The following is a 123,418-nucleotide window of genomic DNA, read 5'->3' as shown; positions in this document are numbered from 1 at the left end:
TTAATTCAACATGGAAATCCGCCTTTAGCAAGATATATATAATATTAAATAATTACACCTTTGCCAGAAGATAAAATACGTCGTTAATTATTATAGGCGACTTTATGGGACTGCTGCTTTTAGTCGATCCTCCTGCGAAATGTATTCGGGTTAACATTATATACTTTTGCGCAGGCTTCCTTGCTCTTATAGTAGCCCAAATTCTAGGTAGTAATAGCTATATCTATCTTCTCATCCGAATCAGGTTTGCGAGGCCAGCGGGGCATTGGAGCATTGGTAATAAGTATTTAAATTAAGTAGTAACAATCAGGGGGAAGACGAGATTTGGAAAGTCGAGGCAGCAGAATACTGAATTGGGTGAGTGCTAAGCCTAATACGGCAGGCGGTGTTACGCGACCGTCATAACTCTGACACCCGTCATAACCCTGTCACCTACGTTAGGGGATCTACACCAATCTATATAGTTGTTGCACAAGAACAACCATTTCTGCAAGGGTCCGGAGAGCGGTAACGAGCTTATTGGATCATCGGGACATGAAGTGACAAGCATCCATAAGCCCATGGAGTTTGCTCCGTCTGGATACCTTGAGAGTGAATATCAAATATGCCTAGACATGATGGTCCCGATGCCAATCCTAAAATGGAGGGCAGTTGAGCCGCGTCTTGGCAGGGTCCCATCGTGCATCCCGCCGTGGGCTCCACTGAACTTGGGCATTTTTTCGAGCCGCTGGTGTCAGCCGCCCGAGCGCCACTCAGTCACTCCACCCAGAGACCCACTACTTGATTTTTAACTACCAATCCTTGGCTACTTGATCCGACGACTGGTGAGAACAGACTCCGCCTTGGGCAATGTGCAACGTACGACCCTGCAGGTCAGATGAAGTCGCACACTTGCAACCGTCAGCAGAGCAAAACCAGTTTAGCTCAGTGCCGATAAACAAACTCCCCGAATATTGCCATCTACATACAGTTCCCTAACGCTCTCGAGTTCCATTCGACGACACTAAACTCGAGTAGAGAAGGTTGATTAAAGTATCATGTCGAGTTCCATTCGACGACACTAAACTCGAGTAGAGAAGGTTGATTAAAGTATCATGTCGAGTTCCATTCGACGACACTAAACTCGAGTAGAGAAGGTTGATTAAAGTATCATGGGTTCATTGCGAGACCCACCTTAAAGTCATAATCGCTTCCCTGATCACCTGCGAGGAAATACAGCAAATGCTGAGCGTTTCTTCTTGGCCTGTTCTCCAAACCTTGACATGTCGGCCACGCCGAGATGTTTCTACTCTGACTCGCCGGGAATGAATACCCCTGGATGCGGAGATTACTAGCGCGGTTGGAAGAAGGACAAAGCCTTGACCGCGCAAACTCAGGGCAGCGGGGGAGGTTCCTACCTAAACAAGCTATCGTTAGCTGGAGGCCTTTGGTGGTAACCCCAGACTTTCATGTGGAGTCTTGGCTAAGCTGATTTGGATGGCGAGGGAATGGGAAACCCAGCATCCACACTTCGAGCCCGCCAAAATCGCGGGCAACAGGACGTTGTAGTTTCCTCCTCTTGTCTGGTCTACGGGTGCGGCTCTTTTCGACATTCTAGACCCTCGAAGACCCTTCTAAATTAGAGCGCTCCGATCTGCTGTGCGCGCGCCACCAATCAAGGCCAGTGGAACGCCCTAGCCATGTCTGGATTTTGGAAAGCTTGAATCCCCGGCCTCTCTCGATTTCCCTCGGTATATCACACCTCCGGGCATAACATTCATTTCACCCTCGCCTGGGACTCGTACGGTGTTTTAAGTTCCTAAGCGTCCGCCCAGCTTCAGGTGTCCAGCAAACCATTCCTTTGTCCTTCAAGCCTGAAAAACCTTCTACTAGTCTGGTTTTAGCCTTCCCGCTTTCCTATCTCCTACTAGCTCCACCTGACCAATGTGTTATTGATGTGTGGCGTTGGGCTATCGTCTTTGCTGCCGTTAAACTCTCACAATCCTCCGAGACAATTCAAATATCTTCATATCCTGCAAAACCCCTTATTGGTGCCTGCGTGTTTAATCCCTACAGTATAGTGGATTGCAAAATCGGTTTCGCCCTCGAGCACACTCTTTGAATTTTGGCCCCACTCGATGACCTGGGAAGCGTCTTACTAAATACGGTAGAGCGTTGGCAGTGGTGCTAGGAGCCTCTTAATGTATAGTACATGCGACTCAGCAAGTAAAATATACTTCACGCAGACGTAGGTGACTTCTTAACTTATATAAGGCTCTATTAACTAACCTAACTTATAATCGTGGCAGAGCTTGACAAATAAGTAACAAGAACGTAATTTCTTTAATAAACACGTTGTGGACGCGTGAACCCATTCAAGTATAATTACATTGGGAATTTGATAGAAAATTTCGAACTTAAATGTAATATGTTTCGGGATTTTCTAAGTCTGCAGAATGCCAAGATTGCGAGCCCGGAAGCTCCATCGCGAGCTCCACACGCGTGGCCACCGTCCACTAAACCTAAGAGGCAACCGGGTGCCTATCATACCGCCGAACCTTGCCGACTCGCAGCACGAAATAATTCGCGATATGATTCTTAGCAAGTTGCTCACCAGCGCGCGAATGGCGGACGCTGCGGGTTGCAGTATTCGATCTATCAAAAGAATCCGCTCGAACCCCTGTTCCTTTGGCGCCACCAAAGCCCCTTCAAACGGCGTCGGACGGCGTCGATCTATCACACCTCCCATACTTGACACTTTGCATGAATACCTACTCGAAAAGCCTGAGCTATACCTTGGTGAGATGGCGGTCTTTTTGTGGGACGAATTTGAAGTCCTAGTTACTACCCCAACTATAAGTAGAACTTTTCCTTCCATTCGTTGATCTAAGAAAACGATTCGTCGAAAAGCTAGGGAGCAAACCCTGATCTACAAGACCTCTACCTCTACAATTTGTCAGTCTCTCGTTCCTACCACCTGGTTCGTGTGGACGAATCTGGGTACGACAAACGGATTAGATTCAGACGAACTGGATGGTCTCCTCTTGGTGACTCCCGTACAGATTGCTCGCTATCACCGTGAGCAACGATATCAAATTCTTCCCGCATATACTCAGGATGGGGTTATTCTGGCACGCGTATTTAGGGGTCCCACAGATAGCGTCGTTTTCGAAAAGCTCATTGAGCAGCTCAGAACCGAAGTCTATCCTTGTAACGAACAATGCGTCGTTCTATTACACCAAACGAATTGAGCAAATGTGCTCTGATGCTAGTGTGAAATTGCTATATTGCCTCCTTACTCACCAGATCTGAATCTTATTGAAGAGTTTTTTGCAGAATTAAAAGGTTTCACCAAGAGGAATTGGTAAACTTACGAAGAAAACCCGGATCAGTGCTTTGACGCATTCCTCGAGTGGTGTGTTGATATGGTGGGCACAAGAAAACGGAGTGCGGAGGGTCATTTGAAATGGGCCCTGCGGTTATCTATAAGAGGTAACTAATAGAATCAAGGAGTCGTGCTTAGGAATTTAAAGCTTTTGATATTACTTGATTCTTATACAAAATTGATATACAGGCTTAATCTTTAGAGCTGAGCCGCTCGACATAAGGCATGATAGTAGTGTAATTAATAATTGCCATAAGAACCATACTTTTTAGCCTCACTCCAGCCGAAGTTCTTCTAGCATCAACCTTCCCTATCCACTTTGCCCTCTGCATTTGCCGCGCCTTCCTCATCCCCGCCGTCCGTATCAACCTCAGTCTCATCAACTGCTGTCCTTAGACAGATTAGATATACCTTGATTAGTTTCAATGACACCTTGTTGCTTTCCAGCGGCTGTACCTTCCGGATTAGCATCAGGTGCTTTACCTTCTCCCACTGCCTCACTAATCCTTTCCAAAAGAGGTCTTTCAATGCCTGTCCTGATTTGCCCGATTGCAATGGGCTGGCCAGCTTTGATGGGCCGATATAGATGCTCCTCCAGCAGCGTGCATATAGGGCCAATGAAAGGCGCCTGCGTCTTTAGCAGGCTATACACGGAGGCCATCCGTTGGTTTCCCCAGCGGTTTAGCCTGGCACGTTTAGCAACGATTTAAAGAGGAGTAGGGTAAGCTTACCTAGTCATGACGTTAGGGGGTAGAACAGGGATAATACCAGGGCCGAAAATCTCTGTCAAGGCCATCACGCCTTGGGCCATCTGACATGTGTTTTGTAGAACGGAGGGAGAGACATGGATCGAATTAGCAAGGAAGTTAACGACACACGACCGCCACCCTAGCCCACGGCTAGTTTCATAGCCCGAATCCCGGAGAAAGTTTAACAGAGCGGTGTCTTTGGCGGCGGCCAGGGTTTTAAGCCGATTAAATTGAGAAAGAAGTTCAACGTGTAATATAATCTGCTCCATTGCGGCGAGTCCACCTTGTAGATTTGGCCGTGAACGCTGGGTACGGGCAAAGGCATCAAAGAAGCTCCGCACCGTTGTAATATTAGCCTCGTCTTTAGCCGCTGCTTCCGCTCGCGCCCCAGCGCCCCTATCAATCCCATCGTTATAGTCGGCAGTATAGCTCCGTAGCAATGCTTGAAGACGTGTTGCGGCTTTAGGCCCCATCATGTCGGCAAAAAAGAAGTTGGTAATCTCCACGGCTTCGCTCTTGCTAAATCTCTGCCGCTCGACTTTGTTGTCCTTAGTTACTTTGACTTCTAGCTTTTCGAGCTTTTTGTAAAACTTATCCCGTGCGATCTCAAGTGCGGCTTTATCGGCCTCTGCACTTAGTGCCATTCTGATTTTTTCAAGCTTATCGCTGCAGCCGTCATGTTTAGCGGTAGGATTACCGCCTTGCACATCATTACTACTACTGCCCACGCCTGCGTCTTCATTAATGTCTGTATTTTCTTCGCTGCTGTCTTCAGCGGTTGGTTCGATCTCGTTGTCAGTACTTGGCAGAACTCGCGGTCGGAAGCCTTTGGGGAGTTTAATGTGGTAGGTATCCGCGAGGGACTTGACGTAGAGGTCAAGAGTAACAACTATGGTGTGAATCTGTTCGGTATCTGCCTTCGCCTTTTTTGTGATATGGTCCGAAAGGCTGGCCAGTGTCTAGAGTTGTCTATCTTAGAACAAAGCTGCGCAACCCGGTAGGAACGAACCCACATACTTTGCTTAAGTAATCTGTATTATAGGGGGCAGGATCTTCTATCTGAGAACCTTCTACCCTTCTTCGCTTGGTCGGTGGTACTTTTCGCGGCAAAGCATTTAACTTGTGACGGGTCATTCTAGCGACAAACGGCTATATTACGAGCCACCGATATAACAGCGATAGGAAAGAAGACGCCTTAGCATAGACTACTAGTGGCAGTAAACAAGGGCCTAGAGATAGAGTTGGTGGGTTAGACACTTCGCGAAGGACCTGCGTGAAGGTATCGTTGGATTGTTTTGACTTATCAACGCGTTGTTTTGATTCTGTTGTTATGCACGGACCATCTGCCCGGCAGGATAAGGGATAGGCGAGTTTACGTCGGTGTGTACCAGTATGGAGATATTATCCCTTGCATTGTTGATGTGATATAAAATGTGGCCCGTGCGCGCGATCAAGAACATCGAAACTTCTTCGCGTCAAGTTGTAAATCTATAGCTTCATCAATCAAATACACTACAATCATGGTGCGCAATTGTGAAAGTAATGATATAGACTTTGTTCCTTATACCCAACACCCAAAATACGCGTCTCAGAAGTCTCGAAACCCTCCTCCTGAGCCCTAGCCCTTACCTAATTTCGAACCTCTTCCTATTAAGAACAAAAATACCTATAGCAAGCCGAATCTTCCTTCCAATATTAATAATAGCGACCCTCTATAGCTATTTAAGCTATTCTTTATAGACGAAATTTTAGATTAACTTGTGGAGTATACAAATAGGAACGCGGAGCTCTACTAGACTCCGGAGGATAAGACTCCAAAGGGACGCCCGCGGAAGTGGAAGCCAATATTAAGGGCAGAGCTGTATGCATACTTAGCAGTACTAATTCATATAGGGCTATATATAGAAAGTAGCATTAAGGAGTATTGGCGTAAAGACTTTAGTTATAGCTTAATACACATTATTCGGAACTTTATTAGACTTAATAGATTTCACCAGATTAACCGCTACTTCTACTATACCAAACTATAAGAAGATAATAACGAAGCTTTCCGGAATACTTTTAAAAGGATATGGGACCTTAGTAAGCACCTGCGCGTGCTCTATAGGAAGCTCTATACCCCTAGTATATACCTTGCCGTCAATAAGATAATTAAACGGTTTACTAGCTAGGCTCCTAAAATCGTTAATATTCCTACTAAGCCGACGCCAGAGGGCTTCAAAATCTAGGTTTTAGGTAATTAAGGCTACGTTCTTAACTAGATATTCCACGCTAAAGGTAATAAGAAAGGACTATATAATCTGGATAAGGTGTACATAAAGGAGGAAGGCTTTTCCAAAACGCAGGTAGTAGTACTCGACTTGCTATTATAGAGAGACGACCTTACTAACAAGCCACTTTATCCACCAAATAAACACATAGTGTGGCTTAATAACTTATTCATAAGCGTTAAGCTACTCTCTCGGCTTCGAGAGGTCGGAATTGGCGCGTTAGGGACTGTACGCACTACTAAAACAAAGCGGGAGGAGCAGGAGGAGGCTTCGGGCGAAGTTAAGGCCCAGCATAGAGCTCTAATTAAGTAAATTAGCTCCTCCCTTGCAGAGCTTAAATTGGTATTCAACAACTAGATACTATAGGGTTCCTTATATAGAGAGCTTTCTAAAGACTCTACGGTTGCTTAATTTGCCTAGAAAGATTTAAATATAGTACTGTTTATAAGTACGGTCCTTAACGGTAAGTTTACCTAAACTTAAGATGAGGCTCTGCTACCAAAAATAGTATCTAACGTCATCTATCGCAGGATTTCAATCAATTAAATGGCCACGACAACGCCCTGCAAAGACCTCTACCGGTGCTGCAATAACTTAGAAGATCTTTAGCAGTAATATAGTTAAGGTATTATAGATTCCGCTATTTATTAACCTCTACAATTACTATATAAAAGGCGTTAATACTGCTAATTAGATAAGATCTTATTATAGCTCCCTCCAACATTACCGCAAGACTTAGAAGTCTCTATTCTACTTCCTCCTTAATATAATTGTTACCAACTACTATAAGCTATCTTCCTACTCTACCAACGGCTGGCTAAAATAAAGTGGTTATAGGAAGTTCCTTAAACAACTTATAAACTCTCTATTTAAGCTTTCTACCTAAATACCTTAAAGCAATTATGCGCGGGTCTCTATAGATTAAATATAGTGGTACCCGGCGATACATCATAGATATAAGGCAGTTAAAATTAATATAAAGCCAATGACTTGCTCTGCATGCTTAGAGGCAGAAAGAAAGAGCTAAATTAAGAAACCTTTAAGTAGGAAGCCTCTCTGCGAGCTTTCAGTGAATACAACAAAGAGGTCGCGCGATAGTAAGGAGTTTAAGAGACCTCAAAGGTCACCAAGAATAACGTACGGGTGTAGACTCTGTCGAATACCACTTTATAAAGTCGGCCCGTGTTAGCAGGAGCACGTAGATCGGCTCAACACCAAGGAATAAGTGTCTATATGTAATATACACCAACATTTCAATATATTCGTAGCTTCAGTTAAGACTTTTAGTGATGTGGCAGAACGATTGACCGCCTAGGAATGCAGCTTATTGATTGGTGCGCACGGGCCACAATTTATTGGACGTAAACAACAATGCAAGGGATACTTAGATTAGGGTATAATATTCATGTGGGCTATCATATTCGTTACGGAGGGTCTACATTCGCCAAAGTGATGATCTAGTGTTCACACGCTGCTTTCATATCCTCTTTCATGTCAATGCTGCACTTATAAGATCTACTTGGTGATAGTTAAAAGGACTTAGGGCCGTTCGGTTGCGAAAACGTCATATCTGAATTGAAAGTCCGGCAGAAAAAGCGCGTTCCTCCCTGATTTGTCATGCGTCTGTGGCTTTATAAATCGCACGGGTGTGTGCGATCTAAAGCCTTCAGATTAAGTTGAATTCTGAATCAGGAGCTTTGAGCTCCTTTTCAAAGGATAGAGAAAAGAAAGTGAGCCGCCCTAGGTGTTATTATCTACTTCTGCCTAGCCCGTGGTGTTGTTAGAAAGCCTGTTAGGTGGTCGCAGATCCTTAAAGTCCATGTTCATAATAACTCCAGCGGCTGCAAAGCTCCTCTTGTCGGCGGTGACATCCGAAATATCCTGATTAATCTTCAACCCTTCACCTGTTATGTTAACGAATCCTGCCAGGGCCGTACTGTCATCTGTCGCCCTAACACCTTTGATCTTCTGTCCTGTACGTTCATAGACGGTCCTTGAGAGCGCCTCTTCACATATCCTCCGGAAACTATCATTAGAGGCTTTCTGTTTCTGTATTTCCTGGAGCAGTTCCTGTCTGCTCAGCTCTGCTTCTTCACTTGGTTGAGTGCTGCTGACTGGCAGCTGCTGTAGGCTGTTCTCTATAGCCGATCGTTCGCTTTCCGCTCGGTGAATCTCTCGGTGAATGGCAGCTTCATTCTGCCGCAACATCATATCCTTCATCTCATTCATAAAATACCCCTGCTGGATCGATGTAAGACTGCCATCGCGTCAGCCAGAGGCCTTCACATAAATACGTTTCGGTATTCTATAGGAGGACACACGTACATGTGGGCCGTTTGAAGCGTCACATTCAGCGTACTCTTACAGTCGCTAAGTTGGGCCCTGAAAGTCTTTATCCTTTCCTGCCTAAAGAGACCCACTCTCCATCTATCCGCCCAGAATATCTTCTCTTCGGTCGAATGCTTCATCCAGCCACTGAGTAGCATTTGAAAGCCTGTACATGCTCTATTGCAGTTCTCCACAGCGGACTTGACCTCGGCGCTGAGGACGATCTGTGAGCCATCGCTTTGAGACGCCGTATCCAATTTACGAAGAACGGGCTCGACTGCTCGTAGATCGAGGTTTATATTCCGAATAGTGTCAGGCGCATCCTTAATGTTATCAATTGTGGCAGAAAGGAACTGGACACTCTGGACAGCCGCTCCGGCAATGCCCACAACTGAGGCAGCGGCACCAAGACCATCAGCCATCGCCAAACAGATGTCTTGGACAGGAACGAAATCAGGTACTTCTCAAACACGGGAGAACTCTAGGGCAGCTGCAGAAATGGCCGATGCACACCTTTTTAATATGTTGATTGGGTTTGCAGTAGGCAGGTATGGGGACGCAGCGGGACAGCTGAGTTTCAGCCGCAGTATGGTGGGCCATACGCAGTTGCACACGTAGACTAAGCCACAACCCGAACGTGAGGACGAGCTATCGATTATCTCATCTCTCTCACAGCAGATACGCCTTACAATAACGCCGGCCTTTGCGGACTCGATGCCAAACCCGCAACAGCGATCTCCGAAAACCCTAAATACGATGATTCAGCGGAGCGCGTAACATATGTAGGCATCGATGTCGAGCGCTTCGCTGCCCCACCAACAATATATTAACGTAGCTGACCGGGAAGCGAGCCACCCCACGTAGCGAGCCACCAAGAATATGCCTTACCATTTTTTATTTCATAGCAAATTACACCAAAACCAAAAAGTCTTAGCATATTACACAATGCTAAATTAATCTTTGCCCTCTTATAAAGCCGAAACCACCATATAAATTGTTATATAGGATGTCTCTTCTGGTGTTGAGCTATCGATTCGCAAGGCCTTAGGCGCCCATAGAGTACCTAGATCTACCGTTAAACAGTCTTATTAGCCGTCTCCCACGATACAAAGCTTACCCCAGCTTATTGCATCCTTTATAAGAAGAGTAAATTATTAGATGGATTAACGAATGCTAATCCTAGGGCCTTCCGTTAAAGGTTAATATGCTTTTAAAACTAGCTTATCCCCTTTTAGGAAAAGGCCGAACCGTAGGTAAGTATTAGGGGTAGAGATTTGTTCAACACCACAGTCTTAGTACTATATTAAGTCGTTAGCTTAACTACTAGGGAGCTTAAAATAACGATCTGGCAGTTATATATAATTAGTATAGGTTCTTTTATGCCGTATATAAGCAATATTAAGTTAAGTATTTAAATTTTATTTATAACTTTAATAAGAAAGGAGTAATACTAGGCCTTATAGCGGTGTCTTAAGTAATTATATCGGGTAAGGCGTATAGAGAGAGGTTAAAAAATTAAAAAGTTATATAGCTAGGCACTTATAGAATAGTATTTATAATTAAGACAATTTACCCTAATGGCTCTCTACTACCTAACTTTTTAATTTAAAAGGCGTAATACTACTAGAAAGAATAGTATTAAATTAGTAAGTAAAATAGGGGCCTTTATAGATATATATAAGCTACCTCCCCTAGTAGGTAAATAGATAACTCTTTAGGCCTATATTATATTAAATATTATAATAAATATATAAGATATATTATAGAATATTTTAGCGGTAAAATATAGTAATATCGCCTACTTTTAATAGATAATTATTTAAGCTACTATAAGAGGCCAGCCTGACCAGAACGTATAATTATCTAATCAACAGTGTTACTAGTAAGTAGAAGGTAAGTTAAAGGTAAATAGAAGGTAAGTTAAAGGTAGAATAAGTTTCATATATTAAAGGACAAATGCTTCTAACCACTTCTATTTAGAGACTAATCGCTAGTTCTTCTCTAGAGGAGAACCAGCTCCCTATATAATCTTTCTAAAACGCTAGCAAAACCCTTTGCCCCTTATCTGTCTAACCGTGTCTTTTAGGACGTAGATGGAATATAGGTAAGACCTCCTTCTAGAATATAGATGAGACCTCCTTCTAGAATATAGATGAGACCTCCTTCTGTCTTATCTAATATATACCTTCTAGGGAATTCCGTTACAATTGCCTCCCCTTTAAGGGTCTTAGTCCTCTAAGACTTCGCCTCTACTAAGCTTTTATAAAGTTCCAGCTAAAACCACTAGGGAAATTCTTAGTAGAAAGGTACTCTATAATGCGGCTTATAGCTAGTTCTTCACTAGCATAGAACCTTACTTTGTCCTTAGTTCCTCTACTTTTTTCCTACCATAGTTCCCTATAATGCCTTTGTAATGGAACTAAAATAATAATAATAAAAATTAGATAGGATTTACCTTTCTTATTATAAGAGTTTATTATAAGTTAATCTAGAGGTTGTTCTATACAACGCGTCTATAAGCTACTATCCCTATTTACCTAAAATGGATTCTAATAATAACATCTTTATTTTAATTTTCTTTCAGTTTATAAGCTGTCGCCTCTTACGCGTCTTTTTATTAATAACACTATTTATCTTATCTTTTAGCAGACTGTTTCCTCTATATCTCCGCTTTTAGCTTCCATATCTCTAGCTATTTTTTTTATAGCTGCTTTATTCTCTTCTTATAACACGTCTATAAGCAATAGGATTCCTACCTTATCTTCTTATAATAATACTAACTTCTTAGAGTATTCTTTTATAATGGCTTATGGTCCCTAAACCGGCGGCAGTATTATTAATCTCCCAGTGACGCCCTAGACAGCGTCTATTACTCCTACAGCAGTTTCCCTAAAATACTATTGTCGCTGCGTTTATACTCTTACGTAAGATTCTTCCTACGTTTATAAGATACCTTACTCTAGTAAAAATAAATCTAAGTGCTCTTATTATTATAGTAGGAGAAAAACCTACGTTCTAGTATTTCCCATTCTATCCTATTCTAGATTTCGCTAATTATACTAGATCTTTACTATCTATATATATAAGACTTATAGGCTCTAACGCGCTATCTAAGATTTCCGCCGATATTTTAATAGTAATAGGCGGGGATAGAAGGTGTCTTCCCTTACTTACAGACTCTTTAATTTTATAAGGGTTTCCATTACTATAGAGACGTAATGTTCTTAGATATATAGTGTCTAGAAGCGTATATACAAACAGCTTATCCTTATTAATAATAACATTTATACTCTTACGCGGGCTACTCTAGCCAGGTAAGTTTCTCTAGTAACTTACTTAGGAACTATACTAACTCCTTTAGCTAATATCTCTTTAATCTCTGCTTAGACGCCAATTTAGAACCTAGGGATACTAAGGATAGCAACAAAGGTTAAGATAAACGTTTTCTTTGCTAGTTTCCCGCCTATGCTAGTCCTTCTAGTACCTATTATTCTAAGAAGAATATTAATAGAAGTGCTAATGCTTCTAGGGATAAAGGAGCTAATAATACTATTAATAATAACATTAAGATAGAAGAGGAGGCTCCTGTTATTGCTGTTAGTATTTAAGTTATTACCTAGCTCTTTCCTTTTTATAAAATAGCTTTATATAGTGCCTCTCGGGTGCCTCTAGGATGCCCTATTATTGGGAATTAACTTTATACTTTAGGGATACCTTTATTCTAAGCTTCGGTAACAATCTATATAAACGTAGTGCACTATTATAATCCCCATATATAATAAACGGGTAGTATTCCTATAGGTGCCTTATAATTCCTTAAAATTTCTAATTCTTTATAGGCTATCCTTTTGCTCCTCTTTATACCATTAACTCTACTACATATCTCCGGTGCTAGGCTAGATACTCTTCTTTTATCCCTAGGGGATCTTGCTAAATCCCTAAGGCCACTTCTTATAGTGCTACTACTCCTTCTTATACAGTATCTTCTTTAAATAGTATCCCTAGTAGTTCTTCTATGGATTTCTATAGGCTTCCTCTTATAGAATTTTAGGATCCCTATTATAATAGCGAAACATTTCCGTTCTTAATGCCTATACTTAATCCTATAGTTTTAATTTATAGGGTCTTCCCTATTACTTTACCTATAGTATATCCGGAACCATTTCTAAGTCTTTACCTTTAGTTCTTAGGAAGGTTTTAATTACGGTGTTATATCCCAGCTAAAGGTACTCCTTAGGTTCCCAACTATTATACGCCTAAAAGTATCCTTCCTAATAAACTAAAAATTCGCGCTTCTTCTAGCGCCATCTTTAGTCTAGTATATCTTCTACATTCTATTCTAGTTCCCTATTAATTTTGCTAGGTAGGGGCGGTTCTACACTATCTCTTCTCCAGTATAGCTTTAGTAAGGAAATATAAAATATAGGATATATTAGATAAGATTTCGGTAATTCCAATTTATAGGCTTAGTTTCCTTTAGTTTTCTTAACTATCTTAAAGGGTCCGAGCTACTAGTAATCCAGCTTCTTCTTAATGCGTTTTATTTAGATATTTTTTATAAATAGTAAGACTTCGTCTCCTATCTCAAATTCTTTCGGCATATATTTTTCGTTATAGTACCTTTTTTATACAGCCTAGGCGTCTAGCAAGTGCTTTTTAAGTTCCTCTCTACGAATTCTTATTTGCTTAATTCTTTTAGACGCCGCTAGTGCCTCTCTTTTAGAAACAATATCCTTAACGTTCTAGGGGTTATTTGCTTTTACCCCAAACAATGCTTTATAAGGGGTCATTTTTATACTATTATAGATGCTTATATTATATATATGCTACGCTAGAGCTAATTATAATGTCTAATTATCCTGTTAATAATTAATATAGCAGTGGAGGTAGTGTTCCAATAACGCATTTAGACGCTCTATTTACCCATCTATTTGCGGGTAAAAGGTAATACTTATCCTTTGCCGTATTTTTAATAAGAGACAGAATAAAGACCAAAATGCACTATTAAATACGGTGCCTCTGTTAGATATAATTCCCCTTAGCGTACTAAATAAGAGCTACTATTCTAAAAACAGGTCTGCCAGTTCTGCTACTATAATTATTATTATAACAGCAAAGTATCCTAAAAACTTTATATACCTATTAACGATTACTAGAATAGCGTTAGTAACCTCTCCAGTTCTTATCTTAGTAGGGGGTAAGCCTATAATAAAATCCATTATTAATTCTAATATAGGTCCCTACGGAATAGGAAGTACTAATAACTCGCCGTATAGGTAATGCCTGGATATCTATATCCTTTAGCACGTATTACACCTTAATATATAGTCCTTAACCTCTTTAGATATTCCGTCCTAAAAGTATTTCCTTTAAACGGCCTTAAGGGTTCTATTGGCACCGTAGTAACCCCTAAAAGGGTTATTATAAAAAACTTTTAGAATTTTGTCTTAAATTACTTGGTCCTTTAGGATATATATAGCACCCTTAAAGCGCAATAAACCCTTTTAGTCTTACTACTATAGCTTCTTAGTAACTCTGGCTAAGTTGGTCTCTACTATATTTTTCTACCTCTCCCTAGAGGCGAAGGCGTCCCTTTATTAAGCTTAAAGAAGAAGATTTAGAAAGGTTTTATATAGATTACTTACTTTTATTTTACCTGCCGCTATTATAAACTTAAGGCGTAGCATAAGACGTTTTAAACCATTAGTGCTAGCAGATTCTCCTACTATTATGCAGTGTGCCACGCTATAGATAGGTATCTCGCTTATCCCCCTTAGATCTAAGAACTCGTAGCTAATGCGCCGTCAAGTCAAAGGTGCCGCGACACCTCTAGCACATCCTATAGAATTCTCGCTAATTCTAGGGTACGCTAACTTTATAACGTCTGCTTGGTCTATAACCTAGTCTATAACTATATCCTACAGCTCTACAATTATATCGCTTCGTAGCTGCATTATTAGGACCTCTGCCCTATTATAAAATTCTATAGTTCTAGGAAAAGAGTCTTCTTTCTTTCTAAGCAAATTTTGCAATATAGGGATTATTTCCCCTATACTATCCTAGGTCCTCCCTATCTTGTAATCTAGACGTCTTAATAACCTATTAGTAGGATTTGTCTTTCCTAGGCGGTACGTAATCTTAAAATTGTACTATAATAGTGCCTCTACCTACCTAGCTTATTAACCGCTTAACACCTTTATAGTTATAAAGTATTCTAGGTTATTATAGTTTATAAGGACTTTAATGGGATAATTGCTTCCTATATAATAATGTCGCCAGTGCTTTATTACTGCGATTATTATAAGTAGCTTCTAGTCGTGCGTTATATAACGCTGCTCTATAGGGGTCATTTTCCTTAACTAAAACGCTATAGAATGCTATTTTCCGTCTTTTAATTAAGATATAATTGCCCCTAGGGTAAAGCCGGATATATCCGTTTTAAGGTATATATATAGCTCCTAGTAGAAGTGTATTAGGATAGGCGCCGACATAAATAAATCCTTTAACCAGTCTATAGCTTACTTAGTAGCTTTCCTAAATATAAAGGGTCCTAACTTCCTGCCATTCTTAGATCCTTTTAGTAGATTGGTAATTGGGAGTATTACTTATAAGTAGTAAATAATAAACGTTTGGTAGAAGTTTACCGTGCCTAAGAAAACCTATACTTCTCTAAATATTATAGGGTAGGGCTATTCCCTAATAGCGTCCACCCGACTTTTCTCTATTAACACTCCGTTAACGCTAATGATAAAGCCTAAAAAATTAATGCTAGTAGTATAGAACGTGCACTTTTTTAGGTTTATATAGAGCTTATATTCCCGCAGTCTTTCTAGTACTATTCGCACGTAGTGCATATATACTTCGTAGTTATTAGAGTAGACTATAATGTTATTAAGGTAGACTATATATATTATATCTAATAGGCCTAACAATACCTTATTAATATAGGCCTAAAATATCGCTAGTGCGTTAGTAAGCCTAAATAGCATTACTAGGTACTTAAAGTGGCCGTACTATATTTAGAATACCGTTTTCCACTTATTGCCGGCTTTAATTTGGATTTAATAGTATATATCTTTTAGATCCAATTTCGTGAATATCTTTACGCCCAACAGCCTATTAATAAGCTCCCCTATTAAGGGTAACAGGTAGCGATTTTTTATAGTAATCTTATTTAGCGCCTAATAGTTAATATAAAGGCAAAGGGTCCTATCCTTCTTAGGTATAAATATAATTGGCGCCCCTACTAGGCTTATAGAGGGCCAAATCCATCCTCTTTAAAGATTGTCTATTATATATTAACGCAGTACCGCTAGCTTATTTTCTAATAGGTTATATAGCGGTCTAAAAGGAGGTTGTTTATCCCCTATATTTATCTTATACTTAACTAATATAGGGTTAGGTAAGGTTTATATAGCCTCTTTACTAGAAATATCCTCTAAGTCCGTATATTCCTATAGAATCTTTAGTTCCTTAACTACGTATAGCCGGATATCCAAAAATAAATATTCTATGTCCCCGTTCTTAGTGTTAAGAGTGGCATATATAGTATATGCCCACCCTTCTTCTTGCATATAGTTTAAGAAAGTCTCTTAATCTTTAACTATAATACGCGGTTAAGACTTCTAATGTTAATACGAGGCTAAAGGCCAATTAATGTCCGGATTAACTTGGTAAAGCTATAGGTATCCCAAAACAAGGTTGTACCCCTTAATTTCTGTAGTATAGAAGCGCATCTCCTACGTGTCCTATAGACTATCGCGGTCCTAGCTGGCTATAGAAAAAGCCTATTTCTTATAGTATGGAATCTAGTGGCCTTTAATGCTTTAAATGGTGCGCACCTGTAAGCCACTAAGGTCCAAATCTAATTCTTTTACTAGTAATTAAGAAATGAACCCTATACTCGCGCCGCTATCTATAAGGCAGTCTTACGTCACCTATTTATTATTAACTTAAATAGAGACAGGAATAACCATGCGGTAATTTACTCCCTCCTTCTCTTACTAGCCTAGTGTAAGGGAGTAAAGATCTACTAGGCTGTCTCTTTTCCTAATTAGGCCGACTCTTGCTTCTTCTACTAGTAGAAGCGGCTTATATAGCCCTTCTTGCCGCAGTTATAATAGGTGCGTGTCTCCTAGTTTCCCTTTTACAGATTAGGTCTCTGCCTATTGTTATTTTAGGGTTAACTAGCGTTACTCTAGGGCTGCGAGGCCTGCTTACGTTATCCTTCTATAGAGTAGTTAGGTCGGAATCTGCCCCTATTATTAAAGCTAGGTCTAGTCCTACGCTCTTTATTATTAGCGTCTNNTTCCTTTCNCTTNCCTAAATAGTCTCTTTTAGCACTCTTAATCCGAGTAGCTTTAAAGATAAGCTTTTCTTAAGAGGTAGGAATTTCGCCCTTCTCTTATATGGCCTGTTAAATCTTAGGTTATAGCTTAGTGAGTAGCTAGTGAAGTTATATAGCGTTATCCCACAGATCTAAATAGGGTATATTATTTTCTAGTTCTTCTAAGTAGTTTATAAACTAGACCATAGTCTAACCATCCCGCTATTTAGCGTCGTGGTATTACTGGTTATAGTCTATCCCTTAATTAGTAGGGTTTTAGACCTAATCGACTAACCAGGTCCTAAGTTTGCTAAATTTAAAGGGTATAGTAAGTTTCTTCTTATAGCGTGTTTATAAACTCTTAACGGTGCCACGTAGGAAGGTAGAAGTAATTAGTATCTAATTATACTCATTAGAGTAACGTTTTGGATCTAGCCGAAACTTAGTTTCGCATTATTAAATAAAATAATTATAGTTCCGAAGACTATTACTATAGTACTTATTAGGTTCCTTTATGCGGAATTTAGGTTTTTCTAACGTTATAGTATAGTATGGCGTTACCCCTTTAAGTCCGCTTCGTGTCTAGGGTGTCTATACTTCCCCTAATTATCCTTATAATTGTTCTTAGTAGTCTTAATATACTTATCTTAATTATATCTCTAACTCCTTTGTTTTTTATAGGGTCTTATATAGCGACCGCTTTAATAACTCCCTAGTAATAATTATTTCTAAGGGTCTTATAAGGTTAGACGGACTAGCCGTAGCTTCTTTATAGGAAGAGGGAATGCGCTCCTCTAGGGAGACTCTTTAAGCCTCTTGCGGTAAGGGCGTTGCTTTATAGGGTACAGGAGTATAGTTTGTTATTATTAATTAATAGCCGTATGTTCCTAACGGATTATAAGCGATTAGAATTATAAGAGGCCAGCCTAATTAGAACGTATAATTATCTAATTAACAGTATTACTAGTAAGTAGAAGGTAAGTCAAAGGTAAATAGAAGGTAAGTTAAAGGTAGAATAAGTTTTATATATTAAAGGATAAATGCTTCTAACCACTTCTATTTAGAGACTAATCGCTAGTTCTTCTCTAGAGGAGAACTAGCTCCCTATATAATCTTTCTAAGACGCTAGTAAAACCCTTTACCCCTTATTTGTCTAACTGTGTCTTCTGGGACGTAAATAGAACATAGGTGAGACCTCCTTTTGGAATATAGATAAGACCTCCTTCTGGAACATAGATGAGACCTCCTTCTGGAACATAGATGAGACCTCCTTCTGTCTCATCTGATATGTACCTTCTGGGGAATTCCGTTACAGCTACCTTCCTTAGCAATTCGTTGAGTATACGCTCGCGCGTAAGATTATCTTAGTAGCTTTATTACCTTATTTAACCTATAAGCTTTAACTACTAGATATAGGTTATTTTAGGCTACTCTTTTACTACTACTGGAAGTAAGTAGATGGCTTCTATTAATATAGCTACTTAGGCGTTAATAAGGAACATTTTTAAAGCTTTACCTAAAGGCGTATATGTAGGTATTTACTTTTAATACAATCTATAGCACCTAGAAAGCTATAGGCCTTCTACCTTATAATTCTACTGCTTTCTTAAAGACTCCTACCTATATAGAGGTAAGCCTAATTCTAATTATACTTACCGGGGTTTAGAACGGCTCTATTTAATATAGCGACGTTAAGCTTTATAGAATTATTAGTGTCTTTAAAGTACGTAAAGTAGTAGGTATATTTAATTCCTCTATATCCTAGCCATTATAAGGCTCTCTTATATATTTAGGTGTAACCTGTAGCTTACAAATGAGTGGATTAATGGGTTATTGATCCGGAAAGGGACGTTGTAGGAATATAGTGGTCGCCTGTGCAATTAGTAGGCGCGCGGGTCTATATCACCACCATAACGTAGTTAAATTAATTTAAGCAATATTGCGATTGAAAGAGTAATATAAAAGCTTCAATTTGGCCTATTTAATATATATATCAGCTCGTTGTTTTGATTTTATTATAAATTAATCAAATATCACCTGTATGTGGCTCGCTACGTGGGGTGGCTCGCTTCCCGGTCAGCTACGTTAGCGGTACGTCCGCAGCGGACGGCGCACAGGCATTTGCAGGAATCAACCTCGGAAATATATACTATGGGGACACTGCGGCTCGCAAATGTTAGTACATTGAGCTCCTTGATCCAGTCATCGGGTCTGTCGAGCTAATACTACATTAAGCAACCCCTCTGCAGGCCCCATCCGAACCATTCTCTACCGTCCCCTTTCGACGAGATCCCGACTTTGTCGACCGTGACAATGTTCTGATTCAGATTGAACAACGCTGCTCTCAACCGGCTGGTCGTGCTGCGCTTGTCGGCCTCGGCGGTGTAGGGTAAGCAATCGTAAAACCGTCCGGCGTTTGCCCGGCTAACTTCCATAGGAAATCTCAACTTGCTATCGAGTACTCCTACCGCCTTCGAGGCCGATCACCGCAGACATGGGTATTCTGGGTGCACACAAGCAACGCGGCGAGGTTCGAAGCGGCATACAAGAATATCGCGGACAGGCTTCAGCTACCTGGAAGGGATGACACTACGGTCAATGTGCTCCAACTGGTGTGCAACTGGCTCCGCAGTGAGGGTGATAGACAATGGCTCATTATCCTCGATAACGCCGATAATGAGAGCTTTTTCAATATACAAAGGCATGAGGTGCAAGGTGCAGCGTCTGGGAATACTCATGGTAGGCTGACGCTCGCGGATTTCCTTCCACAGAGCAAGAATGGATCAATCCTTATCACATCTAGAAACATGGATGCCGCTGTAAAACTCACCGGCAGTTACAAGGACATTATTCAGATCCAAAAGATGAATCGGGACGAAGGCGTTGAGCTACTGCGGAAGAAGCTCCGGTGTCCGTTAGATGAACAGGCAATAGAGCTGTTAGCTGCACTTGACTATATACCGTTGGCAATAACTCAAGCCGCGGCCTTTATAAACAAGCGCTGGCCTCGAACGACAGTGGCAAGCTATGCGCAAGAGTTACGTACGAACAACAAGAAAAGGGCAAAGCTCCTAAGTCAAGCCGTGGCGGATTTGCGCCGAGACGAAGAGGCATCTAACTCTATCCTTGCTACATGGCAAATATCCTTTGAGCATATCCGCGAAGAGAAACCGTCTGCTGCCAACCTACTTTCGTTGATGAGCTTCTTTAACCCGCAGGGGATTCCCGAGTTTCTACTCCGAGGTTACTCGGGAAGCAAACCGAATACTAAAGACGACGATGATGGGGAAGACGGGTTCGAAGATGACTTAGATTTATTAAGGAGCTACTTATTAGTAATAACAAACGGAAATGGGGACGTCTTTGAGATGCACCGGCTGGTCCAGTTTGCAACAAGAACGTGGCTCCGATCGTTTGGCGGAGAAGATAGGTGGCGGCGAAAGTTCCTTGCTATCCTATCCAAGGAGTTTCCTACCGGAGAGTTCAGTAACTGGTCACAGTGCCAGCTGCTTCTTCCACATATTGAGCCCATGGTAGACGAGGAGCCCGTAGACACCGAAGAAGCAAAATACTGGGCGCAAGTTCTGTACAATGCAGCTTGGTACACGTGGAGTTAAGGACTCTATATTCAGGCAGAAGAGATGATCCAGGGTTCAATATCGGCAAGAACGAGAGTGTTAGGCGTAGACTATATAGAGACGCTAGCAAGCGTTAGCATTCTGGCGTTAGTGCTGCAATACCAGGGCAAGTACGACGAGGCCGAGCAGATGAACCGACGAGCGCTGGAAAGGAGGGAGAAGGCGCTGGGGGAAGAGCATCCTTCCACGCTGACGAGCGTTAGCAACCTGGCGTTAGTGCTGCAATACCAGGGCAAGTACGACGAGGCCGAGCAGATGAACCGACGAGCGCTGGAAAGGAGGGAGAAGGCGCTGGGGGAAGAGCATCCTTCCACGCTGACGAGCGTTAGCAACCTGGCGTTAGTGCTGCAATACCAGGGCAAGTATGACGAGGCCGAGCAGATGAACCGACGAGCGCTGGAAAGGAGGGAGAAGGCGCTGGGGGAAGAGCATCNTTCNACNCTNACGAGCGTNAGCAACCTGGCGNTAGTGCTGCAATACCAGGGCAAGTACGACGAGGCCGAGCAGATGAACCGACGAGCGCTGGAAAGGAACGAGAAGGCGCTGGGGGAAGAGCATCCTGACACGCTGATGAGCGTCAGCAACCTGGCGTTAGTGCTGAAATACCAGGGCAAGTACGACGAGGCCGAGCAGATGAACCGACGAGCGCTAGAAGGGAGGGAGAAGGCGCTAGGGGAAGAGCATCCTGACACGCTAATGAGCGTATATTGCCTTGCATACCTCTACCATCAGCAGAGGCGGTACGATGCTGCGTCCGTGATGTACCAAAGGGCGTGCGATGGGTATAAGAGAAGGCTTGGCCTAAATCACCCTACCACGGTAGCATGCTGCGACCATTTCGCAAAGATGGTACAAGAGATGCATAAACTTAGACCTCACTTAAAGGGAAACAGGTGCCGCCCCTCTAAGCTCTTAAAATACCTTCGCAAAGTTATCCCTTAGTAAATAACTCCAATAACTCTCTTTACACAGTATATTAATATTTCTTTTATAATCTCTATTACATAGAGGGGTCCGGGGCCGACTGAATATAAGTAGCTAGAATGCTTTTATTAGCGTCTCGCATTTTCTAGAAAGCTCTGTGGCTTGGTAAAAAGAACTATCTCTAGCGCTTTAGGTGGCGAAAGGTAGGGTTGCATGCTGGGACCGGTAGCTTAGCACAGCCACAAGCCGTTTCTCTTTGGTTGTAGTTACTTATTGTATCCCCTAACACGTCAGTTTACGTCTATCTGTTATCGATAAGGACTAACCAATTAAATCAACCGAATTGAATCGTCGTGATTTTGGTGTTCCGCGCACGGACCAAATTCTAGATAGACGCTGACGTGTTTAAGGGATAGTTATGACGGTTCGGAACATCAAAACTACGCACAGACGAAATTTGGTAGGAACCGTCATAACCCTATCGCTCATATATATACGAAACCGATTTTGCAATCCACTATACTGGTAATGCATGCCCTCTTCAATGCCACTAACTTCCAGATTCATCAGTAAGCTAGCCTTGTTAGGCACTCTTCTGAAAACTTCCGTAAATGGTCACGACGATTGGCTATCTGTAGAAACGAGTTTCCCTAAGTTAACTTTTCATACTACCTCATGGATTCCTTAACGTAACAGCCTAATTATTCAACGTCGACGCTACTGTATAACGCCTCGTGGCAATCGACGATACATACGCTACCAACTCATGCTCTAAGTCCATCCTACTGGGACGCACGGGATCCCCGTGGCCGGGTTTCTAGTCTTGATTGAGCAGGTGTTCGCAAGACAAGATGTCGAAAGTATTGCTATTAGGCTTCAAGTGCCTGCGAAGTATTTCCTTACGTCTATAATATTAGGATTCTATCCTTTTAACAAAGCAAGGTTCACATTCTTGAGCACTTAGTCGCGCACGATGCCGCATTAATCGAGTGAGTGGTAAGTAGCGAATCCGAATTTCGGTTTTTCAAATGGATACTTGCAGATTATGAGAAACGACCCGAGGGTATAAGTCACTCTGTAGTCCTTTTCACTTCCTCATTTTCAAGATATTGTATAGAGTGGGTTCGCTCTACATACGTCTCTTTTCTTGATCCTATTGCATGAACAACTTCGATCAACATTCTAGAACCTCTGCCGAAACTCCAATCTGTCTTCTGGCACCTTCTCATGGTGGTAGGGTAAACCCAGTTTAAATTATTGTTAGCTATCCTGTCAAAGCAGCAGGCGATGTCTAGAACACAAATCATTAAATCCTTTGCCGATAGCGAGGTTGACACATCTTGTTTTTATAATTCCATTCAAACCTTGTCCTACAGAGATCCCATAATGCTAAAGTGGAAAATTATGCTTCTCGAAGCCATTCCTTTTCGACCTTCCTCCTATTTCTCTTCATCAAGCCCCAATGCTTGAAGGTGCTCCTGTCTATCCCCACCAAAGACTAATTTTGCAAATTTTCGTAATTCATCACTTTATAGTTTCCGAGACGGCAACTCTGTATATAACTATATTAGCTTCAGTCGGCAGGGGTATATTTCTTAGACTTCGAGCCTAAATTTGCTAGTAGTAAGACGCAGAAGTACTCCAGAGCTATGCTACACATGCTACACCTCCGGTAACGCCAGAGATCAATCCGTCCCATCATATCTGCCTCCGAAAATAGAACTCCGTCCATGCAGCTAGGTAAGTACGCAGCGACGCCGAATCAAAACCCGCTCTTGCAGATTCCCACGTTTGGCCTTCTTTACGTCTACCCGCTCATCACTTATCCGAAAAACCCATGCCCGCCCTCCTGGCTCCCGTATGTTGTTCCAAACCCTGGCACAGGCCCAGCATCCATATCGTCTAAGTTCAAATAATCGTCCAGCACACCCTCCTGCATGAGTCCCCCGTCCGCACCCAGCACCGCATCCTGGCCCATGCCGACGCCAACGCCCACACCCATGACCTGCTGCGGGGGCGGGGGGGGCTCGATGCCATCGAAGATGCGCGTGCCAAGCGGGACGGCACGACCGAGCGCCTCGACGCGCTCAGACTTGCGGTTGCCAGCGACGTTGGCGGCACCGGAGCTGTCGCCGCGGGCGTTCATCCAGGTGCCGGCGTCGCTGATGTCGCCGCGGCTGAGCGCCTGCTTGAAGGTCGCCGGGTCCTGCAGGATCGGGAACAGGATGCTGGACTCGTACCAGCGGCCCTTGATCTCGGCGATGTCGAGGCGCGCCTGGACGGATATCAGCTTCCAGTAGCCGAGCGCGCGGATCGTCGGCAGCGTGACGCTGTTGCGCCAGCGCAGGTCCTCGCGCATGCGTAGCGGCAGCGCGCGGTCCGACGGCGCGGTCGGCGGCGCCGCCGGGTTCGGCACGTCCAGGCTGCAAAAGGTGTAAATGTCGCCGACGAGGAAGGCGCCGTAGCGCGAGCCGCCGGGCATGCCGCCGCCGGGCCCCGTGGTGGGCGGCTTGCGGTCCAGGATGTCCGTCACTACCATGACGTCGTTGCCGCTGCCGAGCCGCAGGCGGACGGGCTCGCCAGCCCAGATCTTCTCGCCGCCTAGGAAGGCCCCGTTCCAGTGCCGTTCCTCGTGGCCGGTGGGTGCGAGCGTGGTTTTCACCAGGTCGAAGAGCGTGTAGCTCGCGTCGATGGATTTGGCGGCTAGGATTGAGCCGTCGACTTCTAGGTCGCCGTCACTGCCGTATTTGTGCGCGCAGAGACCTTGCCAGTCGACGAGCTCGTAGGACGCTGGGCGCGTTTGCAGGTAGCTGTGCGTGCAGGGCGGGGCGGACCAGGCGAGCCAGGGCCGGAGCATGGTTTCCTTGGTTATCGTGACGGCTGGTGGGTGGCCGAAGGGATGAGATAGCGGTTGAATTATATAGCCGCGCATATCGTGCTGGGAGGGGTCTTTCTGAATGTAACGGCGAGTAATGACTCCTAGACCCCATGCAGAGCCTCGATCGAACCATATTAATTCGCCGGAACGGAAGATGAATTTGTTGTATTGAGCATCGACTTGTTGGTCTATGGAGCGAGGCTGTGGGAGAGGGGAGGGAGTAATTGTCCGAGGTATGCTGGGCTGATGTGCCGGAGTGGGTATAGGAGTAGGTATTGGAGTAGGTACCGGGGTTGCAGGTTTCGAGGTTTGATTTTGGGAGGGTTGACTCTGAACTATTTGGGTTTGCGCCGGTGGTTTCTGGGCAGGTGGATTCTGGGTTGGCTTCGGGGGAGGACGACGGATTATCTCAACAATAGGGTGGCGGCCTATTCCAGGAGAATTGGATGGTGTCTCCTCCTTCTTGATTGTCGCTGTAGGAGTGGCTGCTTTAGGTTCCTTGACTGCAGCTGCTTTGTCTCCCTCTAGCTCCTCTGGACAGCACAGCTTGCATGTGCAGTTATTTGGGTCACCAGCCTGGTCTGTTGTAAGCCATAAGAGGTGTGGGAAGTAGTCCGCAGGACTCCTGAAGCGCTTTTTGGGACCAAGTGGATGGCCATAAAGGTATGCGTCCTGGCGGTCATGGCCACCTCCGGAATGGTTTTTGTTTGGCTTGCGGACTGTGGTCCCATCGCCTTCAGTTCCTCTCGACTTTATGTGCTCATAAAGACGGTAATTTTCAGGGAACTCGTGTAGGATGCTATTTGAGGCTCGATCTAACAGACGTGAGTGGGGAAGTTGGAGGGCATAGGTTTCAACATACCTGCATACTCTGCACCACCAATTTCTCTCAAGAGCATGCCAGCGAGTTTCCTCCTCCAATCCATATGCTTGACTTCATCTGGGGCTATCTCTCGGTAGTAGTCGCAGACTCCCTTCGCATCAGGAGTGCGATCGAGCTGGGCGGCCGTGGGGGCATTCTTCTGCTTGCCCTTGCTCGTCTGCACATCGAGTTTTGCATCAGATCGCCGAACAAACACAGGGTAGAAACGCGTCATGGTGTTGGCATGGTCGTGAGGCAGCTTCCGGACCGGTAGATGCCCAGGAGGAGGGTGCTGGTGTGCGTGGTTATTGGACAATGTCAGTCGCCTGCAACTCAGTTACAGTATTCAACCCTCAGCCATGAAGAAAGGACGTCGATCGGTGATATTTTAGATCCGAGCGCCAAGATTCCACGAACGCGAAAGTACGTGAAAGCGCTTCTCAACCAAGGGATATTCCCTTTCTCCACCGTTTCGATGCTGAGGGTCAAGTTGGACCTGTGATAGTTCTCTGACCGTAGTCAATCCTTGCCAGCATACCTCTTGGATACATTTTTCGTCTCGTTTCTACTTGTTAATGCATTGTCAGCTCACTACATCTCACCCACACTTTAATTCCTAAAGGAGCATATCTTATTCACTTTGCTATTAGGTCATTCACTCTGCTAAACAAACGCGAAATCGCCTGCAATCCTGTTCTTGTCAGGTGGTATTCTAAAAAATTTCAGTCTTCACTTCAACTCCCGTCACTCCGTGCCCTCCCCCTCACAAACCTCCACCGAAACTTCGGAACGGTTGCTGTCTATCTGATGAACCTCTGCCTCACGACATAGAGTAACAACCATGATGGATTCACGCAGAGTGAAATTGGGTTCGCCTCTCCCAATCACGCCGACGAAGCGACACCGAGGGACAGTACAAGACCTGCTCCAGCAATTTGGTTCAACAAACTCTCCTTCCTCAGTTTCACGAGAACGAAAGTTGTCTATGGCAAAGAGAAAAGACTCTCAAAACCGCGAATTGAGACAAACCCGTCGAATATCATACAATATCTCCGATAGTTCTGATGCATCGTCATCCCCTAGTGTCTCTTCCGCCTACGAAACCCCCGAGAAGTTACGACTAACACCAATGGAGGACACAACTAGTGAGGGTGAGCCACAGCAGCCAGCAATTGCACCTTCATCCGGGCGCTTATTGCGGTCCCGCGCGGTGACTTCTCAGCGAACAGCCGTGAAGAGTCTGAAGCAGGATACATCTCGACGTCAAACATCTGAAGGAGGACGCAGAGTCAGTGCTCGGCAGGCCAAAACGATTCTGACATCAGATGCACATGTGGTGGAAAGCAAGAATCTAACTAAAGCCGTCAAGCCGAAGATCGAAACCTCGCGAACTCGACTCAGGGATGAGATTGCCACTCAAACAATGGCGAGGAAGGACAACTTTCTGGTTGCAAATAAGGATTACTTCCTTCCCCTCCTACCTGAGCACAACTATGTTGCAAAACTTGCTTCCAGCCGACGCAATTCTAAAGCTTCAATCGTCGAGTACACTCAAATAGAAGAACAACCGAAAAAGTAGGTTTGCTCTTATGACTCAAAAGTTGAAGCTAAGTATTATCTAGTATTACCGCTACGATGAAGCCTTATCAACTAAGTGGGCTTTCATTTCTTGTTCATCTCCACAATAATGGAATGTCAGGAATGCTAGGAGACGAAATGGGTCTGGGCAAGACTCTCCAAACTCTGTCACTTTTTCAGTATCTAGAGGAACGAGATCGAGCTTTGTCAGCCTCATCCGAAGAGAATCGACCATATCTTGTAGTTTGTCCTCTCGCTGTTCTTGGATCTTGGGTGAGCGAAGCCCGCAAGTGGGTTCCCGGATTGAAAGTTCTTCGTTTCCATGGTACGCTCAACGAACGAAATCGCCTCAAAAAGGTTGCCACAGGAGAGGAAGATTGGTACGGCAACAAGACCACTCAATCTAAGAGACGGAAAGCAGATCGGAAGTCAGGCAAGAAAGTCTCCAAGCTTGCGGGTAGTGAACAGACTAAGGAAAGCTACAAGATTGTAGTCACCAGCTACGAACAGTTCGTTGCCGAACAAAGCTGGTTTAAAAAGTCATTCGTCTGGCGATATGTAGTGCTTGACGAAGGCCACAAAGTCAAGAATAATGTGACTCAGGTTTCTACCGCTCTTCAAAGTCTGAAAGCTGAGTATCGGCTGATTCTCACTGGCACGCCACTGCAAAACAACCTTCACGAGATGTGGGCACTTCTTCATTGGTTATATCCGGAAGTCTTCACTGAGAATAGTGCTGAGCTGTTCAAATCATCTTTCGACTTGAATCGTGGCAAAGTCAGCACAACAGTCATGGATGACGCACGCCGATTGTTGGAGCTCATCATGCTCCGTCGCATGAAAAACAGTCCCGAAGTGAATCTTGGCCTTCCTCCGAAGGAAGAGATCCTACTTTACGTCCCTCTCACTCCGATGCAGCGCTTCTGGTACACTCGCCTTCTGACTCGTATGGGCGACGGAATGCTTAACGACCTCTTCTCGGATGTTAAGAATAAAGAGAAAGATGCTTTAATGAAGGATGCTCAGGAAGATGAGCGCTTGGCGCAGGTGGAAGAGCTGGAAAAGCGTGCAGATGAGAGGCCTGATGAGTGGCAAGAGACTCGCGAGATCATGCTTCAAGCGCTTGAGCAAGAACACAAAGACTCATCAACTAAGGGAGCCTGGCAAAGACTAATGAACCTGATCATGCAGCTTCGCAAATGTTGTAGTCATCCGTATCTCCTCCCTAACGCGGCGCCTGAACCATATCATCTTGGTGAGCACATTATTCGTGCTTCTGGGAAGTTTATCGTGCTGGAAAAACTGCTCAAGGAGTCGATTTTAGTAAGGGGCAAGAAAACTCTAATTTTCTCTGGTTTCACCAGAACCCTTGATTGCTGCGAGGATTTACTCACTTTGATGGGCGGCCATGGAGAGTCATTCAGATATCTTCGATTTGACGGTCAAACTGGGAGAGCACGGCGGAATCTGGGCATACGCATGTTCAACGACCCCACGTCTGAGTATAAGGTGATGCTGCTTTCTACTCGAGCTGGTGGTCTTGGCATCAACCTCGCTTCTGCCACCGAAGTCATCTTCATGGATGAGGATTGGAATCCTCAGATCACCCTTCAAGCAGAAGCTCGAGCTCACCGCATTGGGCAAGCCCAGCCTGTTACGGTCTATAAGCTCTGTACGCAAGGCACGGTAGAGGAGCAGATGATGGGCCGTATACGAAAGAAGCTTTATCTTTCAGCAAAGATTACCGAATCCATGNGCAATATCCACAGTGAATCTCAAGAAACCAAAACCAGCAAGCGGAAGAATGGTGCTCAAAGCACCACAGACGACATGCCGCAACTTGACACATCCCAACTCAAATCACTTGTCCGACGAGGTGCGCAAACACTATCACATCCTGAAATCGATGTCACTGAAATGCTCTCCTGGGACCTTAAGACAATGCTGGAGAAATGTCGTGACAAGCCCTCTGACCCGCATATTGGGGCCGAATCCGCTACAAGCACGGACGTCGACGAGGAGAAATGGCTTTCCGTAATGGAACGGGTCGAATGCGCCATTTTTGACGGGAAGAGATATCAGCGCACACTTGAGGCTGAAGGCAAAGCCAATATCCTCCCTAACGAGATTACTCGAGAAGACAGACGCAAGGGCAAGAACACGACCGTCATGATCGATGGGTTCGCCATCAACAAGGAATCTCTCAACTGCGCAGACTGGGAAGCCGTGCCCACGATGGCAGGCAAAGATCCTCGTCTCGCAGAGCCCATACGAGAGAAGAAAGCCGAAATCAGCCATGAGGAACACTGTCACACCTGTTATGATGGTGGAGAGCTGGTTCTCTGCACTGGCTGCCCACGGTCATATCATAAGGCGTGTCTATCTCCAGAATTCCAAGCCCGACTCAAAGGTTGGCGCGGTTTCTACTGTCCACAACATGAATGCGCCGACTGCGGAAAGAAGACCTCCGATTCAGGTGGCATGCTTTTTCGCTGTAGATGGTGCGCGAGAGGTTACTGTGAGGATTGCCTCGAGTGGGATAAGACAGTGCTTGTGGGAGAAACCATACCCGAATACGAGATGTTGGGTGAGGGAGCAAACAAACAGGCGTTCTTTATCCGTTGTCCGCCTTGTGGGGAGTGGTGTAACGAAGACCCTGCGGCTAAGGAATGGTTTGAGGGTATGGAAAAAACTTATAAAGAGCAACACGCAGAATGGGTTGACGCGACGGAGGCAAGCAGACAGGTTTATGAGGAAGAGATGCAGAGAATAGAAAATTCAGACGTGGTCGATCTCACCGCCGAGGAGACAGAGGCGCGAAGCCCGAGCCTTGAACCTCCAAGCTTAGTCGGTTCAGCTGTGGATACTCCGGCGACATTAGAGTCGGGCGTGTCTACTCCCAAACTGTTGCTGAAACTATCACTCGGGTCGAAAAAACGAAGGGTTGACGACGAGTCAGCGCTGTCAAACGTGGATACTGTGGATGATGCGCTATTTCTGTCAATGAAGAGGGCGAAGGTTTGTAAGACCCTAAAAGCCTGAAAAATCTAAAGGGGCGGAAGTAAACTTAGTTGTTAATTCGGCGTTGGGGAAATGGCTTACTCCCTGGATATGAGGTATGTCGTACTCGGTTCTGTATCGGGACCTGTGTTGGCAGTTCTGTCTAACCTGGGAAGAAATATGGTATTTTCTACTGTTGCATCATTTGCAACATATTGTTCACATTGTTGAACCATTTTACAGCTTCGTGTATAGCAACGAGGACGTAAAATTTGCGTTTAGGATGTATCAATTAGAACATGTATAATACGACCTGTATTGAGTTTTTAGAGATGCCACGGCCAGTTACTCGTTGCGCCTGCTCCATCAATATCCCCCTGGAGACTTGACTCCATTTCAATACTTCGGACTAATCCCTCCCAGTTTCCCCATGCACTGTTTCCTCTTGGACTTTGCAGATTTGAGAAGCTCTGGCTACCTAGTGAGGGATAATCTATGCTGGTGTCACTATTCGAAGTTACTGGCTATATAGTCGCATTCCCTTGGCCAATGTCCCGACGCCATAGTCTATTCTTTCACCCACCCCTATGATAGGACTAGCTCTCATCACGGACGAGTGTTGCGTCGCTTTGGAAGAACCCAAGTCAGACTCAATGATGAGATTGGCCAACTCCGAGTTTTGGCCACCCAAGCGGTCGTTGGTTATCGATTCCTCAGCCGCAGTATTGCACTGGCTTTCGCCTGGGATCGATGAATTGTCTTCCATTCTACGGGGACCTTTATTGCACATCCTCAGCCGATCGGTAAGCCGTTTGGTCTTTGCCCTTATCAATTTCCGCATGGAATGCCACAAGGCGCATTCCTGGCATCCGTAATGATATCCTCTCCCTCCCCAAAAATTGCATCGATATTATTCCACGCTCATTCCACTATATGGCCTTTTGTCCTCATACAAAGTTCAAAGAGTAGATATATAACAGCGTGCCATCGAATATAAGAGCAAAAAGTCCAGCTCTATCTTCTCACAGCTGTTTTGGTCTGCAGCTGGTGCGAGTATTCAATGATCTCTATGCTGGTGATAAACAGATGATCTTTTGCTGACTGTTTCAAGGCCGAATTTCCTTAGTGGCCATGGAGGGGTTGGTGAAGCGTAAGTGTCGATCTGTAGAACTCGTGTATTGATTGATCTATGAAAGACAAGAGACTATATATACATGATGTCGGTGCGGGACCAACAGGAGGGGTACGTAATAGGGAGTAGGTGAACGAGTCAAGCAGGGGTAGGTGACTGAGTCGAGGGGTAGGTAACTGAGTCGGGTGGCAAGACAACCTGGTTCAGGTCGACAGTAAGTCATACCTTTGCTAGTATTAAACGAGCTCTAGCTAAGGTCATCCAGTGAAACGGCTTAGATACATCTAAATGCTTGAGGTATTTGGACTCCACGTGTTGTGCACATCTTTCAATTTGTACTTCCAACTCATCGATCTTCCGATTTTCCATTCCAGCAAGGTTATTACTGGAATATGATGGCAGGTATATTAAGGGTTTCACAACTTTGAGGATCTCAAATCTGATCAAGGAGTAAACCATCTCTGAAAACCCTATTCCTGGTGATTGCACCTCGGTGTCCTCTTCACTAATATCAGAGTCGTTAACGTTAAGAGGAAATTTGGTGTCGAAACTATTTGGTACGATTGTAGGGAGCGAGCTGTGAACATCTGACACCTGCATATCAAGCAGACAGATTTGCCACCACAGGCGGCGCCGCATTTCCGTTTCGGGGGGGGACAGTGAGAAAAAGGATCCGTCGCGATGGATCCCAAAGGCTTGCGCAATGCGTACAGCATTTCCGGTAAGCATCCAGACAAGGCGTGTGTCTCCTTGCTGGATGCACGACTAATGGAAGAATTTAACAGGAATATCTAAGAGATCGAGATGACAAACTTACCAAGAATATAACAAATGCGCCACCACTTCTTGCGTAGTTAGGAGACCTGCTCTTTCAAGAGCCTGCTCAGCGGCAAATCTGTATCTGACCAGCAGCTCGTTTTTATCTTCATAGAATCTCCCGACTGTCATTTGGTGTCATACACGTCACAGCGGCAAAAAATACTACAAATATGAGTGATTCGATTGGTTTTCCTAAGCTGTCCAAACTGTCGTATGCTGTGGAAATATTGTCCTTTACGGAAGGCAAGTGAAGTATTTTTACTATGGGATCGACGTTCTGTGCAAAGATGTTCCAAAGAAGGGTTCTCGCTTGATTGGGCGGATGAAAGTCGTGGAGATTGTTGATGGGTAATTGAACATCAAATGATATTCTGCTGACCGAATTTCCGCCCGGGTTCTGGTTTGAGGAAGGCGAACTTGATACGTATTCTCCATCTGGCTCATCGTAGATGAGCTCTTTAAGAGATGTCACCTATTGAATATGTTTTCAGTCTGCTTCTAGAGAACCCATTTTTTAATGCGTCTAAATGTGGCATACCTCATCAAACAAGCTTGTCCAAGGTCCACATATCGGCTCCTTCCTTTCTCCAAAATCGACCTTCCCGTCTCGTCATTTAAGGTAAGGCTTCCAGGATATACTCCTTTGCCATTTTGAAGTGAATTCATAGTATTGTTATCTCTTGCTTCCCTATTGCGTAAGTCTTGAACAAGCTCTTCGAGCATCGATAGTCGTGAGAGGAGCCTGGCGTCCTCCTTTTTTGCGTTCTTCTTGCGATTTCGAACTGTACATCGAATCCCAGCCTTTGCACAGTTCGAGCAATGGCCGGGGACCTTGTCACACTTGACTTTTCTCTTGTAACAAGACTCACAAGATAAGGCCTTTGGAACGCATGGCATTGATTGGTTCGTATCCATGTTGCACCAAGAAAATGCCACACTTATTTTTCGTCAGCGTATAGGAAGCTTTGGAGTTCATGGAGACGATGGACGTTCAATTGTAAAACAAACAGAAGCAGCTTAATAACATGTAAAGTTGGAGAGTCGGTATATTTTCTAAAAGTAGTCGTTAAATTGAGAAGTTCGGACTTTTCGGCCGACCGAGTCTTCAGAATGTCCGAGGAAGCCAATCCTTACGCGTGTCCCAACCTTGCCAACGTCTCTCAATGCCCAAAGATGGTTATGGCTAAGAAATTACCGCAGCAGCCAATTTTGTAAACATGTTACGACCCCGGTAGGTTGCCTAATAGCAAAGCACCGATTGGCAGGGTTCGCACTAGGGATAACATCACCGTAAGCACGCCCTGCTTCCCCAGAGTAAAACTCAAGGTATGGTGCATTTGCTTCGGAGAAGGGCTTGCCATTCTCAAGCGCAACCAACGTTATCAAGCATTGAATCAGCCCACTTCCGCAGTATTTTCCCGCGTGCTTTTGGGGTAATTGCATTCCATCCTTTGAGCGCTGTTGCGGCGGATGCTGAGGCGAAAGCGAAAGCGACGTCTGTGGCATCCATATCTGGAAATGAGGCAATTTCCCCAGTAGAGGGGTTGGTGAGGTTTAAAGTGTTATTAGTCCTTGAGCTGAGTCATTCGCCATTGATATAACTTTTGGTGATAAAGAGAGGGGTTGTTGAGCTTCTGAGACATTTTGAGGCTGCTGAGCTGCTGTTAGCCGGAATCAGCTCATTGTGCGTGTGAACTTTGCTTTATACAAAATTTAGCGACGATTTAAGAGAAGTATTTCCTTTTAATACTAGTTTCTCCTTACACTAGAACTAATCAACGGACTTAAGAATGAAATGCCGGGTTGGTCGGTTAGCTAAGTTGAGGCTGCAGAGAACTCCGAAACTAACTGCAAGAAAGACGGTCTGAAAATGAAGGTTGCACTATCCGCTATTGGACTAGCTATATCGTGCTATACCTCTAATAGGTTAGAATATTTTCCTCTTTGCCCCTTTCTAAATGAGAAGATGTTAACCTTGAAAGACTAGAAAGATATTAAAGCCCGCCGAAGCTAAGGAACAGCTAAAGGTCCGAATCTTCGAATCGAAATAAATCGGTGACAGATTAGCCCGAGGTGATAAAGTAAAATTTAAATAGTTCTCGAAATCTTGATATATTCGATGCAGAAAGCAACACCTTGCAATGGCAACCACCATGTTAATTATCCCTGTGCTCAAGCAGGGCTCACAGATCCAAACAGAATCTTCAAACATATGGCCGACCGCATCCGAAGTCTTCTCAAGGACACTCTAGCTGTTGGAAGTGGATGTTTTGGCCATATCTTCAAAAGAAATCAGGGGGTTTGAACGATGATTTCGGGGTTCTTTGCCTTGTCAGTTACGTTGGACCTGCAACATTCTGCAACCCTTGTGAACTTAGCTGACTGGTTTTAGAGTGGGAAACGCTGTCTGCCTTCGAATCATTTGTATTGTCTCAAAACTTCAATACCTTTCTTGGCCATATTGGGCCTCTCCTTACGGAGCCTGCGAAGCCACAGTTCTTTGTGACGGATACCAACCCCGACAAATTTGCAAGCGCCTCGTTTACTGAGATTACACAGCTTCCTGTGAAGTCTGAGCACCCTTCTAGAGACAAAGACTGGGAGAGGCTGTCATCTCTAATCAAGGTTCACTCTCGTGGCGAAAGGTAATTCCTTTCTGGATATAGCATCAACCTAGGTCAGCAGCTCTGGCTAGGTATAATTGGATGGGAAAACGTCGAGGTAAGTGTTCAAAAGAACCCTTAAGGTGATAAAGGTAATGGTCCTACTCTTTAGTCCCGTGAACTTATTTATAGGAACGAGGAAGTACAAGCTGCCTTGAGGGATGTGTTACAATATGGGGAACCGTTTACCTTACTCGTCGAATTGGCAACGCTTGTAAAGACGTGAACTTGAAAGATTTTCACCCTATCTCCGCACATATCGCGGACAGTAAGCGGATCTGTATATGAGAAATAGCAATTCACAGGCGCACGCTTTGATTTGAGTGTGCTAATGTTTTTTGAATCAATAGTCTCCGCACTCATAGGCCGCCGTGGTCCAAAATCTATCTCGGATTCTAGTTAAGCATCCGAAGTACTTCAAAATTAAACGTATAAAGGACACTGTAGGGTTTATTCGGCAGTTGGTGCCATTTCAAGGGGCACAACTAGCCGCAAATCGACCCACGCCCAACAGCACATATGAACTTTGCACAGATCTTTGTGAAGATGTGCATTTACGGAGCTTACGTAGAAACTCTATATGTCGCTCTATTCACGATCCTGATTAATACCATGACTTGGAAATTCAAGGCGTTTCTGTCTAAATAGACGAACGAACCCTTCTTCCGGTAGTTGACACCCCGCAACTGTCACTATGGGATGAGATTCGCGCAGCTGATCTATAGGCCCGAGTGGAATATTATCTAGATGACCATCTTCGAGATTATTGGTAGCATGGCCACGCCCAACTTTAGCTGATGCGTGGTGTGCCGCCTAGGAAACGCAGCTTTTCAAAAACTTCCAGTATTGAGGAGCCCACATGGTCACCCGGACAGCGGAGCAGGTTACCCAGAAGGAAGGCTACCGTTGCGGGACGGGTATTTGAAGCACTGTTGCAGTGCCTATATCGGTAGCTTCCCGTTGGGTTCACGGCGATCGGCGTGCTCTTCGTATGGCGACTTACCGAGCAGTACAGGGAAGTCGTAATCGATCTAGATTCTATTTCGCAGGAAATCTGAAGAATTCCAAATGTTGGCAGACATGATAGTGGCATACCAGAGGTGAGTCTCAGGCCTTTGCCGTTACTGGAGTATTCACAAATATGATACCCGGTGTTGCACAAGTAAATGAGTTGTTGCGAACATGACCAACTCGGTGACCGAACCGGTGTGGATATCCGGCTACGCCTTTAAGATCAACAACACCACATCCTTGCACTCTCCACGACCACACCGTTGCAGACCACCATGATCGTCACCAGGCAAGATACGGATATCCAATGGAAGCCCAACTCGCTCTCCCCCTTGTTCCACGGACTGGCCGGCTGACCGGATTTTGTCTTGCGCTAAGATCGCTGCAGTGATACGAGACGCTACTAGCGCCATGTCAGCAAGGCTACGAATGAGCACTTCAAGTGGCAGGACAGGATAGAATTGGACTGCAACGCATGAAAAATTTCTCATATGCTATGGGAATGTTGGACGAAGGGAGGCTACCATTGGGAGCTTTAAGTGGTCCACTAGCGAAATATCGTATCACTTTGAGTCAACTGACATCCGCATAATAAGAGTAAGATGGATAGCGAAAGATCTTTGGAGGGGAAACTAAGGCTCCTAATTGCTTGGATATGTATGGCATACTGAAAGGAGGTATGACGACGGGGAAGGACCAGTTATTAGGCTCGTCTGTAATGCGTTTTTGATGATGACATCTGCGAGGAGCTATTGGCATAGTTCCCGCTACCCAATGCAGAGCTTCTCAGAGTATTTGAAGTATTTTTTAGAAGCATATATAAAAAGAAACTACGATTTTTTTTTTGGTTTTATCTAAAGTCAGGGCACCGAAAGTTGAGCGGACGCCCTAGCAATGTAAGAGGTGTAGGAATCGAGTTACAGGTCTTGCGGTAGGGTGGACTGGGGAGGTAGGTTGCTAAGTCGAATATCGTATCTCTTTGGTAAAGACATATAGTCGAGGAGCTATTCATGCAGCCATCGCTATGAGATGTGGGTTTTGGACGAGTGTCTGGAGGTCTTCAATTAGTCATATGGGTGAGCTTGTACAGTTTTCTTCGGTGTTTGGGGCTATTCACAAGGGCACACTTTAGACACCAAAAATCGTGGCGTGAAAAGCATATGTGAGAGGAACGTTGTAAAGGATGGATGAGCAATAATCAAGATAATGACTGCATTGTATGCTGATTCGTCTGTCCCAAATAGAAAATCAAATATATGCAGCTTTCCTTTGCTCCTTTTCCGTCGAGTCATGGAGGAGTGATCATCAGAGAGATTCGCAGAAGAAGACAAAGATTGACATTTTTCACATCTTTGGATAGCGATTTCAATGTCCGATGCATTTGGGGGGTGTAGGCGTACGTACAGTGACATCTCAATTTCAAATCACCCAGAGATAGCCCTAGGGTCAGTGATATAATTAGCATGCATCCTGCGGATCATCACCTGCATTCACAGCTAGAGATATGGCATCAACGCAGCAGAGCTCGAAGCGAACAGGAGCAACACCACGGCCCTTGCATGCTCTACTAGACCAACACCACGCCCACAAGTATTATGAAGTCATACCCCCACCCAAGTTCGCTATGTGGCGCGGGAAGATGACATCCACAGCGGCTAAGCTCATTCAGCCGCGAGACAACCGGGCTCAAAGCCCATTGCTGTGCCGCGCAGCAGTCCGCGGTGCAGGAATGCAATGGCTTGACGATATTGAAACAAGAGGACGCACCCTGCGGCTACTAACACGGGCATACGCGCAAGGGCATTGGACGAGTTTTTGCATGACTAGGACGCAAAGGCAAAAGGCTGAAATCACAGCAGATGTCGTGGTTCGCTGTGGCGAGGTCCGAGACCTGTGACAGAAACGCCAGCTGAAGCAGTCAAGAATTACAGTTGTATATCGCCGGGTTGGTACGTGTATAGGCGCTCCCAATCGCCAGTGTCAAGCTTCGGGGAGATGCCTAGTGCGGTTTTTCAGTTTTGGGGAAGGGTGATTGGGGCGGGGAGTTGGGAAGAGCATCCGCGAGGACACATTCACTGGCAGTGAGGTCGCGACTCGGTGAGCCCCAGTTTAATTCCCACGAATGACTCCGTGGGTATGGGAGGCAGTGCTCGTAAGCGGAGCATGGGCCCGGACCATTGGCCGATAAAATGCGAGTGTTGTAAGCCTTTTGATTACTGTAGAAGGAGCTGGCTGACCATGAGCAAGGAATAAAATTTTGAATCAAAAGGGCTGAGATGTTGCACGAGTCGCGGGCGGTACGAACTCCCAAAGATTTAAATCCCAGTGCCGGAATTGGTCGATCTCCTGCCGATCTTGTCCAAACTCCTGGCCCTTGTGTGCATTACAGGTGGGTGGGTGCCTTGAGACATCCTTTTCTAACGGCGAAGTTTTAGTGGTTGCATGGCCATGGCTTGGGAATTTGGGTGGCGGCAACTTTTCTTGGGTGCAGGTAAATAAAAAGAGGTGTTGATCATGACGGATCTGATCCATTGGGCTGGTACGGATAGACGGGCAGCGAAGATCTCGGTGTACCCGGGCTGCTAGTGGCTGAAGTTGGGAATGCATGATGACGAGGCTGAAGACGAGGCTGAAGTGAAACGAATCCAGAAATTGCTGGGAGGCGTCTCGGATCGGCAGAAGCGGGGGCGGGAAGGCCACATGTCGGCTTCCCGCACGCGTACTGGCCTCCAGGAAATGACAAGCTGTGCCGGGACGTGACGAGGTTAGGAAAATGTTAATCGGGGAACATCTGATAAGATAGGCTAGCAGTAGCGTTTTTGGGTTAGGGCCTATCATGATTGGGCAACGGCCATTCGCGACGCACATTTTTTTAGGCATTGTGTGCACCTAAAAAACATGCACTCTTCCCCTAACCAACTCCGTTGCGCACGAAATCTTGATGCCTTTGGGTTCAGCCGCTTGATGACATAATGATAGTCACCAGAAGTTTTTCTCATCAAGCGAGCTGGAAAGGGAAAGTGATTGGGGCGCTCTAACGCACGGGTGACAGCGGGAAGCCCCCGGCGTGTAATGAAAGGGTGGCCCTTGGAGGGAATCGTTCAGTGGGCCGTAGCGGTCTAGACAAAACGCTTGGCATACAAGCGAGACTAGGTTCGCATGCGTCACCAAAGTAGGCCTGGGGCGTGTGAGGGTCGTTGAAGGCTCTGGGAGAGAACATTGCCAATATTGTCCCATCACACCTTTCAACAGGTTACGTGCCTGGATGTCAACCTGCCCCCAAACATGCTCATGCTATAACCGCCTCAACGGTTTCCCCCACTGGATGGCATCATCAGTTGGGGATGCCTCTGGACTTTGTGATTCGGTGGGAAAGCACCCGCGTAATGCATCGGAATGCAAGCCACACTGAAGCCCACTAAGCGAGATAGAGGAGCAATAAAGTTTCGTGCTTGCATGCAGTAGACTTGCGCTAGCGGCACGTATCTGGTGCGTCGAAAAGGGTGCTGGGAAGGGCCCTCTTCCGCGCGGGACTCCACCAAAGTCCTGCCCCAGCAGAGCAGCAAGCAGCTGGAAACGGGGCATACGACAGCACCAATGCTTTCTCTGCATCGAATGTAATTATATTTTCTCTCGCTCGCCGAGTCCGGCATGGATTCGCAATAGCAGGCCAAATGTCTCATCCCACGTAGCTGTCATCGATCGAGAAAAGTATCTGGCATTGACGTGACGTGCACATACCTTCTTGATTGCAATTCTCCCGCAGCAGCAATGGCTAGGGTAGTGGGGATGCTTGTGGAAAAAAGGTTAAGCGAGTAATTGGTAAAGGGCATGGCTCCGAAAAAGGCGTGATCTGGACCGGGCATTTTCGATAACCTCTCCCGTAACGCGGTGCCCGCTTCCGCTGTCAGTGCGCTGCGTGAAGGTGGGCCACAGTAGGGCAGTGCGGCGCGAATTGGAACTCTCCCGACTCTCCCACCGAACTAGAGTTTGACAGAGATGAGTAGCTGACAGGGAAATTGCCTGCCAGAGTTTGACGGCGAGCACCGCTTCAATTGGTCCAACCAGGCTGGCGGTGTAGCGATCCAACACCATTCCGTCTTCAAAGCACTCTGGCGCTCTGCTTGCAGGAGCCCTGATACACACAACCAAAGCCACCAGGGTCCATTTCATGGCGCATTTCAGCTTTTAGTTGCCGGCCCTCTGCTACAAGCCCTCTCTTTCAAGATCTCCGATCTCGAGAAAGTTAAAATCACCTGAGGGTCGGACGACCGTGCGAGCCTCACTATCGCCATGTCGCATTAGTGGAGTGGTACTTATGCCGCGTGAGACGGATCCCGTAGCTAGCGTACAACCAGTCATGCCACTGTGAGGCCAATATCGTACGAGAAAGCGTTCTGCACGTCGCACCGCGCGTGGGGGCTTGGAAAATCGAGAGAGATCCATACCCACCGTACTGGGTTCGTGTTAACTTAGTGCTAGAACGCGTGGAACACGCACACTTGCTAATTTGACATCTGAAGTCGTGCACCTAGTCCTTGTACTGTACTGTTTTGCACAAAGTACAGATTTCATCATGTTGGGCTTCTTTCTGCTTGCAAAATTGTTGAATAGGCTGTGGTCAAAAAGGATTGGCGAAGTGACCATTAGCAATCTAGCGGCACGATCAAAGTATTCACGGAGTCGTGCGGAACGAGCATAATAATAAATCGCAGAGAACTGCCTCATCCCAGATATCGGGAGCGGGCTGGTGTGAATTGCGCCAACGGTAATGCAGATCCCTGGAATGCTTCGATGCATCTCCCAATATCCTCCAAAAGTTCCAATAGATATCTCAAATGATCCCCATGCTTCGGTGTCAACGCTGAGAAAGAAATAAGAGGCTCCAGTATTGAATTTTCTCGCTCGTGGAAGTATAACTAAAATGCTAAAACGGTGTCATGAATCGTTTCTTAATCGTGAAAGACGCGTCCCGAACGTGGCATGTCAGGCTGCCGCCGCCAAGGTCGTAGGAGTCTCTCCAATTGAGAATCGAGCCAACTTTTCTTCAACTCTCTTGACGAGTTCCGGATCGAACTCCTTTTCTCTTCTGGCCCTCTTAGGTCTGTAGCAATGAATCAAATCAGCACTGTGAATCTGGCGTGAAAGCGTGAAGTGACTTACGGTATCCTCGTGCAAGTGTCGCACCGCTCGTGGCCACATTCGGAGCACGCCTGACTCCCGTCCTTGAACAACGACTGACACTTCTCGCACGACCACCGCACCCTCTGCCTTGGCCTCCTCCACGTCCGCCTCTTGCCCGGTTCTGCTTCGATGTCGCTTTCGTCATCTGCCGCTGCGTCTCCAGGATAACCTTCGGGCCATTTCTCCAGCTTCGCGGGGTCTCTGGGGCACTTTGTGCAACGAACATGCTGGCACTTCTCACAGATTGTTGCTGATGGAGGCCGGAACATCGTCTCGCACTTGTGGCAAGTGCGCCGAACCCTTTGCCTAGAAGGTTGATAGACTAGCTCCCCTCCCGTCCTGTTCTTGATGGTAAGTAGCGGCTTTCGCGGCTTGGGCTTGCTCTCTTCTGGCTCCTTTCCTTTCTCGCCTGTCTTGGGTTTCTTCTTGGGATACCGAGGGCATTTCTTGCAGCGCTTGTGTTCGCACTTAGCACAGATCTTGTCAGCACCATAAGTGGCTCCGCAGCGATGGCATGATCGATGAACACGCATCCGAATTGGCTTCTCAACCCGTTGAACATTGGTGGCATTGGTTCCAGTGGTAATCCATTCATGGGATTCGAGCGTCAATCCATATTTAGCGAACAGGGCGCGAGCGCGCTCTTGCTGGAGAGTACTCCGGGTATATGTGCCAGGTCCAGATGCTTGTGCTGGTGCAGTTGTCGGAGTGGTGGCAGCAGGAGCAGGGCTACAACAAGTTGGTAAATTATGACTTGGATGGAAGGTGGATCAACTCACGTATTAGTGGTAGCCGGTGCCGCTGGCACGGCTGTAGAGGTACTTGGGGTGGCTGTAGTCGCGGTGGAAGGAGCAGATGTCTTGCTCGTACTCCCTCTCCTTAAAACGGTACCCAGTCTCTTCATATACTTTCCAATGCTCTTCCTCCGCTCTGTAGGACCGTCCGGTGCTCCTGGTGCTGGTGAACTCATGTTGATGGTGGTGGTAGAAGTCCTGGGTTGCTACCTGGTATGTGGTGCTGATTGCGTATTCCTCGGCCCCCCAAAAAAAGGAAATCAGCTCCAGAAAAATATTGCCAGAAGCATGTACATAAGGACTGGGCGTGTAGGGTCTCCAATGTTCTGCGACTGCTTTGTTGGAAAATAATCCTGGTAGACCGGACAGGTGAGACACTGACGATTCTCGGATCGACCGACAGGATGGTAAAAGCAGTTTCCAGCAATTAGGCTCTTGACAGCTGTTAAAGCCGGAGTGGGTCGTAGAATTCCTTGGAAGACGACCAGTCGTCAAGCAATCCCGCCGGTGGATTTGAAGGGAGAGAGGAGACGGGATGGTGGCGATGGCGAAGTTATGTATGGGTGGAGAGAATCAGCCCACGCAACAAGGTTTTGGGGTGCTGGAGTTCGGGGACAAAACCAGAGTGCTGGGTTCAGCAACAGCAGGGCAGTCGCTAAAGAAACACGGCCCGTTCTTTGCGCGGAAGAAGCTCGGTATTGCTCGCAGCAAGCATCCTTGGCGAACCGAAACGCTGTCCGCCACTAAGTTGCTGAGCTGCTGAAGCTGAGGTGTGGCCGGATATACCGTGCTACGCTGTACTGCACTGCGCTGCACCTGTTCTTGGGTACAGCGCGATGTGAGGGGAAGGCCCAGCAGCCAGGGGTCTCTCGTACTGGCGTCCAACGAGCTACCTCGGCCGGCGGTAAAGCTCTGGTGCGAAAGCGGGCTGCTGAGCACCCAAGGAGCCAGGACCAAGCATGCTTGAGCAGAGTTCTCCTCCCGACAGAGCGGTCCCGCGAGCGGAGAAGGGCCTGTTCGGGCAAGCTCCAACGCAGCCAGGCGACTGACCAAACAGCAGCCAGCGTCGAAAACTCCACCAAAACGCAGCCGGTGCGGGCTGCCTTGGAAGGTCCACTAAACCACGCACAGCGACAGCGGCCTCGTTCTCATGCAGCGCATGGAGGGCCCAATTCACGGGCGCTCTACCACTGCTGCTGTTATTGTTGCTGCTGGCTGCTCCGCGGAGCGCCTGGTGCGCAGGACCACCAACTCGGCTCATTTGGTAAGCATCCAGCACTGGGCGGGCGACGTCTGGTGGAATCACTGCCTGCCTGCCTGCCTACCTGCCTGCCTGCCGCCACCTTTGAGGCGGCCTTGCTGTGATGCCACTGATACCGATCGCGGTCCTCCTATGCTCCATACCTCTGACCGGCTTCCTCCGCGCCCTCGTTCATTGGGGCTCCCACAGTTAGGCTCGAAAGGGGGCGCGGCGACAATGGGACGCCGCGAGCTTCCAGAAGGCAATCATCACCGCTGCCAACGAGGTTTATGCCTGAAGCTGATCAATGGCTCGACCTGTCATGGGAAATGCAGGGCTTGACGCTGGCTGCCAGCCTCGGGAGGGTCAATCTGGTGATTTGACATGTGTCTCCCGCATCTGGCGTCTCTCTTCTACGTCGCCGGAAGGTCAGTAAGAGTGCATTGAGAATGCATTGAGACTTTTTGGAGGCAATAAATTTCTGTCGGGTGATGAGAAACCAGACTTGCCGCCCCGGCGACCGCCTTCAGCTAGCCTGTCTCTCCGCAATTGCACACAGCACACACGCCACATCTCTGATCGCCAGCGGCGGATTACCGCGCGCCTTCAACACTATCAAGGGCTAGAGCAGTCTGAGAGCTACTACTGCATCCTGTCCGTGAACCATTCGTCAGAAGCTGTTGGCAGGACCTATGCCTGCATGCTCTCACGTAAGTTTCATCCCATTAAACCCGAGGGCGCACGCCAAAATCCCCGAAAATCCCCAAAATCCAACACCGCAACAACGGCTTTCCCATGCCATGGCGGCAAGGCTACCAAATGTATCGCTAGGTGCTCCGCCCACCTGGAAGGCATGCAGGGCACGGTCCCTTGCCAGTGATGTGCCACCAATAATGTCGCATTGCGCTTCATTGCGCGCTTGACAGGAAGAGGCCCCAACTCCCATCTTAAGACTCAAAAAAGGTGCTGTATCACGACCAGCTGTCGACACGGACGGCATCAATGTGCATATATCGACCACTAGGTCGTCTCAGGAGACGGCTCCGGGATATTCTCTAAGAACGATCTGCACTCCTGTTTCAAAAGTCTCGAAGCCACCTTTTACATCGAAGACGGATACTTAGTGCCCGCAAACGCTTCATGGCCGATCATCAGCGCCGTGAAGCGAACCGGTAAAGAGCCAATTGAACATCTATTTTTAGTCAATCGTAACATCCCTTGTGAAATGTCTTCTTCATGTGTCTAACTCCCCGGATCCGCGGTCTTTGTTCGATATCTTGTATTATCTGTACCGATTTTGTCCTGAGAACCTCAGTCCCAACGATAAACCTCTTTGCTCTATATCATTTTCAGTAGCACTGTACCATAGTCAACAATCAGGTCATATTATTGTTCCCGCCTATGGTTTATTATGAAAAACTTACTAGTCATCATATTCACCATTACGAAACATTCAACGAGCGTGAACTTTACGATCTGTGTACTTTTGACATCACAGTTACAGTGAGCGACGCTATGCTCCATTGCCTGCTCCAACTATGCGAATGTCTGATGGTGCATGTACATCGGAAATTGCTCTAAGTAATGCTTCAAACAGTTTGTAGTACTACAGGAGTTCCGTGGATACCCCTTGAATCGCCATGGTACTAGTCTCTGATGGGTATCTGGTGACTAGGTCCTTGGATCAATTGTCCACTATCCACAGCGCCTACAAACATCCGGGAACATTGTTAAATTATGTTGTACTGAAAAACCCAAGTGCTGCACGGACGAGACAATCAAACATGCTCCCGTAACCGATCAAACACCCTTTTCCCGCTCCCGCACTCCAGCACGGTCCTCACAATCTAGACCCTCACTGCTCACCTCATCCGCTTCTTAACATTCGACCCCTATGTCTAGACTCCGCGGAGTATTGACCGGCCCAGCGCCTCAAAAGATTTATGCGGATCGGGCGGCTAGTACACCAAAATAAGCCGGCACCCCATTCAAACGACCCTATTGTTTCGGATAGCCTCGCCATTAAAAACACCGGCTATGGAGCCCATTGGCAGTGCCGCGCAGTTGCGCTGGTGCGGGGCGTCGGAACACCTCGAGCCTCACACCCAGCTAGGCGCAGATGGTGTGTAAGCACATGAAATACCAGCACCCTCCCAGTCGCGCCCACCTCGAAACATGTGTGTCTGAGTCGTACATTTAGAACCCCGGCATAGCACGAGATAGCCGTTAGACCCACCAGCCTTCGTACGCCTCACAAAAGCAAGTGATCGTCGCCCTCGCCGCCCGCCGTCCAAGGCAAACAATCCAACATCCACACCATCAGGCGTTCCCCGTCTACGTCAGGGAGACTTCCCTCTCGCCTCGAGGCACCTAAATCCAGCGCTCTGCCTATCACGGCGCAGCTCTGAGCACGGTCTTCCACATTTGGGTTCCCAACCCAGTAAGCTACAGTCCTAAGTCCCCTGTCTCAAGTCCTGCTCTACTCTCGGCTCGCGGGAAACGGAACGAGCCGCGCAGCTAAGCATTACCGCAACTGGCATCTTTTCATGCCGACCACTGACATCATTGATTTGCTTGCCGGCGCGCGCTCAACTGCCGTCTTTCTCAGTTTCAGGGTTCAGGGTTTTTGATTCTAATTAAAACGGACGACGGGGTTTGTCGGCCCGATGGTTCTGAGTCAAAGGAGCTTAAACACACATACAGTGTCCAGGCCTACTTGTGATGCATGTAAAAGGAGCAGCACCGAGTTAGATAATTAAATCGAATTCAGATAACCAGAGATCAAAAGCAAATGCGCAAAGCAAAGAGCCGGTTGGTAGAGTAATTATGTGTAGTGTGAGATATATAGAGGAGTCGTAATGTCTCATTCGTTCCGTGATGGTTACAGCTATCTAATATATAGGACCCAGCAAATCGCGTTCTGCAGGTTGCCAATAAATAGTATCTTACAGGTTCCTTCCACCTCTTGCCGCGTTGCGTACACACCATTTCTATCGTATCCAACTTTGCTCTCGCGATCGACGATTGAGTTGACTGATATATAACTCTACTTCTCCAAATCCGGTATATTAAAACGCCTTCTATGCAAACAATGCGTTGAAAACACTTCTAAAAATGCGAAAGGGCTTTAAAAAAGCGCAATAAAGTACAGAGAACGGAATGATAGATACAATAGAAAGGATGGAAGGCTCTGAACCTAAACCAAACGTAATTTTTAGGAGGTGCCCCGTTCATGAAAAGAAGTACTTGCTGTCCTTGAGACGCGATACGTCGAAGTCGCCCTTCTTAGGCACAGGCGGGAAGGTGAGCGGGAGCCAGACTTGAATATTTTTCCCGGTTCCCAAGTAACGCTTCTCCTTGGATTTTTCTTTCTTGTTGGCTTTGTCTAGAGGGGCATCATCTTCATGGTCTTCAAGGCCTTCAAGGCCTTCAACCTCTTCCTCGGTTATTGATTCGGGGTCGTTTTTGTCAAGAGTGTCCCTTATTTCGACGGAGCCTGCATTGAACGCATGCCCCTCTTTTTCAGATAGCTCTGCGTCAATAATCTTTGACTGCACTCGCTTGGCCTTGGAACCCGTGGTCTCCCCAAGAATCGAAGGCTCCGAGTCTGAAATGATCGCGGTAGGGTCCCGCGCAGCCTCATAAATGCTCGCTGGGGTGATCATCTCCTCGCCCATCTTTCTTTCCTCCGGATTCTCAGAGTTTAGCAGGCGCTGTCGCTTCTCTTCCATGAGAACCTCGTCGAGTGTTGCAGTTACAGTTGTCTGTTTCCCCCCATTTTGTCTTGCCCTTGACAATGAAAGTCTGAGGGCCATAATCTCCTGCGCCACAGCAGTGTTGCTACTGAGAGTAGCTAGATACATAGAGCCTGCGTATCGTGCTTTGAATTCTGCGGCAAGACGACCGATGATATCTTCGGAATGCATGCGGACAAACGCATCACGCAAGATTTGGTTCAGGCTGGGAATATCCGCCGCATGACTCCAGAATGAGTCGTGCACAGCGGCGAAAGTAAGGCCCACTTCGTCACATTTGAGCGCCGAGAGAATCATGTGTGTAGCATCGAGCGAATGAATGAAGTTTGGTGGAAACGCCTGTAGCTGTTTTCTCTTTGAAACGGCATCCGAGGCGCGTGGCTCGTGGACACTGATTCCCTGTAGGCAAGTTTTAACCTGAGAAACTTTACCTTTCCGGTACGGCTGGACAACAGGCATTTTCAGTGGTGTGGTCCAGATAACGCTTGATTTGAACTCGGTCAAATCCTGCTTTACTTTTGCATGTCCACGCTCGTTGAGTGGCTTTTGCCTGAACTTTGAATCATACAATTGTGCCTTTCCTTCTGAATGTTGCTGAACCTTCTTGATCTGCTCTGCAGTGATAGAGGTTGAAATCCTTCCCGCGCATTCACCTAACCAATACTGGATATCATGAGCACCATTGAATATTTGGGACAAAGCTTTGAAGATCTGTTTAGCCACGTAGCCAGCAACATTGAGGAGCGAAAGGATTTGAGGTGTTGACTCAAAGTTTGGAAATATATCCTTCAGTTCGGTTAAGACTTGCATACGGGCTCCCCCGAACGTCACGCCATACACGTTCGTCATGACAGTACGTTTGACTACCCTGCGCGAAATTTTGCCATTCAGAAATTTGGCAATGGCTATTCCGGCCTCGGCATCTTTTGCGACTTCAGACCTGACCAACTCAGCGACTCCTGTGTAGATGTCCTGAGGACGATCGGAAGGTTCCAAATTGACCTGGCTTGCTCCAACTTTATCGCCACCGAGAGCAGCATAGTGTTGCAAACCATTGCACGTACCGTCCTGGTGAACTGGAAGGTATGAAATGTAACGTGTTGGGTCCGGAGAATCTAGGGCATTCTTGAGTTCCATGCAGCAGGCCAGACATTGCCATGGATCCTCGGCGGTAAGCCACCATCGGCTGCCAGAAAGAGGATTCGTGGCCGAATCGTATATTTGGTCTAAATGTTCCATAGCGAACTCCTCTCTTTCCTTAAGACTGGCCTTGTCGAACCCATGGAGATTGGCAAGGTGGATTTTTAACCACTGGAGACCGACAGTGCCAAGCTCTTTTCCTTTAGCAAATTTCAGCAGCCCTCGTGCTATATCTGCGCCCATGTGGTTGAGGGCTGGGGGTATAGGGTATGCTCTTCCACGGAAATCGACGTTATGGGGGTAATAGAAAGTTTCGTTCAAGTACGAGCGAGCGATCTCGAGCTGGAAGTTCTGGAAGCATCGGTTGGAATGAAAACCACTCTTCTGAGCCTCAATCGATTTCATCTTTTTCATCCATAGCATACGATCAATACGGCTTGCATCCTTGGCTGGCTCAGATGGATATTTGATATCTAGCTTTTCTGGAACAAGCTCCCCTATGCCTTCACCATCGTTCCAGGCCTGAAGCATGACTTTGAACACATCCCTATTGATTTGCCAGGGTGTCTTGCCTAGAACATCGAGTCCCGCAAATATTTGATCCAGGTCTCCCTTCTGGGCGGCTGATACGGCGTATGCTCGCTGAGCTTCATCTCCCCCCTTGGCTCGGACTACCGTCGTAGGATACCGGTAGTAACCACCGTCCTTGTAAGAAGTCCACAGTTTTGGCTCAACTAACATAGGAAGCCGAAAGCTAGCGAATCCCTTGATTGGCTCTTTGCCTAATTTTTCTACGAGATCGTAATGCGCTGATATTTTACCAATTTTCTTGCCCTTTTGATAGGTATGACCATGCGAGAATGCTGGCTGAATACTCGTTAAGGTCTCTCCAGTTTTCGGATCCTCGCGGCACACAGTGATAGTGGCGCTTTGGAGAACCTTTTCAACGAGAAAGGCACCAATTCTTGCTTTGATGTGCGTCGGAAACTCTTTGTGTACAATATCACCAACGGCTTGCTCAGGATTGACCTCCTGTCGTTGAGGTGAGCTGAATTTGTATCGGCCTTTAGTCAATCTGGAAAGTATTTTCTGTCGTATAAGTGACCGTCGACCCTGAGAAAAAGTGTTTTTGGTTCTAGAACCATACTCTAGCTCGAGAAGACCCCCTATTGCAGTGGTTATGCTCGAGACTTTAACACTATTGTGGCTATCGTAATCAGCTGCAAAGGCTTGTAAAATCCGAATGATGGCGATAGCAGCAAGCTTCTCAGCACCGAAAAGCTCAAGGTATGGTCCATAGATATGACGATCGGAAGAAAGGGTCCCCTCCGGTGTAGATAGGACTTCCTTTACTTCCTTCAACTCCTGCTGTACTGAGGGCAACAGGGCAGAATACCATTGCCACATCAGGGCTTCGATGGGTTTTGTCTTTAAGACACCATGAATTCCAATCTTTTGCAGATTATCATTCTCTGCTCTCCAACGCTCAACAGCAGCATCGACGGCATTTTCTTCAAGTCGAAGTTGCCGCATATATGCGAATGCTCTGTCTTTGTCTTCCTTGGAGCCTTCAATCTGGTGAGGATAGGCGACGCCCTTTCCGGGCTCGAACATGGACAGTGCTTCGTTCAGAGTTTTCAAACCGAATCCCTTCTGGTTCACAGGCTTTACCTTAAGAGACGGGTCTGGTAAATATCCTTTCTCGATAGCAAGTGCCCGGCCTAATGGCGTGCTCAGTCCGTACTTGATATGATTATCCACTGAATCCAATTCATCAAATTGGTCGGGCTGAAAGTTGACGAGCATATCCCATTCCGACACTGAAAACTCTGCAGATGTATTGACTTTTTCGAATGTGTCGGGACCGGCACTCTTAGCAAGCTCCAGAAAATTGCGTATGGACTCGTCTCTCCGTAAACCTGTTAGAAAAGCAATAGATGCTCGTAGCATAATGACCAAAGTTTGAGCATCCGGTTGAACATCTCTTCTCATCATTTCATTGTTGTACCATTTTTCCATGTCTTCAATGCTAACATCTGGTCGGTCGTTATGCATGAATTCGAGTAACTTCCCTAGGTATAAATTATGAGCACCGACAATTTCTGGAGCCATGGGACTGTAAAGGTCCGTTAATCGTCGAACCAACGCGGCCGCTCTATCCAGCCGCCCCACTCTTAAACAAGCATGCAGATTCTGGTGTAGCTCGGCAGGATCGCCACCAATACCATTTTTGAAATTGAGCCGAGGAGGGGCTATCGCCAAAGAATTGTGGATGATGAGCGGATGAGCGGGATCCCAGTGATCAAGATCTGACACGCCCCGAGGCATGCGGTGAGTGGACCAAGCATGGTCCGCTAACGGGATATCTTCAAGGGGTATCTCGTCGAATTGAGGAGGGAGGATGTCTGAGGCGGTGGCCAGCGACCGGCTCTTTGTTCGTGGTGAGACTGGTCGAGGAAGCTTGTGTCTCCTGGCATCGGAGGATTGAACTGTCGCAATTGTTCCACTGGCTGTCCATCTCATCTGAGCCGGGCATAACCAAGGTAGAGACAATTGCTCAAGGCCTTGCGGGGCCCTTTGGAAAGCATCGCGCCGTATCTGTCGCCGCGCAGCTCGCAGGAGCATGATTGGGGGATATGGCGAGAGTTGTGAGATTCAAATTAAAGGAAAAAAACACCCTCATTCAGCTGCTGCAACCAAAGAAAAGAACAAAAAGTACTAGGGGAAGTGAAGAACGCAGATGCAAAAGTTGTGGTACTTGGGAGAGAATGGCAAAAAATTGTCCATTACTGCAGCCCCTTTGAGCTCGGGCCAGGCCAAGAGCAATATTCCTTGGCATAAGCACATAACCAGATTACTAGCTTCTACGTTGACCATTTTTAATCTTCAATTGGCAAGTTATGAATATATGTGGGTAAGCGATGCATATAACTTACTTCCAGGTTTTCTTAGAGCAAATTTGGACTTGATAGGGTGTGTTTGGTTGCAATCTGGAGCTTTTTCAATCTGACGTTGATCCGTGCTTTCACCGGCATCAACGAGTAGATAATTAGTGGGGCTTAATCCGGTAGTCGTACTCCATCGAAAGAAAGCCGACTGTTCGGTTGATCGTTCTAAAAGGCCTCAGATGAGGCTTAAATTAGCGACGTCTTCTACTCACATTAATTAATAATCCTCTGCCAGAACGTGCCTACTACCGATCCCATATTACCAGCTCTTTATTTATTAGTGTCTTGTTGCCATGTCGCCAACGACTGACGTCCCCCATCATATATTAGTGTGTTGAGTATGAACACCGACTGGTCGGATCCGAACGCCGACAGTAAGGATCAAGAAGAGGACGTCGTATAGGGCCTGCAGCTGCAGCAGTAATACCGTCGTCGGTGAGGGCGGTGAGGGCATGGTGGGCAATCGGACGGGTGCACGAGCAGAGCTCCAGATTCGACAAGCTCCGGATTGATCTGATGCGAAGAGCTCAAGTTCAACTACTATATACGGTAAAGCGTGCGAGTTTGACGCAGTTGCCGATCTAGAGGGGCTCCAAATTAGTCGAACAGACACCTCCAGATCGGTTCTAAAGCCTCCATATCGAATCTAGACCCTTACTTCCCATTTCTACACTGATTGAATCAAACCCGGTCTTGCCAACCTTTAAATCAACCCCTCAAGGCTCCACGATCATTGTATTGTTACATATTCCTACTTCATACAAAATCCGGAGCCTCCCGGCATCCAATGCCACTCACAGACCGTCATTCTATTCGCCTATAGCCCAAAAGGATACGTCTCACCCCTTGCCAAAGCCTCCTTTGGCTGTGCAACCTCGAACGCTTTCACTGCACTGGTACGATAAAACCACATGAAGGCGTCGAATTGCTGGGGCAAGACGGCCTTCATATAATGGCTATAACGCTCTGTAGCTGGACGATATATCACACCGATAAATCTCTCAGCCTTGGCTTCATCAGTGCCTCGACTACTTCCTTCGTCTGCCACTCTCTCTGAAGATCCAAGAGAAAGGATGGGATACCGGTGTTGTGCATCAAATGCTCGTAACTATCCTCCCGTGATGGGCTCACACGCAAGATCTGAATTAGCTCATCCCATTCATCCGCTGGCGCAACCTCCCCTTCATGTGTCCCGCATCCTATTATAGTAACCTCGCCTAGATTGGAGAAGTTCCGGCGGCATAGCTGTCCTAAGTTCAACTCATCCGTACTCTGGGCCATCGCCGTAGCTCGTGCATCTCCAACATGTGAGTTGTGTGCCCAAACCACGGCCTTCGACTTTGAGCAGCCGCGCGAGCGTTGCAAACGTATGAGTATCCCGAAGATTCCACGAGGCCGAGTCATCATAATACATAGCGCGATAGTATCGTTCCCAGTCGTAAACTAGACGTGCATCTCAGCATCAAAGTAACTTTCCCCATTCTTGGCGCCCATCAGAGCAAGTCGCTTTGTAAGAAGTTCTTTCAACATCTTGACATCGCCCGTTTCGCATGGCACATATCCCCTGTTAAGAGACGCCCGACCGTAGGATGCTAGGTCCTTCACCCATGGCACCCATAGCGTTTTCGAGCGACTTGCACGGTTTCCGGGTCAACTCGGTCCAAGTAGTCGATTACGGCTCTAATGGATGAGCCCACACTATCCCATGCCGTGGTAAGCGAACCTAAACCAAGGCTTGCCTTGGCAAAATAAAGCTGTGGATTTAATCAAGCAATTGCACGTCAATATCGGGACGATAAAGCTCCAAATTGATATATATTGACTCTATTATCGCCTAGTACAATCCAGATGTTCTTTCCAGCAAAGCCTTCACATGCAGAGCGGTATTTTGCATAGAGATACTGTGATAGAGACGTGCGTCGACGTTCCGGCGTTTGCGCACGGGCCACACTCGCGTAGCCCCACAACGGCGCACGGAATAGAGACCCAGCCCAAAGAAGCCAGCTCTTTCCTCCACGACTAGAAGATGTTGCGAACCGTGAAAAACTGAAGATTCTCTAGAAGAAGTTCGTTAGGACTACGAAACGAACAGGCTTACCTAGCATCACCGATGAGGACAATACGAGACTGACCAAAGCTGTTAAAAGTAAGAACCAAAAGATTGCTTTTAATATTAGGAAGCTTCTGTGCTGCACTCTTCACGAGTTCTGAGAGCGTTTGAATCATCTTTCGTTGGTGGTTTCAGCAATCGACGTAACGTGGTTAACGGGGTTTTGACCAGTCCCTGAGTTAAAGTTTTACTAAATCGGTCATAACCCGGGGACCGGTCAACCACGTTACAGTATTTTCTGGCTAAGAAGGCATAAGAGGCGTATCGAGGTTGTAATAGAATCTGCTATCCACCTCCACAGAATTGTACGTTCTTGCCAAAATCAGAACTTCATACGACTGACGTCACACTATGATCGCCACCATAGAGTAAACATTACAGAACTATTTCAAAGAGTATTTGAAGCAACAGAGAGGAACTCGAAGTAGACGATAAAGAGATCGGCTAGTACACACGCAGGAACCTTGGAACGGAAAGGTTCGTTTGAGCGCTGAGCAACCGCTTGCCCAATATGGCACGAGTAGACTTGGCGCAAGCACGGTATTCCTCAGATAGATTTACCAAGCCCTGCAACAGCAACAAATTTTACTTCATGGATATAGTGAAGAAACTTGAGAATATGCAATCCAGGCCTAAGAAATCTTAATGAAATTCTACTAGGAAAGGATATTCCCATTTTGGAGCAAGGTAGAGAGTAGCTAGGTGGGCTGCTTGTAGAGCGATGGTTCCGCAGATTTCAGATATCGGTCTTGCCAGGTACTTCATATCAACACCTACACCCTGTGCACTTACTTAATATGCTACAAAAAATATCCTTGTATTTCTCCCAAACGCCTCATAGAACTTCAGTGTTATTATTCCGCGATCGGAATCATTCCGTTGTTGTTCGGCATTTTAGAGCCAAACCCCAGACTCTAGCTCCAAGCGGGAATCCAGGAAATCCGCCGTTGAGTAAATGACAACTGCGACTTCGACCGGGTACAATCTCCACACTTGTCCGTGAAGCCGATGAAATGTGCTTAAGATCGCGACATAGATAGCGTCTCCACCCTTGTCCCCAATTCTCTCTTTTCCACATCCTTCATTTTACAGGTCCTCCAATTCACCACGATCTCTACATCCCTACCTTATCAACACAATTTGATGAACACCTTCTCCGAAGCCTTTTCCTTTTATTTCTTGCGATCCCACTAACCTACCTCATTTCCAACGAATTCATTCGACGCGCAGCTCGAATAAAGGAGTTCATAGGTTCAACAAACTGGCTGCTGGTGGGGAACATTCCAGATATTAGATTCAATGCAGCAGAAAAATACAGGCAGCAGTCCAAAATATATGGCGACGTGTATCAGATCCAACTAGGAAATATCCCAGTCATCGTGGTGAACAGTACTAAAGCTGCGAAGAAGATATTCGGACAGAATAGTCAAGCACTAAGTTCAAGGCCTATATTTCGGACATTCCACAAGGTATAGGCTGCTATGGATCTACAATAAAGGCTTTGCATCCCGACTGACCCAATGACTATAGGTTCTCTCCAATTCTGTGGGAACGACCATCGGCACGTCCCCTTTCAATGAATCCTTGAGGCGTCGGCGAAAAGGCGCTGCGTCAGCGTTGAACAAGCCATCGATCGCTACCTATATTGGACATCTGGATGTAGAGACTAAAGACTTTGTCAAAGAAGGTCTCAAGAATGGGCAAGCAGGAAAAGTGGGTGTAGACCCTCCAACGCCTGAGCTTCAGCCTTGCACTCACCCTGAACTGGGGTACCCGAATGGGCAGTGGAGACGGCCCGATGTTCCATAAGATCACGGAGGTCGAAGAGATCATTAGCAAATTTCGAAGCACGACCAGTAATCTTCAGGATTATATACCTATCCTTCCACTGAATCCCTTAAGCTTCGGGTCAAAGAAGGCGAGGGAGATGCGAGATCGGAGAGATGTATATCTGAAGCGTTTAAATAAGGGCCTAGATGATTGCATGGAGAAAGGAATTCGCAGACCTTGTATCCAAGCAAATGTGATTCTTGACAAGGAAGCTTCTCTCAACAAGAAGGAACTTACATCGATCAACCTAACAATGCTTTCTGGGGGCTTGGATACAATGACCACTCTGGTCCAATGGAGTGTGGCTTTGTTGGCCCAGCGTCCCGACACTCAGACCAAGGCTATCGAGGCCATCCGGGAATTCTATACGGACGAAGAACCCTTGTGTAATCCATTAGATGACCAAAAATGTGCCCATATTGCAGCAATGGTTCGAGAGTTTCTCAGGTATTATTGTGTTCTTCGTCTGGCTTTTCCTCGAGCCACGGTAAAAGACGTGAATTACGAAGGAAAATTGATTCCTGCGGGGAGTACCATTTACTTGAACGCGCTGCCTTTCATACTAATGAATCTTGTTCAGATCCCAAAATATGGGCTGATCCTGAGGTATTTCGACCAGAGCGGTGGTTGGAGCAGTCCGATGCGCCACTCTTTACTTATGGCTTAGGCTACCGGATGTGTGCAGGGTCTTTGCTCGCTAATAGAGAACTATATTTGGTGTTTCTTAGGATGCTCAATAGGTCCGAAATTTTGCAGGATTCCGAGGTTGAGACACATCCTGTCCTTGGCAGTGCTGATCCAACAAGCCTCGTTACGAAGAGAGTACAAGGTTATCTTCAAGCCAAGGAACAAGGCCGCATTGAGGGAGGCGTTGAATAAATTTGGCGAAAAGGAAGCCCTTGCGGTGTGAATAGCACGAGGAAGGACGGAAACAAGGGACACGTCTATCCCTTAACCAGTTGAGGCGCAACGCCAAGCCGGCTCGTGCGTGAACACCGGTATCAGATATACAGTTCTCATCACAAAGGTTCGAATAAGGGCCTCCTATTGGCTAATCCTTATCGATATCGTTGCGCCAGAATCAACGGGTTAAGAGATAGCACTAGTTTGGTACGTATGGCCCACCATACATAGGATCCCTTGCCAAGACCCGGGATCGCTACATCATGAACTCACATGGAATCCTCAGCCCTATCAATCTACAAGCCACGCGTTATTTTCTCAAATCGATACCATACATCATTACGTGTAAGCTCGGCTCTCCTACACTCCCTGACCTGTTTACCCTTCTGTCGTTCCCGCAAAAGCTTCCACAATTCACTTTGACTCTCGAAGCACGCCCACCGCCACAACCGTTGAGCTACGCATGTCTATTTTGACGATACACTCGCCGAGCTCGCAATGATCCGTTACCGAGCATGCTAGACGGAGGACGTCATCGGATCCGAGGCGGAGTTGGTCAGGAAGGGGAACGTGGCAGCATGGTTACTAGGACAATCTTTCCGAGCGATGAAGAGCTGGGAAAGCGAGATGATGATCATAAACCTGGAAGAACTCCTCCATGGTGGAACGTTTGGAGGACACCGTTACGTTATCGAAAGAGACGGATAGTATTGGCAATTCTGGCATGCTACTTAATATACGTCTTCATACACAACATACCAACCGATCTAGGTCAAGTGCATGGGAGAGGATTAAGAGGGCCACAAATCACTGCGCCTATCGGGAGGACGCCATCTACCCCTACTGAGCTAACCGGCCCTCCACCTGGAATAGCAAAGTCAAAGGAGGATAGTCCTCCGCAACATGTCTATAATGGACAGATTAGGTTCTTCAAATTAGCTGTCTCACTTCACGGAGCAGCTACTTCGTTAGGATACCGGCAGATGGATAGGAATGTGTTATTCGCTATCTCGAACCTGAAAAGCGCTTCCATAGTAATCCCACTGGTATGCGAGATGGCCAAATGGAACAGGAATTATATCCACGTTGCTTTCATGGGACGCGATACTATTCCCATAGATGATATTCTTGAGATTAATGGGGTTGACCAGGGAAAGTGTGGTGCGTATTGGCATGATGCAAGACCGGATTACTCGGAATACAGCTCCGATTTCCGCGCCGAGAGAAGCGTTGCCGCCGCGATGAATCACATTCATACCTTCCTCCGCCCACATGTTGTCATCATGGATGACTCAATCCAGGATGACGCTTTCTTTGTCCGAGGCGTTCGTGCGAAAGCGAAAGAGCAAGGGCTTACTGTTATTGAGATTCCGAAGGATGGTTTAGAGAACTTCATGTGGATAGCTAGGCTTGATTCGGGATCTTTGAAGTCATGGCACCAAGCGACAGTGGATATCCTCATTCAAGCACCATCTCAATCGTCTGGCTCACTGATTAGGCTTCTCAAATCCATTGAAAATGCCGATTACACTGGGCTCAAGCCTCCACGACTCATCATGGAATTACCTTCGGATTTGGACCCACCTCTCCAACATTATTTGGAAAATCTTGTCTGGCCGCCATCAGCAAGGGACAATCCACTCATGTCCAATTTGCTCACCATCCGACATCGTATACCGAACCAGCGAATATCCCCTGAAGAAGCATCCATCCGCTTTCTAGAATCGTTCTATCCAGCCAGTCCTTCCAACTCTCATGTCCTTCTACTATCTCCCCAAGCGCAGCTCTCCCCACTGTACTATCACTATCTAAAGTACAATTTGTTAGAATACAAGCACTCCTCATATGGTGCAGATGATGCGAAAAAGGTAATGGGTGTAAGCCTGGAAATACCTGCACATCTTCTAGACGGAGTTTCGTCCCTTAAGGTCCCCGTTCTAAAGGAGATGAACAGCGCCAAGTATAAGGCAGTAACAGATGTTACAAGCGTGCCTTTCCTCTGGGAAGCTCCTAATAGTAACGCTGCCCTGTACTTTGGAGACAAATGGGTTGAGCTACATTCATTCCTAAGCAACCGAGTCGCAATAGAACGTCAGGAACCTAAGAAGGCCTCTCGCGCTAAAATTGTTTCCGAGACGCTTCCATCCTGGACTGAATATTTTCTTGAATTCATGCGCGCCCGGGGCTATTCTCTTCTCTACCCTGGCACCATATCTGCCGAAAATCTCGTCACCGTTCACAATGAACTCTATCACCTACCAGAAGAATTCGGGCCAGCAGCATCGAAACAGCCAGACGCCGGAGATGAAGGTGCGCCGCCAAAACTCCCAGATGGACCTTTTCTAACAGCCGACTCTCTGCCTGAACCACCAGATAATTTTGAACCGCCTCTAGTCCCGCATTCCCGGCCACTTCACTCTGCCCTTCCTTTTGACGGCGACCTCGCAGAGATTCCACATCTTCCCTACCTCCTATATACGGGCAAAAATATTGATCCCGGAGACGTTACCGCCGTGGCAAACTCTTTTGCGGCACAGTTTCGACAAGAAGTCGGGAACTGCAAACCTGTACCGGAAGGAAAGAGAAGAAAGGTCAGGGCTAGTAGTGCTGATGACTTATTTTGTTTTGGCGAAGAGGAAGACCAAGATTTTGAGGATGACGAGGAGTTTCCCAGGCGACAATTAGAGTCTAAAACGGATGCTACACTTGGATCGGCCTTTAACACTGGAAGAGAGGTTAGTGTTAGTTCTAGTATGGAGTCTGCAACGACGGCGGCTGCAGCAACAGCGAAAGTTCCACCTACTGCGCCGACTTTGAGCGGTGTCACTGCTGCAGAAGTTGTGGAATCGAAGCAATTGCATAATGGAATTTAGAGGATTATGCTTGGGTATGCGCGTTCAGCATTTCTCGGTTTTCGGTAATGGCAGGATCCAGCTGGCCTTCTTCTATAATGTCGTAACTCTCGCAATTGCATTTGACATCCAGTGGACGGTATAAGCGATTGGTGTTTCTGGCGCTTGGGTTCTTCTGAAGATGTACTGAAGAGGATCTCTCAAATGTTACATATCATAGGGTACACGTTAGAGCATTTCAGAACTGATTGGTGAAAACAAGATTTCTTTTCCCTTCTGCCGCAATTCCGGGCAGGTGATGCTGATCTAGTGCATTTTACAATAACTCTTAGAATACTCTAACCCAATTTTCCTTTAACTACTCTTAACTCTTACAGCATTTCATCACCTGTCACTCGAAACAAGAGCAAATTCATTGGATGGCTTTAGAGCATTTTTGAGCGGTCGTCAAGTGAAACACATACAATCCTCCCAATTTCCCTACTTTACGACGTGTCCTCATACTCCGACTCTTCTTCCCACCTCTTCGATATCTTCTCCATCAGCACAATCAACCCCCTACTTCACGCATCTCTCTACCGCATCTCCCACCTCTTCCTCGCCATCCAGCAAATCAAACCAACCCTTCGCCCCCTCCACCTCCAACAGCTTTACCGCCACCTCCGCAACACTCGCTCTCGGCACTTGCCCTTACGCCCTAATTCTCCCTAACGCCACTTTCCCTGCTTTCTCATTTGTCAAAAAGCCCGGCCTTAGACTAATCCCGCAAAATCTCGCCGTTTCTTTTCACGCCCTTCTTCACATCTTCCGCATACCTCCGTTGCGCAAGCACGGTCAGCACTTCGTCGGCCAGCACCTTAGCCTCATAATACGTCGGTAGTGTGTTGTGATTGACTTCTTGGGCGGCGCTCCACTCACTCTCACTCCACTAGGATGTTGTGAACCATTGCGTCAGAATTCTTCCATATATTTGCAAGGAAAGGTTTATAGGAATTTAAATGATATCCTCATGTGTCTTAGGCTTTAGTAATTAAGGAAGTGACTCCGGAGCCTTGCGGAGCGAGAAATGACGTTAATTATTTCCAGGCTCATTTAATAAGCTGCGGGCCGACCCGCTGCTGGATGATGTTCGTGGCGTACCTTACAGTTAAGGCAACATTTTTAAATCTGGTGTTTAAAACGATCAGGAGAAGTTTTCCCTGGCATAATACAGAATCACAGGCATTAATATTATTCTCGAGGGCCTTATAAACCCTAGCCGTTAACCCTCGACTAGTAAATGTGAGCATTGCCACATGTCAATCACGGATCAGTTAATAAGTCCTATCTAGAAATTCGATCGTAATTATAATAAATTTTATAGACTACTCTCATATGCTAGCGTAGCACCAACCATGAGCCTTAAAATTGAACCATTCATGCTCACCAAAATCATCCAGGCGTGGTTGATAGGTTGATAGGTTGATAGTTGCCGCTCAGCCTCGTTTAGAGTCCAGACAAGAGGGAGGATAGGCTTTAATTCAAACGAGAGGTTGAGTACTTTTAGTAAGACCAGATCCACCCATACCTGTCATCGTATTTATGGAATACCACCACGGTCGTAACATGATGGATCACTGTCATTAACAATCCATACCTATATATTTTCTTAGACCACAGTTAGAAAACTCATCATTAGTAGTGGGCTGTTCACAAGCACCTTCACAACACTAACGGTTCTCTCAAGGCGTTAGTACAAAATGTTAGGACTGCAATGCTTCTATGTGTACAACGCTCCAGTGCTGACACGCACGGTCGTAGCTCTATTAGAATGCCAGGGTCAAAGCCAAGAAACAACAAGAGGAGAAATGCGTTAAACCGTTGCACCTCATGTTTCCCAGTCGGGATTCTGCAAGAACAAAAGGTTAGCAATCATTCGTAATCACCCATTTGATTATGATGGAACTCACTTTCCGTAGAATCACTACCCCCTCCAAGGCGCTGCTTAAGCTTAGGTACTGCTCATCCTCCAACTCGGCCCTCTCGCCGTGAGCCAAGAGCACCGGTGTGCTCTGCGTCTGCCATCCAGTGATTGTCTTCGGCCGACCAGCCTGTCCAACAATATCGACCGCCTGTCCAACGCGCACGTTGACGGTCAGCGGCTTCAAGTCCTCGTCTAGCGTGATGAGGAATCTTGGCGCCATAGCGGTCACCATGAAGTAGAGAAGGTAGCTTGAGTCTCCAAGAATGAATTGCTTAGCATCAATCAAGGATACTAGCACGGTGAGCAACCCTGCTGCTGCCACCCTTGACAAGACTTGTCGGTCTGTGTGGAAGGGGTTGACTGAGAGCGTGCCCTTGCCCATGTGCAAGAGACCTTGAGCAATCCGCACCATGAATAGTGCGTTGGGATCTCGGTGGTAGTAGCTAGCAAGTTGGCGAAGAAGCTGTGCTAGACGCGCGTTGTTTGTGCCTGCCCCAAGAAGACCCATGGCAAAAATGGCGTTGATGGCGACATCGTTATCGTTATCGTGACTGTACCTCGACAAGGTGTCATATACCTTCATTTGAGGGTTACTAGGGCTAATAAGGCCCAGTGCGAGAGGCACAGCTTTCCGGATGTTAGCTTCGCCGTAATGCATAAGGTGACCGAACGTCCGTAGAACCATTTCCTGCCCAACATCCTCACCCATGGCAACCAAAGAGAGACCGATAACGGCATAGGATTGAAGCAGCTCGTCGCCCTTCTTCTCATCGCTGTCATCCTCAATGTGGTCATTGCAGATGTGAAGGAGCTGCTGCAACTTAAGCACGGCCCCAGTACCTGCCCAGGCACAGACCTCAGCCAAGACTGATGTGGGCTTCGACATTGGATGGTCAATAGCTTTCAACGTCTCCAGAATGACATCAACCTCCTCTTGCTGACCAAAGAAAAGTAAGGCAAGACCCAAAGCCATGAATCTCGTCCATTTGTCTTTTAGCTGCTTCGTTCGGTCCTCATCCAAAAATGTCTGAATGATAGCTTCACTGACGTCGCTATGTGCAGATCCAACAAAAATGAGACCTAGAGACAGCGCTGCCATAGCTGAGAGCTGCATGTCGAGGGATGTGTCGCCAACAATTGGTAGCAGAAGGTCCAGTAGATCCTCCTTGTTCGAACCTGCGTATGCAAGACCGAGACCCATGATTGATGCCATTCGAATGCTCACGTTCTTATTAGCCAGGTTTACATCCTCACCAAGCAGAGCCATGGCAGGATCCGAGTCCATTCGCACGCCAGAGTTGATGATACCAGTCGCAAGCATAGCACCAGCTTTAATATAGTCCTCACTCAAGTAGGTATACGGATCGATCTTGTCAAGACCCATCTCAACATCCCACTGCATGAGCATACCCAGAGAAGCTGCTGTCGACATCATGCCCTCATCTTTGGTTTTCCATACCCAGCTGCTCTTGTTCTCTTGTACAAGCATCATCTTGTCATTTCCGAAGCCAGCATTGACAAAAGCGTTTACGAAAGCGCTGGCAAGATTGTGCCTGGCAGAGTCAGTGTTGGTTAAGCCTGCTGTCCGAGTGCTTTCGAGGTGTGTCTTGTAAATATCGTCCGGAGTCTTCGGATCCAAAATGTTCAGCTCCTTTGCTAATGCCTTGAAGTGGTCCGGCAGCCTCGTGTTATTCAAGCACTCTTGCAACTCCAGGTCGTCATCCTCAGTGACGTCCAGCCATATCCTCTGGCGCGCAATGAGGAAGGCCATTTGTCTCCTGATTGCTTTATCTTCAGTTGAGTTGAATGCCTCTTCTATTAGCTCCCTATCGTTTAGACGGATGGCTAGTACTACGGCCTGAGTGTATTTGTTGTAACGCCTGTAGATCTTATATGCAGTTCGGAGAAATCGATCGTTGTCGGGATATGTGAGCAAAGGAACAGTGCTGATGGAAGTTAGCGGCTGTAGTAACGGGAGAGAAAATTATCGTCCATACCTAACCATATACAAACACACCCTCGAGTATGTGTCCTCGTCTAGATACTGCTCGATCTGCTCAATCATTTCAAGTTCGCTAAGGATATCTACCGCATCCGCCTCAGCATTATGCTTCAGGAAGAAGGGCACGAGTGTGAGGGCAAGGTCTGTGATATCATCCGTTGGCTTATCATCATTCAGTCGATTCTGGAACTCCCGGCCAATCTCAAGCGCAAGATGGCGCATGTATTCGTGACCCCATGAACCCAGATCCGTCGAAGGTGCCTGAAGCCTGTACTTCAGGCAGTCTAGTCGTTCCTCATCGGAGTATGTCATTCCCAGCACGGACAATATATCCGCAAATGAAGTCTTCAATAACATCAGCGTCACTTTCTACACTTAATACCATAAAAATTGCGTACCTTGTCGTCCCCCAGCGGCCATGATTCGTATGCCTTCTCTAGCTTTTCGTAATGGGGTCGTAGGAATTTGAGGGGTTTGGGAACTGCTGTCATCGATGATGTGGATGTCTTAATGAAGTTTTTGATGGCCTCAAGGGCGGGCTTGTACAGAGTGGTATTAGGCTCCTAAAAGAGAAAATATGAGAAGCTGCGGCCACACGAGATGTACATCTCCAGGCCTCATACCTGTAACCGTTCCACTAGCATATCAAGCTCACTCTTGAGCTGCTGGTCTTCCTCGCTAAGTTCCTCTATTATTGAGGTCATGGGTCAGTCTTCGGGAATCACTTTATAGACCTTGAGAAATAAGAGCATGCTTTCATAGCTTGACATACCCGTTGGTAGGACTCCCTTCTGCCCGTCCTTTATTATCTTGCCATCCTTGTCTTTCTCTGGCTCTTTCGAAGCTTCAGCTCCATCTATAGCCTTTCCCTTGCCCTTGTCAACAGGAGCGGGCTTCTCCTCGTTCTTTGCCATGTTGATTACGAAGGTGGCTAAGTATAGGCTGTAAAGATGTGAAGGAGGGTATGATGTCGATATAAGTTAATATCGGAGTTTCGGAAGTTATATCAGGAAGGCAGGAGAGGGATATTTCGGAGGGATGAGGTATGGAAAGAGGTGGTTGTGAAGTTGATGGCCGGTGTTGATGCGCGTTGGAAGCTCTGCTCATCCATCACCGCGCCAAGCTCGCTTGTCGGCCAGCCCTGGACTCTGAAATTTATCAACAACTCACGACCCTAGTCTGCAAGGCCATTTATGAATTTACAAATTCTTCCACTAGACTAAAAATTCACCGAAAATGAAGTTAGACACGAAAGCTATCCGCTACCTAACCGCCGAGGACTGGCGGGTCCTAACGGCAGTATGTCCTGTTACCATCGCTTGTGATATAATTTCACGAACTAACGGCTGATGAGATGCCTGCAGGTAGAGATGGGAAGCAAAAACCATGAGATTGTTCCGACTCCCCTGATCACCCAGATAGCTAGCCTCCGCAGCAGTGGCGTACATAAATGCATATCCAACCTAGCAAAGGTGGGCTTGATTGCTAAAGTAAAAAATGCGAAGTGTGCGCAACGCTTTTGAAGCCCGTCCAAACACTCGATGAACCGTTACTTATGCGCTTGTAGATGACGGATACCGCCTTACCTACGGAGGTCTGGACTATCTAGCCCTCAACACGCACCGCAAAGCGTCCAACATATACAGCGTGGGCAACCAAATCGGCGTGGGAAAAGAATCCGACATTTACGTCGTCGCCTCTTCCTCCGGTCTCCAACGGGTACTCAAAATCCACCGACTGGGCCGAATATCCTTCCGCACTGTCAAAGCCAATCGAGACTACCTCCGCAACCGCGCTTCAGGATCATGGATGTACATGTCGCGGCTGGCGGCGCTGAAAGAGTTTGCGTTCATGAAGGCGCTCCGAGAGAATGGCTTCCCCGTCCCAGAGCCTATCGCCCAGAGCAGACACATGATCGTCATGAGCTTGGTAGATGCATTTCCGCTGAGGCAGATTGCCAGCGTGCCTGACCCGGCGGGACTTTACGCGGAGTTACTCGCTTTGATAGTACAGCTTGCCAGCTTTGGGCTGATCCATGGCGATTTCAACGAGTTCAATATCCTATTAGAGGAGAAAACGTCAGAATCCTCCCCCGGATTAGTGGAGGCGGAGTCCCAAACCACCCCTCTATCAAATTCAGATGAAAACAACACTGCCCCACTGAGTTTAGCCGAAAGCAAACCCTCCCTTACTTCCACCGCCACCCTTGTCCCAACCATAATTGACTTCCCACAAATGGTCTCGATAGACCACCCTAACGCCGCCTACTACTTCGATCGCGACGTCGCTTGCATAAAGCGCTTCTTCTCGCGCCGTTTCCACTTCACAAGCGACGAACCTGGACCTTTCTTCGCTGACACCATCAAGCACGTCGGCAAGCGACTTGATGTCGAAGTCGAAGCATCTGGGTTTAGTCGAAATATGGCTAAGGAGCTTGATGCGTACATGAAAGAAGTTGGTGCGAAGGGCGACGACGACGGTAGCGAGGGCGAAGAGAGACCTGACGACAGTCCCGACGGAGACGAAGAAGTGCCAGAAGAAGCCTATTCCAGCGAATCCAGACCCGACGATATCGCCGATGCCCTTCCAACTGAAGATGGACCCGCCATCGAGCCAACACTGCTCCCCTCTGTCTCCAGTCTCGCAGACACCATGACAGTTCTCGACATCCAAGACACCGACCCACTCCCCGGACTGACCCCCACCACATCACCGCCTGCCGCTAAATCCCGCACCAGCGCTAAAGCCGCTGCTGGTTGGTCTATATGAAATGGTATTAGCACCAGGTTATGCTATAGGCCTACATAAGTTGCATACACCGGCCCGCCGACTGGTACACACCTGTGAGTGGCCCTGGGGCTCTCACAACGCCCATATAAGTCTACAAACCCGCCTTAATCTAGCCGCTGAATTGCATCCTACGCCTATTGCTCACGCTGCGCCATTTCGCCCGGGCCATTACCCGATTAAGATACACCCCGCTCTTTTACGCAAGGCCTGATGAATGGCAGAAGGTAACTATTCACGAACAATACTATTCTCCGGTAAATGCCGAAACTAGGCATAGTGATCTCGTATCTACTTTAGAAGACCTCATCCCTCCAAAGATGGATCGTCCCATGTTGAACCGCTAGAGTTTCAATGGTATGAAGGAATGTACGAAGCTATGCTGTTATGTAGCCACTTGAAAAATCAATATGTTCCGTAAATCCTCCGTGATGCATGAATCAAACTCCTTCCGCCACCTTCCGCAAAAAGCCATCCACTAGCGGGAGAAATTTTTGCCTGGGAGCCACTTTAACGGAACAGTCCACATTTTCAAAGAGACCTGCGGGTGCATCCACAAGAACCAACTAACCGGAACCAGAAGACCACACATGATAACAGAGGGCCGAGTCATATCATTCAAGTATCGAAGCTAACTTTCCATCGATACGTGACACCACAGCTAAAGAAACCCCAGATGAATAAACCATCGATGCAAGCACTTCAATCCACCACCCCACGAGCGAGAGGTCGTAGTTCCCATTCATATAGCGCATTGCTGCAATAATCTGAACCCACTAAAAAGTCGTAGCAACGCATACACATGAGAGCCGCCAAAGAAGTCAAATACAAGCTGCCAAACGGATGAAAGACAGACGCCGAGACCTCTTTCGTCCACCGTCACAACTGAAGAGTACTGCAGGTACGCGATAGAAGGCAAGTCTGGGGAATTGGGGCACTATATAACGAAGGAAAGGCAAGAGGTGGGTAGGAAGTGTACAAAATCGAGTGATGGCGCGCAACAACAAGCAAAAGTCCGAAGTGGTACAATGAACTCTCGTAAGCAGAGCCTATAAGAGCGTATAATGCGAGGTTAAACACAGAATGCGTAGCTTTTCAAAGCGTTGTGCTTCGTATCATGCTGATGAGATGAAATGCGACGCTGATGAGGTGAATCCATGTTCGAAAGGACTCATATGAAGTCGATGAGATAGTTTGGAGAGATGGCTCTGTTTTGGTTTAAGATAGAGCAGCAAACGAAGGTAGATATGATTCCAGGTTTGCAGGATAACAGAATGCTACTGAGTATGCTCCTCCGCCGAATGCGAACTTACTCCATTAATACCGAGTCCAGACGAGTTTGAAAATGATATATGTAAGATATCGATGATGCAGGATAAACAGATTGTTTCTGATAAGCCAGCAAACGATGGTCGAGATGATCTGAAGGAAGTGTAGCAACTATTTGACCATAGACGGTCTCAATCGACTATTCACGATGGCTTGAGCCACGGCTGGAGGGTGCAATATTTTCGGCAGGAGCCTTCACTGGTGTAGTAGGATTGGTTTTGGCACCAGTTTTATGTTCAGAGCCAGAACCATCGCCCTCTACCCTACCGGTCGATGGCAAGCTAGCTTGAGACATGGGATGAAGTGTAGACCGGTGCATGGGTAAGGCGGCTGTAACCGGAGGAACCCATGAGCGAATGCGTCGGGCCTGGGGGATGTAGGGAGCCGCGGATTGACTGAACCAGGTGTTAATAAGGGCACAGGGGTAGCAATCAGGGCTATCAAGCTTACGTTTGGGCTTGAAGGAAAACTTCGAATTCGTTCGCGGCCTCTTGATCCATTGCAGAGAGATTGAGCAGACGCTCGGGATGATACAAAGATCCATTGCGAGCCTGAGCGACACCTAGGTCGTACTCCGCGGCGCGGAACTGACGACCGGCGGCAGTCTGTTGCTTGAGAAGCTTCTGTTCGTGAGTATCGGAGTAGCGAATCTGGATGAGATGTTCTTCGCCACCAGGCTTAGCGACAGGAGCGTTATTAAAGCTTCTGATAATCTCTTCGCAGATCTCGCGAGTCTCAAACCTGAGCAGACAGTTAGAGGCTTTCTTGACTTCAGAGATCTCAAGTGCTTACCGAGCAAAGCCAACACCACGTCCATTGCCGCTACTATCGCGGAGGATTCTGCTAGAGCAAACCTTATGGGGTGCAAAGATAGCTCCAAGTTCCTGGCCACTAGTTAGTAATTGGCTTATCAAAGATACAGATATACAAGCGCGACATACGTGCTCGTTCATATTCTTCGGAATATTGGATACGTAGAGGTTCGTGTTATTCTCATCAGCGAACTTCTTCAGCTTGGCATAAAACGACTCCTGTGGAAGGTGAGCACGACATAACACATGAAGAGGTCAATCGAAATGACGCACTCTAGCGAAGCTAACTTCGTAACCCAAGTAGTGAAATCCACGAATGCAACTCTCGGCGTCTTCGAAGTTGTGATACTTGATGAAGCCAAAGCTGAAGCAAATCAGTTAAAGCTCCAAGGTAGGGGAAAAGATAAACCACTTACCCTTTACATAAGTTTGTCTTGAGATCAATGATCGACTTAGAGCTTTGAATATCTCCGAAGCGTGAACCCCAGTTGTGAAGCATATCATCCGTGGTCTCTGGCAAAAGGCCACGAATGTAAACGTTAGTTTCTCCGTTTTTATTCTCCAGGCTACGATCAAGTGGCTTCAATGGGGAACTCGGAGCTGGAATCGCTCTTGGAATTAGCGGCTCCTGCTGTAGAAGTATCATCAATTGGGGAGGAAGCGTTGTCAGGGATTGGACTTTGCCCATCTGAGCGAGACTGTAAGGATGAGCCATCTGAGAAGGCGATGGGGTGGCGCTATGGGTGTAGGCACCACTCGGAGAGCGATCTATGACAGCGGTCCTATTGCGATAGATACCATAACCCATATATGGTGTGCCGGGCAGATCGGGCTCGTTGGAGGAGATCGAGTCACGGCGAGGTGTCATCAGGGAAGGCATCTCTGCGGAAGACACACGGCTTGCCCAGCTTGGTGGCATTGGGTTGTTGTCAACCATTGCATGACCATGCTGGTAGCTGATCTGATGCATGTATGGACCGACAGAAGTGTACATTCCTGGCGACTGTGGCTGGTTCGCGCCCGGCAAGCCGTGATACACATTGGAAAAGGCTTGTTGATTAGGAACCCACAACCCCTGAGGTTGAGTGAGAGGAATCCCGCCATACTCAGATGAGCCGCCAGAGACTTGAGATCCCGACTTACTAGCCCCAGACGAACCAAAGGAAGCGTGAAGGTTCATGCCGCCCATTCCATTAGCCAAGGCCGAAATGTTCGAATCTCCAAGGTGACGTGGCATGGTAGGAACGCCACGAGGAAGATAGGCTGCCGGACCGTGGTTCTGGCCAGGCGGCGCATAATGACCGAGCATAGCCTGGCCCTTGTACGTAGGAGCGGAATTGGGGTAGTTATTTTGACGTTGAGCTCCCATTTTGTCCATAGTCGTTGCGAATGTAACCTAAGGCCCTTGCTCATCAGCCCTTGCTCGATGCATGCATATGTAGGCACACTTCGGCACAGTATAAAGAATGGGTTGTGAAAACAGATATGAAATACTTCGAATCGAAAGGGTAAGAAAAGGGGAGGCATGGCGTTTTCATGAGCTGGTGGAGTTTTGTGATGGAATAGAAGTCTCGTCCTGTGTGAGAGACGACTGAAGGAGAGTGAGATAGAGAAGGAAGGAACAGACCGTACAGAGACTCGGTAATCGGTCTGAATGAGGATGTAGAGAAAATGAAAATGATCTGTTTCAAATAATTAGTCATTATATTCTAACACTGACGGTTCAAGAGACAGTCTGGCAGCAGGAAGCATGAGTTGCTCTTAAGCCCACGTTCAATGTCTGAAGAGTGACTTGGCTGAAAGGTGCAAAGGTAGTGATTACGATATACCTTCAAGATAGTGTTCAATCTTTTGTAATGAGCGAGGTTGTAGAATTGACTTGAGTGCAAAGCTGCTGCGATTGTGAGTGCAAGCTCGGTGAAATTGTGGGTGAAGATTCACCAGGACTGACCTGCAAAAAGCTACAAAGAATGTCGGCCTCTGAGCAGATGGTGGAAAGAAGTGTGAAGAGAAGAAGGAAAAAGGTGTGAAGAGAGGGAGATAGTTATAGAGATGCTGGCTCGCTTGGAGGAGAGGCAAGAGTGAATAAACTGGAAGGAGCCTGCAGGCGCAGTTAGTGGTCTATCAACAAAGGCAAGGTCACCACGTTAACCATCGAATCTGTCAGTTCTTTCCGCACCTGGGCGGACTCGCCTTCCTGTAGCTTGCAGCGGCAATAACAAGTGGCAGTAATAGTAGGTGCTGCTGCATGCACGAAGCTCTGAATTGCTATGTGCTGGCGGACGCAGCGTCTCTTAATTATGCTGATGGGAAAGCTGTATTAATATCAATGTTTGTTTTGGCGGGAAGCTGGGCTGCGGTGCGAGTGCTGCTTTGATTTCCTCGAAGGGTGAGTGTCGCCTTAAATGCACGGCGCGGCGTTTGAACTATCTGAACCAAGGATGGGATGGACGCAAGTGAATGTAAGCAGCACCAGTCGCATCATTTTGCGTTATTACTACATCCAGCCCTTCCAGTAAGGCTGGATCGTCGTGTCTACTGCACTAACCTCACAACCAGTTTGCTTCAGTCATGGCAGAGATTAGCCGTCGGAACATCTCAAAAAAGACCGCTGATGTCAGTCTAGGCCCTAGGGGGCTGTCTACAAATTGTGAGCTGTCACTTGACATCCACGGCCACGTTATTTGGTCTGGAAGGTAGTTAGGAACAAATCTTGGCCTCAGCGTATTTCTGCATTTGACGTGCGGTTAGCTCGTAGGAAAACTAGCACGGTTACATCTACAAGGAAAAACTCTTACGTTGAGGATTAGGCATGTTCACTGCAGGTATGTGTCTGTGCAGTGCTTGAAATAGCACTGCGGAAGCGCAACATGCCCACCTGTGCTTTGTTTCCCAGTCTGGAAGCTAATTCGCTGTATTAGCTGGCACTGCCTGGTAGCTATATTGCCATGATTTTCCTAACTGCAGCACAAAACACTAAGCATAGCCGCGTTCTTGTCAGACAATTACGGCGAGCCTTTCTACCCAACCATACATTCAATTATTGGGGAAGGTCAGAGCACCGATGATAAGAAAGCAAAGGGGGTTTCGGTTTAGATGCGGTCCGGTGCATGAAGCAAGGGCACGTCCCGATAAGCTACAGAGTATTTCTCCCGCCTCCTATTGGCAAGGAACGTTACGATCATCAGAAACAGCACCATAGTTAGCACCACATGAATATATGGAAAATCAGAGCAGAAGAAGATCGCCGATCGATCCTACAAATCGATGTTGAAGGGAATAGGAGCTTAAGGTGACAGTGGACGTTGGACTAGACTTGCTAACTGGCCTGTCAGGAGCTCCCTTCACCGGCACTGCAAACGGCCATATTGAGGTTATTCCTCGGGGTGTGTGTGACAAAATCTTGTTCGATATCCGGCTGCTGCTTCGCGTGCTTCATGGGCGCAAATCCTCGTGATTATTGTGTCTCAGTATTTCTATCGTAACATTCTCCGGGATTATGTCGTCTGTTGAAACAGCGATGACCTCTGCAAACGTTGTTCCGGCACTTAAATTCAGCCTCGTTTGTTTTTTTCTTCTCATTTTTGCATAGAGTGGGATGCTAAATGTGATAATGTGATAATGTGATAGGTTCCATAGTGTCCGGCCAGAGCATGAACCTTGAGATTTTGAGTTTAATTGACGGAAGTTTTTACATTAATCGCGTGGGCCTTCTGTGGCTATCCTTGGTGGGATCGTAGAGTGATATGTTGTGTATCCATGGGCATAGCGCGTATACTCCACACGAATGCTACTGAAAACCCGGTAAAAAGGTATGGAGACGGAAGTTTCTAGGAAACTTTTAGCTGGGTCATCTGAGGTTGCTCTGTAGCCTGGAAATAGGGCCGATAGCTCCACAAAATCCAACAGTGCAGTAGTGGCTTGGCCTTTCGCTTCGATGCAGTAGGTCCACTACGATATTGTGCAAACATTTGGCGAGTTCGCCCTAGTAAAAAAAAAAGGCTGGTGGAGGCCTGGCATTCGCCCTCAGACGTTGCGGAAATAGCGTTGCGAGGCTAAGAGCTTTCGTATTATCTTCGGAATTGTAGATAATTTTGGATATAACTGACTTGACGCTTTCCTCTGGGCTAGGGAGGTCTAATCTTTGGGCGTGAGGAGGGGAATAACGCTCTTCTGCCACTGCTGTACTGGATGTCTTTTTCTGATTACCGGAGGAAGCCGGAGGTGGCCGGTTACGACGAACCGACCCTATCACCAACCCATCGTTACACAATAGACGAGGTATTGGGAAGAACTTTTTTTCAAAAATAAAAAAAGAGCAAGGAATTGGTGTAAATGAGGGAACTGACGCATTTTGAGAATGCTTTTCTAGTTTTGAATCGACTGCGGGTTTGTTGAGCACATTTTCCCCAAGACCGTAGGGACAAATAACCTTAAATTATATAGGCTGATATTTCTGGTAAAGGTCACAAGAAGAAAAATCAGGATGCACTTTATGTCATCAGGTCTGTATTCTATATGCTAACGTAAAAGACGATAGAAACTCATGGCTATGCGATGTAATTNCTATGCACAGCAAGATAGAACAAGAAGGAAATGCAAGACCCTCATTAACCCAACCAGGTGATGCAAACGCCAACAACCGCGAGCCGCTCTATCGTGGCAAGTCTTCAAATATTCGTAGCTGTGAAAGGAAAGCTTATGACCAAACATCTTCCTGGTATTGATTCGAAGCTCGCATGGCCTTCACAATCTCTTCTGCCTTGGATTCCGGTACGCTCCTCTGCTTAGAGATTATCTGGGCGAGGAGTACGTTGACTTCTCGTGCCATGTTAGCAGCGTCACCGCAGACATAGAAGTACGCCTTCTGCTGAAGGAGCTTGTCGAGCTCTTCCGCGAATTCTTCGATCTTGTGCTGAACGTAAACCTTCTTTGGTCCTTCTCGGGAGAAAGCAACATGCAGGATGAAATTATCGCCCAGATCTTTCTTATATTGCTATGAGTTTTAGTTAGTATGATGGTATACTACGAAGACAGCATAGATTTTACTTACGTCCCACTCGTTCTCGTACAAAAAGTCTTCCTCCTTCCTCCTACATCCAAAGAATAGCACGGTCTTGCCGACGGCCTTACCAGCGCGAGCTTGAGCGGCACGTTCTTGCACGAAGGCTCTGAATGGGGCTACGCCTGTACCGGGGCCAACCATAATAACTGGTTTCATTGGGTCTGAAGGTAATTTGAAATTGGAATGGCGAACATGAACAGGTACATGGATCCCGTCGTACTTGTTTCGCGGCCCGGTAAGAGCGTAGTTTAGACCATGTGGATCCGGGTTAGGATCGCCATGTTGCTTCTGTTTCAGCGCCAGGAGATAGTTCGTGGTAACACCCTTTAGAATATGTGGCGAGTTGGGTTTCGACAGAGATTCTACGACAGCGGTGATCGCGATTTTGTCTTTCTGTACCAGTGACGACGAAGAGATAGAGTAATAACGTGGCTGGATCTTAACGAGGCCTTCAATCATCAGAGAGAATGGTACCTTCACCCAAGGTTGTCCGTTCGAAAGGATCTCCAGAAGCTGAGCAAGATTGAGGTTGCGGTCTATCACAGTTTGATGGAAGTAATCTTTATCACCTCCGATCTTGACCATCTCAACCTTAACTTCTTCGGTTGGAGCAAACTGAGCAAGTGTGGACACGAACTGACGTGAAACCGGTGCACAGATCTCCATGTGATAACGGACAGCAGCATCGTATGTAGTTGGCGAGGGGAAGGGAACCTTTGCCGTGGGGTCAAGGCCTCTGACAGCGATAACCATGTGTCTCCTCGACGCGATACCTAGAATATTCAAGAAGCGGTCCACCTCCTTTCCTGCATTGGTAGGCCAAATAGCAATGTGATCTCCTGTGGTGTATGTAAGATTAGATCCCGAGACGTCGATTTCCATGTGGAGGCAGTTGCGGTCCTTTGCCGTGAATAGTTCTTTAGATTCTGCAATAGGTGCAATAAACGGATTGTTTGCGTTGAACGGACTTTTCTGGGAGCCTTCTCGGTGATTCTTGTTAGGTTCACCGAGATAGACCTCATCCTCCTCGGCGTCTAGGTCTGGCTTCTCGGTGATTTCGAAAACTGGTTCATAGACAGCCTCACGCTCTTCTAGGCACATTTGTTTAGCGACATCAGCCCACATGGGTTCCTTCCAGGCCAAGAAATCTTCTTCCATTGTTCCGGCGCCATCGTCTCCCTCACCAGCAGTTCCCAACCTCGTTGCGCCAACCTTGGTGAGGAATTTGTCGACATTGCGAACCATAGAGTTGTAATGCTCATAAGTATTATTGCCGAGACCGAATGTGACATACTTCAAGCTTGCGAGAGGCTTGTCATTAACCCCAAGGCCATCACTAAATGAGACATCATCGGAGCTGATGAACTCGTAGAATTCGACGGCGTTATCTGTTGGCTCTCCTTCACCGTAGGTAGCGAGAACGAAAACAGCCAGCTTGTCTTCGGGGAATTGGTCGAGGTTGTCGAAGTCGTAGTCCTCCAGATCAGCAACCATGGTGTTCAGCCCGAACCTGGAGTGTCCTTCCTTTGCCAGCCTAGAGGCATAGTCCTCGGCTGTCCCCGTCTGACTTCCATAGAAGACCACACAGTTCTTCCCGCTTTGTTCCAATTTCTCAATAATGTTTCTCGACTTTCCAGACTTGGCAGCTCCATTGGTCTGCGCCAGAGAATTGCCATAGGGATCACCGTAGACAGCCCAGTATGTTCCTTTGGTGAAGTAGGCAACAGTGCCGAGAAGGAGGGCGGCGAGGACGATAATGTCCAAGGTATCGAGTTGTGCCATGCCGCTAAGTGGAAATGGTCAGCGAGATGGGTGGATGAGAAGCAAAGTGTATTGGTTGTACTGTACTTACTAGAGACAGAGATGTGATGCTCTCGGAAGAGCACAAGCGAAGACGATATAACGTTATTTTAACGTTTAACGGTGGTTTGTCGGTGGAGTGGACTAAGAGGCGCAGGGAAAACAGCCCGGAGCCGGAGGTAAAATAGCAACGCGGCTACGTTGCCTTATCGGACGCCAGAGTCGGCTGATGAGAGACTTCGGAGAGATGTTGCAAGCCAAGGATACTGACGACCGGAGTCGTTCAAATTAGCGCGGCGATGAATCACCACTCGGGCTGTGGCTGACTCGTTTTGGCTTTTATGATACGAATTGTGGCAGCAGCGGCTACAGGTAGAAATTGAAAATGGGACACCCTCGGCAGTGGAGCGATTCCGCACTGTGCGGCTAACTAACACGACTAGAGGTGAAATTGTGCCGACGAAATGCTTCCACTCTCTTCCAGAACGGCGCGGGAGAATCGACTCCTTTCCGGAGATCAAGAAACTTCTGTCTCCGCCGCCCACCTTGCCCCACACACGACCGTTTCCTCGACGGCCTCCTAGACCCGCGCGCGTCGCTTGTGGGCTAAGCCTTTGATTCTTGTAGGGCTCTCCTTCTCCTGCGCAGCTGGCCGGCGCAGCCAAGTCTGTCAACGTGAATCGGGGAGAACGCTGTGTGAGGCAGCACGTATCTAGAGATGATGATAATTGCTTCGTTTACAATTTGTATTCCTCCCCAAAAATATTTACCGCCCTGGTGGTGATTCCGTTTTGGGACCCTGAGTTGTCCGTCCATACGGACGTCCTGAGGTCAGCAAGTCAGCAAATTACCGTCGCCTATATGAAAGGCCCTGGTCGGAAGGAACAGAGTAAGCGGGCGTGTCACGTCAGCGATCCTGATACGGAATACCTCGACGGCCATCGGCGTCCTACGAATTAGAATTCTGACTTTCCCTTGAATCTCACGATAACAGCTACGATGAGGCCTGTAGGTTTCAACGTCACGCTGGAGTATTTGAGTATTTGAGTATTCCCGCGTTGATGCAGGAACAGAAAGTTATGATAGGTAGCCAGCTCTCGTCCACCGAGCGTTGCCAAGCTGCAGTTGTCTCCCACTCTGAGGTGGCACGCGTCCACATGCGTCTAAGATGCAAAGGCTATGGTCTCCGTTAAAGGCCTGTCGACTCCGCCCATCACTTGTTTCTGCTGCCCATTGATGTTTTTCACTGCCATTTGGAAACGCCGCTTGGACTGAAGAGTGCGGGTCCTGTCAGCGATCACGGCCTTCCATTGGGTTTAGCCAGGCACAGGCACAGACAGCGACCCCTGCTCTCTGGGCGCTTGAATTCCTGCACGCCTTGATCATTGCCGCTATGCGAGTATCTCTGCTCTTCTTCATGACGGCCATGGCCCCCTCGTAGATTCTTCTGCCGCGTACCGATGAAGACGGACGGACCGGCGGGATGTGTAAGTCTCCCGTTTTCATACCCCTCCGCTTCCCTATCTCTGCCTAGCATCTGGAATCCGTTCTGCCAGTACCAGGACGGCATTTCCCCAACAAGCGCTTGTTCGTATTGGCCCATCAGGCTGGACTTTATTTGGACTTCAAGGGAGAGTCCCAGGACCATGGGGTGTGTACGTTGCTAATCCGTTCCGCCACCTGTCGCAGCTGCCCCCCCACTGTCGCAAGCACGACAACATGCTGGGAATCTGTCGCACCATACAGAGCCTCCCGCTGCCCCCTCGGTTCCCTTAATACCCTCACGCGAACCATCTGTGACACGCGGACGTGCGCTTACAACATCTGGGCGTGCTGTCTCCCCTCGATCGCAAACCCCCGTGGTAGTTGTCCCAAGCCCGGACGGCGGGCTTGAGCGTAAGCCCTCCGTGTCCTACGGTCATCACCGGCAGACATCGATTGTGCATGGTATACAGCATTCTCGGAATACAAGCTTTGTCAATTCGCCGGCTACTAGCCCGCTGAGCCCATGGTATACAGCATTCTCGGAATACAAGCTTTGTCAATTCGCCGGCTACTAGCCCGCTGAGCCCATGGTATACAGCATTCTCGGAATACAAGCTTTGTCAATTCGCCGGCTACTAGCCCGCTGAGCCCGCAGGTTATCGCCGCGGCCGCTGCTACCCCCCTCGATGGCCCTACGATGTCTCAAGAAGATCTCAGAGAAACTCCTGTTGTGAATGGGGAAAATTTAGCAGGGAACGGCGTTACTATAAATGGAAATGCGGCTCTAGGACATTCTGGAGAGCGCTCCATCAGTGAAGCCTCCACACTTAACGCTAGTACACGAAGACCGGAGCGTATACAGAGCGGGAAATCGAAAAGGGAACATCACCATCACCGCTCCCAGTCCCGACATCATCACCACCCACAAGAGCTGAAGACAGTTGGCGAATATGCCTTGCACCACCTATTCAATTCGGTTAGTAAGCGAATATACCACGATGGACTGCATTTGCTAACCAAGCTGGTGTGTAGTTTGTCGGCCAGGCGGACCAGAAAATCAACCAATGTATCACTGATCCAAACCAGCCTGAGCCTAGGGTAGAGCTCATCTGTGGCCCTGGCGTTGATCCGAATTTTGATCAACTTATCTCCGCCCTGGGCCATATAGCTCGTCAAAAGCCTAAACCATTGATAGATACCCTTATGTTCTGGCGAAAAGCGAAGAGCGAGGCGGCCAATACCGCTCGATTAGAGTTGAATAATGTGAGGCCGTTTCAATATACTTTATTAATTTTTGCTGACCTATTCAAGGCCCGTGGAGTAGCACCACTACAAACGAATGGACTATTGCCTCGTCGTAATACGGAGCCAGTCCATATACCCACTGAGGGGCAAAGTTCAAGCTCATCCGTTTCAAGTTCAGCTAATGTAACCCTTGCTCGACAACAGGCTGTTTATCAAGCCGAGCGGCGATCTACCGTCTCTATTTACCTTCTCTGTCGAGTTCTGATTGAAATCATAGGCCAAAGTGACCTCACGTGCGTTACACGGGAAATGGCAGACCGACTTGAAGACATCATTTACACACAACTGAAAGCTGCAGAACCTGAATCATTAGAAGAGTCCCCGCTAAGGCATGCGAATTGGGTCATCTTTGGGCAGCTGCTTGGAGTGATGAGTGAAATTAATTTTGACAGCGTTTCAGATCGGTTTATCGCGGACCTTGAGAAGATGCAAAAACAGCTTGGAGTAAAAGGCCTGGCCAGTAAAGATATTGAAGCGAAGGCCATTTTGATCGTTCGAGGAATGCGATACTTGAGGGTTAAGACCTATCCAGAGGATGCCTGGGACCGCTCCTGCGACTTCATGCAGTCGTTAGCAAGGCTTTTTGCAAATGTGCACGGCCAGCCTGTGAAATATGCTTACTGCCAATTATTGAGAGAGCTTTTGCTTCGAATCGCTGCTAAAGCAACCTCAGAACTCAACATGCCAAAATGGAGAGCCGTGGTTGAAACGATAAAGCCGAGATTATCCTTGCTACTCAGTAAACCTAAACATTGGATGGAAGCCTATCCACTCATGACGGTCTTGCTATGCGTTTCGCCAACAGAATCATTTTCATCTCAGTGGTTGGCATTAGCATTGTCTTCGCAACCGCGGCTGAAAGAGCGTGCCACACGAGTGACCGCATTAAGGGGTATTTGCAGACTTGTCTGGACCTATTTGTATAGGAATTGCACGGACACGCTAAATGTCACTGTCAAGAAATTAGAGGAAATCATTCGAATGGTTTTCCAACCTGGAAAGCGTTCATATCTCTCAACAGAGACCACAATTGCGGAGCCGCTCATCCAGCTAATTCGTATCATTGGCTTCAAGCACCAGGATCTTTGTTTCAGAACAATTATCTTTCCTCTTATGAATTCCGAACTATTTTCATCTGGCAAAGAGCTCCGAGTCGAGAATCTCGAGCCGGAGAGAATGGTTATCGGAATTCGATCATTCCTTGCCATTATGGCAGACCTCGAGAAAGGAGAACAACCACCATTCCCCATTAGTTTCGACAGCGATCCTTTCGTAGAGCCGATCGAGATGCCTTCATTGCCGGTTAGTCCACGACCTATAGCACATGTACCTCTCAAATCCTCTCTTGTCAAAGAGGAGAGGCTCTCGAGACCTGTTATCATTACCGGGTTTGCGGAAGTTGCAAAAGAGTACTACGTCAAGTTCTGTAAGATTCTCGGCGAAATTACCATCATCTGCGACAACGCGTTCGGTGGCCAAGCTGTCCTTGATGAGAAGTTTGCGGTTCAAACCCCTAAAACCCCCATGGCCGATGCTTTTAGCTTTGGACGAAGAGATGACCACCAGAACTCGACGGATCTCAGACAGGGAATTTACGATCTGCTCCACGTTGCTGTTCAAGCTTTACCTCGTTGCCTATCACCTCACATTCCATTCAACTCCCTCATCAACCTCCTTTGCACGGGCACAGCACATGTTCAAAATAACATTGCGGCTTCTTCGGCACAATCTTTGAAATCGATTGCGCGTCAATCCCATGCCCAACAAGTCACAATTGGTTTTGCTAGGTTTATTTTCAACTTTGACGATCGCTACGCCACCATGTCTGACGGGGGTATGCTTGGTGCTGGCCACATAGAGAGTACCCTAAGGCTTTACGTGGAGCTTCTCCAGATATGGATTGAAGAGATTAAGCAGAAAACGAAAAAAGCTGCCTCAGACACCCCGGACGATGGCGTCTCTGGCAACCGAGGTGCACAACTGGATTTATCTGGCGTTTGGGCGCATGTTGACGAGATCGAGTCTCACGGCCTATTCTTCCTGTGCTCTCCGTCAAGACGTGTACGTGCTTATGCAGTGACCGTACTACGTCTTATCACCGAGTTCGACACCGCGCTTGGCGGATGTAGCTCCCGGATCATACGGGTCATGGAGGGCAGTCCTCAAAAAGTGATGGACGTTAATGATGAGAAACTTTCTCTTGCCGAAAGGAGCCGTTTGCAAAGAGGCATGCGAAAAAGTAACCTCCAAAGTACATTGATCGAACTTTGTAGCAGCGATGTTCCGTACGATTCCACCCTCTGGTTTAAGGTGTTTCCAAATTTAGTTCGCATCAGCTTCGAAGTTTGCCCTTTCGCGGTCACCCTCACCCGAGACATTGTCTGTGCAAGATTATCACAGATGCACCGTACATTGATGTCACTTGCAGAAGGGCCCCGCGCGAGCCCATACTCTACGTTTGATGCTGGTTCTGGCAAAGTCGTTGGTCGGCTAGCGACGACTGCACCGGAAGTTGTTATCGAGCAATGGAAACTCTACCTTATATTTGCGTGCACCACACTCACAAATGTTGGAGGTCAGCAAAACGTTCAAACCCAAGTTACTCAGCATTCAAGGAAGAGTTCAAAGTCGTCTCAGAAGAGCCAGAACAAAGTCTACTCTGCTGGTGAGCTGTTCGTAAAAGTTTTACCATTCCTGTCCGTTGGGAATCCCGCCATCCGAGATGCTGTTGTGGTTGGCCTAGGGTCCATCAACATGAATCTCTACCGCACATTATTGGAATCATTGCAAACCCAAGTCTCTACATGTGCCGATGAAGCGAAGGCACGCCTTGGAACGCACGAGCGCACAGCAAGCAGCCCACGTAGAAATCGACGTACTGACTACCTTCGAACAGAGGTAACACACGTCTATAAGCTTACGTCACACTTTCTCCAATCTCCCGAGGCTTATAATGACGAATGGATTCTTAATAATCTTGTTAACTACACTAAAGATCTTCGGCTCTTTCTTAGCGATGCAGAGGTGCAGAACGAATGGGATTTCCAAAAGCTGCGGACACACTATTGCGGTTTGATTGAGGAGCTGTTCGAAGGCATCAACCGAATAAAAGATCCAATTCGCTGGATGCCATTCCAGGCGCGCAAAGCTGCATTTGCTCTGATGGAAGACTGGTGTGGGTACTCCCCGAATCAGAGTCAGATACGTCAGCGAGAAGACAACATGAGACGATCAATACTAGATCGAGAGCAAGATTTAGGAAATAAGGGCATCGCTACGGCAGCAATGGAAATAGAAAAGAGGGATCTTCGAACTGCAGCTTTAAGTGCTATGGCAGCGTTGTGTGTAGGTCAAATCACGAAATCCTTCTCAATTGTTTATGCTGATAACCCTATAGGGAGGTCCAGTCAGTATCACGACTGATAGTAAAGTCCACCTTCAATTCGATGTTCGTCGAATGCTATCATGGATCGATACGATCTTCGAAACTGTTAGTGATAGAACTCATTCTATTGGTCGCCGAGCTCTTACCAACCTCATCATGCACAATCGGGAACATCCTTACCTCCTGGACCGATCAATTGAAATGTGTTATTTGTCGAAATCATCCAAAGCTCTAGAGAGCTATTTTGAAGTAGTAACCCAAGTTCTCACTGAACGAGAAGACTATTCGCTCCCCTTCTGGAAGGTGTTAAGCGCCGGGCTCTATACTTTGGGCCACGAAAATAATGAACTGCGCATGAAGTCTGCACGACTCCTTCGGGCCCTTGAAGCAAGAGAACAGAAAAACTCTAAACTACAGGATCTAGATATCAGTATATCCGATAAGACTATTGCTGTGTATAAGCTGGCCCAATTCGAAACATCGCGAAGGCTCGCAAATCAGCACTCAGAACTGGCTTTTCTTGTTTTCTCTCAGTTCTCTTACTACTTCAAAGAACTTCAGCCAGATCACCAACGAAATATGGTCGCAGCAATGCTCCCTTGGATTCAAACTATCGAGCTGCAGCTGAACCCTGACGGTGGACCAACCGCAAACTCCTACATGTTGTTGGTAAACCTTTTCGAAATTACAGTTCGATGTGGTAACGCCCTTCATAATGAAATACAGGCTCTTTGGCAAGCCTTGGCTACAGGTCCACATGCCGGGAACGTTCAGTTGATCCTCGATTTCATCATCTCTCTCTGCTTAGACAAGCGAGAACAGAACTTTGTGGACTATTCGAAACAAATCGTCGTATACCTTTCTAGCACCCCAGCAGGTCTTAAGGTTGTAGAGTTTTTACTTATGCAGATCAACCCAAAAGCTATGGTTCTGGAGAAGAGGGAAACGTCACCTCCGCCTCAAGACGCTGCTTCTCTTCCCTATCTGGCAGATCTTGGTGCTGTTCTGCCAAGTAGTAGCAAGCAGGTAATTGTTGTAAAATCCCCGGCCCATTGCTAGAAGCTTACTTGTGATAGTCTGGTTTTTCCCTTGGGCAGTTGTGCCTCATCCTTCTCGTGGATCTTATGGTCTCTCCGGTGCAATTATCGAAAGAGCATGTCCCCCTTCTACTTCAGGTTGTCCTTGTCTTATGGGATCATTATACGCCACTTGTGCAAGACCAATCTCGAGAGATGCTCGTGCACCTCATTCACGAACTAGTAATCTCAAAAATTGAAGACGGGAGCACCACCCCTGACAAGCGATCAATCGAAGACTTTATTGAAAGCATTCGCCGACATAACACTAAGGTTGTCTGGGGATACGAAGACAACAATGGCAAGAACGACGAGGCTTATGGCAGCAGAGTACCAGATGGAATGACATATGTTGCAGCAGAGGTTGTAAAGGTCTTCTCCATTGCGTACCCCGGCATTCGCGAAGAATGGGGTAGAGTGACACTCCACTGGGCAACGTCTTGCCCAGTACGGCATTTAGCTTGTCGCTCTTTCCAACTTTTTCGTTGTATTTTGAGCTCTCTCGACCAGCACATGTTCTCGGATATGTTGGCGAGGCTCTCAAATACCATTTCGGATGATGAGAGCGATATCCAAACCTTCTCAATGGAGATCTTGACCACTCTGAGGACCATCATCGAAGCCCTACAACCCAACGATCTTATCCAATACCCGCAACTATTCTGGACCACATGCGCTTGTCTAGATACGATTCATGAACGCGAATTCATGGAAAGCCTCGCAATGTTGGACAAACTTCTCGACAAGCTCGATCTGAGTGATCCCGCTACTCTTAAGACTTTAGAAGAGAGCTACCCCGAGAAGTGGGATGGACCGTTTGAGGGTATTGCTTCCCTAATATACAAGGGCGTCAGGTCAAGTGTATGCTTGGACCGATCCCTCCGAATACTCGAAAGGCTGGTTACTCTTCCGTCTAGCGGGCTTGTTGGCGATGAAAGCCGCCTTGTCTATACGATTCTTGCGAATTTCCCAAGATTCCTCCAGTCATTTGAGCAAGAGACGAAAGATCCTACAATCATCGCGACAGCAGAAGTGCTAGCTGGTGTGTCGGAAGATTATGATTGCGCAAACTTGGCCCGGGCACTCAATGGTTTTGCAAATCAACGATATCGCGCAGATAAAGATTTCCTTGCGCAGACTGCTTCAGCACTACGATCATCATTCTTTCCCGATCTGGAATACAGGAGCCTCATTTTTCTACTTAGTCTGTTGACGAATAAATTGCCGTGGGTTAAAATCAGGACCATGCAACTGCTCTGCGTAATCATACCCGAAATCGATATGCGAAAGCCAGAAATAGCGGCCAAAGGCCCAGATCTCATCTCTCCGCTTCTCCGGCTGCTCCAGACCGAATTCTGCCCTCAGGCCCTTCAGGTTCTTGACTACGTTATGAACATGACAGGCGCGCCAACTCCTTTGGATAGACATCATTTGCGCATGAGTATGGCCGGTTCTCATTCTAGCCGAGCATTCAGAAAAGAATACGAAAAGACTCAGAGCTTATATGGCATTCCAGAAGAGACGGGCTGGTCAATTCCGGTGCCAGCTTATCACTCTGCTTCGACCAGGAATAATGTCCATGCCGTCTTCTACACGTGTATGACTACAGAAAGCACCGAGGCGTCCGAAGGGGCAACACCAAAGGTCGAGTTCCGACAGGAGGAGTTCCCCTACAGTCGTTTTCCTGATTATCGAACGGCAACAATGACATCCGAAGAAGTCCGCGGAGATGGTCATATCGGAGAGCTGGTTATGAAGTTAGACAGCTTGGATGATTTCTTTGAGGATGATGATGATGATGACGCTGAGGAGCCTTCCGAACTTCCCACCAACCCAGGCCTTAGTCGTTTCGCCAACGCCTCCGTAGACGTGAGAGAGAATGTTTACGATCAACAGACGCTGCCAATCCTCCATAAGTCTCTTACCAGAAATGCCAGCGTCACCTCTTTCCAGTCCGGATTCGCTGACATCAAATTGCCGCCGTCACGAGACCCAGGAGTAATGACACCGACAGCGTTTACTGCGCCATCAGCAATGCCAGCTCCTCCAGCTCCAGCTCCAGCCCTAGCCCTAGCTCCAGCTCTGTCGAGGCCTCTACCCCGTCCTGGGCTCCATTCTCGATCGATCACGTCTCCCTCAGTCAATCAACGGACACCTCCTGGCTTCTCTTCCGGCGTTGATGACAACGGAGAACCTTTCTCGGATGATGATCTAGTGTCAGGCCGTTCAAATACTAATGAAAAGCCATTCTTCCTGGAGAACATGATCCGGCCACTCACACAGGACACCCGTTCTCGGATCAGATCCGGGATGCGACGACTTACTGGCGGAGGTGGCGATGCTAAAGAAAGAGAGAGAACTAGAGAGGCGATTAGGGCTGCATTACAGAAGAGCCCGCAGGTACCAAAAGTACCGGATATTTATTTGCAAAATCCGAAATCAGCGGATCCTTGAGCGACGTTAGATTTTTGTCTGTCATTATTGAAAAGCAACGGTTGTTGGGCAGGCGTACTTTCTGTCAAATGCCATTTTGTGCACGGTAGATGCATTTGGGCGGCGCTCGTGCTTGTATGTGTTATGTGGCAAGGAGTGCATCTGCGTAGTCCATCTTTACTATCTGACCGGCTTCCTGCGTGGAGCTGGTGCTGATATACTCAAGGGTCCCCAAGGACAAGGAGAATAATCGTTATCACACTCTCTAATGTAAGAGTAAGGGGCAAAATGAACGCATAAAGTAATGCAAATTATATATTTTGGATCAAACGCTCGACAGTGCTCAGCGGCCTCTTGAAATGTGTTTAGGATAATCCTGAAACGCAGAGTGATGTTTTTGGAATACTGTAGCTTAGCGCTCTCAACTGCTAAGATCGCTGTTGGCCAGGCGCAGAGCGAGGCTTCGATATATGCGTCTATTGTGGTCAGCAGTGACGCGTGTTCAACTTGGCACGTGAAGTCTAGAATAGAAAACGTTGCAGAGGCTTCAGCGTTTCGTTTATCCTCGTGAGAGAGATGAAGTTGCGGCTCTAGCGTCTTGGCCTTCCATTTCCCGGGCAAAGCTTCCCCAGGCTGCTTTTGACGAGACCTCTACTCGCCCATCAAACCAACTCCACAACGCCCCGATCTCCCTGTTTCACCGACTTTCATCTCATCGTCGCCCCCATCACCCATCCCCAGCTGCAGAAATGGATTTCTCGGACGTCTTGTACGTTGTCGTGGTCTCCCGTCACACCGCCCAGCTTGCTGTGTGCCCTTCAGATTGAGTTAGCTAACCATGTTTCAACGCCAGTCGCATGGTCAATCTGGCCGTTGGTGTGTTCCTGATACTAGGGGGCGTCGCTCAGTTCTTTCATTTCCACTTGTGAGTTACCACTACTCGCACCACATTCCACGATAGCTGGGGTGTTACTTGGGGCCACGATGAGTTTCAGCATAGAGGACAGCCTTCTCGAGCGACCAGCGCTTTCGCTCTTCAAAAGCGTTTGAATATATCTCTGGTTGACATGAGAGGCTTCTTGGGATACTCTGCTTTGTATTTATGAATACTGCTGTGGAATGAAGGCTACAGGGTATGGAGATGCTAATCACGGATGCAGCAAGGACGTTATCATCGGAGTCTACGTGATAATTTTCGGTCTTGGTAGGAACTACTAGCTCTCTCCCATTTGCAAAAAGCCTTTCAACTAACTGCTTACAGTAACTGGTCTCCTTGGTTTGTAACACCTCGCGCGTAAATGCAGACATCCTAGCTAAGACCGTGCAGAGTTCCAGATCCCACCGCAGATCGCTAAGCATGCCTCATTTATGTTCACGTTTATTGGCCGCGGCATTTGTGAGTCGGGGGTTTCGCACATGCAACAGGAGCGCCACCAACTGATAATATCCCGCAGTTTACATTTTTATCGGATCAGTAATCGTGGGTGAGCAGTGGTATAAGTACACAGTTGGGACAATCATCGGCGTCGTCGGAATTGCCTACGTGGTGTTGGAGTATATTCCGTCAATCGAGCCACCAGCAAACATGCGGTAGGTACCCCTGGGCCGAAGCTTGGCATGAGGGGAATGATGCTGACTAGAGCAAATAGTGACGTGGACGCCGGATGGGGCGCCGAGCGGGTTTAGACAGGTAGCCATACGGTCTAATAGGGGCATTGATTCTTGCAGCATAAGGCTGTGCGCCAAGGTTGGACGGCGATGACAGACTGTATGCTGTTCTTGTACGAAAGTGAGCTAGGAAAGCGTTGACGGTGTCGGGATCTCTTTCAATTGGCGTCGGTGAGGCTTGATACCTTGTACTTCTTAGCAGGTCTGCAACAGGATGTAGATTGGGGGCATGTTTAGCAAATTCTGGGGGTTGGAAATATTTAGGTGTGCAGAAATGAAGCAAGCCACCAACGGCGATAAGCAGGAGCCTCATCTTTGACCAAAGGGTGATTGCAGCGCAGTGATGGGATTACTGCAATGCTATTAAGATATACATGGCGTGCAGACGGAACAGTGCCCTGGGGGCTAAGAATAGCTTGATCGGTCGAAATTGCCAAGGGCATTGCGCGTCGTCGGTTTAGTTGTGGTTCTGGCATTTGATATGCCAGAGGGCTGTGTGTGAGCCTGATTACGAATGTGCGGGCGTCTATTGGCCGGCTACGCGGCGAAATGTAAGGGCTCTGCAAAACTCACTTCAGCGCTGAGCCATCCCCGTGTCCCAACCTCAGGTCGTTGACGGCAAGCCCATTTCCCGGTGGCCAAGGCAGCTTCTCCTGCCTGTCTGCTGCTTGACCGCGCTCGGCGGCGGCTTGTCTCCCCTTGTGACCCCCCCAAAAGCCCTTAAGGCCCCGGTTATCCACCCCAGTCAAGAACCGCTTTCTGTGCAGCTTCCCATCACCGGCGCACCACGCTCCAAGTGGCCAGACGTCCCCGGCCTGTACCCTCCAACCCCATTATCAGATCTGATCGCATCCGTCCCGCGTCCCCCGGGAGCCCTCAAAACCGACTTAGCCCAATATCTTTGCGCTCTAATCTTCCGCATCTCGCATCTCTAATCTCATGCCCCTGTGAACCTCCGCCTCCGAGTAGAATAGAGTGGCAGCATGCCAGCGACCTTTTCAGCAGGTGGTGGCGCATCCCTCGCGCCGACTCCTGCTCACCCGCATCAACTTTCGCGGCAGCCTTCCAAGGAAGACCTGGAGATGGCCGAGAACTTAAACCTGCTCAACCACTCGCAAGACCGCCATTCCACCAGGCGAAACTCCAATATGCGCACTGACGCTGCGAATTCCACTGTAACTGAGGCACAGTGCGCAAATTCCCCAGGAAACGCTCCGGAAATTTCCGAATATCACTCACTTGAAGATACACTAAATTACCAACGAGCATCGCAGCCAGAGCAGTCGCCAACGCAAACCGCCACCGCAGCCATGCAACAAAGATCGCAAGTCAGCAATGCCCCGATAACTGGACAGATTTGTAGGTAAGTCTGGAGACTGCGTAATCAGAATTTGGGGAGTTTTGGGGCCCTGATGGTGAAGCTTGGCGACTGATGGCACGATAGCAATTGCGGGACGACGAGAACACCTTTATGGCGGCGTTCTCCCACTGGCGAGACAATCTGCAATGCCTGCGGGCTGTACTGGAAGGCCCGCAATCAATCCCGGCCAACAAACCTCAAGCGGAACGCTCAACCTTCTGTTCTCACCATGCAGCAAAACCCAAACGCAGGGCAACCTCATGACCGGAGCACGTCGCCCTCAGCATTCACCGGGTCACCTCGTGCGACATATGTTGCTGCTGATCAAGTAGCAACGGGCACTTGCCCAGGCGGTGGCCGGTGCAATGGCACTGGTGGGCAACAAGGCTGCAACGGCTGCCCAGCATACAACAACAGAGTATCAAAAACCGCTCAATTCGCTCTCGCCCAAGCAAGTGCACAGCAAGGCGCTGCTAGTCCACAAGGTCCAGGCGATGTCCTGGGCCCAACTGCTAACGACAACATGACTTCGCAAACAGGCCCACCACTGGGTCAGAAAACCGCCAGCGTTATACCGGCATGCCAGAACTGTGGCACGACCATAACACCCCTCTGGCGACGCGATGAGAGCGGCCACACCATCTGCAACGCCTGCGGTATGCCGCTTCCTACCATTTCCCTTCACTCCCTTTTCGCCGCCCAACCCCAAAGATTACCTAAGCCAAGGATTACTACTAACACGCGTGTCCAGGCCTGTATTACAAACTGCACGGTCTACACCGACCCGTCGCGATGAAGAAGCAAGAAATTAAGCGCCGCAAACGCGTCATCCCCGCCGTGCCGGACCCGCCGTCGCCGCTGTCGTCGTCACAACCACCGCCCCTGAACTACTCCCCGCACCAGCCGCACCAACCAACCCCGCGCAGCTTCGACTCCTCCGTCTCGCCAGACCCTTCCACCGTGCTCTCCGAGCCCCTCGACCCCTATCCTTCGACCCCTACCACCACCGGCGGCGGCGGAGGCCCCGCCTCGCACCGCGCCTACGGCCCACCGGCTGTCGACTTCACAAACTTCTACCAGCCCGCCCCCTCCTCCTCCGCTGCCGCCGTCGCCGCCTACGCGCACCAGCAGACCCCCCAGCAGCAGCACCAGCAGCCGTCCCCGCAAAACCCCAGCCCGCGCAAGCGCTCCCTCTCCGTTGCCGAAGCAGACGATACCGCCGCCGCCACCGCAGCAGGAGCAGCAGCAGCAGCGAACGGACAGCTAGGCAACCGCGCCAGCTCGATCAGCTCGATCCTGAATCCGGCGGGCGCGCGGCAGGCGAGTCTGGACGCCGCTATCGATCCTAGTCTGGCGGCGCTGGGGCGGGGCGGCGGCGGTAGCAGCAGCGGTGGTGGTGGTGGTGGTGGTGGTGCGGGGGGCGCCATCGGGGCCGCGCCAGTTGCGCTGATGGGGTCGGGGGTTGGGGAGCGTGAGGATAAGGCCAGGCGGAAGGAGAGGTTACGGGTCGAGGCTGAGGCGATGCGGGAGAATTTGAGGAGGATGGAGAGGGAGTTGGAGAGTTTGGATGCGGATGAGGGATGAGCAGTCCTACTCTCCCAAGAGTTAAAAAAAAAGGAGAAACGAAAAGGGGTGACTGCGGAGTAGGGTGTTTGGTTTGGGTGTGTGTGCGTGCTGTTGCGCGGGTTTTAAGAGATGGGAGATGGCGATGGCGAGCATAGCGGCGGGGTTCCATATTTCTCTTTGGCGGGTTCTCAGATCACAAGGCCGCTTGGCTTTGATGGCTACTGCAGGCATTATTTTTTCCATATATCGCCAAATCATGAACTGCGCTGGCGTCCGGGTGCTGCTGGGACTGGCTGGACACGACGATGTCCGCATATCGATTATTTTTTTATTTTTTTATTTTTGTTGCTGTGGCTATTGGCTATCTGGCGTCTGCTAGGCTAGTAGCAGAAGGGGGAGAGGGAAAAATCAGAGTCTGTGGATAAAGGGGTGGGACTTTTCACTCTTCTTTTACCTACAGGACTGTGAAGTAGGAAATCAAAATTCCAAGTTCTACGCTTTCAGCTTTTTTCCACTGTACCAACATAGGCTTTGTTTAGAAACCAAGTTCTTTTTCTGAAAATAGCGGGCAAAAACGCAGCGAAACTTCGGAGGTCAAGAATAAATTAAGCTTTCTGGTCCAGGTGTGGCGTTGACATGGTTCCGCAAGATACTCTTACTTTTAGAGTTGCCCGTTGTAAGGCAGTTGACCCATGTTGTGTTGCGTAAGCTTTGTATCAAGCTTTCTGAACCCAAAACAACACCCATGCCTACACCCTATATTCCGCAATGCCAACCCCAGCTTGGATCCCCTCGTGGCAGTGGCTAGCGGTTTCTCCAAACATCGAGCAGGTCTCCGTCAGTCGAATGCAAATGGGACTAGCGTGCTGGCGTTGACTATTAGTCTTGGGTCAAGACCGCCTACGAGTATACGAGGATGTTCTTGGAGTTTAGCTTGCCCTCCTCAATCCTACAGTAAGCGAAGGGTGAGCTCAAGTTATGCTTAAAAGGCATGCTTAAAACCATATCTTGATGAGTTCTTCGCTAACAGCACTAGGAGTCAAGACGCCGCTCTCAGTAATAATGCCGGATATTAGATCGGGAGGCTGTGCAGATATACGTTAGCAAATATGTGTGGGTAATGGAAGCATGATTGAAGGCTCGTAGGTAGAGGGAAAGTGGAGTAGCTTCGATGCATAGAGACAACTGCCGGCGACAGGGTATCCGAAATTGCGTCGAACATGACGGCTGCCCAGCGCCCTCAAATAGCTACAATAGGACTCTTCATAGCATCCGGAATGCCCAAATAGAGCCAAGTCAGCGCTCTGGCCAATGCCGTTTATGCATCGACCCCGCTCCGAACTCTGACGTAACTTAGAAATTCTAAGTGAAGAAATGTAACTCACCGTAAAGTCAACAGCATCCTCCGGACTGCAGCCTGAGCACTTGCTCCGAACAGGATCCGCTGTTCCACCTGTCTCCGCATCAGTGCCTCCCATTTCGACCCCCTCGTCCTCAACGGCCTCATCAGCCTGTTTCGTACCCTCTCCAGTCACGCCATCCGTCTCCTCATCAACCTTGAACTCAATGACATTTTGCTCGATGGGCAGGTCATACTGGCTTAGTGGATACAGCCTAACAAACTTATGGCTCTCAGCAACGACGTAGAAGGGCTTTCCCTTCGCTTTCGCCAACATGCCGATTTGATACGTGCCCATTCTTGAAATAATACCTCCATTCTCTACAACCCCTTCAGCACCAACAATAACCATGTCGACTCTACCAAGTGAGTACGCCACAGCGGAGTCCGGGATGGTAGCGACGGGCACGCCTCGTGCACGCAGCATAGCCACGATAGCAGCGCCTTCGCCAGATCCTTCACCTTCTCCCCCCTTTTGGGCTTGCGCCGCATAAGGATCGTGTGGCGCGGGGTTCTGTGAGAGCACGTAGATGACGCGGAAGCGGATGCTGCCCCTCCCGCCTCCTGCCTCAGCAGCTGAGCGAAGGAGTGCGCCAACGACACGCGATCCGCCGTTTGTTAGGACCGTGGTTCCATCGCGAACGAAATGGCGACCGAAACTGGCAATTTTCTCTCTGCTGGCTTTGGCACGCTCCACAAATAGCCTCCCGCTACTCAGCAGATGGTTGCGAATAGCCTTGAAATCTCCACTGGGGCCTAAAGATGATCCTGGCCGGTTGAGGGTTGTAATGAGGTATCGCTGGAAAAGGTCTGTGCCGGCTGAAAGCGATATGGGGTTCGCTATTGCTTCCTTGAGGGTTGCAGTATGCTGTGAAAGAAGGGATAATGTTTCGGAAATTGTGGAGGCGGAGGAGCTGGCGAGAGCTTCAACAAGGGCTTCGATAGCTGCTACGGGCATTGTAATATCCGGGTCTGAGGCCAGGAGACGTCGGTAGGTTTGGACAATGTCGAAGGCTGGCGGGGGATTGATAGTGGGGGGAGAGTCTGTTGGGATAGCCATCTCAGAAGATGAGGATTTCTGGCTGTGAGACTGGTATTTTAGAGACAGCCGTGAAGGCTTCGCAGTTGCTGAACTTGTATGTTCCTCTTCGAAGCGTGCCCGTGGTATTTTAACGTGTTCAAGAGTATCACTATCGGGATTTTGATAAATAGGCCATGTATCGCTTCGGTTGATTTTAGGAGGGACGAAGCGTACATGGATGAAATCAATGTGGAAGTTATAGTACAAGCGGAGACCAATGTGGCAGGTCATCCAAACGAAGGGAAAGTTCGACGTCGTAAGGGTTTCGTGATGTCGGAAGTCGACTCATCGCCAAGAAATTAATTAGACGTCAAACCTGGCCCGAGCGTTGCCGGGCCCCTAGCGCAGCTAGGGTCTGAGCAATTTCTAGATTTGCTTAGTAAGCGCCGCACCCTTTCTTAGTACAAATACTCCGATTTTTAACTTAAATAACTCTATAACTACGTAACTAATTAGCTATCTAAATAGCATAAATTAACTACAGAAGCCTACTTTATAATCTATTAAAATTGTAATAAAGCCTTGTAATAAATACTACAATAGACTTATTAATAAGCTGTAACGGCGCTCTCGCACGTTACCTGCCAAATTCTGCCATATTCTGCCGACCTGCGATTGGCCCGCCTAAAGCTAGCGCCTTGGCGGCTTACCCTACATATTTGTTTACATCGGTCCTAGCGACCCCTTTTCCTTCTCTTTAGCTTAGTATCTTCGTAATATAGCATTCTATAAGCTTCGGTTTAGAGGCATTTATACAAGCCGTAATATTATACTAAGCTCACCCTACCTTGCCTGGGAAGGCCTTAATAATATCCTACCCTAAAGAAACTTCGTTTGCAACGACGTATTAACACGCTATACTTAAATACTAAAACAACTCTATATTGCCTGGGAAGGCCTAGATAATATCCTACCTTATAAGCTAGATAGGACTAGACCTATACCCCTAGAATTAAAACTAAAGCGTATAATACCGATAAACCTTAGGAAGCTAATAATAGCACCTAAAGTAAGCTTATTTAAGAGAGCTGCCTCTACCTAAGAGGAACCTAAGATCCAATTAGGATTAGAAATTAAAGATAATAATAACATTGTAGACGTACGTGAGTAGATTTACGCCCTCGCAGCTAGCTAGGAAGCCGATTGTCTTAAAGCGAGAAATATATAAGAGACCCTATAAGAGATTCTAGAAAGCCTTATAGCCCTATAAAATAGCCTAGTGTCCCCTTTTTAAAGCCCTAGCTAACCTATTTACTCTACTAAATATAATATATTAGGGAGTACGGATATAATAACGAAGTAATTAAAGTCTATTAAGCTTCTTAACCCCCTACTACTATCTAACGGGATAGACCCTACCTTTAAGAATTAGAGGATTTAAGTATAAGGAAAGCTCTATATTAACTATAACCATTTCTTTTCTAAAGAAGCTAAAATACTTTACCTCTTTAGTTAAACCACTGGGGACGCCTAACGGCACCTTTAAGCTAAGTTTAAGGATAACTCCCCTATCTAATTTATATCTGTTAATAAGATAATACGGCACTTAGCGGCTATTTATATTAACCTAAATAAAGTATAAAATACCTATTATAACTATAATTGCCTAATAATAAAATTAAACTAACCCTTTACTAAATTCTAGACTTAATTCCTATACCTTATAGGAGAAGGCTAGGTTCCCCTTAAGAACTATTAATTAGACCTATATAATAAGCTAACAATCCGGCTATAAGAAAAGATCGCTATAATTTTAAATAACCTACTAACTGATAAAAAACTTATAGCTTATTACCTATTATTAAACTTAGAACTAAAGCGGATTAACGCCTACTCTAATTAGTAGAAGCAACTCTATAATAATTAGAACTTACTAGCTATACTTATAAAAGCTAAAGCAGGAAGATAAGTTATAACTACTCTTATACTAAAGGCGGTTATAACTATATACCAGCAAGCCTCGCCTAACTAGTTATATACTACGCTATTAACTAGTATTCGCCGTAATACTCTAATTAACCCTGCCTTAGCTATATACTATAACTACAATAAGTAGGGTTACTTTACCTCGTCCTGCCCGGAGCTAAAGGATATAAGTAATATTAAGGAAATAAAAAAAGGAGAAACGTCTAATAAGTTAGGAAAAGAAGAACCCTAGGGAAAGACTCCCCCTTAGGGTACCCTATCGATCTTAAAGAGATTAATCTTAGTTAGTTAATAGGTGGAAAGCATTTTATATTTCTATATATAGTATCTTAAAATGGATATAAAGTTAATATAACCGCCCTTATTAACACTAGAGTAAATAGCTTCGCCTTTATAAATATTACCTATATAAATAATATTGCCAAGTTTCTAAATATAGAGGCCATCTAACTAGAGAAGCCTATTTAGGTAAAAGGCTATAACGGCTAAGCCGGTTAGCCTATTACCTATATTTTAAAGTTATATATTACTCTTAACAGACGACACTAATATAGTATCCCCTTTTATATCCTAGACCTAGGGTCCTATAATATAATCCTTAGATAAAAATAGATATTCTATTTTAATATTTGGCTAAATATATAATAAAGACAGTTTATCTAGCCGGAGGATAGACTAAGGTTACCCTTTTTTATTAGGGAGATTCGAACTAACCGTAAGACACTAGCCGTAAGGGCTAACCCTACCTACTAGTAGGATGTCCGGGCCTGTAACCTAGCCTTTACCTAAAAAGGCGCCTGCCGTAAAGCTAGAAAAAACTCTATACTAATAAAGATACTTTCTTAAAGCGCTATATTTAAAGAGAACTCTATATATAAAAGCGGGACAGATAGTAATATAGACAATATCTAAATCGTATGGATTTAACCAGTATAAAAAAGAACGTATTAATAGGATATAAGGGATAACCTCTAAAAGATATAATAGGAGCTAAAAGGAGTAATAATAACGCTAGTACCCTAGAAGTCCCTAAAGTTATATACACCCCTATTATTAGGCAACCCCCCTACTATAGATATTGCTATAATTAGCGCTATAGCGTTTTACTTTAATATATACTAGAAGGACAATAAGGTCTTTATAATAAGCCTATATAAGATTAACCGAATTATTAATAATAGAGAGGAAAGGCTAGCTAAGGAAACCGATAAGGAACTAGTTAAATGCCTCCTTTTTACTATTTATATAGACTATAAGGATGCATTCTTAAAGGCGGCCTTAAATAAGTTACCCCCCTACTAAATATATAATTATAAGATTTAATTAGAAGCTAATAACTCGCTAATATAACGGAACCTTATAGCAAGAACTACGGTAGGTCCTATTATTGGGCTAGGTGTATAGGAAATGCAAGTATAAAAGTCAATAACGTAATAATAACTGGTGGAGTGGTTGCCTAATAGATTAACTCCAATTATATTCTAAGAATCACTATAAGGAAGAAACTATCTAGGTAGGGATTAAGGGTCCTTAAATACACAACTGTACTCCTATAAAATCCTTTTTATATATAATATACGTCTTATATATAAGGTACATAAGTTCCTTTTATTCCTCTTATTTAATATATAGCATATTATATAACCTTAGTTACCATTTCTCGTTATATAGTTCTATCGGCTCTATTCTAGACCGTGCCTAAATTAACTAACTAGCTTCTTCTATCTCTTCTCTAAGTAGTTATAATATTATACTTAAGCGTTCGTAATACCATTTCCCTTCTTTTTATCTTTATCCTTAAAGATTCCTAATATCTTTAAGTTATTTACTAGAGGTATAATATCCATCTAATTAATTTGGTTAATATTATTACTTATTATACCTAAAGCAATTTCTTCTTTACACGCCTAATGTCGTGCTCGCACTATTACTGCAATATTATCTCTTAGTGAGATTATACCGTCTCCGTATTCTTATTATTTAAAAAAGGGGTTAGTTTATATTGCGTTAGCGAACCCATTTTCGCAATAACCGTTCTCTTACTTAGAGTGCACTAAAGCGAATATTTATTTATCCTGCGATATTCGCTCTACCTCTAATACTAAATATACGCGACTTATTACTCTTAATAGTCGTCTAGTTCCCTAATTAATTTATCTTAGAGTTTTATATTTAATCTACTACTACGCGGCTAGATAGTAAACTGTCTTAAGCCCTTACTAAATTAGAATGTTCTTATAATACAGAATAGAAGGCCCTAAATACCCAGATTGCGGCATTTACTTATTTACTTTATCTTAAGAAGGTTTATAAGAAGGTTTATTTTAAGAAGTAGAAACTTATAAAATAAGGTTTATAGGAACTTAGCGATAAAAGAACGGATTCTCTTCTAATAGAGAAGGAAATAGATCTGAGTAATTCGGCAACTGCTCTTCTTAGGTCCCCCTTAGGTAACTTATTCTTTAGTAATTCTTCTTTATTAATACTACCTAACCTAATTTCTTCTAATACTCCTGTACCTTTTTTATAGCGTTTTTTTAAATTTTCTAGTAGCTTCTAGGTAGTCTTAGTGTAGCCTATCCACTTAACCTTATACTATATTTTATTGTTAATATCCTTATAATTAACGATCTTTAAAACTTGCTATTTATCTTCCTCTTATCCTCTATATGTGTCTACTTTATAAACTAGTGGCTTAACATTCCCGTATACTGGCTCTAGCATTATAATATACTATATAGGGTAGATCTTAATTTTGGCTAGTAGGTTTAGCTTAAATATAACTAGTAAAATCCTTTACGTAATTTTAAAAGGTCCTAGTCTAACGTAGTTTAACTTCTTACTTAGTTATTAACTCTTAAAATTTTTATATAGTAGCTATACTTTATCTCCCTCCTTAAGATCTGGTCCCTTAGATCTCTTAGCATTATAGTACCTTTTTATTCCTTCTTATACTTTCTTTACTAATTCTATAAGGTCTATATAAAGATTTATTAATATCTTTATTCTTTCTTTAGCTCTGCTACTTATTTTCTTTACTTACCGTAGTAATAGTAATATTCTTAGCTTATATCCATAATTTGCCTTAAATAGTAATATACCTATTCCTTTTTAGGGTGTTATATTATATATAAACTATATAACTAGTAATAGCGATACCTAATTATTCTATGTATAATTAATATAATGCCTTAGATACTACTCTAGTGTCTAATTTAGTTTCTTTATTTAACCGTCTATCTACAGATAATATGCGGTAGAAGTTGCTGCTTAAACCCCTTACTCTACTAAGAATACTTCCTAGAATACTGCTATAAATCTTAAATCTCTGTCTAATATAATCTTGCTTAGTGCTCTATATCTTATAAATACTTCTTTAATATAGATTTTAGCGACATCTTCCGCTAAGATTTCTTCTGTATATGCTATAAAGTATCCCTACTTTATAAGCTTATCTACTATTACTAAGATCGCGTTATAATCTTATCCAGTAATAGGATCTTTTAACTTTAGTAACTTAATAATAAAGTCCTATAATATAACCTCCTATAGTCTTTCTAGTATTTTAATAGGTTATAGCCCTCTATATAGCCTATGCCTTATTAGTTTATTCCTTTAGTAATCTAAATACTCTCTTATAACCCTTTTAGCTATTCTCTAGATTCCGTTAATAATATATTCCTCTTAGAGTCTTAACACTAAGCCTATAGCTCCATTATATCTTTAAGTTAATCCCTTATAGAATTCTTCTATAAATTGCTCTGCTATACTTAGGATATACTTTACTTCTTGGTTTTTATATATATCTATCTATAAATCTTCTAGTTATACTTTTAGAATTCTTTATACCTAAAAGCTTTCTAGTATCTTATAGACCTTCTCTAGTTCCTTATCTTCTTAGGTTGCTATAATTTTTAGATAATTATACCTAATTAATCTGTCTATATCTTTTCGCAGTAAAGCCCCTAATGGCTTTTTATTGTTTTATAGTTTAGCCTTTTAACTTAGAGCATCTGCTTATATATTATCTATACCCTTAGTATACTAAATCTTAAAATAGTATTTTATAAGTATCTCTGCCTATCTAACCTATCTTTAGTTAAGTTCCTTTATCGTTAGAAATCCTATTAGGTTTTTATAATCCGTCTTAACTATAAATAGTTTCTTTATACCTTATAAGAATGCTCTCTATTCCTTTAATACTATAACTATACCTAATAACTTCTTGTTGTAAATGTTATAGTTTAACTCTAGTAGTGTTATCTTTTAACTATAGTATGCCACTAGGTGCCATCTATCTTAATATAAAGTACGCCCCTAGTATATAGTCTAATGCATCCGTTTTTATAACTGTCTCTAGTCCCAGTTAATAGATCTTAAGAACTAGCTCCTAGGTAAATAATTCCTTAATCTTCTTAAATAATTCTCGCTGCTCTTTTCCCTATACCTATAGTTCTTCTTTCTTTATTAATCGCGTAAATGGCTTAATATCCTTTAACTACTACACTATAAACCTTCTGCAGTAATTGCAAAACCCTAAAAACAATCTTAACTGCATAATATTCTCTAGTTCTTACTAATTTACTATAGCCTTAATCTTCTTTAAATCTATACTAAGTTAGCCTAGTTTAATAATAAATCTAATAAAATTGGTCTTCCTGGTAAAGAACTCGCATTTCTTAATTACTACTAGCATTTATTCTTCTTATAGTCTCTTTAAGACCCATTTAACGTATTCCCCGTGTTCTTCCTTAGTTATTAAGTAGATAATAATATCGTTAAGGTATACCATAACAAATTTATCCAAGTATTCTCCTAATATATTATTAATACGCTTTTAGAACGTTACTAGTGCGTTTATAAGCCTAAATTGTATAACTAATAGTTTATATAGTCCTTCCTTTAACTTAAAGGCTGCCTTCTATTTATTGCCTTCCTTAATTCTAATCTAATGGTATGCCTACCTTAGGTCTATCTTTATAAAGATTTGCGTATTACCTATCCTATCTTAGATTTCGCTAATTAAGGGTAAAGGATACCTATCCTTCCTAGTAATGCTATTTAACTACCTATAGTTAATACACAGTCTTAGTTTACTATTTTTCTTTAGTATAAATAGTACTGGATAACCTGCTAATAACTGCGATAGTTTAATATATCCCTTTTATAAGTTTTCCTAGATAAACTCTTTTAACGCTCTACCTTCTTCCTTAGTAAGCTTATAGATTAGAAAAAACTTTAGACTTATTCCCGGTTCTAACTCTATTTTATAGTCCCATACTATATAATCTAACAGCTTTTTACTTTCTAGTGACTATAGTTTCTTATTATACTTATAGTATTTCTTTAGTATATAACTTAAGTCTCGCTTAGTCTCTTTATATATTACTTTAACTTAGTACTATACTAACTTAGCTTATTATCGCATTTTACGGCGTTAAGTATCTCTAATATTAACCTAACCTATAATCTAATCGATCCTTAGATTATATTTCTATAACTAAGGCATCCCTAATACTGCCTTATCCTATCCTAATAGTAGGATATTAAAAGATATCTTAATTTATCTCTCTTTAATAGTTAGCTAAATAGGTCCTATTTTAAGATTAATAATCCCTCCTCTATAGGCTATTAGATCTCCTAAAATTATAACTAATAGGTAAGGTTGTTCCTTCTGTTTATAAGGTAATTCTATTCTCTTAACTACTACTAGTAAAATATAGTTTCGCGTTACTTTACTATCTATTAGCGCTTTAAACTACTAATCTTACTATTTAACTTATAAATTTAGGTGTTGTCCTTAAATTTCTTTAAGGGTCTAAGGCTTTACTACTGGCTCCCTCTAGTCCTATAGGCCTCTACTTTTCCTAACTATTAGCTAATTAATCCTACTATACTTAGCTTACTCTTTAGCTAATACCTAGTTCGCTTTTTATCTTTAATATACTATAGACACGTGTTCTTTAGGTATTCCCACTACTATTATCTATTTAAGCATTCTTCCGTAAGGAATCTTCCTAGTTAAAGTATTAAATTCCCTTCTTCTTAGATTTTTGCTGGATGCTAGCTGTGTATATACTTAGCATTCCTATATTATTACTTATCTGTTATCTAATATATCCTTATAGGGTATTTCCAATTCTTTTCTTTTAGATTCTTATATATCTTATATATATCGTCTATATACGCAATTTATAATAACGTATAGTATACTAGGTGCTTTAGGTTAACTCTTAACTCGTTTTTATCCTTAAGTTTAAACCTCTGTTATATTAATCTAAATATTATAACTTTATTTACAGGTACTAAGATACGTCTCTTACTTCTCTAGTCCTCTAATTATTCCTTTAGATCCTTTAACGTTATAATTAAGGCTCCCTTAATATAAGTTATAGCCTTTTCTATAATTGGGTGGTCTTAGACAACTTTCTTATCTAACTATATATAGAAATCTTCCTACTTGTTATTATGTCGCTGTCTATACTACTTTTAGTATAGCTACTAGAGTATATACGGTCTGTCCATAAGGAAGTATCTTCTTATTACTATATTGTAATAGCCCTTTATATATCGTTTTTTAAATCTAGTAGGAATTCCTAGATCCTCTTCGTCCTCTAGTTTAGTAAGCTATTTAGCTCTTAGTGTGCCTACCCTAGGCCTCTTAGTAATTCTTTATATTAGCGCCCTATCCTTTATACGTCCCAATATGCTAAATCTCTTATTTAGTTTCTGTTCTTGCTATGCAATAATTCTTTACCTAAATTCTTCTATAGTTTTTTTTAGTTTGCGTTTTGTGCTCTAATCCTTAAAGTTCTCTTACTTCTTAATCTTAGTATTAACTTTTTAATCTTTAGTCTAAACACTATATTCTACTAATAAGTCCTTTAGGTTTATATATCTGTCTCTTAGTCTAGTTACTATTTACACTATAAATTCTCTAATTTATAAAGAAGCTCCTTACCTCTTACCTATAGGTATCCTAATCCGTACTCTAAATTTTTAACCCCTTAGATTCTTTAATCCTAAGCTTACTTTTAACTTAAGCTTAGCTCTAGCCTTAGTCTAACTAGGCTTACTTAGTATTCTTATCTCGTCTTAAGAGTCTTAAATCTTACTTATCTTATCTTAAGAATCTTATGCCTATGGGAATCTCTGTCCCGAGCTTATTTGTATATTTTTAAACTAAGCTACTGCTCTACTCTATTGGTTATTATCTATTATAGGTCCTTAAGCTTACCTTATCTTATCTTAAGAATCTTAGTTATCTCTTATCTTACTATAAGGATCTTAAGCCTTTAGCCTTTTGCCTTTATTAAGTGCCGAAGTAGTTCGCTATCCTATTTCTCTTACGTCTTATAAAGCAATAGACATCGTATCTAGTAGGGTCTTAATCCCTACTAATATTCCATATTCTATAGTAGAATTATCCTCTACCTCTAGTATAATATCTCTAATAGCTATGTATTCCTAGTAAACCGCTCTTATTACCTTATCGTTATGAAATGTTTCGCCTATATTAAATTTATTGTCCTTAATATCCGATCTATAAACTGGTTTATTGGTTCCTCTATATCCTATAGGTGCTAGCTCCTATAGCTAGTAGCTTACGCCATACTTAGCGTCCTTATAAATTTAGTATGCGTTATTATAATAAAACGCAAAACTTTTAATTAAATATTCTTTTGTTCCTCGTAGTATATTATTATCCCTCTATACGTATATATCGTCTACTATTAGTCTAGTTTCCTTTATTATATAGTACTTCTAACCATCTTTATAATCCCTTGTAAAGTAACCTTATTTTCCGCAATTTATGTAAGCTCCTTCTCTAAACTATTACTTTTATTATAGAGTTTACCTAAATATCTTCTACTGCTAAGATCCCTAGTTTAGCCTCTGCTCCTTAGACCTTTAATTACTTAATCCTTATCCTCTAGGTTTCTACGGTTTCTTACTCTATCTTTTATAGGCTTCTTTAGTACCACTTAGGTCTATTAGCTCTGCGCCATACCATAGTTTCTAACTTAGCTTTAGTTGTTATATGCTTTACGCCTTATATAACTATAAAACTCTATCCTAGCCTTTCTTAGCCTATTCCCTTTAGTAGATCTAATTATTAATCTTAATCGCCTAATCTATTANTTCCNNTAGGGTGTCCGNATCTTCTATTANGATAATTACGTCCTAGACTTTAGCCTTAAGTCCCTGTTTATACTATACTATAAGCGCCCTATTATTCTACTTAACTTATATTACTAATATCTAGAACTATATTATATACTTAATTACTAAGATTTATTACGTAATGTTCTAGAGTTTTTTTTCTACTATAGTTACTCCCTCTAGGTCTTTAAATATTTATATAAGTTGCTCTATAAATCCATTCTAGCTTAAGAATATAAACCGTACCTCTTAGTTTATTATCGTTATTCCGTTTACCTAGATTTCTATAAGGTAAGGCTTAAACTACTTAAGTACTTTTCCTATTAGGAATAATCCTATATATGCTATTTAATCTATAGGTATTGCTAGCTTAGCTCCCTCTTATGCTACCTTAAAGTGCATTTATGTAAGGAATCCTTTAAACTTTAAACTCTTTCCTAAGTATCTTTTAATTAATAGTAACTTAACCTTTACTACGCCTATCCTATTAATCCTATTTTCTAATATTGTATTATTTTCTATTAACTAGTTAACTATCTCTTATAGCTATCTAACTATTATAGGTTGCTATAAGTTAGTGTTTACTATACTAGTGTTATTACCTAACCTTAAAGTAGTTGCCGCCGTTAATAGCGTTATAGTGGCTGCTTTTAGTGGTATATTATTCGACTTCTTATATTAATACTATAACCGGGTAGTAATTGTATAACGGAACCTTATAGCAAGAACTACGGTAGGTCCTATTATTAGGCTAGGTATATAGGAAATGTAAGTATAAAAGTTAATAACGTAATAATAACTAGTGGAGTAGTTGCCTAATAGATTAACTCTAATTATATTCTAAGAATTACTATAAGAAAGGAACTATCTAGGTAGGGACTAAGGGTCCTTAAATACACAACCGTACTCCTATAAAATCCTTCTTATACGTAATATACGTCTTATACGTAAGGTACGTAAGTTCCTCCCATTCCTCTCGTTTAATACGTAGCATATTATATAACCTTGGTTACCATTCCTCGTTATATAGTTCTATCGGCTCCATTCTAGACCGTGCCTAAATTAACTAACTAGCTTCTTCCGTCTCTTCTCTAAGTAGTTATAACATTATACTTAAAGCGTCCGTAACAGCTAAGCTATAGCCCCCTCTACTATTAATTAATGGATAAGCTAAAAGTAATAAAGTAGTATTTAATTAGCAACCTAGATAAAGGGTTTATTAAGCCAAGTTAAGCCCCTTTTACTTCCCCTATTTTATTTATAAAAAAACCTAATAAAGGCCTTTATTTTTATATTAACTATTAAAAGCTAAACGCTATTACTTAAAAAGACTAGTATCTTATTCCTTTAATTAATAAAACCCTTATACGTCTAAGCTAGGTAAAGATCTTTACCAAACTTAATATCCGCTAAGCTTTTTACTAAATTAGAATAGACCTTATATCTAAAGATTTAACAACATTCTGTACCTGTTATAGTTCCTATAAATATAAAGTTCTTCCTTTTAAACTAATAAACGGACCGGCTACGTACTAAAGGTATATAAATAACGTTCTTTTTAATTACCTTAATAAATTCTATATAGTATACCTAAATAATATTCTTATATACTTAGACGACGAATTTTGTTACGGACGCTTTAAGTACAATATTACGACTACTAGGAGAGGAGTTAGAAGAAGCTAGTTAGTTAATCTAAGCATGGTCCAGAATAGAGCCGATAGAGCTATATAATAAGGAATAGTAACTAAGGTTATATAACGTGATTTGTATAATCTATAGGATCTATATAATCTACGATAGAGTAGATAAAGTATACGTATATTACGTATAAGAAGGATTTTATAGAAGTACGGTTGTATATTTAAGGACCCTTAGTCCCTACCTAGATAGTTCCTTTCTTATAGTGATTCTTAGAATATAATTAGAGTTAATCTATTAGGTAACCACTCCACTAGTTATTATTATATTATTGACTTTTATACTTACATTTCCTATATACCTAGCCCATTAATAAGCTTACCGTAGTTTCTGCTATAAGGTTCCGTTATATAATTACTACCTAGTTATAGTATTAAATATAGAGAGTTAAATAACATGCCACTAAAAGCAGCTACTATAACGCTATTAACGGCGGCAACTATATTAAGATTAGGTAATAATACTAGTATAGTAAATACTAACTTATAGCAACCTATAACGGTTAGATAACTATAAAAGATAGTTAACTAGCTAATAGAAAATAATATAATATTAGAAAATAGGATTAACGGAATAGGCGCAGTAAAGGTTAAATTACTATTAATTAAAAGGTACTTAAGAGAAAGATTAAAGCTTAAAGGATTTCTTACGTAAATGCACTTTAAAGTAGCTTAGAAAGGAGCTAAGCTAGTAATACCTATAGATTAAATAGCGTACGCGGGATTATTCCTAATAGGAAAAGCACTTAAATAGTTTAAGCCTTACCTTACAGAAATCCAGGTAAATAAAATAACGACTATAAACTAAGAGGTATAGTTTATATTCTTAAGCTAGAATAGATTTATAGAATAACTTATATAAATATTCGGAGACCTAGAGGCAGTAACTACGGCGGAAAAAAAACTCTAAGACATTATATAATAAACCTTAGCAATTAAGTATATAATGTAGTTTTAGACGTTAGTAATATAAGTTAAGTAGAATAATAGGGCGCTTATGGCACAGTATAAGTAAGGACTTAAGGTTAAAGTCTAGGATATAATTATCCTAATAGAAGATGCAGATACCCTAAGGGACCTAATAGATTAAGCAATTAAGATTAATAATCGGATCTACTAAAGGGAGTAGGCTAAGAGAGGCTAGGATAGAGTTCTATAGTTATATAAGGCGTAGAGTACGTAATAACTAAAGCTAAGTTAGAAACTATAGTATAGCGCAGAGCTAATAGACCTAAGCGGTATTAGAGAAGCCTATAAGAGATAGAGTAAGAAACTATAAAAACCTAAAGGTTAAGGATCTAGTAATTATAGGACTAAGGAGTAGAGGCTAAATTAGGGATCTTAGTAGCAGAAGACGTTTAGGCAGACTCTATAGCAAAGTTAGTGGTTTAGAGAAGGAGCTTATATAAATTATAGAAAATAAGGTTACTTCGCGAGGGATTATAAAGATAGTTAGAGTTACTATATAATAAAGGGAATTAGACTAGTAGAAGATATATATATATATAGAGGGACGATAGTATACTACGAGGAATAAAAGAATGTTTAATTAGAAGTTTCGTGTTTTATTATAATAACGTATACTAAATTTATAAAGACGCTAAGTATAGCGTAAGCTATTAGCTATAAGAGCTATATTTAGCAGAATATAAAGGAACTAATAAAGTAGTTCGTAGATTAGATATTAAGGATAATGACTTTAATATAGGCGAAATATTTTATAATAATAAGGTAATAAGGGCCGCTTATTAGGAGTAAGTAGACCTTAAAGATGTTATATAAGAGGTAAAGGATGATTCTACTATAGAATAGGGAACATTAATAGGGATTAAGACCCCACTAAACACGATATCTATCGCTTTGCGAGATATAAGAAAGGTAGAACAGCGAACTACCTTAACACTTAATAAAGGCAAAAGGCCAAAGGCTTAAGATTTTTAAGATAAGATATAAGACAACTAAGACTCTTAAGATAAGATAAGGTAAGTTTAAAGACCTATAACGGATAATAACCAATAGAGCAGAGTAATGGCTTAGTTTAGTAATATACGAATAAGCTTAAGACGAAGTTTCCTAAAAACACAAGATTTTTAAGACGAGATGAGTGAGATTTAAGACTTTTAAGATAAGATAAGAACACTAAGTAAGCCTAGTTAGACTAAGGCTAGAGTTAAGCTTAAGTTAGAGGTAAGCTTAGAATTAATAAATCTAAGGGGTTAAGAATTTGGAGTGCGAATAAAGATACCTATAAGTAAAAGGTAAGGGATTAAAGAATCCGCAATATAAATAGTAACTAAACTAAAAGACAAATATATAGACCTAGAGGACTTATTAGGAAAATAAAGTGTTTAGCCTAAAGATTAAAATGTTAATACTAAGATTAAGAAGTAAGAAGACTTTAAGAATCTATTAATAAGACGTAAACCAAAGGAAACTATAGAAGAATTTAGGTAAAGAATTATCGCATAGTAAGAACAGAAACTAGATAAGAGATTTAGTATATTGGGACGTATAAGGGATAAAGCACTAGTATAAAGAATTACTAATAGGCCTAGGGTAGGCATATTAAGAGCTAAGTAGCTTACCGAACTGGAAAACGAAGAGGATTTAGGAATTCCTACTAAGTTTAAAGAACGATATATAAAGGGCTATTACGACGTAGTAATAAGAAGATACTTCCTTACGGATAAGCCGTATACACTCTAATAGCTATACTAAAAGTAGTATAGGCAGCGACATAACAATAAGTAGGAAGATTTCTATATATGGTTAAATAAGAGAGTTATCTAAGACCACCCAATTACTAAGAAGGCTATAACTTATATTAAGAAAGCCTTAATTATAATATTAAAGGATCTAGAGGAATAATTAGAGGACCAAAGAAGCGAAAGATATATCTTAGTACCTACAAATAAAGTTATAACGTTTAGATTAGTGCGGTAGAGGTTTAAACTTAAAGATAAAGATAAATTAAGAGTTAACCTAAAGCACCTAGTATACTATACGCTATTATAGATTGCATATATAGATAATATATATAAAATGTATAAAAATCCAAAGGAAAAGAATTGGAAGTACCCTATAAGGATATATTAGATAATAGATAAGCAATAATATAGGAATGCTAAGTATATATATAGCTAGCATCTAGCGGAAGCTTAGGAGTTAGGCAACTTAATACTTTAACTAAAAAGATTTCTTACAGAAAAATACTTAGATAGATAATAGTGGTAGGAATGCCTAAAGAATATATATCTATAATATATAGAGGACAAAAAGCGAACTAGGTATTAGCTAAAGAGTAAGCTAAGTATATAAGGATTAAGTAGCTAATAATTAGGAAAAGTAGAGGCCTACGGGACTAAAGGGAGCTAGTGGTAGAGCCTTAGACCCTTAAAGGAATTTAAGGTTAATACCTAAATTTAGAAGTTAAATAGCAAAATTAACAGTTTAAGGTATTAATAGATAGTAGAGTAATAAGGAACTATATCTCGCTAGTAGCAGTTAAAAAAATAGGATTACTTTATAAATAAAAGGAGTAACTTTACCTATTAGTAATAATTTTAGGAGATCCGATAACCTATAGAGGAGGTATTATTAATCTTAAAATAGAACCTATTTAGTTAACTATTAAAGGAAGATAAATTAAGATGTCTTTTAATATATTACTATTAGGGAATAATAAGGCAGTACTAGGAATGCCTTAGTTATAGGAATATAATCTAAAGATCAATTAGGTTATAGGTTAGGTTAATATTAAAGATACTTAACGCCGCAAAATGTGATAGTAAGCTAAGTTAGTATAGTACTAAGTAGGGGCAACCTACGAAGAAATAGAGAAAGGGTTAAGTTATGTATTAAAGAGATACTATAAGTATAATAAGAAACTATAGTTACTAAAAAGTAAAAAGCTATTAAAGTATATAGTATGGGATTATAAGATAGAATTAGAACTAGGAATAAGTCTAAGGTTCTTTCTAATCTATAAGCTTATTAAAGAGGAAGGTAGAGTATTAAAAGAGTTTATCTAGGAAAACTTACAAAAGGGATATATTAGACTATTGTAGTTATTAGTGGGTTATCTAGTACTATTTATACTAAAGAAAAATAGCAAACTAAGGCTGTATATTGACTATAGATAGTTAAACAGCATTACTAGGAAGGATAGGTATTCTTTACCCTTAATTAGCGAAATTTAAGATAGGATAGGTAACGCGTAAATCTTTACAAAGATAGATTTAAGATAGGCGTATTACTAGATTAGGATTAAGGAAGGCAACGAATAAAAGGCAGCCTTTAGGTTAAAGGAAGGACTATATAAGCTATTAGTTATGCAATTTAGGCTTATAAACGTACTAGCAACGTTCTAAAAGCGTATTAATAATATATTAGAAGAATACTTAGATAAATTTATTATAGTATACCTTAACGACATTATTATCTACTTAATAACTAAGGAAGAATACGGAGAATATGTTAAATAGGTCTTAAAGAGACTATAAAAGAAACAGATGCTAGTAATAATTAAGAAATGCAAGTTCTTTACTAAGAAGACCGATTTTGTTAGATTTATTATTAAACTAGGCTAACTTAGTATAGATCTAAAGAAGATCGAGGCTATAGTAAATTAGTAAGAACTAGAGAACGTTACGCAGTTAAAATTGTTTTTAGGGTTTTGTAATTACTATAGAAGGTTTATAGCGCAATAGTTAAAGAATATTAAACTATTTACGCAATTAATAAAGAAAGAGAAACTATAGGTATAGGGAAAGGAACAGCGAGAACTCTTTAAAAAAGTTAAAGAGTTGTTTACCTAAGAACTAGTTCTTAAGATCTATTAACTAGGGTTAAAGATAGTTATAGAAATAGATATATTAGATTATATACTAGGGGCGTGCTTTATATAGAAATATTAAAATAGATAGCACCTAGCGGTATACTATAGTTGGAAAATAACACTACTAGAATTAAACTATAACATCTATAATAAAGAGTTATTAGGTATAGTTGTAGCACTAAAGGAATAAAGAGCATTCTTATAAAATATAGAGAAACTATTTATAGTTAAGATAGATTATAAGAACCTAATAGGATTCTTAATAATAAAGGAACTTAACTAAATATAGGTTAGATAGGTAGAGATGCTTATAGAATACTATTTCTAGATTTAGTATATTAAGGGTATAGATAATATATAAGCAGATGCTCTAAGTTAAAAAGCTAAACTATAAAATAAGGAGAAGCCATTAGGGGCTTTACTGCGAAAAGATATAGATGGATTGATTAGGTATAATTACCCGAAAATTATAACAACTTAAAAAGAACTAGGAGAAGTTTACGAGTTACTAGAAAGCTTTTAGATATAAAGGATTCTAGAAATATAACTAAAAGATCTATAGATGGATATATACGAAAATTAAGAAATATAGTATATCCTAAGAAGCATAGTAGAGTAATTTATAGAAGATTTCTATAAGGAATTAACTTAAGGATATAACGGGGCCATAGGCTTAGTGTTAAGACTCTAGAAGGAGTATATTATTAACGGAATCTAGGGCTTAGCGTAAAAAGTTATAAAGGAATATCTAGATTGCTAGAGGAATAAACTAATAAGGCATAAGCTATATAGAGGGCTATAACCTATTAAAATACTAGAGAGACTATAGGAGGTTATATTATAGGACTTTATTATNAAGTTACNNANNTTANGAGATCNTATTACCNGANNAGATTATAANNNNATNTTAGTAATAGTAGATAAGCTTATAAAGTAGGGATACTTTATAGCATGTATAGAAGAAATCTTAGTAGAAGATATTGCTAGAATCTATATTAAAGAAGTATTTATAAGGTATAGAGCACTAAGTAAGATTATATTAGATAGAGATCTAAGATTTATAGTAGTATTTTAGGAAGTATTCTTAGCGGAATAAGGAGTTAAAGCAGTAACTTTTACTATATATTATCCGCAGACAGACGGTTAAATAGAAAGATTAAATTAGACACTAGAGTAGTATCTAAGGCATTATATTAATTATATATAGAATAATTAGGTATTATTATTACCAATTATATAGTTTATATATAATGTAACACTATAAAAAGGTATAGGTATATTACTATTTAAGGCAAATTATGGGTATAAGCTAAGAATATTATTATTACTATAATAAGCGAAGAAAATAACTAGTATAGCTAAAGAAAGAATAAAGACGTTAATAAATCTTTATATAGACCTTATAGAATTAGTAAAAAAGGTATAAGAGAGAATAAAAAGGTACTATAATATTAAAAGATCTAAGGGACTAGATCTTAAGGAGGGAGATAAAGTATAGCTACTATATAAAAATTTTAAGAGTTGACGACTAAGTAAGAAATTGGACTATATTAGACTAGGGCCTTTTAAAATCACGTAAAGAATTTCACTAGTTACGTTTAAGTTAAACCTACTAGCTAAAATAAAGATCTACCCTATATAGTATATTGTAATGCTAGAGCTAGTATATAGGAATATTAAGCCACCGGTTTATAAAGCAGATATATATAAAGGGTAAAAAGAAGACAAATAGTAAGTTTTAAAGATTGTTAATTATAAGGACATTAATAACGAAATATAGTATAAGGTTAAGTAGATAGGTTATACTAAGACTACTTAAGAGCTATTAGAGAATTTAAAGAACGCTATAGGAAAGGTATAGGAGTATTAAAAGAAATTAGGTTAGGCAGCATTAATAAGGAAGAATTACTAAAGAACGAGTCACCTAAGGGGGACTTAAGAAGAGCAGTTGCCGAGCTACTTAGATTTATTTCCTTCTCTATTAAAAGAGAATCCGTTCTTTTATTACTAAGTTCCTATAAACCTTATTTTATAAGTTTTTACTCCTTAAAATAAACCTTTTTACGAACCTTCTTAAGACGGATTAACTAAGCGGATACCGTAAGATAAGACTTAAGAGCCCGTTACTAAGCATTAGCAGCCTCCCGTTCTACGTTATAAGAACGGCGCAACTTAGTAAGAGCAATAGATAGTTTATTATCTAGCCACGCAGTAATAGATTAAATATAAGACCTTAAGATAAATCAATTAGGGAACTAGGCGACTATTAAGAGTAATAGGTTATATATATTTAGTATTAAAGATAAAGTAAATATTATAGAACGAACGAATATTCGCTTTAGTGCACTTTATATAAGAGGACGGTTATTATAAAAATGGGTTCGCCAACGTAATATAGACTAACCCCTTTTTTAAATAATAGGGATATAGAGACGGCATAATCTCACTAAGAGATAGTATTATAGTAATAGTGCGAATATAACAAGCAGTTAAAGAAGAAGAAATTACTTTAGATATAATAAGTAATAATATTAACTAAATTAATTAGACGGATATTACACCTTTAGTAAACAACTTAGAGATATTTTAAATCTTTAAGGACGAAGATAAAGAGGAGGGAGATGGTGTTACGGACGCTTTAAGTATAATATTATAACTACTAGGAGAGGAGTTAAAAGAAGCTAATTAGTTAATCTAAGTACGGTTTAAGATAGAGCTAATAGAGCTATATAACAAGGAATAGTAACTAAAGTTATATAACGTAATCTATATAATCTATAATAGAGTAGATAAAGTACGCGTATATTACGTATAAGAAGGATTTTATAGGAGTATAGTTATATATTTAAGGACCCTTAGTCCCTACCTAGATAGTTCCTTCCTTATAGTGATTTTTAGAATACAATTATAGTTAATCTATTAGGCAACCACTCCACCAGTTATTATTACGTTGTCGACTTTTGTACTTGCATTTCCTATACACTTAGCCTATTAACGAGCCTACCGTAGTTCCTGCTACAAGGTTCCATTACAAATTTAAGCATTAAGTTTATATTAAGAAGGTCTTAAAGAGACTACGGAACGTAGGCTTATAAGTTAATATTAAGAAATGCGAGTTTAGGGTAAAACGTATAAAATACTTTAGGTTTATCGTAACTATAAAAGGAATTAAGGTTGACCCTAAAAAGGTAGAGGCAATCTATAACTAAAAGCCCCCTTATATAGTAAAAGAAATCTAGTTCTTTCTTAGCTTTTATAACTTCTATTACCGGTTTATCCATAACTACGGAATTATAGTAAAACCTTTTATATAACTAACCAGGAAGGATATACCTTATATCTTTAATAATAGCTATATAGAAGCCTTTAAAGAGATAAAGGATCGGCTTATCTCTTCCCTAGTCCTTTATTACTATAACCTAGACCTTAAATTAATACTAGAAACGTCAGGAAAACGGGGAGTGGCGCAGGAAATTTGGTTTCGCTAAAAGTACTTTTGGGGCCCAGGGCTAGCTTTCCGCCATATTAGCCAAACCCTAGGGCTGTACGCTAGCTTTTCGCCATATTAGCCAAACCCTAGGGCTGTACGCTGGCTTTTTGCCATATTAGCCAAACCCTAGGGCTGTACGCTGGCTTTTCGCCATATTAGCCAAACCCTAGGGCTGTACGCTGGCTTTTCGCCATATTAGCCAAACCCTAGGGCTGTACGCTGGCTTTTCGCCATATTAGCTAAACCCTAGGGCTATACGCCAGCTTCTGGCTATAAAATAAATATTATTACTATTATTGCATTTATTGCTATTAGGGTATTAAAATTCTAAAGGCCTCCTGTAGGCTCCTAGCAGGCTTTTTAGCAGGCTCTTAGCAGGACTTTAATTTTCCTAATTATTTAAATCGTCCTACATAACAGTACCATCGGGTCCCCATTCTATTCCCAACAGCCTCTACATATACCTTTGCATACCCCTTATACACCTAAATGCTACCTTATTTTTTAACCTTTCTTCACCCTCCTTACCTAGGGAGGCACCAGAACGGCAGCCAGCAGAGGACTGTGACCAGAACCAGACGACGGTCGTCAGAACCAGACGACAGTAGAACCAGACGACGACCATTCAAACGACCAGCCAGCGAACACCACGATCGATTCAATCGATCGATCGAATCGAACTAGAGCCTCAATATCAACCCGTCACCAAATCAAATCGAATCAAGGCCTCCTAAGGAGGCACCCCAGATAACCACCGTTCGAATGTACAGCCGGCGAACGCCTGTAGAGAACGATTNGAATCAATTAGAGCCTTNAATCGGGCCGATCCCTTCCCTAAATTAAATCAGGTACTGACATGGCAGGCAGGCAGGCAGGCAGGCAGGCAGGCAGGCAGGCAGGCAGGTAGGTAGGTAGGTAGGTAGGTAAGCAGACAGGTAGGTAGGCAGGTAGGACCGTCGCCAGAACCATGACCGTCGCCGGAGCCAGACGATAATCGTTTNAACGACCAGCCAGTGAACACCACGATTAATTCAATCGGTCGATCGAATTGAACCAGAGCCTCGATATTACCCTATTACCAAATCAAATCGAATCAAATCGAGGCCTCTTAGGGAGGCACCCTAGACGACCACCGTTCAAACGTATAGCCAGCGAACGCCCATAGAGAACGATTCGAATTAATACAATNAATCGCAATCGAATCAAGCAGAGCCTTCGATCGGGCCGACCTCTATCCCGAATTACAGATACAGACAGGTAGGTATAGACAAGTAGGCACGACAGGCAGGCACAGANAGGTAGGCACGAACAAGTAGGACAGTCAGACAGGCAGGACAGGCAGGGCAGGCAGGGCAGGCAGGGCAGGCACGCAGGCACGCAGGCACTAGGCCTAGTTAGGAAATCAGTACATAGCCGGCGGATCATCGGGAACGCCGCCAATTGACAATTTAGAGTCTGCGAGAGATATCCCTTATAGCTACCATTAATTTTAAATTTTGAATTTTATTATTTATTTATAATTATAAATATTGCAGCTATAGGAAATATTATATAAAATGTATAAAATGTATAAAATGTATAAAATGTATAAAATGTTAAAAATGTATAAAATGTATAAAATGTATAAAATGTATAAATGTATAAAATGTATAAATGTATAAAAATGTATAAAATGTATAAAATGTATAAAATGTAATAAAATGTATAAAATGTATAAAATGTATAAATGTATAAAATGTATAAATGGTATAATGTATAAAATGTATAAAATGTATAAATGTAATAAAATGTATAAAATGTATAAAATGTATAAAATGTATAAATGTATAAAATGTATAAAATGTATAAAATGTATAAATGTATAAAATGTATTAAAATGTATAAATGTATAAAATGTATAAAATGTTACAAAATGTATAAAACGTACGAAACGCACAAAACGTATAAAACATGCTAATGTTGCTAATGTTGCTAATATGGCCCCGGGCTAGCCCCGGGCTAGCGTAAATAAGTGTACATAAGCAGATCAGCGGATCCAGCTGAAATGACCCCGGGCCAGCCCCGGGCTAGCCCCTGGCTAGCCCCTACCACCCTCCCGTTTTCCTGACGAACGGATACCTTTAATAGGGTTATAGCGGAAATCCTATTACAGTTATATCTAGACAGCAAATAGTACCCTATAGCTTTCTTCTTAAAGACAATAGACCTAGCTAAGTATAACTATAAAGTATATAATAAAGAAATGCTAGCTATTATTTAATTACTCTCCTAATAGCGCGTAGAGCCTAAAGGTATAAACTCCCGGATTAAGATATATATAGATTATAAAGCCCTAAAGTACTTTATAACTATAAAGCCCTAAAGTACTTTATAACTATAAAGCCCTAAAGTACTTTATAACTATAAAGCCCTAAAGTACTTTATAACTATAAAGCTGCTTACTAAATAATAAACCTAGTAGGCCGAAATACTCTTCTAATTCTTCTTTATAATTATATATTGTTCTAGTAAGTAAAACTTTAAGGCTAATGCCCTAATCTAAAGAGAATAAGATATAGGACCTTAGGATAAGCTAAAGACCTAATATTAAACGCGTGCCCTCCTTTATCTAGAATAGCTTAACCTATAGATCCTTAAGGAGCTAGACTTCTAGTAAAACAAGCTAGCACTAATAGAGGAGGCCTTAAATAAGCTAATAGGGCTAATTAACCGCACGGCTAACGCTTTAAGGGCCCTCCGCGAACAAGCTATAAAAAAACCCTAATTTTAAGATAGAGGAAGGATTGCTTCTATATTAGGAGCGGCTTATAGTCCCTAATATTAATAATCTATAGACTAAACTAATCCGCGAAGCTTATTACTAAGTCTCTACGGTATACCCTAGCAAGAATAAGACCCGTAAAATTATTAACTGCCGCTACTACTAGCCAAAAATGGTTGTAAATATTAATTAATATATATAGAACTGCGAAGACTGCCGGAGAGCTATAATCCTATAAGATAAGACCCTAGGACTATTTAAGCTACTCCCAATACTAAAGCGCCCTTAGCAGTATATCTTTATAGACTTTTATAAACTACTTAGGGACCGTGACGGATATAATATAGTTATAGTTATAGTTAACTACTTTAGTGAACGCCTATTCTTAATTCTATGTCACAAAAACATTAATGCTAAAGAGGCAGCCTAGCTATTTATCTATTACGTTTACCGAATCTATAGACTACCAGATACTATTATGTCTAATTATAGGCTATAGTTTATATTAGCCTTCTAGAATAAGTTTACCTAAATCCTAGGCATTAAGCTAAAGCTTTCTACGGCTTATTACCCCTAAATAGACGGTTAAATAAAGATTATAAATTAGTACCTAGACCAGAGGCTTAGGCCCTTTATTAACTATTTCTAGGATAACTAGTCTAAACTACTACCCTTAATAGACTACGCGCAAGTAACCCTACCCTATAACTCTATAGGGTTTGCCCCAATTTAGCTAGAAATGGGATACTTACCCCGTATAAGCTTTGACTAGAAAAGGCTAAAAGAACCCTAAACTGTATAAAAGAAGCTATTCTATACTAAGGCCTAATAGTACGCCAAACGATTAGAGGAAGCCTAGATGGTAGCCCACGAAAATCTAGAAAAAGCTTAGAGGTTAATAGAATAGTAGGTAAACAAACACCGTTAAGAGCCCGATTTTACCCCTAGCGATATAATCTAGGTTATAATAAGGAATTAGAAGACCAAACAACCTAGCTATAAGCTAGACTATTAGATGGTAGGACTATATAAGGTTCTTAAAAAGATAGGCAACTTATACAAGATAAAGCTCCTAGATTTAATTAGGGTTTACCCTATCTTCCTACCAGATAAGTTACGGAAAGCTATAAATAACCTATTGCCTAGATAAAAGAACGAGCCTCCCCTACTAGTTTAAGTAAACGGTAATAATAAATAGGAGGTTAACAAAATACTGGCCTATAAGATAGTATAGGGAATACTAAAATACCGTATCTAATAAAAGGGCTACGATCCTAACCTAACTTAGTACCCTGCGTAAAACTTTATAGGCTACCCCTAGAAGCTTAAAGAATTTTATAACTAATACCCTAATACGCCTAAACCCCTAAAGTACCTAGACGAATAAATAGAATGCTAGTATAATAAAGATAATAAGTTACTAGAAGAATATAGGGATAAAAACACCCTAAAGCCCTAATACAGCTATCTGCCAAATTCTGCCAAATTCTACTATATTCTACCGTTTTTTGCTAGTATTATAAAATTTCAGATATTTAGGAACTTCGACCACCGGTTAAAGTTGTCTAATTAGTTAGATCCGTGCCAAGACTTTTAATAGCTATTCTTTCTAGCCTAGCGCTTCCACTTAGCCTATAATTACCCTTTATACTTAGTCTAGACGTACTCGTGTTCCCTTTATCTCCTTATCTTATATTTTATAATCCTATATTTATAAGCCTAGTACTACCCTATTTCTAACTAAGTCTAAGGGCAGGCTTTTTTTTAAAGAGGGGGGTAATATAATAGCGCTCTTGTACATTACCTGCTAAATTCTACCATATTCTGCCGACCTATAATTAGCCCGCCCAAAGCTAGCGCCTTAGCGGCTTACCCTATATATTTATTTACATCAGTCCTAGCAACCCCTTTTCCTTCTCTTTAGCTTAGTATCTTCGTAATATAGCATTCTACAAGCTTCGGTTTAGAGGCATTTATACGAGCTGTAATATAAGCTAGGTATATAAGTAAATAAATAATTTAACGTAACGATGGAGTAAGTGCCTAATAGATTAACTCTAGTTATATTCTAAAATTCACTATAAAGAAGAGAACTATCTAGGTAGGGACTGTATTCCTCTAAATATATAATACTGTGCCCAAAAAATATACTTAGTACGTCGGTACGTTAATACGTTAATACGTCCTACGTTCCTATATTCCTATATTCTAAACTTATAATATAACTAGCTACGTAACTTAGCTACCTCTAAGTTATTAATTAGAGGTATAGTATTCCTATCCTTAATTTAATAACCTTTATTATTTCTAATACCTCCTATTAAATCCTCTATATCTAACCGTTATAACTAGCTAGTAACCACTATACTATTACTTAGTAAAGTTATACCGTCCTATTCCTAATATGCGGAGAAGAAGTTAATATATATTATAATTGCGGCTCTATCTAGCTACTAACCTTCTTCCTATACTAAGTATACGCGAGCGAATATATAATTATCCTATAATATTTAATCTAAGTATACACGTTTTATTATATTTTATAGGCATCTAGTACCTTATTTAATTTATTATAGGGTTTTATATTTAGTCTAAAGCTAATTATTTTAAGAGTAAGCTTACTTTAGCCCTTATTAAAGTATAAAAGCTTTAAAATAATAGGGAGCAGATTTATACTAAAGAGCGGCGAGTATTTAAAGCTTAATAGACTACTTACGCTTAGTTAGCCCGTCTTAAAAGGGTCTGTAAGAAGGGTTATTTAAAGAAATAGCGCCTTACTTAATAAAGTCTTTATAAACTAAAAAAGATTAAAAGAAGGGATTTTATTTTAAGAGAGAGGGAATTAACTTTAAGTAGCTTAATAGCTACTCCTCTTAGGTCCGCCTTAGGTAACTTTTTTTTTTAGCAATCCTTCTTTATTAATATTGCCTAACTGTAACGGAATTCCCTAGAAGGTACATATTAGATAAGACAGAAGGAGGTCTTATCTATGTTCTAGAAGGAGGTCTTATCTATATTCCATCTACGTCCTAAAAGACACAGTTAGACAGATAAGGGGCAAAGGGTTTTACTAGTATCTTAGAAAGATTATATAGGGAGCTGGTTCTCCTCTAGAGAAGAACTAGCAATTAGTCTCTAAATAAAAGTAGTTAGAAGCATTTGTCATTTAATACATAAAACTTATTTAACTTACCTTCGACTTACCTTCTACTTACCGGTAACACTATTAATTAGATAATTATACGTTCTGGTTAAACTGGCCTCTTACAATTCTAATTACTCTTAATCCTTTACGGAAGGAACGTACGGCTATTAATTAACGATAACGGGCCATACTTCCTTACCCCCTAAAACAACACCCCCACCGTAAAAGGCTTAAAGAGTCTCCCCAAAGGAGCGCATTCCCTCTTCCTATAAAGAAGCCACGGCTGGTCCGTCTAACCTTATAAAACCCTTAGAAACAATTACCGCTAAGAAGTTATTAGAGCGGTTACTACACAAGACCCTATAAAAAATAAAGGAGTTAGAGATATAATTAAGATAAGTATATTAAGACTACTAAGAATAACTATAAGGACAATTAAGGGAAGTATAAACACCCTAGACACGAAGCGGACTTAAAAGGGTAACGCTATACTACGCTATAATATTAGAAAAACCTAAATTCCGTATAAAGGAACCTAATAAGTACTATAGTAATAGTCTCCGGAACTATAATTGTTTTATCTATTAATATAAAACTAAGTTTCGGCTAGATCTAAAATGTTACTCTAATAAGTATAATTAGATACTAATTACTTCTACCTTCCTATATAGCACCGTCAAGAGTTTATAGATACGCTACGAGAAGAAACTTACTATACCCCTTAAATTTAGCAAACTTAAGTCCTAGTTAGTTAATTAGGTCTAAGACCCTACTAATTAAGGGATAGATTACAACTAGCGATACTATAACGCTAAACAGCAAGAAGGCCAGAGTGTAGTCTAGTTTATAAACTACTTAGAAAAACTAGAAGATAATATACCCTACTCAGATCTATAGGATAACGCTATACAACTTTATTAGCTACTCGCTAAGCTATAACCTAAGATTTAACAGGCCATATAAGAGAAGGGCGAAATTCCTACCTTATAAGAAAAGCTTATCTCTAAAGCTACTCAGATTAAGAATGCTAAAAGAGACTATTTAGGCAAGTGAAAGGAACGAGACGCTAATAATAAAGAGCGTAGGACTAGACCTAGCTTTAATAATAGGGGCAAATTCCGACCTAACCGCTCTATAGAAGGATAATATAAGTAGGCCTTATAGCCCCAGAGCAACGCTAATTAACTTTAAAATAATAATAGGCAGAGACCTAATCCATAGAAGGGGAACTGGGAGACACGTACCTATTATAACTACGGCAAAAAGGGCTATATAAGCCGCTTCTACTAATAAAAGAAGCAAGAGTCGGCCTAATTAGGAAAAGAGACAGCCTAGTAGATCTTTACTCCCTTACACTAGGCCAGTAAGAGAAGGAGGGAGTAAACTACCGTATAGTTATTCCTATCTCTATTTAAGTTAATAATAAATAGGTAACGTAAGACTACCTTATAGACAGCGGCGCAAGTATAGGGTTTATTTCTTAATTACTAGTAAAAGAATTAGATTTGGACCTTAGCGGCTTACAGGTGCGCACTATTTAAAGTATTAAAGGCCACCAGATTCCATACTATAGGGAACAGGCTTTTTCTGTAGCTAGCTAGGACCGCGATAGTCTATAGAATACGCAGAAGATACACTTCTATGCCGCAGAAATTAAGGGGTATAACCTTGTTTTAGGATACCTATAGCTTCACTAAGTTAATCCAGATATTAATTAGCCTTTAGCCTCGTATTAACATTAGAAGTCTTAACCGCGCATTATAGTTAAAAATTAAGAGACTTTCTTAAACTATATATAAGAAGAAGGGTGGGCATATACTATATATACCACTCTTAACACCAAAAATAGGGACACAGGATATTTATTTTCGGATATCCGGTTATATATAGTTAAGGAACTAGAGATTCTATAGGAATATATAGACTTAGAGGATATTTCTAGTAAAGAGGCTGCATAAACCTTACCTAACTCTATATTAGTTAAGTATAAGATAGATATAGGGGATAAACAACCTCCTTTTAGACTATTATATAACCTATTAGAAAATAAGCTAGTAGTACTATATTAATATATAGTGGACAATCTTTAAAAAGGATAGATTTGGCCCTCTATAAGCCCGGCAGGGGTACCAATTATATTTATACCCAAGAAAGACGGGACCCTTCGCCTCTATATTAACTATTAGGCGCTAAACAAGATTACTATAAAGAATCGCTACTTATTACCCTTAATAGGGGAACTTATTAATAGGCTATTGGGCGTAAAGATATTCACAAAATTAGATCTAAAAGATGCATACTATCGAATCCGGATTAAAGCCGGCGATAAGTAGAAAACGGCGTTCTAAATATAGTACGGCTACTTTAAGTACCTAATAATGCCATTTAGGCTCACTAACGCACTAGCGACATTTCAGGCCTATATTAATAAGGTATTATTAGGCCTATTAGACACAATATATATAGTCTACCTTAATAACATTATAGTCTACTCTAATAACTACAAAGTATATACACACCACGTATAAATAGTACTAGAAAGACTACGGGAATATAAGCTCTATATAAACCTAAAAAAGTGCACGTTTTATACTACTAGCATTAATTTTTTAGGCTTTATCATTAGCGTTAACAGAGTGTTAATAGAGAAAAGTCGGGTAGACGCCATTAGGAAATGGCCCTACCCTATAATATTTAGAGAAGTATAGGTTTTCTTAGGCACGGCGAACTTCTACCAAACGTTTATTATTTACTACTTATAAATAATACTCCTAATTACCAATCTACTAAAAGGATCTAAGAATAGCAAGAAGTTAGGACCCTTTATATTTAGGGAAGCTGCTAAGTAGGCTATAGACCGGTTAAAGGATTTATTTATATCGGCGCCTATTCTAATATACTTCTACTAGGAGCTACGTATATACCTTAAAACAGATACATCCGGCTTTGCCCTAGGGGCAATTATATCTCAATTAAAAGACGGAAAATAGCATCCTGTGGCATTTTAGTCTAGGAAAATAACCCCTATAGAATAGCGTTATATAACGACTAGGAGTTACTCGCGATAGTCGCAGCAATAAAGCACTAGCAATATTATTGTATAGAAAGCAATTACCCTATTAAAGTCCTTATAGACTATAACAACCTAGAATACTTTATAACTATAAAGGTATTAAGCGGTTGACAAGCTAGGTAGGTAAAAGCACTATTATAGTACGATTTTAAGATTATATACCGCCTAAAAAAGATAAATCCTATTAATAGGTTATTAAGACGTCCGGATTATAAGATAGGGAGGATTTAGGACAGTATAGGGGAAATAATCCCCATATTACAAAATTTACTTAGAAAGAAAGAAGACTCTTTCCCTAAAACTATAGAATTTCGCAGTAGGGCAGAGGTCCTAGTAATACAGCTATAAAGTAACACGATTATAGAGCCGTAGGATATAATTATAAACTAGGTTATAAACTAAGCAGACGTTATAAAGTTAGCGTACTCTAAAATTAGTAAAAATTCTATAGGATATGCTAGAGGTATCGCGGCACCTTTAACTCAATGGCGTATTAGCTACAAGTTTTCGGATCTAAGGGGGATAGGCGAGATACCTATCCGTAGCGTGGCATACTATATAACGGCAGAAGAATCTACTAGCACTAATAGTTCGAAACGTCTTATGCTATACCTTAAGTTTATAATAGTGGCAGGCAAAACGGAAGTAAGCAATCTATATAAAACCTTTCCAGATCTTCTTCTTTAAGCTTAATAAAGGGACGCCTTCGCCTCTAGGGAGAGGTAGAAAGATATAGTAGAGACTAACTTAGTCGGAGTTACTAAGAAGCTATAGCAGCAAGACTAAAAGGGTCTATTACGCTTTAAGGGTGCTATATATATCCTAAAGGACCAAGCAATTTAAGATAAAATTCTAAAGGTCTTCCATAATAACCCTTTTAGGGGTTACTACGGTGCTAACAGAACCCTTAAGGCCGTTTAAAGGAAATACTTTTAGGACGGAATATCTAAAGAGGTTAAGGACTATATATTAAGGTATAATACGTACTAAAGGATATAGATATTTAGGCATCGCCTATACGGCAAGTTATTAGTGCTTCCTATTCTATAGGAACCTATATTAGAATTAATAATGGATTTTATTATAGGCTTACCCCCTACTAAGATAAGAACTAGAGAGGTTGCTAACGCTATCCTAGTAATTATCAATAGGTATATAAAGTTTTTAGGATACTTTACTATTATAATAATAATTATAACAGCAGAATTGGCAGACCTATTTTTAAAACAGTAGCTCTTATTTAGCACACTAAGGGGAATTATATCTAATAGAGGCACCGTATTTAATAGTATTTAATAGTATATTTTAGTCTTTATTCTATCTCTTATTAAAAATACGGCGAAAAATAAGTACTACCTTTTACCCGTAAATAGACGGGCAAACAGAGCATCTAAATACGTTATTAGAACACTACCTCTACTACTATATTAATTATTAACAGGATAATTAGACATTATAGTTAGCTCTAGCGTAGCATATATATAATATAAGCATCTATAGTAGCATAAAAATAACCCCTTATAAAGTATTGTTTGGGGTAAAAGCAAATAACCCCTAAAATATTAAGGATATTATTCCCAAAAAAGAGGCATTAGTAGCATCCGAAAGAATTAAGCAAATAAGAATTCGCAAAGAGGAACTTAAAAAGTACTTGCTAGACGCCTAGGCCATATAAAAAAGGTACTATAATAAAAAACATATGCTAAAAGAATTCAAAATAGGAGACGAAGTCTTACTGTTTATAAAAAATATCTAAATAAAACGCATTAAGAAGAAGCTGGATTACTAGTAGCTTAGACCCTTTAAGATAGTTAAGAAAACCAAAGGAAACCAAGCCTATAAATTAGAATTACCGAAATCTTATCTAATATATCCTATATTTTATATTTCCTTACTAAAGCTATACTAAAAAAGAAATAGTACGGAACCGCCCCTACCTAGCGAAATTAATAGGGAACTAAAATAGAATATAGAAGATATTTTAAACTAAAGATAGCGCCAAAAAAAGCGCGAATTTTTAGTTTATTAGAAAGGATACTCCTAGGCGTATAACAGTTAGGAACTTAAAGAGTACCTTTAGCTAGAATATAATACTATAATTAAAACCTTCCTAAGAACTAAAGGTAAAGACTTAGAAATAGTTCCGGATATACTATAGGTAAAGTAATAGGGAAGACCCTATAAATTAAAACTATAGGATTAAATATAGGCATTAAGAATAGAAACGTTTCGCTATTATAATAGGGATCCTAAAATCCTATAAGAGGAAGCCTATAGGGATCTATAGAAGAACTACTAGGGATACTATTTAAAGAAGACGCTATATAAGAAGGAGCAGTAGCACTATAAGAAGTGGCCTTAGGGATTTAGAAAGATCCTCTAGGGATAAAAAGAGAGTATCCGGCCTAGCACTGGAGATATATAGTAAAGTTAATAGTACAAAGAGGAGCAAAAGGACAGCCTATAAAAAATTAGAAATTTTAAGGAATTATAAGGCACCTATAGGAACACCACCCATTTATTATATATAGGGATTATAGTAGTATACTACGTTTATATAGATTATTACCGAAGCTTAGAATAAAGGCATTCCTAAAGTATAAAGTTAATTCCTAATAATAGGGCATTCTAGAGGTACCTAAGAGGCACTATATAAAGCTATTCTATAAGAAGAAGGAAAGAGCTAGGTAATAACTTAAACACTAGTAGCAGTAATAGGAGCCTCCTCTTCTATCTTAACGTTATTATTAACGGTATTATCGGCTCCTCTATCCCTAGAAGTATTAACACTTCTACTAATATTCTTCTTAGAACGATGGGTACTAGAAGGACTAGCACAGGTAGAAAACTAGCGAGGAAAACGTTTATTTTAACCTTTGTTACTATCCTTAGTATCCCTAGGTTCTAAATTGGCGTCTAAGTAGGGATTAGAGAGATATTAGCTAAAGGAGTTAGTATAGTTCCTAAGTGAGTTACTAAAGAAACTGTTCGTACTAACTTAATAGCACGAGTGAGTCGTATCCACGGGCACGAAATACATGTAGTATCGTATGCTTGTTTAGATGGTGACTGTCGATTCTATTGAGGTGGGCTACGTGGTCTATATACTAACGCACCTCCCCCCTAAGCTAGTGTTTCAGGAGTGCACCAGACGCGTAAGCGAACCGAACGCGTAAACGCGTACTTGGTGTATCGAACCGCGTAAGCACGCGGTCAGTACAGCAGGTGCTGTAATTATACAGAAACTTACCTAGCTAGAGTAGCCCACGCAAGAGTATAAATATTATTATTAATAAGGATAAGCTGTTTATATATACGCTCCTAGATACTATATATTTAAGAACATTACGTCTCTATAGTAGTAGAAACCCTTATAGAATTAAAGAGTCTATAAGCGAGGGAAGACACCTTCTATCCCTACCTGTTACTATTAGGATATTAGCGGAAATCTTAAATAGCGCGTTAGAGCCTATAAGTCTTATATATATAGATAGCGGGGATCTAGTATA

At 43.5% G+C, this 123,418-nt stretch overlaps 21 protein-coding genes across 21 annotated transcripts; 8 read left to right on the top strand and 13 right to left on the bottom strand.

The window, feature by feature from the left end:
* Positions 1-7,777: 7,777 nt before the first annotated feature.
* On the bottom strand, positions 7,778-9,332 carry K441DRAFT_639032 (uncharacterized protein). The gene is made up of 2 exons (XM_067646560.1): positions 8,709-9,332; positions 7,778-8,640 (listed from the first exon to the last, which is right to left on the bottom strand). Exons 1-2 carry the CDS (start codon positions 9,131-9,133, stop codon positions 8,148-8,150), a joined length of 918 nt encoding a protein of 305 aa, XP_067502491.1. The 5' UTR covers positions 9,134-9,332; the 3' UTR covers positions 7,778-8,147.
* A 9,957-nt stretch (positions 9,333-19,289) lies between these two features.
* K441DRAFT_567851 (uncharacterized protein) lies at positions 19,290-20,654 on the top strand (the record flags this gene model as incomplete). Its single annotated transcript, XM_067643813.1, has 2 exons — positions 19,290-19,426; positions 19,475-20,654. Coding segments are annotated over 2 exons (1,317 nt in total), but the record flags the coding sequence as incomplete, so codon positions are not given.
* Positions 20,655-23,421: 2,767 nt separating this feature from the next.
* On the bottom strand, positions 23,422-25,574 carry K441DRAFT_688022 (uncharacterized protein; the record flags this gene model as incomplete). The annotated part of the gene is made up of 2 exons (XM_067652147.1): positions 23,422-25,292; positions 25,340-25,574. 2 exons carry the CDS (start codon positions 25,572-25,574, stop codon positions 23,422-23,424), a joined length of 2,106 nt encoding a protein of 701 aa, XP_067502489.1.
* Positions 25,575-26,180: 606 nt separating this feature from the next.
* Positions 26,181-29,959, top strand: K441DRAFT_678525 (uncharacterized protein; the record flags this gene model as incomplete). Its single annotated transcript, XM_067651167.1, has 2 exons — positions 26,181-26,914; positions 26,962-29,959. The coding sequence occupies 2 exons, from the start codon at positions 26,181-26,183 to the stop codon at positions 29,957-29,959; spliced, it is 3,732 nt and encodes a 1,243-aa protein (XP_067502488.1).
* A 1,200-nt stretch (positions 29,960-31,159) lies between these two features.
* K441DRAFT_152550 (uncharacterized protein) lies at positions 31,160-32,083 on the bottom strand. The gene is made up of 2 exons (XM_067640204.1): positions 31,867-32,083; positions 31,160-31,814 (listed from the first exon to the last, which is right to left on the bottom strand). The coding sequence occupies exon 2, from the start codon at positions 31,776-31,778 to the stop codon at positions 31,269-31,271; it is 510 nt and encodes a 169-aa protein (XP_067502487.1). The 5' UTR covers positions 31,779-31,814; positions 31,867-32,083; the 3' UTR covers positions 31,160-31,268.
* On the bottom strand, positions 31,975-32,783 carry K441DRAFT_678524 (uncharacterized protein; the record flags this gene model as incomplete). The annotated part of the gene is made up of 3 exons (XM_067651166.1): positions 31,975-32,340; positions 32,508-32,650; positions 32,738-32,783. The coding sequence occupies 3 exons, from the start codon at positions 32,781-32,783 to the stop codon at positions 31,975-31,977; spliced, it is 555 nt and encodes a 184-aa protein (XP_067502486.1).
* A 138-nt stretch (positions 32,784-32,921) lies between these two features.
* K441DRAFT_152553 (uncharacterized protein) lies at positions 32,922-33,528 on the bottom strand. Its single transcript, XM_067640205.1, has one exon. The coding sequence runs from the start codon at positions 33,372-33,374 to the stop codon at positions 33,060-33,062; it is 315 nt and encodes a 104-aa protein (XP_067502485.1). The 5' UTR covers positions 33,375-33,528; the 3' UTR covers positions 32,922-33,059.
* Positions 33,529-36,359: 2,831 nt separating this feature from the next.
* On the bottom strand, positions 36,360-37,379 carry K441DRAFT_152527 (uncharacterized protein). The gene is made up of 2 exons (XM_067640203.1): positions 36,660-37,379; positions 36,360-36,592 (listed from the first exon to the last, which is right to left on the bottom strand). Exons 1-2 carry the CDS (start codon positions 36,952-36,954, stop codon positions 36,393-36,395), a joined length of 495 nt encoding a protein of 164 aa, XP_067502484.1. The 5' UTR covers positions 36,955-37,379; the 3' UTR covers positions 36,360-36,392.
* Positions 37,380-39,152: 1,773 nt separating this feature from the next.
* On the bottom strand, positions 39,153-39,840 carry K441DRAFT_662197 (uncharacterized protein). The gene has a single exon (XM_067649003.1). The coding sequence runs from the start codon at positions 39,713-39,715 to the stop codon at positions 39,350-39,352; it is 366 nt and encodes a 121-aa protein (XP_067502483.1). The 5' UTR covers positions 39,716-39,840; the 3' UTR covers positions 39,153-39,349.
* Positions 39,841-40,435: 595 nt separating this feature from the next.
* Positions 40,436-41,819, bottom strand: K441DRAFT_152496 (uncharacterized protein). The gene is made up of 4 exons (XM_067640202.1): positions 41,731-41,819; positions 41,506-41,677; positions 40,706-41,455; positions 40,436-40,646 (listed from the first exon to the last, which is right to left on the bottom strand). Exons 2-4 carry the CDS (start codon positions 41,628-41,630, stop codon positions 40,529-40,531), a joined length of 993 nt encoding a protein of 330 aa, XP_067502482.1. The 5' UTR covers positions 41,631-41,677; positions 41,731-41,819; the 3' UTR covers positions 40,436-40,528.
* Positions 41,820-45,568: 3,749 nt separating this feature from the next.
* K441DRAFT_662195 (DNA/RNA polymerase) lies at positions 45,569-50,406 on the bottom strand. Its single transcript, XM_067649002.1, has one exon. The coding sequence runs from the start codon at positions 50,278-50,280 to the stop codon at positions 45,991-45,993; it is 4,290 nt and encodes a 1,429-aa protein (XP_067502481.1). The 5' UTR covers positions 50,281-50,406; the 3' UTR covers positions 45,569-45,990.
* Positions 50,407-53,668: 3,262 nt separating this feature from the next.
* K441DRAFT_688018 (cytochrome P450) lies at positions 53,669-55,506 on the top strand (the record flags this gene model as incomplete). Its single annotated transcript, XM_067652146.1, has 6 exons — positions 53,669-53,708; positions 53,806-54,182; positions 54,244-54,390; positions 54,437-55,073; positions 55,124-55,372; positions 55,436-55,506. 6 exons carry the CDS (start codon positions 53,669-53,671, stop codon positions 55,504-55,506), a joined length of 1,521 nt encoding a protein of 506 aa, XP_067502480.1.
* Positions 55,507-55,719: 213 nt separating this feature from the next.
* On the top strand, positions 55,720-58,579 carry K441DRAFT_662192 (uncharacterized protein). Its single transcript, XM_067649001.1, has one exon. The coding sequence runs from the start codon at positions 55,962-55,964 to the stop codon at positions 58,317-58,319; it is 2,358 nt and encodes a 785-aa protein (XP_067502479.1). The 5' UTR covers positions 55,720-55,961; the 3' UTR covers positions 58,320-58,579.
* A 1,586-nt stretch (positions 58,580-60,165) lies between these two features.
* On the bottom strand, positions 60,166-63,177 carry K441DRAFT_567557 (26S proteasome non-ATPase-like protein regulatory subunit 2; the record flags this gene model as incomplete). Its single annotated transcript, XM_067643802.1, has 6 exons — positions 60,166-60,186; positions 60,248-62,207; positions 62,259-62,608; positions 62,662-62,826; positions 62,887-62,949; positions 63,049-63,177. The coding sequence occupies 6 exons, from the start codon at positions 63,175-63,177 to the stop codon at positions 60,166-60,168; spliced, it is 2,688 nt and encodes an 895-aa protein (XP_067502478.1).
* A 341-nt stretch (positions 63,178-63,518) lies between these two features.
* On the top strand, positions 63,519-65,471 carry K441DRAFT_662190 (RIO1-domain-containing protein). Its single transcript, XM_067649000.1, has 3 exons — positions 63,519-63,562; positions 63,628-63,769; positions 63,831-65,471. Exons 2-3 carry the CDS (start codon positions 63,634-63,636, stop codon positions 65,030-65,032), a joined length of 1,338 nt encoding a protein of 445 aa, XP_067502477.1. The 5' UTR covers positions 63,519-63,562; positions 63,628-63,633; the 3' UTR covers positions 65,033-65,471.
* A 1,047-nt stretch (positions 65,472-66,518) lies between these two features.
* On the bottom strand, positions 66,519-68,569 carry K441DRAFT_568391 (uncharacterized protein; the record flags this gene model as incomplete). Its single annotated transcript, XM_067643827.1, has 6 exons — positions 66,519-66,774; positions 66,830-67,120; positions 67,172-67,263; positions 67,321-67,410; positions 67,465-67,555; positions 67,608-68,569. 6 exons carry the CDS (start codon positions 68,567-68,569, stop codon positions 66,519-66,521), a joined length of 1,782 nt encoding a protein of 593 aa, XP_067502476.1.
* Positions 68,570-71,645: 3,076 nt separating this feature from the next.
* On the bottom strand, positions 71,646-74,446 carry K441DRAFT_662188 (uncharacterized protein). Its single transcript, XM_067648998.1, has 3 exons — positions 74,109-74,446; positions 72,245-74,042; positions 71,646-72,187 (listed from the first exon to the last, which is right to left on the bottom strand). Exons 2-3 carry the CDS (start codon positions 74,036-74,038, stop codon positions 71,891-71,893), a joined length of 2,091 nt encoding a protein of 696 aa, XP_067502475.1. The 5' UTR covers positions 74,039-74,042; positions 74,109-74,446; the 3' UTR covers positions 71,646-71,890.
* An 871-nt stretch (positions 74,447-75,317) lies between these two features.
* Positions 75,318-84,247, top strand: K441DRAFT_662187 (cell morphogenesis protein-like protein). Its single transcript, XM_067648997.1, has 7 exons — positions 75,318-75,543; positions 75,746-76,052; positions 76,181-76,517; positions 76,574-76,804; positions 76,853-80,191; positions 80,244-81,257; positions 81,308-84,247. Exons 1-7 carry the CDS (start codon positions 75,540-75,542, stop codon positions 83,759-83,761), a joined length of 7,686 nt encoding a protein of 2,561 aa, XP_067502474.1. The 5' UTR covers positions 75,318-75,539; the 3' UTR covers positions 83,762-84,247.
* Positions 84,248-84,450: 203 nt separating this feature from the next.
* Positions 84,451-85,706, top strand: K441DRAFT_662184 (COPI associated). Its single transcript, XM_067648996.1, has 7 exons — positions 84,451-84,509; positions 84,594-84,665; positions 84,901-84,944; positions 85,002-85,016; positions 85,068-85,136; positions 85,195-85,330; positions 85,390-85,706. Exons 1-7 carry the CDS (start codon positions 84,490-84,492, stop codon positions 85,424-85,426), a joined length of 393 nt encoding a protein of 130 aa, XP_067502473.1. The 5' UTR covers positions 84,451-84,489; the 3' UTR covers positions 85,427-85,706.
* Positions 85,707-86,192: 486 nt separating this feature from the next.
* Positions 86,193-88,363, top strand: K441DRAFT_152250 (uncharacterized protein). Its single transcript, XM_067640201.1, has 3 exons — positions 86,193-86,771; positions 86,853-87,424; positions 87,520-88,363. Exons 1-3 carry the CDS (start codon positions 86,392-86,394, stop codon positions 88,350-88,352), a joined length of 1,785 nt encoding a protein of 594 aa, XP_067502472.1. The 5' UTR covers positions 86,193-86,391; the 3' UTR covers positions 88,353-88,363.
* Positions 88,364-89,329: 966 nt separating this feature from the next.
* On the bottom strand, positions 89,330-90,793 carry K441DRAFT_688010 (nagb/rpia/CoA transferase-like protein; the record flags this gene model as incomplete). Its single annotated transcript, XM_067652145.1, has 2 exons — positions 89,330-89,419; positions 89,720-90,793. The coding sequence occupies 2 exons, from the start codon at positions 90,791-90,793 to the stop codon at positions 89,330-89,332; spliced, it is 1,164 nt and encodes a 387-aa protein (XP_067502471.1).
* Between the last annotated feature and the right edge of the window lie 32,625 nt (positions 90,794-123,418).

This window comes from Cenococcum geophilum (genome assembly GCF_001692895.1).
Source record: "Cenococcum geophilum 1.58 unplaced genomic scaffold K441scaffold_29, whole genome shotgun sequence".
Taxonomy (NCBI): Eukaryota; Fungi; Ascomycota; class Dothideomycetes; order Gloniales; family Gloniaceae; genus Cenococcum; species Cenococcum geophilum.
Note: the sequence above shows the minus strand (reverse complement) of the source record. Positions and strands in the feature narration are given on the sequence as shown.

Excerpts from the sequence above, each read along its gene's own strand:
- K441DRAFT_639032 (XM_067646560.1), bottom strand. The coding sequence starts at position 9,133 with ATGGCTGATGGTCTTGGTGCCGCTGCCTCAGTTGTGGGCATTGCCGGA. Across the intron at positions 8,641-8,708 it reads ACGCTTCAAACGGCCCACAT|TCTTACATCGATCCAGCAGG; the intron begins GTACGTGTGTCC and ends ACGCGATGGCAG.
- K441DRAFT_152550 (XM_067640204.1), bottom strand. The coding sequence starts at position 31,778 with ATGCTTACCGGAAATGCTGTACGCATTGCGCAAGCCTTTGGGATCCAT.
- K441DRAFT_152553 (XM_067640205.1), bottom strand. The coding sequence starts at position 33,374 with ATGCCACAGACGTCGCTTTCGCTTTCGCCTCAGCATCCGCCGCAACAG.
- K441DRAFT_152527 (XM_067640203.1), bottom strand. The coding sequence starts at position 36,954 with ATGTCACTGTACGTACGCCTACACCCCCCAAATGCATCGGACATTGAA. Across the intron at positions 36,593-36,659 it reads GGTGTCTAAAGTGTGCCCTT|ACACTCGTCCAAAACCCACA; the intron begins GTGAATAGCCCC and ends GAAGACCTCCAG.
- K441DRAFT_662197 (XM_067649003.1), bottom strand. The coding sequence starts at position 39,715 with ATGAAATGGACCCTGGTGGCTTTGGTTGTGTGTATCAGGGCTCCTGCA.
- K441DRAFT_152496 (XM_067640202.1), bottom strand. The coding sequence starts at position 41,630 with ATGAAGAGACTGGGTACCGTTTTAAGGAGAGGGAGTACGAGCAAGACA. Across the intron at positions 41,456-41,505 it reads GCACCGGCTACCACTAATAC|CCCTGCTCCTGCTGCCACCA; the intron begins GTGAGTTGATCC and ends AACTTGTTGTAG. Across the intron at positions 40,647-40,705 it reads GACACTTGCACGAGGATACC|ACCTAAGAGGGCCAGAAGAG; the intron begins GTAAGTCACTTC and ends TCATTGCTACAG.
- K441DRAFT_662195 (XM_067649002.1), bottom strand. The coding sequence starts at position 50,280 with ATGCTCCTGCGAGCTGCGCGGCGACAGATACGGCGCGATGCTTTCCAA.
- K441DRAFT_662192 (XM_067649001.1), top strand. The coding sequence starts at position 55,962 with ATGCTAGACGGAGGACGTCATCGGATCCGAGGCGGAGTTGGTCAGGAA.
- K441DRAFT_662190 (XM_067649000.1), top strand. The coding sequence starts at position 63,634 with ATGGGAAGCAAAAACCATGAGATTGTTCCGACTCCCCTGATCACCCAG. Across the intron at positions 63,770-63,830 it reads TAAAGTAAAAAATGCGAAGT|ATGACGGATACCGCCTTACC; the intron begins GTGCGCAACGCT and ends ATGCGCTTGTAG.
- K441DRAFT_662188 (XM_067648998.1), bottom strand. The coding sequence starts at position 74,038 with ATGGCACAACTCGATACCTTGGACATTATCGTCCTCGCCGCCCTCCTT. Across the intron at positions 72,188-72,244 it reads TGTACGAGAACGAGTGGGAC|CAATATAAGAAAGATCTGGG; the intron begins GTAAGTAAAATC and ends TAAAACTCATAG.
- K441DRAFT_662187 (XM_067648997.1), top strand. Across the intron at positions 76,053-76,180 it reads GTCAATTCGCCGGCTACTAG|CCCGCTGAGCCCGCAGGTTA; the intron begins CCCGCTGAGCCC and ends GCCGGCTACTAG. Across the intron at positions 80,192-80,243 it reads GTGCTATGGCAGCGTTGTGT|GGAGGTCCAGTCAGTATCAC; the intron begins GTAGGTCAAATC and ends ATAACCCTATAG.
- K441DRAFT_662184 (XM_067648996.1), top strand. The coding sequence starts at position 84,490 with ATGGATTTCTCGGACGTCTT. Across the intron at positions 84,666-84,900 it reads CAGTTCTTTCATTTCCACTT|CAAGGACGTTATCATCGGAG; the intron begins GTGAGTTACCAC and ends TCACGGATGCAG. Across the intron at positions 85,331-85,389 it reads GAGCCACCAGCAAACATGCG|TGACGTGGACGCCGGATGGG; the intron begins GTAGGTACCCCT and ends TAGAGCAAATAG.
- K441DRAFT_152250 (XM_067640201.1), top strand. The coding sequence starts at position 86,392 with ATGCCAGCGACCTTTTCAGCAGGTGGTGGCGCATCCCTCGCGCCGACT. Across the intron at positions 86,772-86,852 it reads ATAACTGGACAGATTTGTAG|CAATTGCGGGACGACGAGAA; the intron begins GTAAGTCTGGAG and ends ATGGCACGATAG. Across the intron at positions 87,425-87,519 it reads CACCATCTGCAACGCCTGCG|GCCTGTATTACAAACTGCAC; the intron begins GTATGCCGCTTC and ends ACGCGTGTCCAG.